At 42.9% G+C, this 144,179-nt stretch overlaps 3 protein-coding genes, 1 long non-coding RNA gene, 1 other non-coding gene and 1 pseudogene across 9 annotated transcripts; 3 read left to right on the top strand and 3 right to left on the bottom strand.

Annotated features, from left to right (window-relative positions):
• Nucleotides 1–3,695: 3,695 nt before the first annotated feature.
• On the bottom strand, nucleotides 3,696–18,798 carry MAGT1 (magnesium transporter 1). The gene is made up of 10 exons (XM_053373702.1): nucleotides 18,618–18,798; nucleotides 17,242–17,411; nucleotides 16,235–16,352; nucleotides 15,681–15,821; nucleotides 14,475–14,615; nucleotides 12,957–13,046; nucleotides 8,920–8,983; nucleotides 7,910–7,984; nucleotides 7,018–7,108; nucleotides 3,696–6,125 (listed from the first exon to the last, which is right to left on the bottom strand). The coding sequence occupies exons 1-10, from the start codon at nucleotides 18,699–18,701 to the stop codon at nucleotides 6,110–6,112; spliced, it is 990 nt and encodes a 329-aa protein (XP_053229677.1). The 5' UTR covers nucleotides 18,702–18,798; the 3' UTR covers nucleotides 3,696–6,109.
• A 17,699-nt stretch (nucleotides 18,799–36,497) lies between these two features.
• LOC128406299 (uncharacterized) lies at nucleotides 36,498–37,753 on the bottom strand. The gene is made up of 3 exons (XR_008328454.1): nucleotides 37,549–37,753; nucleotides 37,226–37,305; nucleotides 36,498–36,594 (listed from the first exon to the last, which is right to left on the bottom strand). It is a non-coding gene; the product is annotated as an uncharacterized LOC128406299 (long non-coding RNA).
• A 32,026-nt stretch (nucleotides 37,754–69,779) lies between these two features.
• LOC128406960 (uncharacterized protein K02A2.6-like) lies at nucleotides 69,780–73,810 on the top strand (annotated as a pseudogene).
• Nucleotides 73,811–82,462: 8,652 nt separating this feature from the next.
• On the bottom strand, nucleotides 82,463–82,587 carry TRNAL-CAA (transfer RNA leucine (anticodon CAA)). Its single transcript has 2 exons — nucleotides 82,550–82,587; nucleotides 82,463–82,508 (listed from the first exon to the last, which is right to left on the bottom strand). It is a non-coding gene; the product is annotated as a tRNA-Leu (tRNA).
• A 254-nt stretch (nucleotides 82,588–82,841) lies between these two features.
• Nucleotides 82,842–89,032, top strand: LOC128406581 (cytochrome c oxidase subunit 7B, mitochondrial). The gene is made up of 3 exons (XM_053374086.1): nucleotides 82,842–82,992; nucleotides 87,188–87,312; nucleotides 88,815–89,032. Exons 1-3 carry the CDS (start codon nucleotides 82,953–82,955, stop codon nucleotides 88,890–88,892), a joined length of 243 nt encoding a protein of 80 aa, XP_053230061.1. The 5' UTR covers nucleotides 82,842–82,952; the 3' UTR covers nucleotides 88,893–89,032.
• A 5,125-nt stretch (nucleotides 89,033–94,157) lies between these two features.
• Nucleotides 94,158–134,996, top strand: ATP7A (ATPase copper transporting alpha). Of its 5 annotated transcripts, none has more exons than XM_053373383.1 (24): nucleotides 94,158–94,339; nucleotides 104,895–104,980; nucleotides 107,606–107,746; nucleotides 109,635–110,124; nucleotides 112,181–112,918; nucleotides 113,772–113,996; nucleotides 115,308–115,471; nucleotides 116,460–116,621; nucleotides 118,840–118,916; nucleotides 119,592–119,817; nucleotides 121,560–121,793; nucleotides 122,205–122,296; nucleotides 122,627–122,754; nucleotides 122,914–123,068; nucleotides 123,803–123,937; nucleotides 126,616–126,810; nucleotides 126,983–127,165; nucleotides 128,394–128,607; nucleotides 129,628–129,774; nucleotides 131,242–131,384; nucleotides 131,853–132,056; nucleotides 132,148–132,265; nucleotides 133,363–133,465; nucleotides 134,426–134,996. In XM_053373383.1, the coding sequence occupies exons 2-24, from the start codon at nucleotides 104,936–104,938 to the stop codon at nucleotides 134,700–134,702; spliced, it is 4,596 nt and encodes a 1,531-aa protein (XP_053229358.1). In that variant the 5' UTR covers nucleotides 94,158–94,339; nucleotides 104,895–104,935; the 3' UTR covers nucleotides 134,703–134,996. The 5 variants fall into 5 exon arrangements, with proteins under 5 accessions (XP_053229358.1, XP_053229357.1, XP_053229360.1 ...); XM_053373382.1 differs by having other exon boundaries at nucleotides 94,158–94,441; XM_053373385.1 differs by lacking the exon at nucleotides 104,895–104,980.
• Nucleotides 134,997–144,179: the final 9,183 nt, after the last annotated feature.

The raw sequence follows: 144,179 nt of genomic DNA, 5'->3' as shown, positions 1-144,179 counted from the left end.
TGTATACACAAGTAGCCAACAGTTGCAGGGAGAAGGTGAGGCAGGCCAAAGCTCAGAACGAGCTCAGGCTTGCAAGAGAGGTTAATTTTATTTTTTTAAAAAAAGTTTCTTTGGCTATGTTCAAAGCAAGAGGAAGAACAACCAAGTAGTAGGTCCTCTCTGTGGAGAAGACAGATAAATGCTTTTGGGTGACAGAAAGAAGACAGAGCTGCTTAAGCCCTACTTTGCCTCTGCCTTCACCTAAAACACGGGTGTCAAACACAAGGCCCGCGGGCCGAATCCGGCCCGCCAGACCTCGTCATGTGGCCCGTGTAGCCACTGCCAGCCTTCACCTTTTATTCTCGCTTTTTTTTTTTGACACAAGAAAGCCGCCTCTTCAGCGCATGCGTGGCAGTCTACAAGCCAGAGAACGTCTGCCCTCTAGTGGCGCCGCCGTTCTACACAGGAAACCTCCACTTTACTGTAGGACCTACAGATACAACCGGCCCTTTGAGGGTGACCAAACTGCTGATGCGGCCCCCGATGAATTTGAGTTTGACACCCCTGACCTAAAAGGAAAACAGTGCCCAACCTGGTGATAACAGAATAAACAATGCAAGGAGGAGATCCAGCCCAAGATAGGAAAACTAGCTACCGTAGATTCCGGCGTATTAGGCGACAGGGCGTATTAGACGACCCCCCAAATTGGCAGCTGCAATTTGGGGGTTCGTCTTATAAGCCCTGTCTTTCTCCCAGTGCGGAGCCTGCAGCAGCAGCAGGTGGCGGGCTCCGCTCCATGCCGGGCAACTTTCTCCCAGCGCAGAGCCCTCTGCCCATACCCGGCGTATAAGACGACCCCTGACTTTTTAACCTTTTTTCCGGGGTTAAAAAGTAATCTTATAAAATCTATGGTATTTTAAATTATTGCAAATCTGCAGTGCCTAATGAGCTGCACCAAACGGTACTAAAGGAGATGGAAACCACAAGAGGGGACAAGAAGGCTCTTGTGCCCATGCCTTGCTTATGGGCTTCACTTTGTGGGCATCTAGTTGGTCACTATGAGAACAGAATGCTGGACTACATGGCCCATTGGGTCTGATGCAGCAGGCTCTTCTTATGTTTAATGTATTTTTAACCTTCTGTTGGAAGCCGCACAGAGTGGCTGGGAAAACCCAGCCAGATGGGTGGGGTAGAAATAATAAATTATTATTATTGTTGTTGTTGTTATTATTATTATTGGAAACCCTATGGTTTTTTAATGGTTGGAATGTATCCTACTGTACCACCTACCACTACCCACATGGGTCGCTATGAGGGAATGCAGCCCTCCGGCTGAATAAGGTACCCCAATGCTCTTAAGATATAGCAAGCAGCACTTGTAACAGCTCTAGTATTATCTGTCCTTGGAAGGGTGTTTGGTGAGCACACACACTGTTCTCCAGTGTCCTTGCAAGTACTAAATGTTCCAGGACATCATCAGGCACAGGTAAGCTTTTTCTTCATTGAAATATACCAGATGGATTATTTTCCCCGTATCTGATCTTTATACATCCTTGATAAGGAACTTTAAAGCAGTGTTAGGCTGACAATATCATTAATGGCTGGAAAGGCGTCATCGGTGTTGGGGCTCGTATTTGGTTCGCTATGCACAGGAGGGGTCTTTTGCTTATTACACGATCCCAGCAATGCACTTATTTGGGGCTCTGGACCACCTTTGGGGACCCTCTCCAACAGGAAGGTGCTACAGAAATATGCTGTTGAGTCTGGGGCTTTGCCTGAGCAACAAGGCTTTTCTGGCTCAGCTGAAGCTGTGTTGCATCCCTTGTCTCAGATGCACTTCAGACACCTGCTTAGCTCAACCTTGACATTTACAAAATATCATCGCTACAAACAATCCCTATGCTTTTTCCCAGGGCTGAGCTGTGGGAAGCTGTGAATCATGACTAAACAGCATGGTCAGAAAAACAAGATAGGCCAGAGCCCTGGAAGAACTTATTTGCTTGAGCAAAACACAACTGAGATGAAAAGTTCTCATATGGTCCTTCCAGCCCAGGACAAGCCAGTGGGTAGCATATATCCAGGTGGTCTTTCAGCAAAAACAGATGCCATCATCTGCAATAAAACTTTCCTCTCCTGTATCAGTCTCTACAGCCACGTCAGGTGCGATGACTCTCCAACTGCTTTAACTTTACACCCAAAGACGCACTCTTCCATTGTCTCTCAAGACCAGGGCTCGGCAAGGTTTACCTTGCCTGGGCCAGTTCACTCTAGCAGAGATCCGTCTGTGGGCCGGAGCATGAGCATGTGTGCCCGCAATTTTTGGCGTCTGCGCACGCGCAATTTCCGGCACTGCAAAAGCGAGTCCTTGCACTGTGCCGGTTTAGCGCAGCACATGGGGACTCGCCAAGCAGGCGGCTAGGGGGCTGGTTAAACGACCCCCGTGGGCTGCTTGTGGCCCATGGACCTTAGGTTGCAGACCCCTGCTCAACAGACAGATGCCAACAACATTCCCTGGGGAGGCCGTAGTGGTGTAGCTTTCCACATGGCCAGTGGTCAGAAGTTCCTAAGGCTAGATAGGTTGTCAACTTGTGTGTTCTAGATAGGATTCTCTGCAAGCCACATGGTTATGCAACAGATGAAGGTGTGTAGCATGAAGACGAAGCCCTGCAGGGACACCACATCTTCTGCAACTGTCAAAGGCAGAGAAGCGCTTTTGAGGTGGTTAGCACAGTGGTTCCCAAAGTGGGTTAGTAGGAACCCACTCCATCCCTTATACTGTTCAATGAAGGCTTTGGGTTTTGTTGTTGCTGGAAGTTAGCAGACAGGAATCCCAACAGTCAGGCGACAGCTGACTTCAGGGGCCTTGCTGCTACCAGGGCTTAGTGTTAGTGATCCCTCCACTCTCTGCTCAACTACTGTAGGAGAATACGAGGGAAAGCCTCTCAATCTATGGTCTATTAAATGCGGGGACTATGGCTGTTATGATGATGATGATGATGATGATGATACTGTGTATTATTATCCTCTGTATTATGTTTTTATTATTACACTGTGTAAAGTTTGTTCTTAATGTTGTACAATGCCCTGGGACCTTTCAATAAAGGGTAGCATATAGATCAAACAAACAAAAACTATAAATAGCGTATTTTTCACTCTATAAGACACTTTTCCCCTCTTAAAAAGGGGAAATGTGTGTTCGTCTTATGGAGAGAATGCAGGCTGCGCAGCTATCACTGAAGCCAGGAGAGAAGAGGGATTGGTGTGCACGGATTCCTCTTGCTCTCCTGGCTTCTGGTATAGCCACACAAAGACTCTTGAGCGCAGCTGGAGCACTCCTGCCTCTTTGCTCAAGAGGCTTTGCGTTGCTTTCTTGTTTCCCTCCTCTAAAAACTAGGTGCGTCTTGTGGTACAATGTGCAAGTGGGATGGTCACTCTGCAGACCTTTCCAGAATGAAGTCCTGGATGGTGTTACTAACAATGTTTTCACTGCTGCAGACATTGCTTGTCAGAGTCAAATGTGATAGAGCTAGATGATGGCCACTTATGATATAGATCATCTCAGTCAAATGCACCTAAAAATCTTTCTATCAAAATGCAGCCTTTTGAGCAAGTCTGATTTACGTCAAGTTGAGGCTTGCAGCGGGGGAAACATCACAGTGGACTGTAGTCCACAAATGATGATTTAGAGATGTGATAAAGTTCAGAAACACAACAGCAGGGGTAGGTAAAATATTTATTGAAAGTTGTTCAAAATCCATTGTAGTCCTTTCAATATCCATGCTACAACTGAATGCTGTGAGCTGTATAAAAATGCATTTTTAAAAATATTTATGGAGTCAATATCAAAAAATAGACTAATGGTGTTAAGGCACTTGAAATATAATTAAATATAGCAAATTTGCATAAGAGAAAACTACTTTGTTCAGTATAGTAGTAGTTACCTCTATTCAACTTTTAATGAGAAACATAATTTCCCTTACCTTCCCCATACCCACTCCCTTCGAGAAAAAGCACTATGTTTTTCTTGTTCTATGTCGTCAATCACACCCAATATTAGGCCTGCCTTGAAGGAGACAGTGTTATCAAGCCAAGAAGCAGAAGTTCCAAATTAATACAGTTCCTAGAATCCTTTTAAGATTCCTTCTAGATCCAGCTCCTAGTATCCTCATGGACTGCAGGATGAGAACCAAGCAGATAATTTTCACTGAACATGGAAGGAGCTGGGGAAAGCAGCAAAAGCAGAAGAAACAGAGGCTTTCTTATAAAGCTTACAATCACCAACTAAGATTCATTATACATATTGGGATCTTCCCTCTCTCACCCCACACCTTTCCACTGCATTCAGAGGTAAAGAAAAGCAGTGAAATATTATTACAAGGCAATGGCAAAAGCACTGACATGTTTGATGCTTTACCCTGCATTCTGCATGCAATATGTTCAGATTTAAGAGATGTTGCCCCAAACTGGCAATGGAAATCAACTCCTAGAGACAGGCTTCCATGTGAAAACTGCTCTGTGAGTCAAGTGTCAAATGCACTGAAGAGTTCTGTGCACGACAAACCACACACACACACAGGCAGCATCTAGAACAGTAGGCATGTCATTAATATACTGGAACAGGGCCTTATTTTCAGCCCATAGCAAGTTGGCAATATGAATAGCTTTAACAGTGCCATTCACTTGTTTGGGAGACTAACACAATAGCGAATTGGTACTATCAAGGCTGATCACACTGACTTTGTCTGGCTGGTGAATGTGTATACAGCAGGCTGTTCTGCACAGAGAATCAGATACGGGCTGTGCACCTTTTAACACAAATTGTTGAGGATGCTTCTTTATTGAACAAGAGTCTGCTGGGGCTACAAGCCCACATGACAGTTTCAACATCAGAAAACACTTTCTGGTAGTCATGAGCATTTGCACTGTGCATGGAGTAAGAGGACGATGCACTGTACTGAAGGAGTTCTAGTGTAGATTACAAAGTGAATGAATGCAACCGGGCCCCCCTCATAATTATGATAGCAGTATTACTGAAAGATACTCCCAGGGTTTGAGAGAGAGAGAAAGGCTTATGGAAGTCTCTTTCAAGTCATGTACTTTAAAAAAAAAAGGAGTCAACTTCTCTTGCCAGTTGGCTCTGCATTGGAACATGTTGCACAGAAACCGAGGTTAAAAATGTCATCATGGAATTGGAAGGGACCAGGACGATCATCTAGTCCAACCCCCTGCAATGCAGGAATCTTTTGCCCAACATAGAATCAGATCACCTGGAAGCTGAACATCTTACAAAGAGGGACCTACTGAATGCATCTGCAGTGAGTCCTTTGCAATAGGGGGAGAAAAATATGGGCAAAATGTAAAGTCCTTGTAGGTGCCAGAAATACAATGCAGTGTATATAACAGTTAAAGCCACAGCCCAAAGGGCTGCATAGAAAGCTGCACATGCACACTGTACTGTTTTGGGGCACCTCCCTTGTCAAAGCAGCCCTCCCTGTGCCCCCCCCCGCCCTGCTAAAAGCCACCCTGAAACGCAGGTGAACTATGAATAAGTCCAGTAGTTAATGAAGCTACAAGTGGTGGTAACTGTGATTATCAGGGTGTCTCTATGCATAACACAGAGGCACTAACATCTGCCTAAAAGAGGGTCTTTGGACTGTCGCCTGAGAATTAAAATGTAGTTTTCTTTTAAACTAATCAGAAACAAGGAACCCAGATGCAAAATTATACTAGACCTAAATTAAATGGCGAAAAGAGCATGTATCTTAATACAGTGGTACCTTGGGTTACATACACTTCAGGTTACAGACTCCGCTAACCCAGAAATAATACCTCGGGTTAAGAACTTTGCTTCAGGATGAGAACAGAAATCGTGCTCCAGCAGCAGGAGGCCCCATTAGCTAAAGTGGTGCTTCAGGTTAAGAACAGTTTCAGGTCAAGAATGGACCTCCGGAACGAATTAAGTACTTAACCCGAGGTACCACTGTACTCCCCATGACTTTTAGGGCAAATTGTCAAGGCACTTGACATCTTTGGTTTGGTGTGCAACAGTCTCATTCCTATTCATTTCAAATGGAGGTAGCATGGTCCACATATTTCACGCTTCAGGAAAACAGCAGAGATGCAACATTCTTTAGCTCATTAGGAAGCTGAGAGAGAGAGAGAGAGAGAGAGAGAGAGAGAGAGAGAACACACACTTTTCAGGTTACCAAATCAAAACAAGCAATTATAGCTCACAAATCCTAAAGACTCAAATTGAACACCCACTGATTTTAGAGAAATGTAAAATGTACTTGGCATCAGAATATGCTGCATTTAAATTTTAGTTAGCATCATTTGGGAAGTGTGACAGAAAACATGCCAACAGAACAGGAGCTGATGATTTCTTAGCTCAGGGTCCTCTTCCTCCAAGTCCCACTTAGACAATCTCTCTGCAGGCAGGAACCTGTGCATGCCATTTGTATACCGCATGTAGGCCTAGCATATTTTAGAGACTTGTCCAAATACTTCCCAAGTTACAAAGTATGTTTTTTCTTTAATCACAAAACAGAAAAGGTAGTCTTTTGTCTGGTTATAAAATAAAGATTCCCCCCTGTGGTTTTAACCCTGTGATGTACTGCATTGTGCATTCTGAATGGTCATGCTTGCGTCCCTTGATCTGGTTTATTTATCTTCTAACTTGCTTGTTTTAAAAAAATCAGTCTAATTCATATTCTTCATAAAACATCAATTTATTTATTTAAATGTATTTTTTTATTAAAGATTTCTTGATTTACTAAAGTATGTGCAATGTCTCTTTTTTCAAGTTACGTTTTCTACAGATCAGTTTCATTTGTTGAGACATTAGTGTTACTTCATAAAACATCATTAAGGAAAAAAGTGACACCATGTTCAGTGTTCTCTGTTTAAGTATTATTAATAGTTTGGAACTATCCAAACAAACAAACTATGCAATTTTTTTTCAGGGAAGCTCGATGTCAAAATACTATTAAAAAGCTATTTATTGGGATAAAGGGATTTTAAATAGTAAAAAATACATACCTGTATGGATAGCCATGGTACTTAGATCGAAATATTGACAGCAGCCAACTGAAGAACAAGACCACCAAACCGATGCCAGCCATACACATTACTGCAGGAAATAAATCACAAAATGAAGTCAGCTTGCCAAAACAGCATGAAAATAATCAATCATGAAACTGAAATTTAAAGAATGCTTAAAGGTAAAGGTACCCCTGACTGTTAGGGTCCAGTCGCGGACGACTCTGGGGTTGCACGCTCATCTCACTCTATAGGCCGAGGGAGACGGCATTTGTCCGAAGACAGCTTCCGGGTCATGTGACCAGCATGACTAAGCCACTTCTGGCGAACCAGAGCAGCTCACAGAAATGCCGTTTACCTTCCCACTGGAGCGGTACCTATTTCTCTACTTGCACTTTGACGTGCTTTCGAACTGCTAGGTGGGCAGGAGCTGCGACCAAACAACGGGAGCTCACCCCGTCACGGGGATTTGAACCGCCAACCTTCTGATCGGCAAGCCCTAGGCTCAATGGTTTAGACCACAGCGCCACCCACGCAGATTGTCTAACTGCAGTTCCAACTGAATTAATTTGTGAGAAAACTCTCAAATGGAGCAAAAGAGGCCATACAACTTAGAAAACCAGCAATAAGTAACAAACCTATTTTTACCGACAACACAACTGCCAGAGGAAAGTTTTCCCAAGTACCAAAATATTTTTTATGGACACACACACCCCTGCTTTTCCCATCCTGGCATTCCCTGTTTAAAAATGCAAGCACACTGCATTCCAGGCACAGGAAGGAAGGAAGGAAGGAAGGAAGGGAGAATGCTGTGGTGTCAGGATTGACCAGAAGATGGCGCTGCAACCCAACATTACCATCCCTGCCAGGTGAAGCGAAATCTGGTACTTACTTTTTCTCTTCATTACCTCCAGGTCAGAAGTTGCAGCTTCATGCAGGAGCACCATCCCAAGAGTAACACCAGCATCTGAGAAAGCTGTTTAAGGCTAAACCACTTCAACAGGCTGAACAAAAGTACGGCACATTCCTATCCAGTTTCTTAATGCTATGCATTTAGAAAAATCCTAACTTTTGCTGTAGTTGCAGAGTTTGCAAGACTGAGCCAAGTTTGAACTCAGCAACCTTGTCCTAGCATTCTGGGTTGAACTACAGAAAAAAGGAGGAAGGGTAAGAGTCATTATGTTTTAGGTCTCTGCGTTCTCAAAAACTTGCTAGATTCCCGCCCACCCCACCTGACTTGTTATCTTTTATGCACAATTGGAAGCAAGAGACAGTAGTGAGGGGAGCTGGAGGGGGAAATGGATGGGGCGGGCAGCATAAGTTACACAATGTTAACCAAATCAAATAATTCAAAGCAGTTTATAAAGACAAACTTATTGAGTCAAAAGCTTTCATGGATTACAACCCACTTCACAAGCAATGCCATTTTCAGTTTGTACTAACAGATACAAACTCAAGAAGCATAGAGAGGGAAATCACAGTCTGTGGCACTTTGAAGTTACAATTAAAAGCTTAAACTTATACAGATAACCCCAAGGACCGTTTATAACAAGAGGTAAAAGTACAAACATCCTAAGCATGTCTGTCTTTAAAAATAACAGCAATCCTACTGAGAGAGGAGCCACTGAAAATAATGGACACACATTTAGATCTACAGTATTCATTTCACTGAGTCTACTCTTAACATAGTTGGCTTCCACCTATATGAAAATCTAGCAGTTACAATGGTTTTCCATTCAGATAACCACACCTGACTGGCATCAGAATTCAGCAACTACTTGCTTGATCTGATCAATGATTTCTTTAGAAGGTTGCAAAGTCACCAATGCAAGCCCCAGGAAACTTTGGCTAGATCTGGTCAAAAGGTTTTCACGCTTAAGTATTTGTTGTTAAGAAGGATACTAAACAACAGAACAATGTGTGTTTCAGCAACAAATTGAGCTTGACTGCTCCCATGGATATAGCTCTGCAAGAAAAGGGTTAAAAAAATTATGCAGTTTTGATTATTTCATATTTGATTATAAGATTCCTGATCTAAATTTGCACATGCTCACACACAGATCTACATGGGGATGAAAAGCCAGGTTCACTCAGTCTCCAGACTTACTTAAAAGGGATTCTGCTGACTGCAAAACTGTTCCAATCAGTAGATATTCCTAGAGCATATTACTGTGGTACCTGCCTTCTCAGGTCAGCTAATGCTCCATGCGATGGTCCATCTCTTGCCAGGAACTACAACAATATTTCAGGATGTGTAACAGCGATTGCTTTCTACATTTAAAATGCTGGCTTTAACCTACAAAGGCAATAGCCCAGTCCTCCTAGACTAGAGACTGCATTGTTACTGTCACCTATAACAGTCTCAAAAAGCAAGGAAGAGCACTCTTTCAGCAATTCCATCTACCCAAGAGCCAAAGAGAGAGTCAGAGAGAAGCAATTGTACCTAATCTGACCAAGAGAGGAGCGAACTAGTGGTTCCCAATTACTTAAGTTCTATGGACCCCTTTTGTTTCAAAAGCCAAGCCATGGACCCCTACTTTTGAAAATTTTGCTCTCTCTATAGTACTTTTTGTTATGTGAATGGTGCCACAGACCCCCTGGGAACCAATGCTTACTGGAGCATCATGGTTGTTATAGCCTTTTTCCAAAGTGTTTGCACCTGCCTTGACCAGAAGTTGGAGCCATAACCCAAAATACCATACCTCCCAGCAAAAGGGAAATCTATCCAGTTGGTTTATGAAATGCATATATGCACTTTAAAGACGACAACTAACAAAACTGCATAAAAGATTTGCTTCCAGGAATGCAGTTTCACTTTCTCCCTAAGTATAAGATATGCAAAGGAGCAACAGGACCCAACTAAAAAGGTTACTGGTCTTTCTAACACACACTCCTTATCCTCCTTTAAGAAGTGTGCAACTTCCATTTAAGTGTATTCAGATGAATTTACTATAAGTGTTTGGCTTCTGAAGTTGTTTTTTAAAAAAATGTTTATTGTTTTTGCATAAATAAGAAATTAACTTAAAATAAAATTATACCTCTTCCCCCTACCATACAAAGTGCCCCAATGATACCCATTGAAAATGAGCATATGGGTCGATTGGTCCCTGTCTAATTATATTAAAATGCCTTTCCATGTGTTTTCAGAGGCCTATATCCATGTTCCTTTGTTGACCTAAGAAATAAGAATAAACCAAAGATTATAGAAGTTCCTTGGGCTTTTTCTCTAACCAGATGAAACGCCAGTGAGAAAACTGGAGGGTACTTGTTTGGCATACCACCACCTCCAAATCCAAAAATAAGATGCCAAAAACAGATTTTTTATGTCTGAATAAGCATTTTTACAAAACTGCCTAAATGGATTTTCCCTATAGGAACTACAATTCGCAATACATTTGATTTGTATCCACGCAGCTGGTCCAATCCCTGGATTACTAGTAATACCGTATGATCACATCTTGCACACAATTAACTAGCACAATTTCAACCTCTGCAGCTGAAAGCTGGCAAGTTGAAAGCCTGCAAATTAATTGCATGCAAGTTGGAGAGCTTAAAAGCTCCTTTTGTTCTGGGTTTTCCTGGCACACAAATAGCTTTTAAGCTATGCACCTTGCTTACCAAGCTCTGGGAGGCTCTCACAAGATCTTGTGGGAACTCAGATCTTGTGAAAGCCTCCCAGAAGCAACAAGAGAGCCTCCCAGAGCCCAGTATGCAAGTAGGAGAGCATAAAAGCTCTCTGCCTTCTTTGTGGGGGTAAGACCTGTTCAGTGCACCAGCTCTGGGAGCTAAAATTGCTCATGCAGGGGTGGTTCCAGGGGTGTTCGGATATATATGTTTTTGTTCTGTCCCCAGAACATAACAAGATGTGATCATACTTCATACTTGTCAGGGCCAGAGTCAGATGCAAGTCAGTACGAAAGACGCAAGGCTTCATTGTTAGTGAAGTTAGTAAAGAGTTAGTCAATTAAACTTTATACAACTCAGCAACATTTCCCAGCAGGTATCAGCACTATGGAGCAGTTGCCAGGACTGAAGATCCCTGCCTTGCGCCCTTTCTGAGGCTCCTCCTCTCCCAGATATTTCCCAAGCGTGCCTCTGGTCTCTATTCTGCCCTCCTCATTATTCTGCATATTCTTGGAGACCAAGAAGGAGGGGAGCTTGTCGCAGCAGGAGAGGGAGGGTCCCTGGATTCTTCAGCAGCCTCTTGACCCCCCTCCTCTGCTTCAGCCTCGGAGTCTGAACTGTTCCCTGTCACCAACACTTCCTACTCGCTAAACCCTGTTGCACCTTCAACATCCAGCCCTTCCTTCCAAGCCTCTCCCCCTGACCTCTTCTCAGCATCCCACCACCAATCCCCTGGCTCTGAGCCTTCCTGTCCTGGGGTTTCCATTGGGGGTTCCCCGGCTGGTGCCACCCACCACTCCCCTTCAGCCAGCCAGTCCATGATATCACCGTGCAGAGGTCACATGGTGTAACACCATCCAATATTACATACTGTCTCACCCCCTTGTGAAGTCAATTGAAATAATACTCTGTGTGGCAAACAAGGCTTTCATTGTATATATGTATAAATGTTAGAATCATGTTTTGCCAATTAAAAAAATTTCCAGTCTTCAATCATTCTTGGTATGAATCTAAATAAGTAGAGACGTGGTGGCAGATTAAAACTCGCAGCAACTTGCTAAACATCTGGGCCAGCACAAAAAGCAGGGGAGACAGAGGGCAATCCTGCTTCATGCAGGAGCTCTGATTGCAAGCCATGTGCCAAAATAACTACAGAACTCTCCTGATCAAGGTTTAAAGCAGACTTATAAAGAAGGTCCCCATGTTAAACCTTTGCAAGTTTTCAAACAGAAAACTCAATTCAATGTGCTTCTGCACTTTTACTAAACATGGGGTGGCACTGAACTCAGCCTTACTCATTGAAATTAATGGGCATAATTTAATCACGTTCCTTAATTTCAGTGGGTCAACTCTGAGCAAAACCAAGCTGAATACAAACAAATACAGGATACATAAATTTTGAATTGAACAGTATGTAGTGAAAGTAAATAGGAGGCAAAAACGGATATATTTTTAAAACTGAAAATGCGAGATTTAGAAGCATTACTGTGACCAACAGTTTGTGAGAATCCGAAAGCAATGAAGTGTTGCTTAAAATAACCACAATATTTTCACTGTTAGCACAGCCTAGAAACTCTCGGTTTCACATTTAAGAGGCCTACAGGTATGAAAGACAGAACCTTTAACAATAAATTGAAGGAAGGAATATGCCTAATCAGGGACCTCTTTAACAGGCAGAGTGTGGCAAAAAAAGATTCAGGAGAGAAATGTACACTAGCTACAATAATCTACACACTTCAGTAAAAAATGTATCACCTATTCTGAATACTCCTGTTCTGTATCTGTTACATATTCTGTACCTCCTGTTCTGAATACACCTATCCTGTATCAGTTACACTGACAACCCCTCTGCTTCTGGACTCAATTCAGAGCTGGCTGTGGCCTTTAGAACCCTAAATCGTTGGAGACTATGTTGTCTAAAGGACCACCTATACCTGTATGAGCCTGCCCAAGCAGGAGCCCTGCTCTCTGGTCCATCAAGCAAGAGCTATTAAATTGTGTGAGTGCAAGGAATAGTGCTTTCTCCCAGGGTGGGAATCTCTGGAACTCTTTGGAACCAGAGAGACACTCTGCTGGTCCTTAGAAAGCCTCTCGAGAAACATTAATTGAAGTCTGTGGTTGAGTTGTTTGACACTTTGACACATGAAAAAATACTTAGTAGCTGCTGCTTTTATGGGATGGGGGTTGTATTTTCATGTGTTTTAGATTTTTACAAATGAACTTGGAAGGGGAGCATATGCTGAAAGACATGTTAACATATTTAAAAAGTTATACTGGAGTTTTGATGTTTGTTTGTTTTTTAAATGATCACTTACCACTTGACCTGTATGGGGATTCTTATGAGCATATGGTGGCCCTCTGATGTGATTCCACATTTGCCCTGATGTCATTGCCAGAACGAAACACTGGAAACAACACATTGAGAAATCAGTAAACTTGTAAGCACCAAGAAAGACATCCCTGATTCAAACATTGCTCACCTTTTAAGTGACCTCAAACAATACTGATCATTAATTTGTTCCCACTATTTCCCCACAGCTTTAAATTTCAGATATATTCTGAGCCTGTGCCCTAGTTGAATCCTCAAAACGAGTTTATATTTCATTTATGCCCACATCATGATTGCATATTACACAATCATGTGACATAGCCAAGAGCATCCTGTCCACAAGTGGCTGCCAATACTGAACATGCCCCAAGCAAAGCAATTAAAACCCTTTTTTAATCCAACAGAAAACAGTAATTTCACAACTGCATCTTTCCTCAAATAAAAGAGCTCCCACTAAGGGAATGAAGCTATTTTATTTCCTTTAAAATGTAAACTCACAAAAATTTACAAACAAAGCAAACAAAAAACCTTTTGCCACAATCTTAGGGGTGGGAGTGGGGGAAGAATAGTATTCTCCTGATTTCCCTCTTAAAGGACAGAGAGGTTCAACCTCAGACAAGAAGATCTCACCTCATATACCTGCTCTATGAAGCTGCAGAAAGGTCCACAGCCATTATCACTCTGATATCAGAACTCTGATGCTGGAGAGAACAAGAACGGATTTTCTAGAAATGGCAGTGGATCTTCAGGATCCAAAGCCATCCTGTTTGCTAATACTCCCCTGGAATTGAGGAGATTTCACCCCTCCCATATCCAAGAATCTGTTGATTCTCCAGAGAGGAGGGGTGGTTTTCTGCTCTCTACTTATTTCGCTCCAGCCTCACATCAAAGAGAGAGAGAGAGACTGAGTGTTAGAGAGAGATCGTGTGTATAGACAAGGTTGCTGCTAAGAGCAGCTGCAGACACTCAGTGCAGTTCAGCATTTTTTGTTTAGACCTCATTTAGCTCTGTATATAGTTGTGTATTATAGTTGTAGATAGAATAAAGAAGATATTCTACAGAGCTGCTCTCCGAGTCGTTTATGCTATGCTATACTCTGCTGTGCGACGACTGTCTTCTTGTTGGAGTGAATCCGGTGCTCGCAACTCTAAGCTGTGAGTCCACAGCACTTTGACCTGTTCCTGTGCAGAAGGTGGTCTCTGGAAGTGCTACCCAGCTCGCCTAGCCCAGTCGGGGCTGAAGTGGATGAGTCCAGTTGGTGGCACTGGCTCAAGGGCGATGCTGACAGGAATGGGGGACAAGATACAGCAGCCCTTCCATCTGAATCAGTGGAAAAGAAACTGTTACTAAAAACCAGAATGACAATCTGTTTTTTAAACTGAAAAACAATGCAGCCAGATCACAGTAGATGCATGCAAAGAATAGGCCAAGTGATGAGGAAGGTTGGGAGAGGGATCCTGAGGAGAAAAGAGGAAACAAAGTGGTTACAACATAATTTGCTTACCAAAGCAGCAAAAGCCCAGCCTGTCTTGTTATACAGAAAATCCAGGTTGCTTCTTCTTAAGTACACAAGGCCACCGATAACAGCGAGGAGCAGCCCCAACATCAAGGGCCCAGCATAGTTTGGAGGCCTTATCACACGGATCTATGAAAGTCAAAAACAGTTTGCACATTAAAGTAAAATGGAAGAATTCTGTACAAAAATATATAGGCACCAATAATTCCTGAACAGTTTTACTACTAGAGGGGTAGGTAAGTTTTTGAGAATGCAGCAAAGCTACTTCAACTTCTAAAAAAAAATCTAAAGTGTTCCATACGGAAAATTGCTTTTGAGAAGTAACACTGAAGTATACAAATAATTTCAATATTTTAATTACATTACACTCTGTTGTTCTCATAAGCTACCTCAAAGTAGGTTACAATTAAACTATAGCCAGGAAGCACATTACAAAAACATCTGCTTTAAAAAGAAAATGTTTCATCTTGTGTCCAAAACCTCAGAAATAGCACAGAGTATACTAGACCACAATGAAGTTAGCATTTCAAACTGAGATGTACCACTGAGGTATTCCTGCTCCAAGTTGCAGTCAATCTTACCTTACAGGTAAATAGTGCAGATGCCCACAGATCTCTAATAAGAACCTTTAAACAATTTAAAGCTGCATTTATTACATGCGCACTTATGTGGAAACAATTCCCACCGAACACAGTGGCCTTACTCCCGGATAATATAGGATTAAGGATAGGATTAAGCTGCAAGAATAATACAAAAACCATAGCAAAGGGTTGTTGCTGGATTTTAGAATGCCCTGAAAATAATTTGAAAAGTGACATGAGAATATACCAGAAGTATTTTTAAAAAGACTAGCAGTTTTACCAGGATGCTCATGACAACTGGGAAACACAGGAAACAACAAAATTGCCTCTCCATAAAAATATCTAACAGTTCAACCCACCGACCCTTTCTTCATCCACCATTGAAAACATGATTTCATAGAGCACCAAAATAAGACTAAGTAAACTGTTCTGGTTTAAAAGAAATAATTGTATTGAGTGTATGCATATGGTGGAAAAGATGGACAAGTGCTCATGAACTTGTTCTCTTCGTGTGGCAGTCCTGCTATTTGAGGCAACAGAACAATAACATATTTCTTTATATTACAGTTAGAAGCAAACACTGCACAGAAGTTGAAGTCTGGCCTTTACTTACATTGACATCAGTTCTATCAGCAACCCAACGGGCTAGCTGTTCAGCAGCAAAACCTCGTACTTGCAGTTCGTATGTGTCACCTTTTTTCGGTTTCCCTTTTGCTGGGAAATTAATGAAGGTTGGAGCAGAGTTCATGTTGAGCTGTATTTTTTAAGAAACACAAAGAAATGTACTGTCACTCAAATTGTCTGTTGAGCTGCTACCTAAAATCCATGCTCTGAAATGGAGCTCAGATTCTGAAGTTATCCAGGCATAACTTGTGAACCAAGACACATAGGTCTATGTTGCAAACTCCACTGTCTCACATAAATACCAGTAGTTGTACTACAGGTTACCAGAAAAGCTTATTTCTTCCCTCCCACTCCACTTAGTTTGAAATGCTCCGAAGAAGCAAGTTATTACTTAATGTGCAATCCTAAATATTAGAGTAATATTAAGTATGTTTATGTTACTGATGCCCCAGAAAGTATAAACTGTTTTTAAAAACAAAACAGTAATGCACATCTTTTTCTTAATCCTACTCCACAAGTATAACTACGCAAGAAGCACATTACCATTTGAAATACATCAGAGCCTTCATCGAAATCAACCATGGCAAAAAAGATCCTGTTTGTGAATGCACTTGAGTACCGCCATGAGTTTGCCAGAATCTGATATTCTTCATCAGCTTGCCTACAAAAATGTAAGAAAGTGCTGTTCAAGCATCTAACCATGTCAAGATTTAAAAACATTTAGCCCATCAGAAGTTTCAAGAACGTAAGCCCACACTTTCACACTAGCTATAAGAAGAAACTTGAACAGCAGCAATGATCATGCAGCCACAAGTCACCACTACAAAAGAACAGCATCTGAACTGACAAGGATGCATATACTTCCTGGCGTTCCCACAAAGTTGCAATTTTGCTTTCTTTGGAGAAAGCCTTTTATATAGTAGGATTCAAAGACCCACATCCCTCAGTCTCAGCTAATGTAGTACCAATAAGCAATGTCTTTAGCTGGATCCCTCATGTCAATGAGCATTTCTTTGAGAATATTTTTATATTTTGAGAACAGATGGCACTCCAGGTGTGAGTAAGTAGAATTTAAATCTTTAATGCTAAATGCTAAACCAGTTACGGTTGGCACTTCAGATGTGCGCAGGTAGAATTTAAGTCTCTGATGCCAAATGCTAAGTCAATTAAAGATGATGGTCTGTGAATCAGGTGCTTGAATAAGGTTTAGCAAGCACAATACCTACATGAATTGTTTGAAGAGACATTCTTTCTGTCAAATTCTCTTCATAAGAAGCAGGTATAGTACTTTTAACTTAAAAAGCAACTCCCTGTGTATGACTTTATATCATTTCTAGAAGAATTATTTTCAAAATATCACAATGATTAATTGCTACTTCAACAATCTTTTGGTACACCTGATTTTTTGAATGCTAGCATGGTGCTTTTCCCTTGAGTACAACAGAATAAGTTTGAAGTAAAAAGGATAAAACAAAGGAGAAATACTGTGACACAAAAAAGCATACAAGGTTTTCTGTAATAATGAATTTTCAAGTAATTTAAATCCATACTTGCACACAACACATTGTCTGTGAGGCTGAAGCGCAGTGAACATAACAATCACAGAGTAGTTTCTTGGTGGTGCCTTTATAAGACGACGAAATTTATCACCGTTCAGTCGAATTACCGACCGTTTGCTAGCCCATTCCATCAGCTGGTTCACTTTTTCTGAAAGAACCATCTAAAATATAAAATTGGAAAGAAGAAAACAGTTTCTGTTAAACAAGTCTTCTACTAGGAGTCTAAGCTGCTACAGCTTAATCTGAACAACCATGCATGACATTTAAATAATAATAATGTATTAGCTGCATGATCCCAGAATCAGACCCAGCTCCTAAGATGTGTTGGGAGACCGAGAATGGAATACTTATGTCTTCTCTTTAGCCTTTCCAGTATGTTATCATTTCATCTCCTTCCCAGTACCATTTCTTTACAGCAACTAGCATTGATAAATCAAGGTGAATATTCACTTCCTCAGTGCTGCTTGCAACTTCGTGTCCTACAAATGTTGGCAGACTACAACTCCCATCAGCCTGTGGTCAGAGGCCACGGAAGATGTCCAGATTATATGGAGTGCACTAGGCTTGTTCACAGCATTCAGATAATGCAACCAGCAACAAGCCTTTGATTCCATGAACTTGGCCACACAACATACGGTCTGCATAGACATGCCAAGGCACCCTTAGATGCTGCCCCATTCTCAGTTCTCTCCCTCATCATCTGCCATTCACTGCCTGACTAAGAGTCATAACCGTCGGATCCTCCTCCTCAGCGCAGGCAGCGCCCGTCGTTTGCCCTACGTGACAGGAAAACGCGCCCTCTTCTAGGTATCTCTTGCTAAAATCTGGCGGCACTAATTCGCTTCCGCCTATAGCTGCAGCCTGGTCGTGCATAAATGAGGCGAAACGTATTCTATTGCAGTGTAACTGGCAGCAGCTGAAGGCGCAGCCAACAACTTTTTCATTCATTATAATCTTCATCATCGTCATCACTTGTTATGAATCCATCTTTCCACCAAGGAACTCTCTGCGGCGGCAACTTAACAGCAGCAGCCTGAGGGGGGCGAAGACTCCCACAGGACTGCAGTGGGAGAGACGAGAGGCGATTAAGCGATGCAAAGTGCTTGAGGCGCGGGGGGGCGGCGGCACTCTGCACATGCTCGGCAACCTTGTAGTCCGTCACACACACACACACACACACACACACACACACAGCTCTTCCTAGGATAACTGCGGGCCTAGCAAACAGTTGTTGGCGAGCCTCCGTAAGTTGGGCCCTGAGAGTAAGAAAGGTGGGCGGTTGGATGACCTCGGTGTGCCCCTCTCCTTCTCCTCCTCCCCGCCTGGATCGCGATCGCATCGGCCCTTCTCCAGCCAGCCCCACTCACCTCCTTCTTCTTCTGCCCTCCGACGCCGGAGCCGGCCAGCACGGCCAAGAAAGCCAGAGCCAGAACCCTCAGAAACGCCGCCATGACTGAACCGGCCTCCCTTCCTTCAGCGACAGGCAGAAAAGCCACTCACGGGCAGCCCGGCGCCCATAGGCCAGGCCGCGCGTCGGGCCAGTACTGGATTGGGTGAAAGAAACTTCCGCTGCCTAGCTATTGGTCCCCTGCCTTTCTTCCTCTTTCACTAAGTCTCCGCCCCTACCCGAACTTTTACTTTTTGGACTGGAAGTGGAGGAGAAAGGAGTTCAGGAGGGGAGGGGGGAGTAGGAAGGACGCGTCAGACTCCCGTTGACAAATGAGAATGGGGTAAGCTGTTGCGATATGATTGGCCGCCAGAGACCGGTTGGGCGGACTTCGTGCGGACTGACAGGCAGCCCGCATAGCCTGTCTCTGGGTTCTGCGCCAGACGGGAGGACTTTGCGCTTAGCAGCCCCCAAAGGGAGGGGTAATAGGGATGCGTCAATTTTAAAAGACTAGCTGCTTATTAATTATTTACTATTATTTATTTCATAAAATCTATGCACCCTTTTTTAAATTAAAAAACCCCGAAACTGGTTTACGAAAAATATAAAACAATAAAATTATCAAAAGGAATAATTAACAGCAATAATAGTGTAAGACTTTTAAAAAGTTAAAATAGCAATAGAGTAAAAGTAAAAGTAGGTTAAAACTTGCATTGACTACGTTAATGATCATTTTACCTATTTATGTAAAACATGTTTATACCACCATATTAAAAAAGGAATAAAATGCAATTTAATATTAAAATGCAATTTTCTAATAAACAATAAACTGGGTCTGGGTAAAAGGCGGATCTACATGGATCCTCATGGATCCTCCACTTTTTAAAAAATAACTCCAACAAATGCAGTGTCAAATCACACCTGGAAGGCACGCCTACAAACTGGACTATAAAAAACGTGGATCCAACACTTGGCCGCGCTGCAGCACCACAAAAACATGGATCCGAGGCACGGATCCTCATGAATTCATATTATTTTTATATTGAAACAAAATAAAAATACCATGATACTGTAGACCACATCTTAGTCTGTAGGCAGAACCAAAAAAATCACGCACCCACTGTTTTTGGTGCCGCAATGGCGCAAAAACATGGTTAAAAAACTAGGATCCATGGCTTCCTGGTCATACCATGGCCCAAAAACGTGGTTTTGAAGCATGGATCCTCAAGGATCCTCACTCTTTTCACATTGGGGCTCCCCAAACTCACCGTCAAATCACACATCATAGCCAGGGGCACAGCCTGCACCACAAAAATCATGAGTTGCACTACAAAAATCACAAAAATGCCCTTACCTGCACTGTTAATGTCACCACTGCAATATTATTATTAGAGCTGATAGGAGAATATATGACTATTGTATTTTTCGCTCTATAGGACACACTTTTTACCCTCCAAAAGTTAAGGGGAAATGTGTGTGCGTCGTATGGAGCGAATGCAGGCTCCTTGGCTTCAGCGATAGCAACACGAAGCCTCCGAAGTGCAGAGGGAGCGCTCCCTCCACACTCCAGAGGCTACGCGTTGCTTCTGCTGAAGCCTGGAGAGCGAGAGTGGTCGGTGGGCACCGACCCCTTTTGCTATCCAGGCTTCAGGGATAGCCGCCTGAAGCCTTTGGAGTGCAGCGCAAGTTCCCGCTGCGCTCCGAAGGCTTGCGGATAGCCGTCTGAAGCCTGGAGAACGAGAGGGGTCAGTGCACAGCGATCCCTCTTGCTCTCCAGGCTTGGCTTTGCTTCGCTGGAGAGGCGCTGCACAGTTTTTCCTCTCTGCGCAGCGCCCCTTCAGTGAAGTGGGAGGAGAAATGGAAGGGGCTCCGTTTCTCCTCCTGCTTCGATGAAGGGGCGCTGAGCGGAGAGGGGGAGAATCCCCCCCCTGTTCTCCCCCTCCTATGGTTTGGTGTGTCCTATGGTCCGGTGCGTCCTATAGAGCGAAAAATACGGTATATATTGTACCAAGATATGGTTCATCTTCAAGAACAGATCAAATACATGCCAAAGTATTAAAGAGGATAAAAAATATGAAACTGCTTTGTTGTTGTTGTTTAGTCGTTTAGTCGTGTCCGACTCTTCGTGACCCCATGGACCAGAGCACGCCAGGCCCTCCTGTCTTCCACTGCCTCCCGCAGTTTGGTCAAACTCATGCTGGTGGCTCCGAGAACACTGTCCAACCATCTCGTCCTCTGTCGTCCCCTTCTCCTTATGCCCTCAATCTTTCCCAACATCAGGATCTTTTTCAGGGAGTCTTCTCTTCTCATGAGGTGGCCAAAGTATTGGAGCCTCAGCTTCACAATCTGTCCTTCCAGTGAGCACTCAGGGCTAATTTCCTTAAGAATGGATGCGTTTGATCTTCTTGCAGTCCATGGGACTCTCAAGAGTCTCCTCCAGCACCATAATTCAAAAGCATCAATTCTTTGGCGATCAGCCTTCTTTATGGTCCAGCTCTCACTTCCATACATCACTACTGGGAAAACCATGGCTTTAACTATACGGACCTTTGTTGGTAAGGTGATGTCTCTGCTTTTTAAGATGCTGTCTAGGTTTGCCATCGCCTTTCTCCCAAGGAGCAGGCGTCTTTTAATTTCGTGACTGCTGTCACCATCTGCAGTGATCATGGAGCCCAAGAAAGTAAAATCTCTCACTGCCTCCATTTCTTCCCCTTCTATTTGCCAGGAGGTGATGGGCCCAGTGGCCATGATCTTCGTTTTTTTGTTGAGCTTCAGGCCATATTTTGCGCTTTCCTCTTTCACACTCATTAAAAGGTTCTTTAATTCCTCCTCACTTTCTGCCATCAAGGTTGTGTCATCTGCATATCTGAGGTTGTTGATATTTCTTTCGGCAATCTTAATTCCGGCTTGGGATTCATCCAGCCCAGCCTTTCGCATGATGAATTCTGCATATAAGTTAAATAAGCAGGGAGACAATATACAGCCTTGCCGTACTCCTTTCCCAATTTTGACCAATCAGTTGTTCCATATCCAGTTCTAACTGTAGCTTCTTGTCCCACATAGAGATTTCTCAGGAGACAGATGAGGTGATCAGGCACTCCCATTTCTTTAAGAACTTGCCATAGTTTGCTGTGGTCGACACAGTCAAAGGCTTTTGCATAGTCAATGAAGCAAAAGTAGATGCCTTTCTGGAACTCTCTAGCTTTCTCCATAATCCAGCGCATGTTTGCAATTTGGTCTCTGGTTCCTCTGCCTCTTCTAAATCCAGCTTGTACTTCTGGGAGTTCTTGGTCCATATACTGCTTGAGCCTTCCTTGTAGAATTTTAAGCATAACCTTGCTAGCGTGTGAAATGAGTGCAATTGTGCAGTAGTTGGAGCATTCTTTGGCACTGCCCTTCTTTGGGATTGGGATGTAGACTGATCTTCTCCAATCCTCTGGCCAATGCTGAGTTTTCCAAACTTGCTGGCATATTGAGTGTAGCACCTTAACAGCATCATCTTTTAAAATTTTAAGTAGTTCAGCTGGAATACCATCACTTCCACTAGCCTTGTTATTTGCAGTGCTTTCTAAGGCCCATTTGACTTCACTCTCCAGGATGTCTGGCTCAAGGTCAGGAACCACACTACCTGGGGTATACGAGACATCCATTTCTTTCTGGTATAGTTCCTCTGTGTATTCTTGCCACCTCTTCTTGATGTCTTCTGCTTCTGTTAGGTCCTTACCACTTTTGTCTTTTATTATGGTAATCTTTGTACGAAATGTCCCTTTCATATCTCCAATTTTCTTGAACAGATCTCTGGTTCTTCCCATTCTGTTGTTTTCCTCTATTTCTTTGCATTGCTCGTTTAAGAAGGCCTTCTTGTCTCTCCTTGCTATTTTTTGGAAATCTGCATTCAATTTCCTGTATCTTTCACTATCTCCCTCGCATTTTACAGGATTCTTGCCCACCGTAGTAGATATGATGGTCATCCGAACTGAATTCGCCCATTCCCGTCCATTTTAGTTCACTGATGCCCAGGATGTCAATATTTATTCTTGACATCTCATTTTTTACCACATCCAACTTACCAAGGTTCATGGTTCTTACATTCCAGCTTCCTATGCAATATTTTTCTTTACAGCATTGGACTTTCCTTTCGCTTCCAGGCATATCCGCAACTGAGCGTCCTTTCGGCTTTGGCCCAGCCGCTTCATCAGCTCTGAATCTACTTGTACTTGTCCTCCACTCTTCCTCAGTAGCATGTTGGACGCCTTCCGACCTGAGGGGCTCATCTTCCAGCGTCATAACTTTTATGTGCCTGTTGCCTTTGTCCATGGAGTTTTCTTGGCAGGGATACTGGAGTGGCTTGCCGGTTCCTGCTCCAGGTGGATCACGTTTGGTCAAAACTCTCCACTATGACCTGTCCATCTTGGGTGGCCCTGCACAGCATAGCTCATAGCTTCTCCGAGTTATTCCAGCCCCTTCACCACAGCAAGGCAGTGATCCATGAAGGGGAGTGACATGATAGCCATGTTTAAATATTTGAAGGGATGTCATGTTGAAGAGGGAGCAAGCTTGTTTTCTGCTGTTCTAGAGACTAGGATGCAGAATAATGGATTCAAACTATGGGAAAAGAGATTCCACCTGGGCGCGGTAATCCAGTCAGGGAAAAAGGAAGGCAGTCTATGTTTAGGGCACCGTTTCCAGCCCCTCCCCCTTTTCGGGGTGAGCATAGTGGATCCTAAAAAGGGCTGCTCAGTCATGGATACAGCTGCTGAGCTGCTCAATTGCCTCATTCCTTGAGTCAGAACGACTGACCGCCCATGTGTCGGTTCATGACTAGGGGCGTCACATTCCTGCCCTCATAGCCATTTAGTGATCGCCATGGGGGGAGCGTTTGGGGGGTTGTGTTGGGTTTTTGGAAGATGCCTGTGCGTGAATTTGTTTTATATGTGTAGATCAGTGCACGCTGACCAACGCACAGCCTTTGCAGAAGGGCTCTATTCTGATGGCATGAGTAGTCATGACGAACTGGTGGATCCTATCTGCTGCAGCCTTCATCCGCCTTCAGAGCCGTTGTAACACACTGCTTGTTATCACCCGCCTGTTCTGCCGTTGAGGACTTCTTGGATCATTCTTTGTCTAGCTCCTTCCCTGTTATGTACTAAGCTTGGATCCTAGAACAATAGGCAAGTAGGATCCTAGAATGCAAGAACTGATTGGCTTGCAGGAAAAGACCAATCAGGCTCCAGGAAGGAAGCAGAATCAGCCAGTCAGATGGGACTCATTGTGTAAATAATGTATATAAAAGCCTGAGGTTTGGGGGGAAATTCAGTCACTGTTTTACAAGCTGCAATAAAGAGCATGAAATCACTACAGGACTCTGAGCATATTTAATTTTCTTTGACCTTACCCCCTTGGGTGACCCTGCTGGGAGTACGAGATTCCCAACGGCTTCGCTCACAAGGGTCGTAGGAATGTGCAAGCCCACTCACCATGACAAGTGAGAGAACTGAGATAGATTGCACTGAGCCCTGGTCTCATTAGACAAAGCGTTCCACCAAAAAGGCTCTGGCTCTGGTCGAGGACAGCTGGATATGTTTTGGGCCAGGGACCACCAGTAGGTTGCTGTTAGATGAGCGTCACACTCATGGGGGGTGTATTGGAAGATAATTCCCACAGATAAGAAAGGTCACAGACTGTTTAGGGCTTTAAAGATTAGCACCAAAACATTGAACCTGATTCGATACTCCACCTGAAGCCAATCCAGCTGATGAACAACCAACTGAATGTGGGCTCTCCACAAAGTCCAAGTAAGAACTCATGCATCTGCATTTTAGACCATTTGGAGTTTCTGGAGCAGTCTCAAGGATAGCCCTGCATCTCTCTCTCTCTCTCTCTCTCTCTCTCTCTCTCTCTCACACACACACACACACACACACACACACATTTATACCCTGCACTCCCCGGCTCAGGTGTACAGCAAGTTAAAGTAGTCTGGTGTGCAGGTGAATGCTGCATTGATCACCATGGCTAGGTTGGAAAGGGACAGGTACGGTACGGATCGCCTAACCTGACATAGATTCAAAAATTCTAGTTTGGCTACATTTGTGACCAATGCCTCCATAGAGACAGAAGCATCCAGGATCACACCGGGACTCCTGATGGCAGCTACAGGTGACTATTGCGCCCCATGAAGAGCTGGGAGCTGGCAAACCAAACTGAAATTATTCTGGCCCAGCCATTGGACGCCCATCTTTAATGGATAGAGATTCAGCCGACTCCGTTTCCTCCATCCCAGCACAACCACCTAAAAATTGGCCAATATATCCAGGGTAGCATCTGGCCAGGGCCATGAAGCAGTAGATCCATGATGTTTGTGGTCAGATCTGTGGTTATGTACAAGATATTTGAATAAAGGGTGAATTTGGGGTTCCCCAATACAAAAAGTGTGATGATCCATGAGGATCCGTGCTTCAAAACCACGTTTTTGGGCCATGGAGTGGCCAGGAAGCCATGGATCCGTGATTTTTGTGGTGCAGGCTGTGCCCCTGGCCATGATGTGTGATTTGACGGTGAGTTTGGGCTGATCTAGTGCAAAAAGCGTGAGGATCCATGAGGATCTGTGCTTCAAAACCACGTTTTGGGTCCATGGTGTTGCCAGGAAGCCGTGGATCCGAGTTTTTTTGTTGTGCAGGCTGTGCCCCTGGACATGATGTGTGATTTGACAGTGACTTTGGGTTGGCCCGATGCAAAAAGCGTGAGGATCCATGACGATCCGTGCTTTAAAACCATGTTTTTGAGCTATGGAGTTGCCAGGAAGCTGTGGATCCTAGTTTTTTGTGGTGCAGGCTGTGCCCCTGGACATGATGTGTGATTTGACAGTGACTTTGGGTTGGCCCAATGCAAAAAGTGTAAGGATCCATGAGGATCCGTGCTTCAAAACCACGTTTTTGGGCCATGCCATTGCCAGGAAGTCGTGGATCTGTGATTTTTGTGGCGCAGGCTGTGCCACTGGACATGATGTATGATTTGACAGTGAGTTTAGGGTAGCTCAATGCAAAAAGCATGAGGATCCATGAGGATCCGTGCTTCAAAACCACATTTTTGGGCCACGGTATGACCAGGCAGGTGTGGATCCGAGTTTTTTGTGGTGTAGGCTGTGCCCCTGGCTATGATGTGTGATTTGACAGTGATTTAGGGGTGGCCCAATGCAAAACTTGTGAGGATCCATGAGGATCCGTGCTTCGAAACCACGTTTTTGGTCCACGGTTTCGCCAGGAAGCCGTGGATCCGTGATTTTTGTGTTGCATGCTGTGCCCATGGCCGTGATGTGTCATTTGACGGTGACTTTGGGCTGATCTAGTGCAAAAATCATGAGGATCCATGAGTATCCGTACTTCGAAACCACGTTTTTGGGCCACGGTATGGCCAGGAAGCTGTGGATCTGAGTTTTCTGTGGTGCAAGCTGTGCCCCTGGACATGACATGTGATTTGATGGTGAGTTTGGGCTGGCCCAGTATGAAAAGCATGAGGATCCATGAGGACCCGTGCTTCGAAACCACGTTTTTGGGCCACGGTATGGCCAGGAAGCCGTGGATCCGTGATTTTTGTGTTGCATGCTGTGCCCATGGCCATGATGTGTCATTTGACAGTGAGTTTGGGCTGATCTAGTGCAAAAATCATGAGGATCCGTGCTTCGAAACCACATTTTTGGGCCACGGTATGGCCAGGCAGGCGTGGATCTGAGTTTTTTTTTTTTGGTGTAGGCTGTGCCCCTGGCTATGATATGTGATTTGACAGCGATTTAGGGGTGGCCCAGTGCAAAAAGCATGAGGATCCATGAGGATCTGTGTTTTTTAACCATGTTTTCGCGCCCCTGCAGCCCCCCGAAACAGTGGATGCGTGATTTTTTTGATGCTGCCTACAGAGTAAGACATGGTCTACAGTATCATGGTGGTTTTATTTAATTTGAATGAAAAAATCATATGAATTCATGAGGATCCGTCTAGATCCGCCTTTTACCTTTTTCCCAATAAACTGAAAGCCAGGCAATCATAAAAGCCTCTAAATCTAGGGGACCTCGCCAGCCAGCCTTCTCCACAGCTCCACTCTCCAAAATTGCAAACCCAAGACTTCATGCGAGGGCAGGGCAACTTGGGCCCAGCAACTATGAGACTCAGGGCTAGCCAGTGGGGCCCAATTTGAAGCTCTGGGTCCCAACTTGGAATCTTAGAGATATAAATACAATCCATCTAGATTGCCCTGGTGCGGGGGGCCCCTTCGGAGTGGTCTGTGGGGCCCAATTTGGCCCAATTGCTCCAATTGCCTTAAGGCCAGCCCAGATGAGGCTGTGCAGGGGTTGGGCTGAAAAGCGCTGCCACTTCTGGGTTCCTGGTGTCACTATTCAAAGTACAGACTCAATGACTTGTTATGGAAATAAAAGGGGGGAAATAAAGGGGGGCACTTATTGGAAATCATTTTTATCACCTCTCAACACCTCTCCTCCCTCAAAACCCCAGCCTTTGCGCTGTTAATGGAGAAGGCTGGCAAATTGTATCCCTTCTGGTTTCTATTGGCAAAACTTGTTGCATTGTTGCAAGGAAGTGTCAGAATTGTATCCCTTTGTACTTGACCATGCTGGACTCCTAACCTTTGAAAATCACATAAAATCAATGCCATAACCAATTCTCCTATTTCAATGACATTTTGCTTCAAAAGGAAAGGCGGACTTGGACATCATCTTCCTCCATAATTCTCGAAGGGAGAGGTCACGTACTCAACTTGGATACCACCCTCCTCCATAATCCTTGGGAGCACCCCTCCCTTGAGGGGAACAATGAACATCTGTTGATGGGTTTCCTGAGGCCAGGTGTTCCCACAGCCCATCCTCAGAAAGGCCAGATAGTTTTATTGTTATTTAGGTGGCGGGAACTTAAGGTGTTAAGAACTGGATCTGAGAACCGAGGCAAGTTGATGAACTTGGGCAACCTCACGACTCCCCTCCCTCCTTGTGACATCATGTTGATGTATCAGCGATGTATGAATGATGGTTCTGGAAATGTATTCTGGGTAGGGAGGGAAGGTCTTCAAAGAGCTTGTAACCCATGTTCGGGGTTCTTACTCTGTGTGGAGACCTGTTGTGCAACAATAAAGATTGTGGTCTACTGACCGCTGTTTTGCTCCTGTATTTGGCTGGAACTTCCTTCTTCTGCTAACCGCCCTGATGAGTATCCTCGCACCCCAGAATTTTCCATCTCAGAATCCAGAGCCAGCAGGCCCAGAGTCAACAACCAGCTGCACAGCCTTCCCCAGCTCAAGGGTCAGGTCAGTAGTGGTACATACTGCACTTTAATCAGTGGGAGAGTGTGAGTGGGGGGCTGCATGGGGCAGATAGACCAGGCAAGTAAGCTCTCCCAAGTCCCTTCCATTCCTTCCCTCCTCCTTGGCTTGAACAGAGCAAGGCAAGCACATGTGACTGGCACTGGCCTTACCCCTCCCAGGCAGGGAAGTCTATCTTTCACACTTCACAGAGACCTGATGGTGCCTGCAGCATGCACTGCAGATTGCCCCCAGGCAGAGAGAGGTCTTGGGGATCAGGGAAGGCAGCAGTGGGAAGGGATCTGTGGAGGGATCCAGAACTACCTGTAGAAGGCAGGAGGCCAGGCTGCATGTTGGTAACTGGACCTCATACTGACTCTGACATTAATGGGAAGGGGGAGACCAGGGTCCAAGCTAACAATCTTTTGCAGCAAATGTAAGAACTGGAATCTGTGTTTACGCTGCATTTTTGGACCCGTGTGCTAGGTCATTTTCACAAGGTCAGCAAAGCCCTTCAGAAATCAGACCTGTTACTGAGTTCTTGTGCAAGTTTGTACAGTTCACTTCTGGATTTCTTAAGGAAAATTAGAGATGATTTTTATGAGCTTGAGAAACAAGCAAAAGCCACCTTGCCAAATGCCAACTACAAAACAAGGAGACAAAGAGTGAGGGAATGGCAAGGAAATGGCAGAAGAGCACCTGATGCCTTAGATGCACTTTCTTCAAGATACAGGTTTAGGAAAAAATCATTTATTCCTATATTAGATGCACTTGAAGCCAATTTAAAAAGAAGTACTGTGTACAGTGATGTTGCACAATTGTTTGCCATTCTTGCTGATTTGACAACATCTAAGCAAGAAATTCAGCAAGGTGTGGAACTGTTGATAGAAGATACCCAGAATATACTGGCCTGAAACCTATTGATGAACTTTTGCACTTTCACCTGTGAGACAAAGCCATAGGCCTACAGCAGAGCATTCTCTGTCTCATACAGACCTTTATCAAATTATATACAAGGACAAAATTTGTATGGCCTTTCCTAATGTGGAAGCAATTTTGCAGCTATTTCTTAGCCTTATGGTCACTAACTGCTCAGGAGAGAGGAGTTTTTCAAGACTCCAAAGAATTTAAAATGAATTAAGGACCACAATGTCTCAAGAGAGGTTGTCCGCACTGAGCATTCTGTACATTGAAAGTGACCAACTTAGACAAACAAATATTCACGAAGTTTTGGATGATTTTGCTATGAGGAAGTCTAGGGGGAAAACAGTTTAGCCTTACTGTATTGATGGTTGTAGTTTACTTCTTAATATGTATTTTAAAACTGACTTTTTAATGACAACATAAAGTAGATTCTAAAAGTGCCACAATGTCAGGTAATCATGGTCATATTATTTACACTTCCCAGGCAATATAATTTGTAAACTCAAGGTGTTTTTGTTTTTTTAAGAATAACATTACAACTTCATTTTCCTAAGAAATAATGCTTATTCCACAAAAGGTTTACAAAGTTCAGTAATTGCAAAAGTTTTTCAGTGTTAATTTTATGCATTTAAAAAAATCAACATGATATTTAACAATAACATCTTATGTCCTTTTGAGGAGAAATTGAGAATTGCAGAATTTTAAATGCCCATCATCATCCTTGGCTTCACTCAGTTTTGTTTATAACACTCTTCCATTTTCTTCTAGTCGTGAGGGTGGGGGATGGGGAGGGGCCTCACAAGTGGAGAAGCCTAGGGCCTCTCTTCATCTAAATCCGGCCCTGCTTATAGGTGTTTCTGCTGGACTCCCAACTCCCCTCCTTCTCCTTATCCCTAACTCTCAGGCCTGCTATCTGCGGTTGATAGGAGTTGGGATTTGGGAAACCAACTCTAGGTGCTGGAAATGCACCCAAGGAAGGGAGCACCCAAAGGTTCAGGTGTGAACCTTGCACAGAAGGGGTGTGTATTTTAGGGTTAAGTGAAAACTGAACTCCCAGAATACCTCATTCGATTTGTGAGTAGTGATATTCGGGGTAGGGGGCCATTTTCTTGAATATTTTGAGTGGTGGTGGCAACTCAGAAAATTTATCAGAAAACTCCCGGGGAAAGATTTTGGCTCACATAACAGCTAACATGGGATTTAGAAGGGTCAAATAACCAAGGAGCATATTTAAAAACTGGCTGGAAGGTTGGGGAGGGGAACGGGACACAAGGCTTAAGGATGTCTCCTCTCTCTTCCCCAGTGCTTTTTTCGGGGGGGGGATGCAGGGGTACACACATACCCCTAAACATTTGTGAATCTAAGTTTGGCCTCATTGAGGGGCAGTATTTCAATACAAGCAGGAACATTAGAGTACCCCTAAACATTTTTAAAAGAAAAAAGTACTGCTCTTCCCTAACTTTATTTTCAGCAGCATCTGGCAAAACACCCCCCCCCCCTGAGAAATAGGGGAGGCAGAATACCTTCCAGATTTTAAACTGAGCCAAAAGAGATAGCAATATTTTCTGACCTCTGAGGATCAAAGGAAGTCCTCTGAAGGAGATGGTTAATTGAACTGGTCTGATGGGAAAGGAAACATTTCACAGGATTCCACAGCAAATTGTGTGGTCGGAGCCTGGCCAAGGACTGGCCCAATGGCCTCTGGGCTCCAGGCCAGCTCTCTCTGCCAGGGTCACCTTCAAGCAGCTGCACAATCCCTGGCCCACCCATTCATTTCTTTCTCACAAAGAAATCAAGGCAGCAGGAACTAGGCTCCCCCATAGTCCTCCCCCTATCCAATCTTGCATCCCTCAGAGGCATGGAAGGAAATAAGGTAGGCTGCAACTGGGATTCAGTTTACGGCACCAACTTGGAACACACTTGTAGGGCTGGCTACCTGGTGACTCCTCATTTGCCATTGTGTATTATAAATTCCAGTAGTTGTAATGTTCTTTCCTTTTCATTTTAATGCGTGGGCTTCCTTGTATGATGGATGCACATTTTCTCTTCACCTACATTCACCACCTCCGTGCATCTTTAAAAAAAATTTTTTTTGTGCTCCGAGGGGGTCTTTTTTGGTGTTGTATTTTTCATTACATAGAAGCCCCATCTTTCCTCCAAGGAACTCAAGGTGGTACACATGGTGGTACTCACAATAACTCTGTGAGGTAAAAGAGGCCGAGAGCCGAAGACCTGGCCAAAAGTCATCCTGTGAACTTTATGGCCGAGTCGGGATTTGAACCCTGGACCCTTGGGTTCAGTGGACTCCTGTTGTGTTCTTAAACTCCCATCATTATCTCAGAACACGACCGCATTACTTTTATCCCTGTTACATGAATCCAAAAACACACACGTTAGGAAAAATTGCCAGTATCAAGGCAATTGCTCAGACCATTTTAAACAGTGATGGCTGCCCCCAAAAGTATCCTGGGTACCAGAGGCGCCAACTTGAATAAAATATTGGGGAGGGGGAGCAAGTAAGCCCCACCCCACATAATAAATCACATGACACCACACACACACTCACACACACCCCATTTGAATGGTGATGCCCATCAACTTTGAGGTGGTCCTGCTCTCTCAAATATTTTATTGGGGATGCTGAAGGTACCTAGGAGTGGCTCATATCCTGGGAACTGTAGTTTGTTAAGGGTCCTGAGAGTTGTTAGGAAACCCCTTATCCTCCTCACAGAGTAACTTTCTCTAGAACCAGTTATTTACCAATCCATTCCTCTTCCCACTTTCCAGGGAACTCTGGAAATTGTAACTCTGTGAAACGAATAGGCGTATCCTAATAATTCTCACATCAACCTTAATAAACTACAGTTTCAAGGATGTTTTGGGGCAGCCACAACTGTTTAAAATGGTATCCCAGAGTTTTAAATGTGTACTACAGAAATGGAAGTTAACTCAGACTTGATAAACTACAACACAAACTTGAGACCCTGAATTTTCACAAAATGTCATTGAAAAGGAAATATTGTCCGTCTTTTAACAAATTCTGAACTGAAATGAAATGTATAAGAATCTGAATAAAGTGATGTAAAAGCAAAATGGATAAAAGCATAAAAGAAGCTTGAAGTTCTAAATCTCCCTGGCAAAACGCAGAATTCTATCTTTAACAACAATAAAATTATCCTCTGATTGATTACCACAAATATAAAAATATTTACGGTTGCACATTTATTTTGCCCACCCAGGAAACAAAGGAGAGGCTACTTTCACAGGGCCGCATAGCACTCGCTGACCTCAATGCTGAAGCCAGAGGGGGCTTCCTATGGCCATTCCTCAAGGCCCAAATGAGGGGGGCGCGTGAGGCTGCTCACAGATTGGAATGATTAGAATGGAAATGAGGTGTGTGTGTGCATGTGTGCTTGTGATGATAAACTCCTTTGGTAAAGGAATCCCCCTGGTGCTCCAAAGGGACAATCTGCACCAAAAACATTAAACTTGTAACTAACAATATCTACCCCCCTTTTTAACAGAGGTTCATGCTTTAACACTCTGTATCTGAGTGGGCTTTTTGCACTGAGCTTTCCCCATCAATATCTGCTCTTTAAATCTGAATTAAAGCAAATGACAATTCGGGTTTTCTGTGGATTGACATGTGCTCAGATTGAAGTTTAAAGTGTAGGTTTTCACAGAGACAGCTCCAGACCAAAAATAAATAAATAAAAATGACATGCTAGAACATGCAGACCATGCCTGGAAAGATAGGAAGAAACGTAAGTGTGGGTAAGCCCTTACTCTCCTCCCTTTTCATTCCTCACTTAGAACTCATCCACATGTTGGCTTGTGCTATGCCTAGAAAGCACAGGTCCATATAGTTTCCTCCTTGTCCTGCTCCTTTTCCAAGGGAAAACTAATTTTTTAGTGATAGATTGGAAAAAATGGCAATCCAGGGAAAACCAGTGTTGCTGTTTTCCCCAATTGAGCACTAAAGAGTAGTTTTCCACAGGGAAAAGCAGCAGGACAAGAGCAAGTGTGGATAAGTCTCGTATACACTTATGGATGCTCAGTAAATTAAAATTTGACTGCAGAATAATAATGATAATGGATGATGATGATGATGATAATGTATACAGATAGTATTCTAAAAGATTAATCACATGTATCTGAAAGCTGCAGGAGGAACAATATCATGTACAAAATTGATAGCATAAGTAATAAAATCATACCATATTAATGCCAGGAATTCTTCCCAGTGGAGCAAGTTCCAGAAGGGACAACAGAACAGGTCCTTGGATCTTCCTGTGTGCCTGCCTGCCTTTCCCCCCACCCAGCCCTTCCTCTCTCACACCTCTCTCTCTCTCTCTCTCTCTCTCTCTCTCTCTCTCTCTCTCTCTCTCTTACAGGACACAGGCACATATTTTTGGCAACCTTGTCAAAATATAAACCATTTGAGTGCTTCCAAGTATTCTTGCTTAGCATCTCATGTTACCATACATAATTTCCTTGGCAGGGCTGTTGTACCTTCAGGGCCACGTAACAGGCCAGGCCTTCTCACCACTGCTCTCAAGAAAAACCCTTTACCTGCTATACTCCTGCCTGTTCTGCAGCTTTTCACGGCTGCATCTCCCCCCCCCCCCCGAGTCCAGAGAAGTATTGATGAGGAAGTCTGCACTTGCTGAATTTAAAAGGGCAGACTCTTCCCATCAAAGCTTCACAATGTGCTGTGCCACCTGCCCTCCTGACCGTTCTGCTTCCCCAACTCCTGTCCAGGTGTCATCACTGTGGAACAGTGTTCTGCTGCTCACATGGAGAGGAAAGACCAGGCTTCCTCAGCCTCGGCCCTCCAGATGTTTTGAGACTACAATTCCCATAATCCCTGACCACTAGTCCTGCTAGCTAGGGTTCAGGCAAAAACATCTGGAGGGCTGAGGTTGAGGAAGCCTGGGAAAGACAATCTCTTATTCAAGTAGGCACACATGATGATATGGATGCTCCAGGATTTCTTAAAAACAAAATATCAAAGCAGCAACTGGGGAGGCATCTTGAGTGGCCTTTTACTTGATCCAAATTGCCCTCAGAAGTTGCCAGCAGTGTCTCTTTCCTCCCCGCTCCCAGAAAGAAACCTCCAAACCACAGCACAGGGGTGCAAGTAAAGTGATGGAACAGAAATCACAAAGACAAATGTAAGCTTAGAACAAAATTGGTTTTTTATTTAAAATGGGAAAATCCACCAGATACTGTTGTACTCTTTTATTGTTGTTAGCGGCCCTGAGCCCGGCTTCAGGGTGGGATATAAATAAAATTTATTATTTTTATTATTATTATAACACCAGACAATGATCCCTCCTTTATCTCTGACCACACACATCAATCTGGTTTATGAAGAGGATTCATTCTGCGTAATTCAGTACTGGGAACGCATCCACAACTCCAGGCTGGACGTCCGCTGGATGGAAAAGAAGATAAGAAAAGTGAGTCTTCCTTACAACCAGGCCCAGACTTATCACCGGGCATTCTTGGACAGGTAATGCCCCCTCCCATGCCCTGGCAAAGCCCAGTGGGGCTGCTACCCACCCCCAACATCACAACCCCCATTGCCAGACCATTGGGGGTCACCGGCCTCCACCACCTGGATCCAGCATCCCCATGGCATCTGGGAACAGCTGTTCACTCTCCACCTTGCTTGGGGGCTTTGAGGCAGGGCTGGGATTTCAACCTGAGGCAGGTGTGTTACAGCAAAGAAGTGAGCCCTCCTCAGACCCCAGTTAGGCTGCCAAGGATGGCTTTGGGGTGGAGAGTGAGCCCTGTGGGTTTGTTCTGTGCTTGCAGAATGGAGTACTTGCCTTCGCAGATGTTTTGGAACAGTGCAGAGAACTGCTGGGGAAGAACGCTCTTTATGACCTCAGCCTGTAAAATCAAGAAAAGCCTGAATCAGGTCCTTTTTTTACCTCACTCCCTTGCCTCCTAGGACCTCTGTGGGCTCTGCTGCCTAGTAGGTGGAGGCCAAAGGGTAACACCAAAGAAGAGCACAAAATACCACCTGAATAATCCTGGACATACTGGGAGACCACATTATTTCTCTGTCTGACACCAAGCTTGGATATCACTTTCATTGAGAGTCTTTTGTAAGTGTTATGTACAGTGGTACCTCGGGTTAAGTACTTAATTTGTTCCGGAGGTCCGTTCTTAACCTGAAACTGTTCTTAACCTGAAGCACCACTATAGCTAATGGGGCCTCCTGTTGCCGCCGCGCCGCCGCAACACAATTTCTGTTTTCATCCTGAAGCAAAGTTCTTAACCTGAGGTACTATTTCTGGGTTAGCGGAGTCTGTAACCTGCAGTGTATGTAACCTGAAGCGTATGTAACCCGAGGTACCACTGTACTAAGCTTGGATCCTAGAACAATAGGCAAGTAGGATCCTAGAATGCAAGAACTGATTGGCTTGCAGGAAAAGACCAATCAGGCTCCAGGAGGGAAGCAGAATAAGCCAGTCAGATGGGACTCATTGTGTAAATAATGTATATAAAATCCTGAGGTTTGGGGCAGAAATCAATCACTGTTTTACAAGCTGCAATAAAGAGCATGAAATCACTGTAGGACTCTGAGTATATTTCAGTAAGCCACCTTGAGAAACCTCTCTGGGCCATAAAATAGAGTACTTACAGTCAGGTTAATGAATCTCAGTGCATGTTCCAGCAAAACGTGGGTGCTGCTGGTAGCCATATCCTTTTCTGCTGCATTCCCTAAAGTGAAATAATAAGCCAGTGCCTGTGGGAGGAAAAAGGACCTTAGTTTAGGGGCTGGTTTTGGCTAGAGAGGCAAGCTACCGCTTCCACCGAGAAGTCTCCCCCACTATCTGAGGGAGATTCTTTGCTCATTGTTCCAAACAGCAAAAAAGAACTACTTTCTCCCAAGTTACACAGCCCCAAATTTGCTTTGCCCCCCCCCCCAGCTGCTGCACCCAGGTGGAGACTGAAGAAAGGGCCTTGGCAAGGGTGGCCCCCTGTCTGAGTGGCCTGCCCTTCCCCAGCGTGTCAGGAGACACCCATGTTCTGGGTTTGTGATGCTGCCTGATCAAGCTTTTATGCCAGCAGGCTCTGCTGAAATGAAACAATACCCTCGTCCCACCAACACACTTACTTCCAAGAGGGTTCTTAGGCACTGAGCGGTTGGGTCCTCAGTCAGCAGGCGCCTCACAACTGCATGAAACAGCTGCTTGAGAGCCTGGTGGTGAAAACCATTTTCACAGAGGTGGATTCACAGATTCACAGGAGGAGATGATGTGGAAAGACATGGGGGGTGAGAATAGTTAACAGATTTTTAGCATTGGATAAGGGTGGTACTAAAGCAAACTGGCAGAATAGAGACAAATGCCAGCTTCAAATGAGACTAAGTTTTCGCTCACTGACAAAATGAGGCAAAATGCACTTTCTGATTGGAGATGATGTTTAAAAAATCCTTGTGTGTAATAGCTGGAAACCAGTGAAACCAAAAACATTTTTTGTGCAACTAAGCTTACTCTCTCACTAAAAAAAATAGTAAGAAATGAAAAGATGGTGCAAAACTTTCAGGAGATAAATTGAACCGGTAGAAGTCAAAACTCAAGAGTAACGATCAAAGCTACAAAGACTTTACCTCCTTGTCAGCATTATTCAGTCCATAAGTGTGAGCAATTGGAAAAAGCATCCCATGGATGATGGCCGATTTCTTACTTTGCATAAATGGAGGTTTCATGAAACTGTCATGATGAAGCAAGAAACAACATGATGAGTTTTCCAAAGACCTGTGGGTGGTTTCCAGGGATGTTGCAAGCCTTAATCCCCTCTCATGCCCTTCTTATATCTTTTTCTTCTGAAATGTTGCCCCCCTCCACCGCCACCCAGCAGAAGTCTGGGCTGTGTCTCAAACTAAGTCCAGGAGGGGTCAGCTGGCTTCCCCCAGGTCATTAGCACTGGAGGCAGAGGGAGCAGACACCAAGCCAGGTTCCAGAATCAGGACCATGCCTGACCCACAGACTGACCCCGTTGGATCAGGGCTCTTGAGACAGAGCCCCACAATTTGAGACCTCCATGACCCACTGAGTAAATAGCCCCCTCCATGCCAGACATCTCCCTATTGACCCATCAAGTTCCAGCTTCCTTCAAGGAAGGGATGAGATGGGGGGGGATACACCTAGCCCTGGAAGCATAAAAGTCAATCAATACTTCTTTCTTTTTCAAAAAAAGAAACTTCCATTGCCCTATACTGCCAACTGCTGGCTGCCCTTTCCTCAAGCATCTCTCTCTCCCCCCCCCCCCCCCGCTCACCACTTCTAACACCCAATTACCATGAATAGACACACACACACACAAATAGTGCCAACAACATACGTGAGGCAGACAATATCTTCCATTCCCCTCTTCAGTATTCTCACAGGATTTGGAAACTGGGTCCATCTCCCCATGATGTCCTGAGAAGAGTTCAAACAGCAGAAGAGCAAAGTCAGTTCCCCATGGAATTCAGGGGGGCTGCTCCAGCCCCAGACTCAGGGGTTGACTTCAATTGCAGTTGGAATGCCTGTCCCAAATGCCTGCACATTCTTCTTCTTTGCCAGACCCACAAACTTCCCTTGCCCAGAGTGTTTCCCAAACCACCACCCCCCACCCCTTCTGCCCACCTCCCCACTGGATTTTTCATCCTGAACTTCACTTACCAAAATGACCATGGACACAGCATCTTTATTATAATCCACTCTATCCTCACCCTCATTATAGGCTTGTTCACAGGTGAAGGCCACACAGAAGAGGAAAAGATCATCCCCAGAAAGACCCTGAATGTGGAGAAAGTCAGGCTTTCAATCAGGAAAGGACTTTCCTAGACTACAGAACTGTGAAAGCCATGGGGGCAAAATGGGGTGCTCCAGGGGACAAAAACCTAAAATGGACATTTTCCTGAGATTGGGGGGAGCAGAGGCAAGGGGCACAGGTCTTCACTCCTGCTCCCACAAATACTAACCTCTAGAATTGGGTCAGCTTGCTGCACCTGAATTCCTGCAATGGAAAGAGGAAGAAAGCTTCATCCATCTGTTTGCATTTCTCACATGGACAAGCATTGCAAGGGGTTGCACTAGATGACCCCTGGGATCCCTTCCAACTCTACAATACTATGAAAGTAGCATTGTCAAAGTGATTAATCAAAGTAAATAATACAACTCTTATCTCTCTCCCCCCATTTCACCCAGCCCCTAGTATATCAGGTCAATTAAAAAAAAATCATAGTTACCAGTCTCAATGCACTCATCCAAAGCTCGAGGAATTCTACACATAGTGAAACCAATATGAGCAAGCCAGGAGAAACTGAAGTGTGCTCTTTGGAAAGTAGACCTAAGACTACCCACATCAGTGATAGGACTAGGGGGTTGGACTGAAACTTCCAACCAATTTCACTATCTATGTGGGTGGACCTAGACAAATGTAGCCTATGAACGATCATAAGCCATCTGGAGCGGCAGTGGAATCAACATCATTGCCCCTTCCATATCAACAGTTTCTCCCTCAGTAAACTTTGGCATGCTTCCACTGTTGGTTCTCCAAAACAATTTGTACCCCCTCTTTTTGTTTAGACGCAGTGACCGGGCTGCTTTCCCTTTAATCACAGTGCCAAGGTCTCCAAATGCCTTATCAAAAACTGGAAAGAAGTGCGCAAAAGTTCAAGAAGCCTCTGCAGAAGGTATAAAGCTAGTATAAAACTTGTAAGCTGCACAGCACGGCCTGGCCTAGTGTAATCCATTTGGATCCTACATTGTTCCTCTTTTATGAAATGTACCATAATTGCTTGATAAAATGCACTTTTAGGTCTAACAAGTAGGTCCCAAATTAACAATCTTGGCAGCCCACTTAATAGGACAGCAAATATTTTTCCTCTTGAGTCTTCCTTCAAAAGTTTGAGGCACCTGTTGTTTTGACTGCCAACTTCCTTCGATATCTCTTCATTTCCATAACCCTGTTTCACTAATAGGCTAGTTGCTTCAATCGGCAACATTTCTAAAGGAGAGGGATACTCCCACGTGCCTGTTATATGCAGTAGAGCACGCAAACATCCCAAGTTTAGGGGAAGGAGTGTAATTCAGTAGTTCTGCTTTGCACGCAGAAAGTCCTGGGTTCAATCCTTGGCATCTCTATGTAGGGCTGAGAAAGAAAGAAAGAAAGAAAGAAAGAAAGAAAGAAAGGAAGGAAGGAAGAAGGAAGGAAGGAAGGAAGGGAAAGGAAAGGAAAGGAAAGGAAAAGAAAAGAAAAGAAAAGAAAAGAAAAGAAAAGAAAAGAAAAGAAAAGAAAAGAAAACACTGTCTGAGAATCCTGGAGAGCTACTGCCAGCCAGTGCAACTTCCTACTTTTATATTCCTGTTTCATCGTTTATCCGAAGAACAAGCAACCTTCTCCACAAGACATGCACATTCACACATTTTCATGATACATAGTATAGAAAGGTCTTTCTATGTATGAATACAAGTACATAATTCCTGAATATAAAAGGAGGGAAACATCCTACCTCTGCAACAATGTCATTGGAGCTGCATTTCTGCACAAAATTACCCTGTGCCTAGAAAAAAATCGGGGAGCCAGTGTAGTTCTGTATGGTTGCCCTCTGTGCACCCTTTCCTAACATGGCAACCCAACTGAAGTTTCAAAATTGTGCATGGCATGGAGAACATGGGTACAGAAAGGTTATTTCCCCCTCTGTCTTAGCAGTAAAACTCGTGGACAATGAATGAAGCAGAATGTTGGGAGATTCAGGACAAATAAAAGAAACTATGTCTTCACATGATATACGGAGCTCACGTCTAGAGGAGTCAGTGAGGGCCACCTTAGATGGGTTTGAAACAGGGTTGGACAAATTCCCAGAGGATACAGCTATCGGTGGCTACTAGCCATGATGGCTGTGCTCTACTTCCATGGTCAGAGGCAGTACTGCTTTTGAATACCAGTTGCTGGAAATAGCAGGAGGGGGAAGTAGCTGTGCTCAGGTCCTATTTGTGGGCTTCCCTTTGTGGGCATCTGGTTGGCCACTGTGAGAACAGGATGCTGAACTAGATGGACTACTGGCCTGATCCAAAAGCTTCTTTTTATGGACACAGTGGGGCCTCTTTCCAAGTTAACCTGCAGAGGGTTCTGCTAAAAGTGCTTGACTTGAGCCCCAGCCTGCCCACACCTGTTCATGGCTCGCCTCAGGGGCTGCCACCATCGACAAACATGCAGCAGGGGATAGCACAGAAGACCTCTGCTGTGCCTGTTGGGTTGGGTGGGTGCCCTAATTCACAGCTAACGCCTTCCAATATCCATGTATCTGTTAGGTTCCCAGCCAGGAAATCTCCATTAATTGTTCTGTCTACTAGGAGGGGATTTGATGTATTTACCTCTTTGCTTCCTCCCCTTATGGTCCACTTCCAAAGTGTCAAATGGCTATGCATAGGGCAGCATCTGCCAACTTTTTTGAGTCTGTGGACACATTCTGAATTTTGAAAAGGGCACCAATCACAAAATGGCTGCCAACAAGGGCGTGGCCTAACCGAAAATGTTTGCTGCCTCTAAATAAGCCAAAAACCTAAGATGCTTCCAATATTCAATTTTCTATTATTATTAATTTTGTTAACAAAACTGTTAAAAAAACCCTTATTTTTCAGACACCTGGTTGTAGTATTGTCCATTACTAGTCTGCTACTGTAGATTAGAGCTAGAAAATAAAAGATGACTGAATCCAGGAATAATGCACATGCTTATATATGTTAATGGCCACAAATAGGAAGACATGCACAACGCTGGCTGCCAAGTATTGCAACTACTGCTACTATCTTTATGGAATAGAAAGGAATAAAAATACAAGGAGAGCACATTTTTAAAACCCATGTTTGAGCAATAGTTGAACAATACAGACTCTCCTTCATTGGAGGATTTTAGGCAGAGGTTGGATGGCCATCCTGCATTGCAGAGGGTTGGACTAGATGACCCTAGGGATCCCTTCCAACTCTACAGAGAGAAAACCTTCAGAACTGGAATTGGACGGCGATTATTGTAAAGGAACTTCACACAAGATAGAACTACAATAAAGCTTTATTTGGAGTGAGGAATGTCAAACAAGAAGGTATTGGAAGCTGCAGAATTGCAAACAAAGCTCACATTTTGCCAGGCATCTGGAAAGGCCTGAAGTTGCTGATATGGCAGAGGAAACTGTAGAAAAGGGAGGGATGCCTTCTGGTTATTAGAGATGCACTCTGCTGAGTTTCAGAGACCCTTTCTTCTATCTAAGACAGGGGTCAGCAACCTTTTTCAGCTGTGGGCCGGTCCACCATCCCTCAGACCATGTGGTGGGTCGGACAATAATTTTTTTTGGGGGGGGGATGAACGAATTCCTATGCCCCACAAATAACCCAGCAATGCATTTTAAATAAAAGCACACATTCTACTCATGTAAAAACACCAGGCAGCCCCCACAAATAACCCAGAGATGCATTTAAAATAAAAGGACACCTTCTACGCATGTAAAAACATGCTGATTCCCGGACCGTCCACAGGCCAGATTTAGAAGGTGATTGGGCTGCATCCAGCCCCCAGGCCTTAGGTTGCCTACCCCTGAGCTAAGCACATGAGATCTGGACACCAGTAGATGCATATAAACATGTTTGCTCAGTGGCTGAGCCTCTGCTTCACATGCAGAAGGTAGAATCATAGAAATGTAGAGCTGGAAGAGACTACAAGGGCTATCTGGTTCAACCCCCTGCAATGCAGGAATCTTTCATCCCATGTGGGTCTTGAACCCGCAACCCTGAGATTGAAAGTTTCATGACCTACTGACTGAGCTATCTCCCCACAACTAACCCACCTCAACCCCCTTATTTTTTGTGTCCCCCACCCCCAAAGAGCAGTTCCACCAGCACCACTGCACCAATGGAGCACACAGCACACACACCCTCCTCAGTCCTCAGAAAACCCCTTAATCTCAATTTTACTTTATTCTGTGGTAGATTTACAAAAAGAAAAACACACACTTCAGAATTAATTAGAATTAATGATCAGCTTAATTCTGAAATGTCAGAGACCTTCAAGATTGAAAGGGGAACAAGGCAAGGGTGCCCACTCTCCCAGCTCCTGTTCATTTTAACTTTAGAAACACTTAATCAAGATATAAGACTAGATGAGAGCATAAAAGGAATTGCTCTGGGGTACATATCTTATAAACGTCATGCATTTGCAGATGACTTACTCCTGACACTGGAAGACCGAAAAGAGAGGGTTAAAAAACTTTTAGAATTAATGGTGAATTATTAGGAATCCATTAATTAAAGTCTGGAGGAAACATCATAGGCTTTTGGAACCTAAAATCCCTTGATGGGTGGCCCCATTTGAAATACTCTCAATTAAAAAGAAAAATATGGGCAAAATTAGAACCACATATAGACAGTTGATAGAAGAGGAGGGAGGACAGTTAAAACTTAAATCGTATGAAGAACTAAAAGTATATTGCACTAGCTGGCTCCAGTATTACCAACTGAATGATAAATTTGTTTGTGACAAGAAAATAGGTTTTTTGAAGGAAAAATAGACCGTATTTTTCACTCCATAAGACACACTTTTTTCTTCCTATAAAGTAAGGGGAAATGTCTGTGCGTCTTATGGAGCGAATGCGTGGTCCCTGGAGCCAAATTTGCCATTGGCAAAAAGCAGATCATGCTCTTTTTTTTGAAAGAGGGAAGTGGGTATTGATACAAAGCCTCTGATCGTTTGCTGATTAGGGAGAGAGATAAGGGAGCTAGAGAGAAAGGAGGCTGGGGGGGGGGAGGTAAAGACAGCAAACTTGCAAAGGTGGGGGGGGGCAGGAAGACTGAAGCAACAAGGAGAGAAATTAGAAGAAAAGGAGGAGCAAAAAGCTGCTCCAGCTAAGGAAAAGACACTAAGGCAAAGGAGAGGGAAGGGAATGTTGAAAGGAAACAGCTGATTAGTGGGATCGGGAGAGAGATAAGGGACGCTAGCGAGGTTGCCTAGGAGGGGGGAGGTAAAAGCCAGTGGATCCTCAGGATTTTTACATTGGGTCACCCCAAATTCACCATCAGATCACATGTCTGTGGCCGCAGCATGAATCACAAAAATCATACATCCACTGTTTCATTCAGAATTTTTTTTTCTTGTTTTCCTCCTCTAAAAACTAGGTGCGTCTTATGGTCAGGTGCATCTTATGGAGCGAAATCTATGGTAAATTCCAATTAGAAATTCTACAAAACCCAAAGATAAATCTCTCAAAAGCATATAACCTGCTTCTTGAGTGGGAATTAAAAGGTGAGCAAACCAAGGAATTCTTGATAAAATGGGGACAAGATCTGGGCTACGCAATTGGGTTTGAGAGATGGGAAAGGTTATGGAAATATGATATAAACTTTACTGTGTGCACTGCTATTAAAGAAAATATCATGAAGATGAATTATAGGTGGTATATGACCCCGGTCAAACTGGCTAAAATTTATAAACTACTCACAAATTTATGTTGGAGATGTAAAAAGACTGAAGGCTCACTATAAAAAAAAGCCGCCCAGAGTGGCTGGGGAAACTCAGCCAGATGGGCGGAGTAAAAATAAATTATTATTATTATTATTATTATTATTATTATTATTATTATTATATCATATTTGGTGGAATTGTGTAAAGATAAAGACCTTCTGGAATAATATTTATGAGGAATTGAAAAAAATCTTTAAAATAACCCTTCAAAAAAGACCTGAAGTGTTTCTTCTTGGTCTAGTTTCAGACGATATTCCCAAAGACAAGGTTAGAATATTTTTATACGCAACAACAGCTGCTAGAATACTGGTGGCCAAAAATTGGAAGAGTGAGGAGACTCCTTCAATGTCAGAGTGGCAAATTATATTTTGCAAATATATGGAATTAGCCAAGATGACAGTGACAATCATAATACAATCAAAACAAAAATTAAGAAAGGAATTGGAGTGTGTTGAAGAATATATCGTACAAAATTACAGTGGTACCTCTGGTTGCGAAAGTGATCCGTTCCTTAGCCCTGCTCACAACCTGAAGAGAATGCAACACGCGTCTGCACACGTGCGGGTCATGATTCGTCGCTTCTGCGCATGCACATGACGCCATTTTGCGCGTCTGCGCATTCGCGAGCAGTGAAACCTGAAAGTAACCCTTTCCAGTACTTCCAGGTCGCCATGGGACGCAACCTGAAAAGACGTAACCTGAAGCTAATGTAACAAGAGGTATGACTGTATTTCAATAGAAATGTTTGGAGAAGTACTGATTGAGTACATTAAGCTAAGAATTTAAAATAGAGGATTGAGTAATGTTATGAATATTTATGAACACAATGTTAGAGTTTTAAGGTAGCAAGAATGATATCATGCATGTGAATGAAGTTGTGTGTCAAGACCACATCCACCCCCTCGTTGGGAAATAACTCACACAAGGAGACAGATGTTAGGTTTATTTAGGTTTATTGGGCAAATTTTGGCCACAACTTTTTTGAATTACAGAATGTGAGCGGTATTGGCTTAGGCATCGATTGGACCTGACTATATCTGACTCCTGCCCATTGTGCAGGAAGTCCATTAAGGGTAAGCCACAGGTAGGGGGAGCCCTGTCAATGTGAACCAACTTGAGCTCCCCCTGGTGTTCCCGTCGGGGTCGTGTCAAGGCCCTAGCCCCCAGCCGGGCTTCGGACAAGATCAACACCTCCAGATTCCTTTAACAGAATACCCTTAAGCATGGAGGGGCAGGTGATGGCCACACCTCCCCTCCCCCACACAAGGTCAAACAATGCCTAACCGCAACCCTAACAAAGTTGTGGCGATCGTTATGAGGTAGGTGAAAACCAAGTGGCCAGTGCCAATTTGCCAAGTGGAAAAATTCCCACCAGGCCCCTCGGACAACCAAGGCGACCAACCGAGGTCCATAGTAAGGCCAGTGCCTAACCTGCAAATTGAGGAAGCGAGCCAAAGAGGAAGTCCTCTGGCTTGCTCCTCCATTTAAACTGTCCCGGCCACGCCCCCCAGCCAGCGGATTGGCTGGCCAGGCTCTGACGTGGCCAGGATCCCCCAGGCAACAGGAGACAAAGTCCCCTGCCCCCGGTGGGGAGTGGGTGGCCATGCAGTCCACCGCAACTCCTCCCTACTGGGAAGTGGAGCGGATGAAGTCACATGGGTATTTGGGTAAATGGTGAGTTGAGTATAGGGTTTAGAGTTAGATTTGGGGAATCTGTATATATACTATTATATATGTAATGTATAGTGTTGAAAATGTATGGCAACTAACATGTAAAATGAAATCAATAATAAAAAATAAATACAGGACTGAAAAGAAAGAAAGAAAGAAAGAAAGAAAGAAAGAAAGAAAGAAAGAAAAACACATACCCTCCAACCCCACTATGCGCATTTGCCCCCCCCCCCCAGGGTGGGAGCCTCAATAGCGCCCCTCTGGAGGCATCACCTAGGGCAAAATACCCAACACACACAAACATCCCTTTGCTGTGGTTCTGCTGGAGAGAGAAATAGGGCCATACCTGGATCAAATCAGAAGCCAGGTTGGCTTTTGTAATCCCAGGACTGTCCTTGGAAAATTGGGAAAACTGGGCCTGTGGGGGGCAGGGTGTGTGCTGCCAAATCTGTGCAGACAGTATCGAACAAGACGGATCAACAGTCTGGCTTAGCCTTACAGTGGTACCTTGGGATGCGAATGGGATCCGTTCCAGAGCCCCGTTTGCATCCTGAACAGAATGCAAGACGTGATGGCGCGTCTGTGCATGCGCAGGTCGAGTTTTGCCACTTTTGTGCATGCACATGATGTCATTTTGAGTGTGTGCGCATGCGGAGAAACCCAGAGGTAACATACTCCATTACTTCTGGGTTGCCGCGGAGCGCAACCCGAAAGCGCTCAACCTGAAGCACATTCAACCCGAGGTATGACTGTATATGTTATTATTATTCAAATATTATTCAAATACAAGCAAATATTTATATACTGCTGTTTCAAAGAAAAATATCAAAGCAGTTTTCAATAATACATAAAATTATAATAAGAACCATAAAAATAAAACCAGGCATCAATTAACTATTGTGGAAAGATGTGTTCTTAATTGCCTGCACAGACCTGGTGGAATAGAAAAGCTTTTAACAGGCATTTGAAGGTTATGTCAGCAGGTGCCTGCTGAAGGTCACTGACAAACCAAAGGAAATAAGGGAAGCCTTCATTAAGTACTTTACAGAAGATCTTTATAAAAAAGGAACTGAAAAGAAAACACTGATGGAAGAATATATAAAAAGTAGCAATCTCCCCAAAATAAAAGATGAAAAACAGATGACGACAACAACAACAACAACAACAACAACAACAACAACAACAACAACAACAACAACAACAACAACATATTTATACCCTGCCCATTTGGCTGGGCTTCCCCAGCCACTCTGGGCGGCTTCCAACAAAATATTAAAATACAGTAATGCATCAAACATTAAAAGGTTCCCTAAACAGGGCTGCCTTCAGATGTCTTCCAAAAGTCTGGTAGTTGTTTTTCTCTTTGAAATCTGGTGGGAGGGCGTTCAACAGGGTGGGTGCCACTACCGAGAAATCCCTCTGCCTGGTTCCCTGTAACTTGGCTTCTCGCAGTGAGGGAACCGCCAGAAGGCCCTTGGCGCTGGACCTCAGTGTCCGGGTAGAACAATGGGGGTGGAGACGCTCCTTCAGATATACTGGACCAAGGCCATTTAGGGTTTTAAAGGTCAACACCAACACTGGTGTTGTACTGGAAATGTACTGGGAGCCAATGTAAGTCTTTCAAGACCGGTGTTATGTGGTCTCAGCGGCCGCTCCCAGTCACCAGTCTAGCTGCCACATTCTGGATTAATTGTAGTTTCTGGGTCACCTTCAAAGGTAGCCCCACATAAAGCGCATTGCAGTAGGCCATGCGGGAGATAACAAGAACATGCACCACTCTGGCGAGGTAGTCCACGGACCGGTAGGGTCTCAGCCTGCGTACCAGATGGAGCTGGTAGACAGCTGCCCTGGACACAGAATTGACCTGTGCCTCCATGGACAGCTGTGAGTCCAAAATGACTCCCAGGCTGCACACCTTGTCCTTCAGGGGCACAGTTACCCCATTCAGGACCAGGAAGTCCTCCACACCTGCCCACCTCCTGTCCCCCCAAAACACTACTATGGCAGCAAGAATTCTAATAGCACAAAACTGGAAGACTGGAGAAATACCATCCAAGGAGCAATAGCAAGAAAAATGGATGAACTGTGCAGAAGTGGCAAAGTTAACGGACAAACTGTGTGAAAAGGACTATAGTGACTTTGGAAAAGAATGGGAACCCTTTACAACATACTTGCAGAAACAAAACAAAAAACCCATGGACTTGTAGGCAGGATTTAAATAAACATTTACAACTTTATTTACAGAGAACAAGAAATACTAGTGGTAACAGAACATTATATATAAACAGCAGAATATAACATTTGGTGTAACAAACCAGAAATGGAAGTTGGGGGAAGTCAACGGCGGGGGACGGGACACTTGAAAATGGATATTAAATGCTGATATTGAATAATTGTTATGAGAACAGAAAAGCAATAAAAAAAATAAAGAAGAAGAAGAAGGTGCCTGCTGAATCTCTGGCAATGGAGCAAATACCCCACCATCTGACTAAGGCTTGGTTTCTTGTTGTTGTCAAATGAACCTTGCCAACTTGCGGAATGACCAGGGACGTTCCTGCAGATGATCAAGGTGATATACCTGGGAACCCTGTATATTCACAGAATCATAGAATTGGAAGGGACCCCAAGGGGCATCTAGCCAACCCCCTGCAAATGCAGGAATCTCAGCTAAAGCATCCATGGCAGATGGCCATCCAAACTCTGCTTAACAGCCTCCAATGAAGGAGAGTCCACACACACTTGAGGGAGACCATTCCACTGTTGAACCACTCTTACTGTCAGAAAGTTCTTCCTGATATTTAGTCATAATCTCCTTTCTTATAACTTGAACCCATCAGTTCAAGTCCTACCCCCTCCCCCCGGCAGGAGAAAAGAAGCTTGCTCCATCTTCCACGTGACAGCCCTTGAGAATGCAATCCTATCTCATCTCAGTCTCCTCTTCTCCAGACTAAACAGCCTGTTCCTTCAATGGGTACATCATAAGACTTGGTTTCCAGGACATTTATCATGTTTGCATAAACACCCGTAGGCATGATTTACTATAATTATAACAATGGACTTGATTGCAATAGCTCAGTGCAATTGCAATTGCTAGGAGGTTCTATTGAGAGATATAGGATGCCAGCAATAAATGAGAGATTTATTTTTTAAATCCCTTTTTAAAAAACAATGTATATTATTATTATTATATTACTTAAGAACAAATGGGTAGGTCTTTCTCTCTCGCAACCTTACCTAGTTGCTAGGTAGGAGAATAATAGTCACAGTTATTGTGGTTATTATTACAATATATCTTCTGCCCTTAACCCAAAGTCCCAGGGTGTGGGTGTGGGTGAGAGAGAGAGAGTGTGTTACGCGGGTGGCGCTGTGGTGTAAACCACTGAGCCTCTTGGGCTTCCCTATCAGAAGGTGACAGGGCGAGCTCATGTTGCTCTATCCCAGTTCTTGCCAACCTAGCAGCTTGAAAGCATGCCAGCGCAAGTAGATAAATAGGTACTACTGTGGTGGGAAGGTAAATGGCATTTCAGTGTGCTTCGGTTTCCGTCACAGTGTTTCATTGTGCCAGAAGCAGTTTAGTAATGACCCAGAAAGCTGTCTGTGAACAAATGCCAGGTCCCTCGGCCTGAAATCGAGATGAGCACTGCAACCCCATAATCACCTTTGACTGGACTAAACCATCCAGGGGTCCTTTACCTTTTTACCTTACAATTAAAACAATGCATTAATACTAAAACACAGTATTAAATGCAGTTTAAAATAACATACGATTGCAGAAGTGAGGGGTGTAAACAAAATACACAAGTCCAGTGCTTTTTTCCTGGGGAACACAGGGGTACGCATACCCCTAAAAAAATGAGAGTACCTCTAAACATTTTTTGTAGAAAAAAAGAACTGGACACGTCAAATATGAAAAGGCCAGGGTAAATAGTTGCATCTTCAGCATCCTCCAGAGGCTATGCCATGGAGGAACTACCAGGTGGACTCTCTCTGCAGATCTTAACACCCACAGAGGTCTGCAGGAAAAGTGGGTCTTTTAGGTATTTGATATATCTGGTCTGCTGCTTATGACATCACTTAAGTTTTCTGCAGTCCAAACACACACACAAACGTCCTAAATCTGGGGGCTTTCAGATCTTACCTAAAAGGTGGTAATTTCACACGGTAAAGAAGGCAGCGGACTGAGAAGATGAGACCAACAGTGGGTCCAATGGTCAAGAAGCTGGTTTCTGCACAAGATATGGAGGGAAGTGAGAGGCAGAAGGGGCTTGCCAACCTGAGAAGGTAGCCCGTCTAGGAGAAGGAAAACTCTGATCCTAAATCTCCCCTGCCTTGTGGGACATCTTCGGGAGAAGTAAACCCTACACAAATCATTAGTGGCATCCCTAAGACAGTTGGGTGGCACCTTGTACACCTCTTTCTGGCAACTCCTGCAGCCAAGTTGGTGCCAAATGCATTGCTCCGCTTTCCTTTGGACCACATCATTGAGGCCAAGAAGGAGGTCTTGTTTTTCTGGGCAGCCTAGGACCTTGATACACACTGCCCAGGCTTGAGCCCCAGGGAAATCACTTTAGTGCTGTGCTGAAAATGCAGCAAAAACAATGAGGGAAGCATCAGTTTTGATTTATAAGCTCAGTCTGATTGGAGTAAGGTACAAGCACTATGGGTTGCCTTAATTGGTGGCCAGTGGTGTGTCTCACTGGTAACTGGTTAGTTACCACCTGCCTTAAATTTCACAAGATTATTGTGTCCTTCCACGAGAAAATGCACAGCACCATCCAATAGGACAGTTCATCCTCAAGCATCTTCCCTATAAAGGACAGTGTGAAACAGGGCTCTGTTCTTGCCCCAACTCTCTTTGGCACATTCTTCTCCATGTTGCTCTTATATGCCTTCAGCTCAACTGAAGAGGGTGTGAACATCCATTCAAGGAGCAACAAACTGGTACATCTCAGAGCCAAGATAAAAGTGTGGTGGATCCTTACCTGAGAGATGTTTGCAGATGGCACAGCACACTCCCAGGAAGCCCCCTTGCCCAGATTATCCGGAGCTTTGGGCTGGGCTGTCACCAATATGCTGATGACACTCAGCTCTATCTGCTGATGGATGGCCACACCGACTCGACCCTGGACACACTGACCAGATGCTTGGAAGCTGTGGCTGGATGGCTGCGTGGGAGCTGGTTGAAACTAAATCCTTTGAAGACAGAGGTCCTCTGGCTGGGTCGGGATGGCATGGGGATGAGGGACCAACTCCCTTCTCTTCCGGGGGCTCAATTAGTGCCAGCACCTTCTGTCAAGAGCTTGGGTGTAACCTTCGATGCCTCCCTTTCCATGGAGGCACAGGTTACAGCAACAGCTAAGGCAACACTTTTCCACCTTTGCCGCATCAAGCAGTTGGTCCCTTACCTTTCCCGCCCTGACCTGGCCACAGTGATCCATGTGACGGTCACCTCCAGGCTTGACTACTGTAATTTGCTCTACGCGGGGCTGCCCTTGAAACTGTCCCAGAAACTCCAGCGGGTGCAGAATGCTGCAGCGAGGCTCCTCACCCAGTACTTTACCAGTTGCACTGGCTCCCGCTGGAGTATCAGGTCAGGTTTAAGGTGCTGGTTTTGACCTTTAAAGCCCTTTGTGACTTAGGGCCCTCGTACTTACGGGACTGCCTCTCCTGGTATGCCCTGCAGAGGACCTTAAGGTCCATGAATTATCATAGTTTAGAGGTCCCGGGACCTAATGAAATTAGATTATCCTCCACCAGGGTCAGGGCCTTCTCAGTGATGGCTCCGACCTGGTGGAACGCTCTGTCCCATGAGACTAGGGCCGTGCAGGATTTAACTTCCTTCTGCAGGGCCTATAAGACAGAACTATTCCGCCTGGCTTTCAATTTGAACCTGCCCTGATCTTTTGTTCCCCTTCCTTCTCTCCCCCTCCCCTTTTTGTGAAGATTGCGCGTTCTGGGATCCCACAGCTGGTTCTCCCCTGGTCTACTTGCTGGCCCAAGTGAGACTAATTTAGCCAGCTAGCCCTGGTGATCATCTAATGTTTATTGGGTGGATTTTCCCCCTAAAGTGATTTTTGATTTTATTGTTATTTACGCTTTATACTGTATTTTATGCTCTTTTTTTGTAGCATCAATTAAGTGTTTTAAATTTGTTGTTAGCCAACCTGAGCTCGGTTTCCTGAACCGAGAAGGGTGGGGTATAAATAAAAAAATATTATTTATTTTTTTTTATTATAGAGGTCATCAGACATTTTGTGCCCCCATCCAAGCTTGTAGGGAGTTCAGCCTTACTTACACCTTGGTCTTAAGCATTGGTGGCCACCCACTTAAGGAGGTAGACAAATTTGTCTACCTGGGTCCCACCGTAATTAGCAGCCTCTCCATTGATGCTCAGCTAGACAAGTGTATTGGCAAGGCAGCTACAGCAAAGGCTCGTCTCTCCAAAAGGATGTGGGGAAATGTGATGCTAATGTCCAATACCAAGATGAAGGTCTACCAAGCTTGCATGTTGAGCATGCTGCTTTATGGAAGTGAGTTGTGGGCAACTTACCAGGAGCAAGGCCTCAATGCTTTCCATGTATGCTGTGTTACGAGGATTTGGGGCATCACATGGCAGGACAGAGTCTTAAACAAAGATGTTCCCTCCAAAGCCCACATTCCCAGCATGTTCACACTCCTGTCTCAGCAACATCTGTGCTGGCTTGGTCACATCCACTGAAATATACTCAGAATCCTGCAGTAATTTCATGCTCTTTATTGCAGCTTGTACAGCAGTGATTGAATTGCCCCCCCAAAAACCTCAGGCTTTCATATACATTATTTACACAATGAGTCCCGTCTGATTGGCTGATTCTGCTTCCCTCCTGGAGCCTGATTGGACTGCTGTTGAAGGCCAATCAGTTGTTGCATTCTACGATTCTACCAGCCTAATAGGCTGATTAACTTCCTCCTGGAGCCTGATTGGTCTTTTCCTGCAAGCCAATCAGTTGTTGCATTCTAGAATCCTACTTGCCTATTGTTTTAGGATTCAAGCTTAGTACATAACATCCACAGAATGGAGGATGGCAGGATCCCCAAGGGTGTTATCTATGAGGAACTGGCATCCAACACAGGCCAACTCTGTGTTACAAAGATGTCTACAATCATGACATGAAGGTTGGCAACATGTGTGGGAATCCTTTGCAGATGACCATAGTGTCTGGAGACAGACAGTCAAGTTGTGCATCCATAGCAGTGACTAGATGAGGAATGACCGCTGGGTGGCTCATAGAGAGATGAAGCACCATGGGGCACCTGCAGCAGCCTTCATCTTTCCCAGCTGCAACAAATCATGACTGTGCTGCTTCGGTATTTACTGCCACAGCAGCTACTGCAACTGTCCAACAGCTTAACCTCACTCCCAAAGGTGCACTCCTCCATTGTCTCCCGAGACAGACGGATGCCAACAAAAGAAGACGGAGAGATTAGCCACTAAGGTGGCAGTCATCTATACACTTAAATGGGAGCAACCTCCATTGAACTCAGTGGAATCTCTGAGTAACTTGTGCAGAGGTTAGCAAACTTTTTCAGCAGGGGGCCGGTCCACCATCCCTCAGACCATGTGGTGGGCCAGACTATATTTTGGGGTGGGGTGGGGGAATGAACGAATACCTATGCCCCACAAATAACCCAGAGATGCCTTTTAAATAAAAGCACACTTTCTACTCATGTGAAAACACACTGATTCCCGGACCGTCTGTGGGCCAGATTTAGAAGGCGATAGGTCCAGATCCGGCCCCTGGGCCTTCGTTTGCCTACCCATGTTGTATAGGGTTGTGCTGTTGATTTTAAATTTGCACAGGCTGCACTGTGCGGGCTCTGCTGCCCTCTGGTGGTAGTGACTGCAATATTGCCTTTGTTTAATGTCAGGGGGAAAACCAGCTCTTCCTTCACCTGCAAACTGCCCAGCAGACAGCAGCTTCTGGCATTCCCATTTTGTTTTGTATTTTGTGTAGAAAGCACTTGGGAGCAGAGTTTTACCATGTTCTGGAAACTGTAGAAGGGGAGGGCACTATTGTGCTTTGCTTGTGGGTTTCCCCTTGGGGTATCTGGTTGGCCACAGTGAAAAGAGGGTGTTGGCAGAAAGATATCTCTAGATTTGTCTGGCAGGGCAAGAAGCCCAGAATAAAATTCAAGATATTAACTGATGCAAAGGAAAGGGGTGGATTTGCCCTGCCAGACTTTAAACTTTACTATGAATCAGCAGCATTCTGCTGGTTGAAAAACTGGCTGCTTCTTGAGAACACAGACATTTTGGATTTAGAAGGTTTTAACAATGTCTTCGGGTGGCATGCATATTTGTGGTACGACAAGGTTAAAGCACATAAAGCATTTAAAAACCATATTGTCAGGAAAGCATTGTTCAATGTTTGGATAAGATATAAGGATTTATTGGAAAATAAAATCCCAAGGTGGCTGTCACCAATGGAAGCAAAAGCCCAGAAAAAGCTCAATATGGAGGCCAAATGTCCGAAATATTGCGAAATTTTGGAACAAGAGGGAGATGGACTAAAACTGCAGAGTTTTGAGAAACTAAAAAACAAAGTGCGAGATTGGCTTCATTATTATCAGATAATGGAGGCATATAATTTGGACAATAAAATTGGCTTCCAGGTGGAAAAATCAAAATTAGAAACAGAACGGTTAGAACCCAAAACTAAGATTTTGTCAAAGATGTATAACTTGCTGTTGAAATGGAACACACAAGATGAAATGGTGAAATCTGCTATGATTAAATGGGCACAAGATGTTGGACATAACATTATGTTTGCTGACTGGGAACAGTTGTGGACCACAGGTATGAAATTTACGGCATGTAATGCCTTAAGAGAGAATATCATGAAAATGATACACAGGTGGTACATGACCCCAGTCAAGCTTGCAAAAATATATCATTTGCCCGATAATAAATGTTGGAAATGTAAAGAAACTGAAGGTACATTCTTTCACCTTTGGTGGACGTGCCCAAGAATTAAGGCTTTCTGGGAAATGATCTATAATGAAATGAAAAAGATATTTAAATATACCTTCCTGAAGAAACCAGAGGCCTTCCTTCTGGGCATTGTCGGCCAATTGGTGCCAAAGAAGGACAGAATTTTTTTTATGTACGCTACAACAGCAGCAAGAATACTCATTGCAAAGTATTGGAAGACACAAGATCTACCCACTTTGGAAGAATGGCAGACGAAGGTGATCGACTATATGGGATAGGCAGAAATGACTGGCAGAATCCGAGACCAGGGAGAAGAGTCGGTGGAAGAAGATTGGAAGAAATTCAAAGACTGTCTACAGAAATATTGTAAAATTAATGAATGTTAGAATGATGTTGGATAGAAATTAAATGGTTTCCAGCTGTAATGCTTTAAGAGAATATGAAAAAAGGGTTATAAATAGGTAAAAACTTAATGGTAAGGATTTGCTGAACCAACAATTTGAAGTGGAATACAAAAAAGGGAGGTATGAGGAGGTCTGGGAAACAAGCTAAAGGAAAATAAGCAGTGGAAAATCTGTGTGTTTTTAACTATTTTTATTTTGTATTTTTGTTATTTTTTTATCATTATTGTAATATTTTTAAAAATCTTAATAAATATCTTATAAAAAAGAAAAGAAAAGAGGGTGTTGGGATATTAGTACTATCAGCATCCCCTCAGATGTATAAGTGTAAAGGATGAAGACTTGGTGGTCTGCCACAAAATAGCTTACGTGGAGCACTCTGAACACTTGCAAGCCGATGCAAGTATGCAACGTTATTCAGATGTAAGCCCCATTTAAACGAATTAGGGTTTGACTTCAACCCCAAAGGTGCACTCTTCTATTGTCCCCTGAGACAGACACATGCCAACCAACCATTACTCCTAGGTAGGGCCCATGAGGCAAGGTGAGGCGACTGCTTCAGGCAGCAGGATCCACAGGGGCAGTGGATTCTGATGTAGAGCTTTATTTTTCTCTTTGTTCCTGATATAGATCTTCATTCACCTCTTTTTCCAGGTCAGGGAAGGGGGGGTGCCACTTAGTGACTCTCCTAAAAAACCACAGAGCCTAGGACTTGCCGATCTGAAGGTTGGCGGTTCAAATCCCCATGACGGGGTGAGCTCCCGTTGCTCGGTCCCTGCTCCTGCCAACCTGGCAGTTCGAAAGAACGTCAAAGTGCAAGTAGATAAATAGGTACTGCTCCGGCGGGAAGGCAAACAGCATTTCCGTGCGCTGCTCTGGTTCACCAGAAGCAGTTCAGTCATGCTGGCCACATGACCCAGAAGCTGTACGCCGGCTCCCTCAGCCAATAAAGCAAGATGAGCGCCGCAACACCAGAGTCGGTCACGACTGGACCTAATGGTCAGGGGTCCCTTTACCTTTACCTTTAAGGTTCCAAAATGTTTTCAGCCAGCCCTGTTCCCAGGTAATGTGCACAGTGTTACAGCTCAATAAGATGCTTATTTGCTCATAAGCAAAACCAACTTGAATGCATTTTTGTCTTATTTAGAAAAAGTACGGAACCTTCGCCTTGTTGACCCTGCAGGCATCATTGTACTCCAATTCCCATTGGTCTCAATCAGCAAGGGTAATGGTTCAGGGTGGTGGGAGTTGGGAGACCAACGAAGGCTGGAGTGCCACAGATTTCCCACACCCAATTTATAAGAACATTTCTGGGCTGCTTTTAAGCGCACTTTATTCTAATGGTGCAAAACCAGGAAGGGAGCAGCTCCTTTACAAATAAAACTGATTCAAAAGGCTGTGGTGTCTTGTTAGAGGCAACTGGCAATACTTCTAAGGTCATAATAGATTTATTAGCCCCTTCATGCCCAGAACCCATTTGAAAAAAATTGCTACACCGACTTTCTACAAACTGGACAGGATGGGGACGACAATTACCATAAGCCATGAAGTTTCCACACCTCCCAAAGTGCATTCTGGGTAATAAACAGCATTTCAGGAAAAAACAAGAGTCGGGCACCACACGCCTACTTCCAAGCTTGCAAAACCAACCAACCCATTCCACAAGCCACAGATAAGCAGATGGGATTTGTGGCGATAAAGGAGTGGGAACTTTATCCACAGAAATCACATTTTGATACAATAAATGACAGTTCCTAGGGGCCGAGGTCCATTTGCCCCAGCCCAATGTCACCATCAGATCGAACATCATGGCCATGGGCACAGCCTGCACCAAAAAAATCTCGGATTCATGGCTTTCTGGCCATACCATGGCCCCAAAACATGGTTTCGAAGCACAGATCCTCATTGATCCTATGCTTTTTGAATTGGGCCACCCCAAAGTCACCATCAGATCGAACATCATAGCCAGGGGCACAGCCTGCACCACAAAAACCTCAGATCCACGGCTTCCTGGCCATACCATGACCCAAAAACGTGGTTTCAAAGCATGGATCTTCATGGATCCTCACGCTTTTTGCATTGGGCCACCCCAAACTCACCACTAAATCACACATCATAGCCAAGGGCACACGCTGCACCACGAGAAACTTGGATCCACGGCTTCCTGGCCATACCATGACCCAAAAACGTGGTTTCAAAGCATGGATCCTCATAGATCCTCACGCTTTTTGCATTGGGCCACCCCAAACTCACCACTAAATCACACATCATAGCCAGGGGCACAGCCTGCACCACAAAAAACTTGGATCCACACCTTGCTGCCATACCATAGCCCAAAAACATGGTTGCAAAGCACGGATCCTCGTGGAGCCTCATGCTTTTTGCATTGGGCCACTGCAAACTCACTGTCAAATCACACGTCATGTCCATGGGCACAGCCTGCACCTCAAAAATCATGAGTTGCACCATAAAAATCACAAATGTCACCATTGGAATGTTACTATTAGAGCCAAGAGGAGAATGTACAACTATATATCGTACCAAGATATGGTTTATCTTCAAGAAGGGATCAAAAACATGCCGAAGTATTAAAGAGGAGAAAAAATATGAAACTGCTTACATACTGTCAACTAATATCCAGATTCAACAAAGATTGTATGGCAAACAGTTAAATCAGTGAAAAGACAGAATTTGAGTCCAGCATGACAGAGGTCTACCTTTTGGGTACAAGTTATAAACTATTACTGAAATACGACACCGAGCCCCAACAAGCAAAACCTTGTATTAGAAAATGGATGCAAAAATTTTAAGAGCAGATTACAGTGAAATGATGAGAACAATTATGAATAAAGGAATAAAATTCACTGCTAGTTAAGCCCTAAAACAAAATTGGTACAAAAATGTTCTTTCGATGGTATATAACTTTGAAAGATTTACAGGATATGAATAACGAAATTAATGGAAATTGCTGGAAATATCATAGACCTCAAGGGACCTTCTTCCATTTATGGCGGACCTGTGAAAAGACCAAAAAGTTTTGGAGGAAATTTCATTTTGAAATGCAAAAAATGTAAAAAAAACACACCTAAATTTTCATTGGACCCCCAGCCTATGTTGTTGGGAATGACTCTTTCAGCTATTGTGAAATCGTCATTGGAACTATTTGTTATATGACCACAGCAGTCAGAGTGTGTTGGCTAACATATGGAAATCTGACATATGTCCTGAAATAGATGCATGGAAAGAGAAACTATCAGAATATGCAGTAATGGCAAAACTCGCCAATTTAGTAAATAATAGACTCATGGAGGAACATAAAAAAACTTGGAATCTTTATAATTTGTATACAACTTAACAGAACCGTAACAAAATGAACATCTGTATGGATTTGTATAGTAGACCTTAGGTTACAAAAATATTTCCTGTTTAAAAATAGAAGCCTTGTGTGTATATGATAAGGAAAGAAATATATAGTAGAAGAAATCTTGTCTGTTTGATCTAGAAATGAAATCATATTTTTAAATAATTTTTCCTTTAGATTTTTATAATCATATATGGTATTTCTCCAATAGCAAGCTACCTGGAATTGGAAATAATATTTAGTAGTAATATTTAGTAACTCTTGATAAATGTCAGCCTGCTGAGTTATTTTGTACCATTGTGATTCAATGCTACCATATTATACTTGTTACCATATTAAAGCTGCCAAAAAATCTATCGGCATGCCACCAGAACCAGGGAAGCCTCGCTGGTTGCAGCTCACACAGTTGAAGCGAAATAAAAGACAGAAGAGTAGATTGGGAAGAAAGTTCCCCAGACTGCAGGAAAAGATAACAGTAGCTCCAGCATCTGATTTAGTGCAGGCTGCTGAAGAGTTGGACTCCTTAAAAACAGATCACCGACTGGCTACGAGACACCTGGAAAGCACTCAACCTCAGATGACCTCCACTCCAAAAAGTGGGAAAGAGGATTTGACAGTGACCAATATTGATTCTTTTGATAGCAGCCCCATATTCTCAACACAAAGTGAGAAGTGTTTGGGCAAATCACTGATTTGTACATCAGTTCCCCCATGGCACAACTGTACCTTCCCCACACTCAGTCTGCAAACCATGGGACTTGTGGGTTCAGTTGCCAACATCTGTGTGTATGACTATGACATAAACACACTGAAAGGATCAAACTGGATAAATGACCACATAATAGATGCATTTCTTGCCTCCAGGATGATCATGGCCAAAGAGCTAGGTCACGATGGAACAATTTTCCCACTTAGTTGCCACTTCATGCAGATGTGACAAAGATTGCCACTGCAAGCCCTGAAGTACTGTTTGAGATTTGGAGTGCTAAAGAAAGATGTTTTGATTATTCCAGTAAATGACAGAGAAGTCCACTGGATACTGATAGTAATCATTTTTAAAAGGAAGACCATGCTCTACCTAGATTCCAAACATGGATTGAACCACTCTGTGATTGATGCAATAACATCCTTCTTACCATGTCTGTATGAGATGGATTCAAAATGTCCCTATAGTTTTGCAGACTGGTCATTTTTTGCAACATTTTTTTTTTTTTTAGATGAGAGGGCTCTTCTCCTTTTATTTATTTTTTTATAAGATATTTATTAAAGTTTTAAAGATTTATATAAAATAGAAAAAACAAAAGAACAAACAGAAACAACAAAAAGACATACAAAAGACATACAACAAGTATAATTTCAATCCCCTATATTCATAAAACTTACTTTCCCGACCTCCTCATACCTCCCCTTTCTGTATTCCAATCTCTAATTAGTTCAATTCAGCAAATCCTTCCCCTAATTTCTATATAATTTTTGACCTTTCTTTTCTTAATTACATAATCATTACAGCTAAAAACCCCTTAATTTCAAAATCAACATAGTTCTAACATTCAATAATTTTACAATGTTTCTTAAGATAGTCCTTAAATTTATTCCAATCTTCTTCCGCCGTCTCTTTTCCCTGGTCTCGGATTCTGCCGGTCATTTCTGCCAGTCCCATATAATCTATTACCTTCATCTGCCATTCTTCCACGGTGGGTAGATCTTCTGTCTTCCAATACTTTGCGATGAGTATTCTTGCTGCTGTTGTAGCATACATAAAAAATGTTCTGTCCTTCTTTGACACCAATTGGCCGACCATACCCAGGAGAAAGGCCTCTGGTTTCTTCAAAAAGGTATATTTAAATACCTTTTTCATTTCATTATAAATCACTTCCCAGAAAGCCTTAATCCTTGGGCATGTCCACCAAAGGTGAAAGAATGTACCTTCAGTGTCTTTACATTTCCAACACTTATTATCAGGCAAGTGGTAAATTTTTGCGAGCTTGACTGGGGTCATGTACCACCTATAAATCATTTTCATAATATTTTCTTTTAAGGCATTACATGCCGTAAATTTTATACCAGTGGTCCACAACCGTTCCCAGTCCTCAAACATAATGTTATGACCAATATCTTGTGCCCACTTGATCATAGCTGATTTAACTGTTGTATTCCATTCCTGTGTATTCCATTCCAACAGCAAGTTATACATTTTTGACAAGTTCTTAGTTTTGGATTCTAACAATTCTGTCTCCAATTTTGATTTTTCCACCTGGAAACCAATTTTCCTGTCTAACTTAAAAACCCCCATTATTTGATAATAATGAAGCCAGTCTCGCACTTTATCTTTCAATTTCTCATAACTCTGCAATTTCAGTATATCCCCTTCTTGTTCCAAAATTTCCCAATATTTCGGCCATTTAGACTCCATATTAAGTTTTTTCACAGCCTTTGCCTCCATTGGGGACACATTTTTTGCAACAATTGATATACCTAGGCAAGATAATTCCAGTGACTGCGATCCTTTCACATGTACCATTGCACATCTGATTGCTTCTGCTGCCCAATTACAGTTCACACAAAAGGATATGGCTGCCATTAGACCCTGGATTGCAAAAGAAATAATACAGTACAGTGGGAAAACCTATCTTGAAGGACAAGACAAATATTTTCAACTGGAAATTGATGCTGTTCCTCCCAAGAAGAGACAAATCTTGAAAGAGAGTCACATTACTGTGTCTAGATCATGCCCAGAGGGATGGAAGGATACACTAACCTATTGCTCAGATATTTTACTTTCCTTGTTTGAAGGCTGCTGGTCACTATGTTTTTTGAAGGAAGGGTGCAGGAGGCCCAGTGGCGACCTAACTATGGTGTACTGTGAAGGAAACTGCAAGGACTGGTACCACTACTTTCGCATAGGCATTGATTCAAAAGATCTTCCAGAGGTTTTCATGTGTCCATATTGTCAATCCACTGTGGCCAAACAGATTTTGAAACTGCGAACTGTCATATTCCACAGGTTGGTATAATACAGCAAAATCCAAACACATAGTTTTCATCATCACGGCAGGGATGGTCCTTTTCCATAGAATTCTTATTAATGGAGTTGGTTTGTATATCCTGCTTTTATCTACTTTAAGGAGTCTCAAAGCAGCTAAAAATCTCCTTTCCCTTCCACCCCCACAACAGACACCTTGTGAGGTAGGTGGGGCTGAGAGAGTTCAGAGAGAACTGTGACTGGCCCATGCTCACCCAGCAGCCTGCATGTGGAGGAGCAGGGATGCGAACCCAGCTGACTAGATTAGAGCCCACCACTCTTTTTTTTTAATGTATTTTTATCAAAGATTTTCTTGATTTACAAAAGTGTGTGCAATGTCTCTCTCGTATTTCCCCCCCCCCCCATGTAACATCTTTACAGATCAGTTTCATTTGTTGAGATATTAGGAAGAAAAGGGGGAAAGAGGTGTGGGGGGAGATGGGGGGGTTGGGTGATGATGTTTCCATTTTACTTAATATATGTCGGGTTTGGTGTCAGCGTTGCTTGTGCACGTTCTTTGTTGTTCACTTATGTTCCTTTGGTGGTGAGAGAGATTGGGGTTGGCCTAGGGTGTGGTTGTTCATTTGTGGTTGGCTGTGGTGGTGTTATGTACTGAGTTGAATAGGATCCAAACTGCAGCAGTCTGATTGGTCCTAGAACAATAGGATCCAAAATGCAGCAGTCTGATTGGTCCTAGAACAATAGGATTCAAAATGCAGCTGTCTGATTGGTCCTAGAACAATGCAGCAGTATGATTGGTTGGCAGGAGCCACCCAATCCAGCTCCAGATAGAAGTGAATCCACAACCTGATTGGCCTACAGGAGAATTCCGGAATTAGCCAATCACGTGCAGCCCATTGTGTAAATAATGTATATAAAGCAGATACTTTGAGGGGACTTTCATTCCCTCCTCACTACTGTGAGCTGAATAAAGAGCATGAAATCCACTCTTGACTCTGGGTATATTTCAGGTGGTCTTTGTTTTCATGTGTGAGTGGGGTGGGTGGGTGTTTTGGATCAGATTAGCCATATTGATTTGTATGTTGTTGGTGGATTTTTGTCTTGTTGGGCTGTGTATGTGATAAAGGGGAGCCATACCGGGATGAAGGCGTCTTCTTCTATTTGTCCCTGTGTAAGTTTCAGTTTATTGGTTAATTTTTCTAGTAAGGTTGTTTCCCATACTATTTGGTACCATTGATCCATGCTGACTCCTGACAGGTCTCTCCATTGCCTGGTTATGATGTTTCTGGCTGCTAAAAGTAGGTGGGTTATGAGTTAGAGTCCACCACTCTTAACTACTACACCACAGAAACGTATCTCTTAAAACTCTGGAGCAAGCTGTTCAGTTCAGCCTCATAGTGATACTGATTTGCAGAGGGAGGGTTGGTGATGAGGAAAATCTGTTCCCATTTGCCAACACAGAGACCATAGAACAGTTTCTTTTGGGGGCTGAACCTGCAGAGTGTTTCTGTCCAGAGTTTCTGTGGCAGAAATTGGCCAAGTGCCTTTATAAACATTCAGCTTCTCAAATCGAACCCCATCATGAAACTTTCAGGTGTAGCTGTTGGAGGTGGAGGGCAGAGAAGGTGCTAGTCCTTACCTCCCTCCTCCCAGCCCCATTAGCAGTTGCCCAATGGGCTGAATTTCAGGGCTTTTGTATGTAAAGGGCAAGCTTGTTCTTTACTTGTTTAGACTCTTTAAACTTGGGAACAGATATTTGGCTCCATGACCAAAATGACCAAAAGGGTCAGCTTCTAGAGGACTAGAAAGATGATGATTGTACTTCCCCTACCCTCAGTCCTAACTCCGTTGAGTATTTTTTGTTATGAAACTGAGTGTTTGGAGCTGATGCTGTAGCATTCTTGTCTGGGGGCTTGGTGGAAAAACAGAAAAGTGACCCTCACTTAACTCTCCAATGCCCTTCAACAAGAATGCTGTAGGAAATATTGCTAAGCCCAAAGGGAGGCAAGAATTTGCTTCAGCTCACCCTGTTAATGGAAGAGCAAAAGCTATGTGTGTGTCATTCTCAATCAGTCTACTTTCAGGACTGATTTTAGAACCCTCTTATATCAGGCCACATGGTCACTGGAGGTGGCCCCATCATGCAGACTTGACTATCAACACAGGGACCATCTTTTTTCTTTTATTCTGATACTGGGTTTTAAGTTACAGTTATATCTTTTAAAACAGCTGTCAGTATATCACACTGTATTCCACCTGCCTTCCAAAGGAACACGTGGCTCTCCCCATGTAGTGGGTTAGGTTGAGACTGCTGATCCAAAGTGATCAGTAATTTTTACGGTAATTACAATCCTGCTTTCCCTTGTACCAGCTTACCTTGACTTCAGTAAGGCCTTTGTAAAGGTCCCCCATGATATTATTGCAAAAAAGCTAGTAAAATGTGGGCTAGACAAAGTTACTGTGAGGTGGATTTGTAATTGGTTGACTGGCTGAACGCAATTGCTCAATAATGTCACTGTTATGTACTGAAGTTCTCACCCTGGGCCAGCAGGGGGATACTGTAGATAGTTATGCAAATGAAGGATCGAAAGTGACGTTCAGTGATTGGATAGTTTTAGAAAATGGCAACAGTTACATTGTTCTGGAGCTCTATATAAGCAGGCTGACTGAGCTCCTCAGTTCACTTCTGTTCCAGCTTACAAATAAAGAGCTGCTTTGGAAGAATTGCTGTGTCGTCTGATATGTTCGCCCACAACTTAACAGTCACTAAGAAAGCTCTATATATTGGAATGGTCTCTTTTATTGGAATACTTTCCCAAAGTTAATTCTAAAAGGGCGCATAAGACCAGTGGGCCAGAATTTTTGTCCCAATAATTCTTTTTCTTTTTCCTGTGGCCATCGCTAAATGTTCATGCAGTTAACTCCACAGTTTAATCTCTCATGGAGTAAAATGGTACTGTATTTCCTTTCGCTGGTTGCTCCTGAGGTCAGTATTATGGGAGAGGGATGAAAAGTTCTCTCTATCCACTTTATCTTCTTAATTTTTTAAAACTCTATCATTTCTGCTCCTCGCTTACTCACCTCTTATGTTGTTGTTGTTTAGTCGTTTAGTCGTGTCTGACTCTTCGTGACCCCATGGACCAGAGCACGCCAGGCACTCCTGTCTTCCACTGCCTCCCGCAGTTTGGTTAGACTCATATTTGTAGCTTCGAGAACACTCTTATAGACTGAACATTTCCAAACTCTTCTGCCTTTTCTCAAAGTAAAAGCACTGTTACTCCTTTATTCTTTGGTTGCCCAATTCTAAATGTAAGAGCAATCTGGTTGCCTGATCAGACTGGCAAGGAATGTGTCTGCCATCTCCATCACTATGTATCCCTCCCTATGCCATACACTCCATGGAAGAGAACGACCATCCCACACAGAGTGAGAACACCCTCTTCTGCACTTTTCCCAGCTATGCCAAAACTGTACGCGGTATTCCAAATGGGACCACACTATAGAACTGTACAGGGACATTACAATACTGACCATTTCATATTCAGTTCCTTTTTCAATAGTCTCCAGCATGGAATTTGGTTTGCCAACATAACCACTATACTGCTCAGTACTAATTCCAGATCATTTGGAACAAATGATTCAGCAGAGGAAACACAGCCCAGAATAACTAAGGAGATAGTACAAGAATACTTGGCTAGTTTAGATGTATTCAAGTCTCCAGGGCCAGATGAACTGCATCCAAGAGTATTAAAAGAACTGGCAGATGTGATATCAGAACCATTGGCAGTCATCTTTGAGAATTCCTGGAGAACAGGCGAAGTCCCAGCAGACTGGAGGAGGGCAAATGTTGTCCCTATTTTCAAAAAGGGGAAAAGAGAGGACCCAAATAATTACCGCCCAGTCAGTCTGACATCAATACCAGGGAAGATTCTGGAGCAGATCATTAAGCAAACAGTCTGTGAGCACCTAGAAAGGAATGCTGTGATCACCAATAGTCAGCATGGATTTCTGAAAAATAAGTCATGTCAGACTAACCTGATCTCGTTTTTTGACAGAATTACAACCCTGGTAGATGAAGGGAACGCAGTGGATGTAGCCTACCTTGATTTCAGCAAGGCATTTGACAAGGTGCCCCATGATATTCTTGTAAAGAAGCTGGTAAAATGCGGCCTTAACTATGCTACCACTCAGTGGATTTGTAACTGGCTGACTGACCGAACCTAAAGGGTGCTCATCAATGGTTCCTCTTCATCCTGGAGAAGAGTGACTAATTGGGTGCCACAGGGTTCTGTCTTGGGCCCGGTCTTATTCAACATCTTTATCAACGACTTGGATGATGGACTCAAGGGCATCCTGATCAAATTTGCAGATGACACCAAACTGGGAGGGGTGGCTAACACCCCAGAGGACAGGATCACACTTCAAAACGACCTTGACAGATTAAAGAACTGGGCCAAAACAAACAAGATGAATTTTAACAGGGAGAAATGTAAAGTATTGCACTTGGGCCAAAAAAATGAGAGGCACAAATACAAGATGGGTGACACCTGGCTTGAGAGCATATGCATGTGAAAAGGATCTAGGAGTCTTGGTTGACCACAAACTAGACATGAGCCAACAGTGTGACGCGGCAGCTAAAAAAGCCAATGCAATTCTGGGCTGCATTAATAGGAGTATAGCATCTAGATCAAGGGAAGTAATAGTGCCACTGTATTCTGCTCTGGTCAGACCTCACCTGGAGTACTGTGTCCAGTTCTGGGCACCACAGTTCAAGAAGGACACTGAGAAACTGGAACGTGTCCAGAGGAGGGCAACCAAAATGGTCAAAGGCCTGGAAACGATGCCTTATGAGGAACAGCTAAGGGAGCTGGGCATGTTTAGCCTGGAGAAGAGGAGGTTAAGGGGTGATATGATAGCCATGTTCAAATATATAAAAGGATGTCACATAGAGGAGGGAGAAAGGTTGTTTTCTGCTGCTCCAGAGAAGCGGACACGGAGCAATGGATCCAAACTACAAGAAAGAAGATTCCACCTAAACATTAGGAAGAACTTCCTGACAGTAAGAGCTGTTCGACAGTGGAATTTGCTGCCAAGGAGTGTGGTGGAGTCTCCTTCTTTGGAGGTCTTTAAGCAGAGGCTTGACAACCATATGTCAGGAGTGCTCTGTCAGGTGTTTCCTGCTTGGCAGGGGGTTGGACTCGATGGCCCTTGTGGTCTCTTCCAACTCTATGATTCTATGTTTCTAGGACAAAGCAGCACTCGCAGAGCTCAGGCAATGCTGGATTTCGGCATCAGTGTTGACCCTTGTGGAAAGATAACTGCCTAGGTAGGAGAAGTGATCGACATTTTCCAACGTTACACCATTGAGTTGGATTTGTGGCGCTGCAGAGGGGTTATTTTGTACTTGTCGGTGCAGCACTTTGGTTTTTTGGATGTTGAGCGACAGGCCAAGCTTTTCGTAAGCTTCTGTGAAGATATTTAGGATGGTTTGGAGGTCATCCTCTGAGCGTGCACACACTATGTTGTCATCAGCATACTGAAGCTCTATGACGGAAGTTACGGTAACCTTACTCTTTGCTTTCAGCCTGCTCAGATTGAAGAGCTTTCTTTCCATCTGTTTGATATATGATTTCTACCCCAGTGGGGAGTTTCCCTTCGACAAAGTGTAGGATCATGGCAATGAAAATAATGAATAGAGTTGGGGCAATAACACAACCCTGTTTAACACCTGATCCCACTGTGAATGGTTCAATTTGAGAGCCATTGTTATCTGCGATTGTCGCTGTCATGTTATCATGGAGAAGCCAAAAGATGTTTACAAATTCATCTGGGCAGCCAATTTTCAGAAGGACAGTCCACAGGGCATTACAATTTACAGTGTCGAAAGCCTTAGTCAGGTCAATAAACACCATATACAGGGGTGGGTTTTGCTCTCTGCATTTTTCCTGAAGTTGTCGAGTGGTGAAAATCAGGTCCACTGTCCCCCTAGAAGGCCAAAAACCATTTTGGGATTCAGGAAGGGTCACCTTGGATATTGTTAAGAGACAGTTTGCTAAGATCCTTACAAGAATTTTGCCAGCTGCATCTATTAGAGAGATGCCTCGATCGTTTCCGCAATCAGTTTCTCTCACCTTTTTTAGAGAGATTGATAATTTTGGCATCCCTGAAGTCTGCTGGGATCGCTTCTCTCCTCCAGATTTTTTCAATGAGCTGGTGAAGTTGTTGTGTAAGTTCAATTCCACCCACTTTGAAGATTTCAGCAGGTATCCCATCAGGTCCACTGGCTTTGTTGTTTTTCACTTGGTTAATAGCTGTACACAACTCTCCCAGATTTGGAGATACTGCAAGCTCATCTCTAACTTGCTGTTGCATAATTTGTGAGAGGACCTCAGCAGCTATGGGAGAGCAGCGGTTAAGGAGATGTTGGTAGTGTCCTTTCCAGAGCAGTTCAATAGCTTCTTTATCTTTTAGAAGTGTGGTGCCATCTGCTGAGCATAGGGGGAATATGCCATGATTTATTGGTCCATAGATGGTCTTTGTGGCTTTAAAGAAACTGTGCATCATGAGTGTCAGCTAAGTGCTGGATCTCTTGAGGCTTTTTTTTATCCACCAGGTGTTTTTTAGTTCTCTGGTTCTTCTTTGAACTTCAGCCTTAGCATTGGCATAGGTTTTTTTTTCTTAATGGCACAGTTTCTATCTCTTTGCCAGATCTGAAATGCCTTCATTTTCTTAACAAAAAATTTTTTTCCTTCCAGTAGCACCTTAAAGACCAACTAAGTTAGTTCTTGGTATGAGCTTTCGTGTGCATGCACACTTCTTCAGATACCTTCATTTTCTTGTCAATCATGTGTTCAATCTCACTGTCATTCTCATCAAACCAGTCCTGGTGTTTCTTGGTTTGGTATCCAATAGTTTGTTCATAGGCTGCAATAATGGATGTTTTTAGCTTGGCCCAGTGTTCCTCATTGTTATCAGGGAATTCTGAATGCAGATGGTCCTTAAGAGTCATTTGGAATCAATCCCGCTTAATGGGATCTTGAAGGGCTTGGGTGTTCATTTTGTGCCTTGGTTTCCTTCCTTGAAGCCTGCGTTGAGGTATAATCCTTGAGGCGTTCTCAAAGTAAAGGAAGGATTGAAGTCTGATTAATAAGAATACACACAGAGGCTTAAACCAGCAAGACTCTGGGAAGGGTGCATATAATCATCTGTCTCTCCACCCCCTGGCCCAGGTCGTTTTATTCACAAAAGAACTTTTTACAGAGCGTTCGTAAGAACCAATCAGATTTCTTCTGAGCATTTCGACAAACCCCACGTGGGGACAAAGTTAAACCACCAAAACTAATTAAGCACAAATATTTCTGGGGTAAACAAAACAGAACTACAAAGGAGTGCATTTGGCAACCCCTGAAGTCATAAACAAGCAATATACCATACATGGTAAGGAGCATAGCCAGGAAGGCAGCGATCATTATCACCTTCTGGTGAGATCTGTTTCCTGGCCCTAAGATTAACATCCTAAAATGTTATCTTATCAGGTGTAACTTATGAAAAGCTACATCAAAAGAAACTGCCCACTGTCTTTGATGACCCAGGATGCCTGCCTGCAGTACATGACTTGTCAAGCAAGAGAAATGGACAGTAGAGGGAAAATGGCATAAATGTAGAAGCTTATGGGATTTAATCAGAATTTTTTGTCAATATCTCAAACCCAGTTAACACAATGCATTCATTGTGGACACAATGGCTTGATCTATATTTTATAATTCCTTATTGTAATCCCATCTGAGCACTACATCCTTGATAGCCATCATGGAGCGTATTAGTCTGTGATCTGTCCAGTAGTCATCGGTGCTTGTCATAGCATATCATGTCAATCTTTAGCACAGACAGTAACATGATCTAATAGGTGCCAGTGGTTTGACTGAGGATGCCTCCATGAAGTTTTAAATTTATTTTTCTGTCAAAAGAGTGTGTTGGTAATAACAAGGTTGTGCGCTGCACATATCGTCAAAAGTAAGATTCTGTTCTGGTTGCTGTTGCCAACTCCTTCTTTCCCAATAGTCCCAGGCCACAAATCAAAATCTCGCCCAACTCTTGCAGTCACCCAGGAGGATAATTTTATCTTCCTTAGGCGTCTCTGATAGGATGGTATCCATCTGAGAGTAAAAATTTTCTTTAATGTCTTCATCGGCATCCAGTGTTGGTGCATAAGCGCTTATAATAGTAGCCTGTTGGTTTTTTGTGAGCTTTATTCAAAGGGTTGAGAGTCGCTCATTAATGCCAGTAGGGACTGCTGACAAGCGCTTCACAAGGTTGTTTTTGATAGTGAAGCCTACCCCATGTATTCATTGTTCTTGTTCAGATAGACCTTTCCAGAAGAATGCGTAGCCTCCTTTTTCTTCCTTCAGTTGTCCCTCGCCTGCTCTTTGAGAGTCTTGAAGCTCTGCAATATCGATGTTAAAGCATCACAGCTCTCTTGCAATGATGGCAGTTCTGAGTTTAGGACATTCGATGTCTGTGTTATCCGACAAAGTTCATATATTCCATGTTCCAAAGTTCAATTGTCTTTTACAACTACTGGGTGGTGACCCCACTGGGCGCGGTAATCCAGTCAGGGGAAAAGGGAGGCAGACTATGTTTAGGGCACCTTTTCTAGCCCCTCCCCCTTTTCAGGGTGAGCAGAGTGGATCCTAAAAAGAGCTGCTCAGTCATGGATACAGTTGCCAAGCTGCTCAACTGCCTCATTTCTTGAGTCAGAATGAATGAATCTGTATCCACCGCCCATGTACTGGTTCATGACTAGAGGCTTCCAGATTTCACGATCCTGCCCCCGATCGCCATGGCACTTTTGGGGTTTGGGTTGGGTTTTTGGAAGAAGCCTGTGCCACCAATTTCCGGATGGAAGAGAGGTGCTGGTGGCTTACTTTTCCCAGACCCTCTCCAAAGCAGAGAGGAACTATTTGCAAATAGACCAAGAGGGCCTGGCAGTCGTGAAGGGAGTAAAGAAATTTCACAATTTCTTGTATGGGCGCCCCCTTACTGTCATGACCGACCACAACCTGCTACTTGGCCTATTTGCCCCTGAGAAGCAGACCCCTCAAGTACTGTCACCCTGCATCCTCAGGTGGTCGATTTTCCTCACCAGCTACCAGTATACACTGGTCCACCAGCCCAGGAAGGCGATGGGCCACGCAGACGCTCTCAGCAGACTGCCACTACTTGAGACTGGCCCCGACCCAGCACCCGCACATGAGGTCATGAGCATGGAACAGCTTCCTGACTGCCCCATTCATGCGCCTGAAGTAGCATGCCACTCCATGAAGGACAGGATCATCTCCCGGGTCCTGGACTGGGTGTGCTGGGGATGGCCCAGTAGCAAACCTGGGCTGGAATTTGTGGGCTATACGACCCGCAAACATGAACTGTCAGCCCACAAGGGGAGCCTGTTATGGGGAGGAAGGGTGGTCATTCCCCAGCCTCTTCGCCAAATGGTCCTCATAGCCCTACACAAAATATACCCAGGGGTAGTGAGAATGAAGGCCCTTGCAAGGAGCTATGTGTGGTGGCCAGGAATCCATGGGGAGATAGAAGCCTGGGTTAAATACTGCCAGACTTGCCAGGAGTCCTGCCCAGATTCTCCAAGGGCCCCCGTCCAACCCTGGGAGTCTGCCCAAGTGCCATGGTCCCACCTGCATGTGGACATTCTTTGTCATGGTGGACTCATACTCCAAATGGCTGGAGGCCTCCCAGGTACTGTGCACTTCCATGGCTGCAGCCATCCAAGTACTACGTAGGCTGTTCGCAACCCATGGGCTCCCTGACACCCTTGTCTCAGACAACGGAATAGCATTCACATCAGAGGAGTTCCATACCTTTGCAACACAAAATGCCATCCATCACACATGATCAGTGCTGTTCCACCCCGCCACCAACGGCCAAGCAGAGCGTATGGTGCGGACCACCAAGGACGCTCTTCGCCGCATGATGCAAGGGGATTGGGATTACTGCCTCGCTTCATTTCTCCTAGCCCAGCATAGCACCCTGATGAACAACCAACTGAATGTGGGCTCTCCACAAAGTCCCAGTCAGAACTCATGCACCTGCATTTTAGACCATTTGGAGCAGTCTCAAGGGTAGCCCTGTGTTTCTTTCTTTCTCTCTCTCTCTCTCTCTCTCTATCTATCTATCTATCTATCTATCATCTATCTATCTATCATCTGTTTATCGCATTTATACCCTGCCTTCCCAGGTTCAGGTGTAGAGCAAGTTAAAGTAGTCTGGTCTGCAGGTGACTGCTGCATGGATCACCATGGCTAGGTTCGAAAGGGACAGGTATGGTACCAATCACCTAACCTGACATAGATTTAAAAATGCCAGTGTGTCACATTTGTGACCAGTGCCTCTATAAAGACAGAAGTGTTCAGGATCACACCGGGACTCCTGATGATGGGTACAGGTGACTATTGCGCCCCATCAAGAGCTGGGAGCTGGCAAACCGAACTGAAATCATTCCGGCCCAGCCATTGCACCCCCATCTTTAATGGATTGAGATTCAACTGAATCCATTTCCTCCATCCCAGCACACCCACCTAAATATTGGCCAATATATCCAGGGTAGCATCTGGCCAGGGCCATGAGTTTTTAGACCCATGATTTTTGTGGTCAGATCTGTGGTTATATACAAGATATTTGAATAAAGGGTGAATTTGGGGTTCCCCAATGCAAAAACACTGAGGATGCATGAGGATCTGTGCTTCAGAATTACGTTTTTGGCTCACAGTGTTGTCAGGAAGCCGTGGATCCGTGTTTTTTGTGGTGCAGGCTGTGCCCATGAACATGATGTGTGATTTGACAGTGAATTAGGTTGCCCCAATGTAAAAAGCGTGAGGATCCATGAGGATCCGTGCTCCGAAACCATGTTTTTGGGCCAATGTATGGATCCGTGTTTTTTGTGGTGCAGGCTGTGCCCCTGACTATGATATGTGATTTGACTGTGAGTTACGGTTGCCCCAATGCAAAAAGCGTGAGGATCCATGAGGATCCGTGCTTCAAAACCACGTTTTGGGGCCATGGTATGACCAGGAAGCTGTGGGTTCGAGTTTCTAGTGGTGCAGGCTGTGCCCCTGGCTATGATGTGTGATGTGACGGTGAGTTTGGGGTGGCCCAATGCAAAAACCCTGAGCATCCATGAGCACCTATGGTTCAGTACCAGGTTTTTGGGCCACGGTGTTGCCAGAAAACCATGGATCCATGATTTTTGTGGTGCATGCTATGCCCATGGACATGATGTTTGATCTGATGGTGACTTCAGGCTGATCTAGTGCGGAAACAGGTAAAAGGCTGATTTTAAACGAATCCTCATGAATTCATATGATACTGTAGACCATGCCTTAGTCTGTAGGCAGCATCAAAAAAATCATGCATCCACTGTTTCGTGGGGCCGCAATGGCGCAAAAACATGGTTAAAAAACACGGATCCTCATGGACCCTCATGATTTTTGCACTAGATCAGCCCGAAGTCACCATCAGATCAAACATCATGGCCATGGGCACAGCATGCACCACAAAAATCTAGGATCCACGGCTTCCTGGCCATATCATGGCCCAAGAACGTGATTCTGAAGCACGGATCCTCATGGATCCTCACACTTTTTGCATTGGGCTACCCCTAACTCACTGTCAAATCGCACATCATGTCCAGGGACACAACCTGCACCACAAAAAACTCGGATCCACGGCTTCCTGGAAACTCCATGGCCCAAAACCGTGGTTTTTGTCTCTACTTTCCAGGGACAGTCCTGGATTTACAGAAGCCATTCTGGTTTCTGATTTGATCCTATAAAGTCCCACTTTTCCTCAGGACGCCCCTATTTCCATCGGAGAAATGTTGGAGGGTGTGGTATGTTGTCCCTGAGAGAAACATTGTGAGGGCATGGAGTTGTGCGATCCTGGAGCCAAGAAGATCAAGTAACTATGCAACCTGTAGAAGGCAGCCCTGTATAGGGAAGTATGTAATGTTTTCTTATGTTTTTATTTTTGTTGGAAGCCGTCCAGAGTGGCTCCGGCAGCCTTAGTCAGATGGGTGAGTTATAAATAAAATAATAATTATTATCATTATCTTATTATATCATTAATATTATAATATCAAATATTATTATTGTTATAAGAACTTTAAGGTTGTACATATATAAAATAAATGTTCACAAATATACCAAGCGCACGCGCACACACACACACACACACACACACAAACACAAACCAAATGTCTGAGGCGCACAGAAAAAGTCCTGAAACCATTTTGTCCCTCCCAAATTTACCTGTTCCAAATAGCACATTGAAATGATGGTTAATGATAAAGGCTTGATGTTGTTGGAGTTTGCTATGGCCAATGCTAGCTTGGAAGATTTGATTTCTACCCTTACAGAATTTAGGCTTGCATGTGGAAACTTACAAAGCCAAAAGGGATATATTCTCTGGTAATTCTGATCTAGAATCTGGTGAGGATTCTAGAGTTGCTTCTGTAGTGCTGGGGATGCGGAATCTGTGGCCCTCTGGATCTGGATCTTGTTCTACTCCCAATTCATCATGCTTCATGGAAAGCGATTCACAAATGAAATGAAATAATAGCACCCACCCCTGACCATTGGCTCTGCTGGCTGGGGCTGACGGGGGTTTATAGTCTTAACATCTGGATGCTGCAGATACCCTGTCTGTGCTGGGTGATCTGTATCTCTCCAGATATTACTGCACCAAAACCCCCAGCAGCTCCTTTTGGATTTACTTGCTTGGTTGCTTTAAGAGAATTGTATTTTGTAAGTTGATTTTGAGTGATCGATTCAATATCTGTGTAAAGAAGGTTTCTATGGCTGACGTGCCCTTTAAATGGACTTAGTTAGCTTTCAGTTGATCTCTTCTAGTGCTTTGCAATGGCCGAGGAGTTGAGCACCGCAGCCGGCAAGCAAGCCAAGAGACTGAAGAGCAGCTGCAGCAACATAGAGGAGGCAGCAGAAGAAGTTGGAAAGCAGGAGGGAAACGGGCATGAAATGAAACGGTTCAAGACCAGTGGGGAGGAGGTGGAGGATGGGATGAAGAGGTTCCCCAAAAGGAATGTTGTGCTGCTGATGGCATATTCAGGGAAAGGCTATCATGGGCTGCACATAATAGGCAGAATATATGGGCAACAGCAGGAAAGGAGGCAGGAAAAGCCTCTGGCCTCATCCTGGCTCCCAGGGACACACCCCACATCATCTGCACTAAAGATCACTTGGGGATGTGATCTTGGGGGGATGGAAGTAACCAAAGAAATGAATAGCAGAAGGCAAGGTACTTACTCTGAGGTTGGGGTATTTCCGGGCAACGGCCAGCAGCAAGGAAATGCTGCTGGCCTCTAGTTCTTGAGCCTCCCCATTTTCCTCCAGGGCGTATCCTCGGAACTCCTGCAGGAGGAAAGAGCGTCTCAGAGTCAGGGGCCAGTCTGGGCCAAAGCGGCCCCCACTGTCCCCACCACAGAGTCCCTGGCACTTCTGGACCATGAGGGTTTGCCAGCTTTGGTCTTGGACCAAATTGGGGGCCAAACAGGCTCTGTGCCCCAGAAATAGGGCAGTCCACTGAGTAAGGGACGGGGGGGAACAACCCTAAAACCACCCCTGATGCCATCGGGACACTTACACTGAGAAGGTGGAGGAGGGTGCCAGGGTTGGGGGCTTCCATAAGGAGACTGCCCAGCAGAAGCCGGAAGTGCCTCTTCAGTTCCTGCGGGAAAAGAAAGAAGAGAGTTTGAATGCTGGGTTGGATTCTGCAAGTGTGTGACGAAGAAGAAGAAAGAGCTGTGAAGGGAAGTCAAAACCATGGGGTCACATAGAGTCGGACACAACTAAACAACTAAACAACAACAGAAAAAGCACACAGGCACTGCAGCTGCTGACCAGCCGTGGCCTCTGTTCTACGAGTAGGAATTCCCACTGAGAAAAGGGGAAAGTCAGAATCAGCCATGAAAACCATTCTTGGTCCATTGAAACTAGTCTTTTAAGTTTCAGTCTAGGCTCTTGCACTACCAACCCAGCTGTATGCTTGTGAAACATGGATCACTTATAAACGCCATCTCCAACTCCTTGAAAGATTCCATCAACGGTATCTCCGGAAAATGTGACACACCACTTGGGAAGGCAGGCGAACTAATACCAGTGTCCTGGAAGAAGCAAAGATCACCAGTGTTGAAGCAATGACTCTTCAACACCAACTTTGTTGGACTGGTCATGTCCAATGGCTGGAAAACACTGGCCTGCAAGCGCTCCAATAGGAGAACAGCCTTTACCAAAGGTGTCATGGGCTTTGAAGACACTTGAACTCAGGATGCAAGGGAGAAACGAGCTAAGAGGAAGGCACGCTTGGCAAACCCTCACTGTGATCAACTCCCGCCCAGAAAACTATGTCCCCACTGTGGAAGGATGTGTGGATCCAGAATTGGCCTCCGCAACCACTTATGGACTCACGGTTAAAACTCACTGTTCATGGAAGTCAATCTTACTCGGCTACGAGTGATAAGAAGAAGAAGAAGAAGAAGAAGAGGAGGAGGAGGAGGAGGAGGAGGAGGAGGGGGAGGAGGAGGAAGATATTTGGTCATAGCACTCACCTACTCTTGCAGCGGGAAAATGTTCAAATATTCATATAAAAGCAATTCAACATCGGATTGACGCAGTTCCAATGCTGTTCTGCTCAGAAGGAAGATGGCTACCAGAGAAGGCACTTGGGACATGGCTAGGGGCAGCCATCATCCCTGAAGCATGAGACCACGTACACAACAACCCTTCTGCCTGGGTGATAATCACTGCCCTCCTGGTCTCTGAGTGCCAGACATGAAGCCATCTCAAGGACAAGAGTGGATCCAACCTACATGGATTGGGGACTTGGCCAAGACAACTTGGCTGGGAAACAGACTCAACCCCCCCCCCCCAGAAATGAAGAGAAAGTGATGCTACTTACAGCCTGCCCATGTTGTCCATGAAAGATCCCACCCTCCTATCTAAAGTAACTATCTGAAATGCCCACCCAAGTCTAAATCTGACCCCAACCCCAACCCCCGCCCTAACCCTACACTTAACCCTAACTACTCCTCTATGTAAAAAATAAAAATATACAAAATATATACAGACTATGCACAGATGTGCACAAAAAACAAAAATATTAAAACAAAATAAATAAAAGCGTTAAAAGAATAAAATAAAATAAAAATAAATCAAATAAAAGTAATAAATGAAATCACAATCAAAATAAGAAAATGAAAAAAGAACAATTCACTAATGCTCCGCCTACTCTCCACCAACCGCTGCCGCCGCCACCGCCACCGCCTCCTCTCTCCTCTCTCCTCTGACCTCTCCTCACTAACCCACAATGGCCACCTGCAACTCAGTGGCTTTTAAAGGAGAAGCAAGAGATGTCACAAAGGAGGGCGGGTCCTTGTTGTGGGATGTGAAACACAAGAGCAGTCAAGTACAACATTCCGAGAGTGAACATGTTTACACATGGGGAGGGAGGAATGTTTGTCCAGCCAGCAGGTAAACTTCCCGTTTCCTTCTGGGCTGGGACAGACTTCCTCTGCATGTGACTAGAGGTGGTTGTGGTCTCACCTGTGCAGGTAATGACAAAAGCACAGGGCAGGGCAGCGTATTTCTCTCTTTCACTACATGCATCGAAGAAGAAGAAGAAGAAGAGTTTGGATTTGATATCCCGCCTTTCACTCCCTTTAAGGAGTCTCAAAGCGGCTAACATTCTCCTTTCCCTTCCTCCCCCACAACAAACACTCTGTGAGGTGAGTGGGGCTGAGAGACTTCAAAGAAGTGTGACTGGCCCAAGGTCACCCAGCAGCTGCATGTGGAGGAGCGGAGACGCGAACCCGGTTCCCCAGATTACCAGACTACCGCTCTTAACCACTACACCACACAGAAGCAACATCTGCTTAACCAAAGATGCCCTCTTGGCTCCAGCCAAGAGAGGACAAAGGGACTGTCTTCTTATGGAATAGTTTCCAAGTGTATGTTACTTTTCTAAGCTAAGTCTACCTTCTGGGATCTGATTGTGAACAGAATGATATGTGAGTAAACCTTTTAATACTTTTATAGAAGACTGTGTTGTGTCTTATCTTTTATGAGGGAATAAGGGGAAAATACCAGAACAGTTATTATAGAGGTTTTAGTGAGCCTGAGCAAATGCATCCGCAGCAAGTTTAAAAGGGGGAATGTTACTCTGCTAAAAATGTAAACTTGTTAATACAAGTTGGAAAGGGTATTATCAGACAATATATCCTCTCCTGCATCCCTGAACATTCCCACACTTGTCACCGTGGCAACCCCCCCCCCCGGACCTGGCCTCACCTGGCCCTTCCTGAGTGGTGATACTCCTCTGTCAGAACTCGGAGGCACCTGCTGTTCCACCTGCAGCTGGGCTGCATCTTCATTTCACATTCTTCTTCCTGCAGCCCCATTCCCAAAGGGAGACCAGCCTCACATCCTTCCAAGCAGGCTAGGCATCTCCATAGCACAGGATTGGACCATCTGCTTGGCTGTCCTGGGCAGCATCTCGGGGGGGGGGCTGGGAATGTCCCCCCCTCCGAAACCCTGGAGAGCTGCTGCCAGTCAGTGCAGGCTAGTTGAAGAAAGATATTGAGCAGCTGGAAAGTGAGCAGAGGAGGGTGACCAGGATGATGATGGGTCTGGAAACCAAGCCTTATGAGGAACGGTTGAGGCAGTTAGAAACCAAGGCTTGTAGATATGGAAGATAACATCAAACAGAACTGTGTGTGTAAAAAAAAAAGGAAAAAGGGAGGGGAACTCTATTTTGCAAAAGATTTACGATGGAGACTTAGAGCTGTCTCTTCCCCATCCTTTATTATTTATGGAGTGAATATTGCAGTTGTATAAGGGATTATTTTTTTTGACTGGAATGTAATTGAAATTTGTAAGATTTTGGAATGCAGAAATAAAATAATCAACCATCTATTCTAGCACACGGGAGGCCACCTAAATTATATAATTTTGTATTTGAACAATAAGTGTTAGTAAATGTATTATAGTTTGGTATCGTTATAATGAGGCTATTATTGGATTGAAATTGAAAATTAATAAAAAAATATTATTGAATATGCTAGTCCCTTTTATTGCTTTGCCAGTGCTTGCCATTTGCTAATCGGCATGCAAATCATATCCAATTGCTAATCATTCAATCCGTCATATTTTACTGGATTTTGTGTGAATTACCATATATTCAATTTTCTATTTCCCCTTTTCTGCATACATTCTGTATTGTTTGTAATTCCATTTCATCTCATCTCGATTTATCATTTCTATTAAGCTTTGTATTAAGCCCAGAAATTTGTTTCTCTGCAACCCCACCCATTTTGGAGGCTGAAGGGGGGAGGGGCATCAAATTCCCCACAGATTGATGGGAGGGGGGGAACGCTGTGGATTTGTGCTTTTTATCAGATATGCAGAATGCTCTAATCCCAAACTCTCTAGCCCAGACATCCCCAAACTCGACTCTCCAGCTGTTTTGGGACTACAATTCCCATCATCCCTGACCACTGGTCCTGTTAGCTAGGGATGATGGGGGTTGTAGTCCCAAAACAGCTGGCGGGCCAAGTTTGGGGATGCCTGCTCTAGCCCTACAACTGGCTCTGCCAAGATAAATCCATTTGTTTCTAAGGTGCTTGGTGGCTCTCTTTTTCTACATTTGCTGCGGGGGGCTTAATAATATCACTACCTTTCTGCACTTATGTGAATTAAGCAGGGGCATGGATTTGCAAGCATTTGTAACTTCTGCCACATAATTTTCAGGTGGAACTCAAATTGGGAGAGAAAAGGGTAAATGCAGCCTGCTCTTTCTATGTGGGTGGCACATTTTGTGGTGCATGCAAGTTTAATGGTGGGCCATAACATTAAAGGCAGATGCATGGGGGACCTGTCTGGCCTAAGTGGGGAAAGGAACCATCAAATTTGCTCAGCAGTGAAACTGACCTCATAAAACCTCTCTGGCATGAGAGCACATGAATTCCGGAGCCATGGATATACAGTGGTGCCTCGCAAGACGAAAAGAATCCGTTCTGCAAGTCTCTTCGTCTAGCAGTTTTTTCATCTTGCGAAGCAAGCCATTGACGGATTAGCGGATTAGCGCTATTAGCGGCTTTTAGCGGCGTATCGGCTTAGCGGATAAGCAGATAAGCGGCTTAGCGGCTTAGAAAAGGGGGGGGAGGGGAAAAAACCCGCAGGAACTCGCAAGACATTTTCGTCTTGCGAAGCAAGCCCATAGGAGATTCGTTTTGCGAAGCACCTCCAAAACGGAAAACTCTTTCGTCTAGCGAGTTTTCCGTCTTGCGAGGCATTCATCCTGCGGGGCACCACTGAACACATAAAGATTCTGTTTTTAAACAGGAAATATTTTTTGTAACCTAAGGTCTATTATACAAATCCATACAGATGTTCATTTTGTTACTGTTCTGTTAAGTTGTATACAAATTATAAAGATTCCAAGTTTTTTTATGTTCTGCCATTAGTCTATCATTTACTAAATTCGCGAGTTTTGCCATTACTTCATCTTCTGATAGTTTCTCTTTCCATGCATCTATTTCAGGACATATGTCAGATTTCCATATGTTAGCCAACACACTCTGACTGCTATGGTCATATAACAAATAGTTCCACTGACAATTTCACAATACAGTAGCTGAAGGAGTCATTCCCAATGGCATAGTTTTGGGATCCAATGCAAATTTTGCTTTTTTTTACATTTTTTCATTTCGAAATGAACTTTCCTCCAAAACTTTTTGGTCTTTTCACAGATCCACCATAAATGGAAGAAGGTTCCTTGCGGTCTATGACATTTCCAGCAATGTCCATTCATTTCATTATTCATCTTCTGTATATCTTTCAAAGTTATATAGCATTGAAAGAACATTTTTGTACAGTCATACCTCATGTTACGGCCGCTTCAGGTTACGTATTTTGGGGTTGTGGACTGCAGGAAACCTGGAAATACCGGAACTGGTTACTTCCGGGTTTCACCGCTTGCGCATGCACAAAAGCACTAAATTGCGCCAACGCCTGTGCAGACGCGCCGCTTCAGGATGCGAACGCTCTGGGTTGCAGACATGCCTCCATCACGGGTTATGTCTGCAACCCAAGGTTCCACTGTACCAATTTTGTTTTAGGGCTTAACTTGCAGTGAATTTTATTCCTTTATTCATAATTGTTCTCATTGTTCCACTGTAAACTGCTCTTAAAAATTTTGCATCCATTTTGTCATATAAGGTTTTGCTTGTTCAGGCTTGGTGTCATATTTGAGTAATAGTTTATAAATTTTACCCAAAATGTAGACCTCTGTTATGATGGACTCAAATTCTGGCTTTTCACTGATTTAACAGTTTGCCATACAGTCTTTCTTGAATCTGGATATTAGTTGACAGTATGTAAGCAGTTTCATATTTTTTCTCCTCTTTAACACTTCAGCATGTATTTGATCTGTTCTTGAAGATGAACCATATCTTGGTACAATATATAGTTGTACATTCTCCTATCGGCTCTAATAATAATGTTCCAGTGGTAACATTAACAGTGCTGCTAAGGGCATTTTTGTGATTTTTTTAGTGCAACTCATGATTTTTGTGGTGCAGGCTGTGCCCCTGGCTATGATGTGTGAATTGATGGTGAGTTTGGGGTAGCTCAATGCATAAAGCGTGAGGATCCATGAGGATCCGTGCTTCGAAATCACGTATTTGGGCCATAAAGTTCCCAGGAAGCCGTGGATACATGATTTTTGTGGTGCAGGCTGTGCCCCTGGCTATGATTTGTGATTTGATGGTGAGTTTGGGTGGCCCAATGCAAAAAGAGTGAGGATACATGAGGTTCCTGCTTCAGAACCATGTTTTTCGGCCACGGTAATTTCAGGAAGCCGTGGATACATGATTTTTGTGTTGCAGACTGTGCCCATGGGCATGATATGTGATTTGATGGTGAATTTGGGGTGGCCCAATGCAAAAAGCGTGAGGATCCATGAGGATCCGTGCTTCAGAACCACATTTTTGGGCCATGGAGTTGCTAGGAAGCCGTGGATACATGATTTTTGTGGTGCAGGCTGTGCCCCTGGCTATAATGTGTGTTTTGACAGTGAGTTTGGGGTGGTGCAATGCAAAAAGTCTGAGGATCCATGAGGATCCGTGCTTCGAAACCACATTTTTGGGCCATGGAGTTGCCAGGAAGCCGTGAATATGTGATTTTTGTGGTGCAGGCTATGCCCATGGCCATGATTTGACGGTGAGTTTGGGTTGGCCCAATGCAAAAAGCATGAGGATCCATGCTTCAAAACCACGTTTTTGGGCCACGGTGTTGCCAGGAAGCCGTGGATCCATGATTTTTGTTGTGCAGGCTGTGCCCATGGCCATGATATTTGATCTGATAGTGACTTTGGGCTGATCTCGTGCAAAAATCATGAGGATCCATGAGGATCCGTTTTTTAACCATGTTTTTGCGCCATTGCGGTACCACGAAACAGTGGATGTGTGTTTTTTGGTTCTGCCTAGAGACATGTGGTGTAGAGTATCATGGTGTTTTTATTTTGATTCAATATAAAAATAATATGAATTCATGAGGATCCATGTTTTTGTGGTGCTGCAGCTCGGCTAAGTGTTGGATCCACGTTTTTTATAGTCCAGTCTGTAGGCGGGCTTTCCAGATGTGATTTGAAACTGGATTTGTTGGAGTTATTTTTAAAAAAGTGGAAGATCCATGAGGATCCGTGTAGATCCGACTTTAACCCAGATTCATCTAGTGTAAAAATCATGAGGATCCGTGTTTTTTAACCATGTTTTTGCGCCATTGCGGCCCCACGAAACAGTGGATGCATGATTTTTTTGATGCTGCCTACAGACTAAGACATGGTCTACAGTATCAATGTGGTTTTATTTAATTTGAATGAAAAAATCATATGAACTCATGAGGATTCGTTTAAAATCATCTGGATTCGCCTTTTACCCAGTCCCGCTTATGAGCTGCTACGCCCTGCTCTTGTGAGTCGCTCGCTGCCCCTTGCAGGAGGCAGCGGAAGCAGTAATACGGCTGGTTATACGGTTTTTCCCAAATGGGGAAGTTTGCCAGATAACATTTTATGAAACGGTTATCATAATGTGGACTTCGAACCCTGTTTGTCCCCCTTGCCCGTTTGACTTCCCTAAATCACTTTTCGAGTTTCCTTCTTGGCGATGATGACGATAACACTCGCAATGTTTTAAAGAGCGAGCGAGAGCGCAGTACTGTTCCCTCGTTGCCATTTAATTATTGATTTATAATCATTCTATTTTTGCCGCAAATGGTCCCAGTGCAAAGGAATTACGCGTGAATGGCAATAGCCGCCACCCATCCACGCATCAGTTTGTGTACAGGTTTTGTGCTACTATTGTTTTACATTGTCTGTCATGTCAGTATTTCATGGAAGACCCGAACGAACAAATATTTAAAAGAAAAAAGAAAAGCAGCAGCCGCCACTGAACCGTCAGGGAGACCTGGAGGGTAACCGCTTTCCTGGAGCAAGAACTAAGGAAAGCGGCGGCGAAGCAACAACTCCTCCAGCCCGCTGTCCTTTGTGCAATGGATTTTCTTTTTTATTAAAAATGAAACAAGATGCAACGGAATAAAAAAAGAAAAAAAGGATGTGTCAGAAGTGGGATTCGAACCCACGCCTCTATACAGAGACCAGAACACCCAGCCCCGCTCGCGGGAAGGCAACTCTATGCGTCCGCCTTGAGTCTGGCGCCTTAGACCACTCGGCCATCCTGACACTGCGGAGAAGAGGCACGCAAAGGGACTCTCAACCTCGCCGAGGCAATAGGTCTCGGCTTCCCTCGCTCCAGATCCTTTCCTGAATCCACAGACCCCGAAACCCCGAGACCGGCCAGAGGCAGGCCAGCCACAAGCTACTCTTTCCCACCCACCACTCCCAAAAGAACTGGGGGTGCCGGGCTGGGTCCCTCGGCAATTATTCCAGCCATACTATATTTCCCAGCATGCTCTTCTCGGAAGGCGGGGGGGCACATGCGCAGGTCACATCTTGCACGGCGACGGCCATTGTGCTCTTCACCTGTGCTTGCCAAGGACGCCGGGAGAGGAACTCTGAGGGGCTGAGTCCGATCCTGAGGCAGAGACATGTTTTTTCCTTTGGCAAGGGGAGCTCTGCGCTTCGCGGGTGAGTGTGCAGGGGAAGGTCGGCCCTCCGTTCTCCGCGCGGTTTTGGGTGGCGGCGGACAGAGGCAACCCTCCTCCGACTTCTCCATACTGGCCGGGGTCTCCCTTGCTAGGGCCGTGCTCGGCGCCGGGGTCTCGCGTTTAGGGCCCTCCTGCCTCGCCATCTGCTGTGATCTGTGCAGCCTGTCTGTGTGGACGGATCACACTTGACAGCGCCAGTTGCTGAGCTGCGAGGGTCCTGCGGGAGGTGGCACCCAGGACTACCTGTATAGGCTGAAGCTCCAAACAGCTATGTTGGTGGAGGTGTGGGGGTTTTTTTTGGGGGGGGGTGCTGCTAAAGGGAGACGGTAGTGCAGCGGGGAGCCTTTTTGTTGGGGTGGGGCAGAACCTCAGTTAGTTAAATGGCCATCCCGAGCATCGCACGTGGCGAATGAGATCCAGCTTTGCCGGCTCCCTCTTCTAGAGATGGATGTAAAAGGAGGGCGAGACGCAGACACTGCAGCAGTTTTAATAGAGACGGCGCTTTGCATTGCCAGCTGTAAAGGAGATGATGTATTCTCGTTTTTCCATTGATCCAGGGGGAAATGGCTTTCTCCGCAACTAGCCCAGGATTGTGTTCATTGACTGGCAGTAGCTCTCCAGGGATTCAAGGCAGAGGTCTTTTTCATCCTTACTTGCAGGCACTTGGGATTCCAGCTGTCCTCCTTTATTATTCCAAAAGAAGGGTGGTTTAAAACACACAAAAGTACAGTACATAACACTTTCTAAGCACTGTATTCATTTTAAAAGATTAGATGGCTCCTACATCAAGATAATAACCTAATAGTACAAGGTGACTGGGAAAAGAAGAGGAGAGCAAGCGCTGAATTGGCTGCTTATTCACTGGCAAATTGATGGGGTTGCAATTGTCTGTGCCATGGTGCATTTTCTGCGAGTCCCAGGTTACCTGGTTGGGGGCAGAGGCCATAGCGCATTTGCCTTTGTTTATGCAGTCCTAGGACAACCAGCAATTAGAGCTTAATAAATAATAATCTTTCAATTTCATTCTTGTATGGAGAAAGCACAGTAATCAGTGTGAGGATGCCCCATTGAAAATAAAGATTGTAACTTGATAGGATTGGGCTGTTGAGTACATTTGTCTTTCTCTTGGAATTTTAGAGAATGACACATTCAAAGTAGAACTTCATACCCATGCAAACTTTTGAAAGTGATATTTGTTTCAAATGTTGGAGACCTTTGTTGGCTTCCTGTGAAAACATTTTGTATTTGGCAAATTCATCCAGCTACCCTAAACTACTTTAGTAAGTATGTAGGAATTCTGAATAGTGATGTCAGAACAGTAAAATAAATAGAGATTTCATTCTGGTTCCCCCCCCAAATGTTTACTTAATTTTCACAAAATTATAAACAAACAAACCAACCAACCAACCAAACAAACATAAATCATAACCTTATTAAAGTTATACTTATTAACATTGTTAAGCGACTTCCTCGCTTCCCCTTGGTTGGATTAAAATGTATATCTTTTTAATGGTTTTCCAAATCAGAGTTCTTATAAACTTAACTTAGTCGTTTAACTTCCTTATATCTTTTCAATTTGAAATTAAACATATTAATTCAACACTTAACTTATATAAAATCCTAAGCCAATCTAATACCTGCAAGCTGTTTCAAATTAATTTAACTTAACATATTTAACTAATCATTAAATTTAGTCCATTCTTCCTGATACTCCTCCTCCTTCTGGTCGCGGACTCTTCTGGTTAGGTCGGCTAGCTCCAAAAAATCCATCATCTTCATCTGCCATTCTTCCACAGTTGGTAATTCTTGCGTTTTCCACTTTTTAGCTAGTAAAATTGGAGCAGCAGTTGTGGCATACAAAAATAATTTAACATCTTTCTTGGGCAATTCCCGACCAATTATTCCAAGAAGAAAGGCTTCTGGTTTCTTTATAAATGTATATTTCAACATTTCTTTCTTTAATTAATTAATTAATTTTTATTCATTTTAAAACATATTATCATGCATACCACAAAATTTCACATTTTATACAATCTTTTTGGACTTCCATCAACACCTCTGATGATCCCCCATTTTTATCATTTCTTCTGCATTTCTTAATTTCATATTGCCTTTAATTATCTTAACTAATGTCTCCCTTTTTATCCAATTATGCATTAATTCAAATTATTCACCTCACAAAACTTCTTGCAAACCCACAAATGTAATCTGGTCGTCACAATTACTTTTCAAATAGTCCATAAATTTACACCAATCTTCTGTGAATCTTTGGTCCTGCCGTTTCGAATTCTTCCTGTTAGCTTGTCTAATTCTGCATAGTCCATCAATTTCATCCTCCAATCTTCTTTCGTGGGTAATTCTTCTTGCTTCTATTTTTGTGCCAATAATATTCTTGCTGCCATCATTGCATATAAAAACAGCTTACAGTCCTTTCTGTTTATATCATCTCCTACAATGCCCAGTAAAAATGCTTCTGGTTTCTTAATAAATGTATATTTCAACATTTTTTGAAATGTATATTTCAACATTTTCATCTCATTATATATCATTTCCCAGAAGTTTTTCACTTTTTACATTCCCACCACATATGATAAAATGTTCCTTCTTTTTCTTTACATTTCCAACATTTGTTGCTTACCTTATACATTTTAGCCAATTTAACAGGTGTAATATACCATCTATACATCATTTTCATCATTTTCTTTTAAAGCATTGCATGCAGTAAATTTTAAGCCTTCTTTCCATAATTTCCCCCAATCGTTCAGCTGTATACTATACCCAATATCTTTAGCCCAATGAATCATAACCGATTTTACCTCCTCATCCTTCAAATGCCATTCAAGCAGCAATTAATACATTTTAGACAAAATTTTATATTTATTGCTTAATATCTCAACTTCAAACTTTGATTTATTTTCATCAAACCCTTTTTCTTTAAAGTCCTGTTTAAACATTTCATTAACCTGACGAAAGTGTAGCCAATTATTTACATATTTAACTTCCTCATATGGTTTCATCTTCCATTTACTTCCTTCTTTTTGTATTAATCTCCCGCAAGTTATCCCATTTCCACACATATTGATCTTTTGCACACTCATTGCTTCTAATGGGGATAACCAATGCGGTGTTTTTCGTTCTAATATATTTTTATATCTATCTCATATTTCTATTAGAGATCTTCAAAATATGTGGTTTCCAAATCCTTTATGGATTTTTGCTTTATTATGCCATAAATATACGTGCCAACCAAATCTACATTTTTTCCAATTCATTATAAATGTTTTCCCAGAAGTCTTTTACCTTGGGGCAGGTCCACCACATGTGATAAAAAGTTCCTTTTTCTTTACATTCCAACAGTTATGATAAATCTTAGCTGGTTTAAAAGGGGTCAAATACCATCTATACATCATTTTCATTATATTTTCCTTTAACACAGTACATGCGGTGAACTTAACCCCTTTCTTTCACAGTCTTTCCCAATCGTCAAGCATTATGTTATGTCCTAGATCTCTTGCCCAATCTATCATCGCAGATTTAACTTGTTCATCTTTTGTATGCCACTCCAGCAATAACTTATACATTTTAGACAAATTTTTACCTTTAGTATCCAACAGCTCCGTCTCCAACTTAGATTTTTCAGAAGATTTCATTCAGAGCTTTTCAGATTTTTCAGAGATTTCATTCTAAATTCTAATAGCAGGTGTAAATCCAGTGTGTATTCCCCTAAGTGGGGAGCATTAAAAATACAAAAAAAAAACCTGAGTCAAGTGTTACCGCAACAAATCCAATGGGAATGAGAGGCTGTGAGTTCTGAAATGTGGGTTCACTGATGTCTTTCAATAGCTTGGCTATAGAAGAGGCTCTCTTTTTCTGCCGAGAGAGGGACAGAGATAATAAAGTGCAAAGTGTGTGGGTATGGAAATGCATCGGATGGTGGACTTAGTTTCCCATTGATCACAAAGTGGAGTGTGTCTGAACGAGTGGATCCCATTGCAAACAAGTCATGCAACTTCACAATTTGCCAAGTTGTTTTTGTTGCAGCCATATATATGCATTGTAATATTCAAATGGTTTGAAAGTACCTGTGGTGGAGATTGTAGTTCTTTCCTATTTAATGCACAAGTCATCACATAGTAAAAGAGGTTCTTAACTAAAAGTTTCATCTTGTGTTTTAGCTCGTGGCGTGCAGCGTACTGCGGCAAGACAAGTTCACCACAAACATGGGCCTGATTTTCATGACAAATATGGCAACTTGATTTTACTTGGTGGGGCTCTGTTTTGTGTCTCCATTTGGAGCTATGTAAGTATTTCAGCTTTGCATTTAGCTCTGTCAATTGGAAGTAACAATTCCTTCTGGAAAAGCCATAGGTCAGGCTATATATGGATGAAAATTAATTTTACAAAAAAATAACAAATGAAAGCATCATCACAGCTCTTTAAGAAATCCCGAGAAATTGTGTAAAATATTTTCCTATTCTGCCATTAAAAAGAAAATACAGTGGTACCTTGGATTACACACGCTTCAGGTTACAGACTCCGCTAACCCAGAAATAGTACCTCGGATTAAGAACTTGGCTTCAGGATGAGAACAGAAATCGTGCTCTGGCTGCGCAGCGGCAGTGGGAGGCCCCATTAGCTAAAGTGGTGCTTCAGGTTAAGAACAGTTTCAGGTTAAGAATGGACCTCCGGAACGAATTAAGTACTTAACCCGAGGTACCACTGTATGGTTACTCTCATTGCTTAGCATCCCGAGGTTGATGTACTGCAGTGGTGGTATGACACTTAAAAGATTTTGCAGGACAGACTTGCCTTTAAAGTGCAACATTAAAAAATATGTTGCACTAAGGGGTTTTTTAATTAAAATTTATAAGCCACTTTTCTGCCAAAGGAGGGCCCTCAGAGCAGCATAATAGTTAAAAGTTCAGGACACAGATTCTGTAAGATGAATAATTTCAGCAGCATAAGAACAGAATCGACAATCAACTTTTTGGCCTCATCAAAACCAGATGAAATGAGGGAAAACATCTAAGCAACATTTTAAAAATCATATCTAGGTTAGCCTTCACCATTCAGAGGCAGGCTAATGAGGAAGAGGGCAGCTTAGTCTTCAGTAGAAGCTCCACAGTCTGGATGCTGCAACTAAGAAGACTTAAGAAGACATGTGTGCCAAATAGATTATAAAGTCTTAGATTGGGAGCTAGATTTAATTAATATATGGTGGTTTAGGTTATTCAGAACTAGGACATCAGTGGAATGAAGAAATAGTAAGCTGCCAGACCTTGAGTTCTGCCTTGACATATTGAAGTTTGGTCTGTAGAAACTGATGTATAACTGGTCCTTAATTTACACAAAACAATTTTACAGTTAAGCTTCATGCCTTCTGTTTGTGCAGCTGGTTGAGTGGTGTTGAGGGCTACACCAAAGTACAGGAAGCTTCAGAGAGACATTTCTCGCTCTCTAAAGAAAACACCTGTCACTGCTTAACAATATATAACACTACATTGCTATGTACCATATGTATAGAATACCCTTTTTAAAAATTACATTGGATAAATCCAGATCAGAACGCTTCAAGAGAACTTAAGGGGCCATTGGTTATTTTTTCGTTGTTTCACTGATGGTACGTGCGCATTGTCTCATTACGAAGAGAAAAAATATAATGGGTGTTGCTGAGAAAGGTACATTCAGCTGGTTTGCCTTTGAGGATCTGGCTTAAAACTTCTAAGAGAAAGTTGCAGTTGCAGCTGTTGGAAAGTAAGATTTCACTGTGCTTGACTGTTGATTCTTTACTGTTACTTGCAGGTTGTAACACAAACAGGGATAGAATGGAATTTGTCTCCTGTTGGTCGAATTACCCCAAAAGAATGGAGAGAGGAGTAGAGATGCTGGGTTAAATCCTCTGCTGAAAAGTTGGGAGCAGCCATGGGTTCGCTGGAGCTTTTATTGGAATATCCTAATACTTTGCCTGTAGAGGACACAATTATCTGTGATTTAATAAATGCATTTAAACATTAAAATTATTGGCTTTGTTCCATTAATTTTGTCCCTTATAGCTAGGTAGAAAAGAGTACTTTGGTAGTTGTTGTTTAGTCGTTTAGTCGTGTCCGACTCTTTGTGACCCCATGGACCAGAGCACACCAGGCACTTCTGTCTTCAACTTTGGTAGTACAGATTACTAAACTGAATTGTCAAAATGTATTGTGACAGTAGAGTATTGTGCTTATGAAACTAAAAAAGAGCCAGCCCCAAAACAATTGGAGGCAGAATGTGACATAAATGTTTGACATTATGTTCTTCATGGATTAGAATAACTTCACTAACTCTTCCGTCAGTATCTGGACACAATAAAATACACATGAACATGCACACAACATGCATAGAGTTACAATTGGTAAATGATATTAACATATTGCTTTATAAATAGGATTAAAATTTTATTTAATTTCTAAACTTTGAGAACAACATGTACAGTGACCACACTTAAAGTGTTTAAGGTAACTGAGATGTCATATGCAAAATATACACATGAACTAATTATCTGCCAAATTACAAATTATGTTAAATGTTGCAAGGTGGGCTCTGTGGCACTCTGGTAAGTATTTTATATTATGTCATTGTTTGTGTACCATCTGTTTTATACTGTAGGTCAGGGGTGTCAAACTCAAATTCATCGGGGGGCCGCATCAGCAGTTTGGTCACCCTCAAAGGGCCGGTTGTTCAGGCAGCTGTTGGATCTGTCACATCACAGGATGGCATGCGCTCAATATAAAAACAAGTGGAGGTTTCCTGAATGCATGTAAAGTGGAGGTTTCCTGTGTAGAACGGATGGCGCCGCTAGAGGGCAGACGTTCTCTGGCTTGTAGGCTGCCGCGCATGCCCTGAAGAGGCGGCTTTCTTGTGTCAAAAAAAAAAAGCGGCTACACGGGCCACATGGCGAGGTCTGGCGGGCCGGATTCGGCCCGCGGGCCTTGTGTTTGACACCCGTGCTGTAGGTGAAATAGTTTAATTCAAAGGACTAGAATTATCTGTGTTTTGGTAACAGACTGAGCTGCAAACAATGAATGTCTGCTGATATTTGTTTAGTCGTTTAGTCGTGTCCGACTCTTTGTGACCCCATGGACTAGAGCATGCCAGGCACAGTCTTCCACTGCTTCCCGCAGTTTGGTCAGACTCATGTTTGTAGCTTCAAGAACACTGCCCAACCATCTCGTCCTCTGTCGTCCCCTTCTCCTTGTGCCCTCAATCTTTCCCAAAATCAGGGTCTTTTCCAGGGAGTCTTCTCTTCTCATGAGGTGGCCAAAGTATTGGAGCCTCAGCTTCACGATCTGTCCTTCCAGTGCGCACTCGGCTAATTTCCTTAAGAATGGATGCGTTTGATCTTCTTGCAGTCCATGGGACTCTCAAGAGTCTCCTCCAGCACCATAATTCAAAAGCATCAATTCTTCGGCGATCAGCCTTCTTTATGGTCCAGCTCTCACTTCCATACATCACTACTGGGAAAACCATGGCTTTAACTAATACGGACCTTTGTTGGCATCAAGGTTTCTGCCATCAAGGTTGTGTCATCTGCATATCTGAGGTTGTTGATATTTCTTCCGGCAATCTTAATAATAATAATAATAATAATAATAATAATAATAGCTTTATTGTCATTACCCCCTCTCGGGGACAACGAAATTAATTCCGGCTTGGGATTCATCCAGCCCAGCCTTTCGTATGATGAATTCTGCATATAAGTTAAATAAGCAGGGAGACAATATACAGCCTTGCCGTACTCCTTTCCCAATTTTGAACCAGTCAGTTGTTCCATATCCAATTCTAACTGTAGCTTCTTGTCCCACATAGAGATTTCTCAGGAGACAGATGAGGTGATCAGGCACTCCCATTTCTTTAAGAACTTGCCATAGTTTGCTGTGGTCGACACAGTCAAAGGCTTTTGCATAGTCAGTGAAGCAGAAGTAGATGTTTTTCTGGAACTCTCCAGCTTTTTCCATAATCCAGCGCATGCTTGCAATTTGGTCTCTGGTTCCTCTGCCCCTTCGAAATCCAGGTTGCACTTCTGGGAGTTCTCTGTCCACATACTGCTTAAGCCTGCCTTGTAGAATTTTAAGCATAACCTTGCTAGCGTGTGAAATGAGTGCAATTGTGCGGAAGTTGGAGCATTCTTTGGCAGTGTCCTTCTTTGGGATTGGGATGTAGACTGATCTCCAATCCTCTGGCCACTGCTGAGTTTTCCAAATTTGCTGGCATATTGAGTGTAACACCTTAACAGCATCATCGTTTAACATTTTAAATAGTTCAGCTGGAATATCATCACTTCCACTGGCCTTGTTATTAGCAGTGCTTTCTAAGGCCCATTTGACTTCACTCTCCAGGATGCCTGGCTCAAGGTCAGCAACCACACTACCTGGGGTGTACGAGACATCCATATCTTTCTGGTATAATTCCTCTGTGTATTCTTGCCACCTCTTCTTGATGTCTTCTGCTTCTGTTAGGTCCTTTCCACTCTTGTCTTTTATTATGGTAATCTTTGTATGAAATGTTCCTTCATATCTCCAATTTTCTTGAACAGATCTCTGGTTTTTCCCTTTCTATTGTTTTCCTCTATTTCTTTGCATTGCTCGTTTAGGAAGGCCTTCTTGTCTCTCCTTGCTATTTTCTGGAAATCTGCATTCAATTTCCTGTATCTTTCACTATCTCCCTCGCATTTTGCTTGCCTTTTCTCCCCTGCTATTTGTAATGCCTCATTGGACAGCCACTTTGCTTTCTTGCATTTCCTTTTCATTGGGATGGTTTTAGTTGCTGCCTCCTGTATAATGTTACGAGCCTCCATCCATAGTTCTTCAGGCACTCTGTCCACCAAATCTAAATCCTTAAACCTCTTCCTCATTTCCACTGTGTATTCATAAGGGATTTGACTTAGATTGTATCTTACCGGCCCAGTGGTTTTTCCTACTTTCTTCAGTTTAAGCTTGAATTTTGCTATAAGAAGCTGATGATCTGAGCCACAGTCAGCTCCAGGTCTTGTTTTTGCTGACTGTATAGAGCTTCTCCATCTTTGGCTGCAGAGAATATAATCAATCTGATTTCGATGCTGCCCATCTGGTGATGTCCATGTGTAGAGTCATCCCTTGTGTTGTTGGAAAAGCGTGTTTGCGATGACCAGCTTGTTCTCTCTGCTGATATTGTCAGCTCTCAATCTGGACTCAAGAACCACCTGTTTTGGGAAGCCCTTGTATAAATCCAGAGAGAATTGATCAGCCTATAAACTGTTATGACGTACAGTTTCTCTTTTAATATAGAAACTGTCCATATGATTGGTTGTTCTTTAGATGTTTGGGGTAATTTTTAGAATGATGTAACAATGAATTTCTGTCCGTAGGCTTAGTATACCCTGTTACACAAAGACATCCAAGAATGGAATTTTCTTTAGATACATATGATATTCAAACTTGACATTATCGTTAATTGAGTTAATCCAACAAAAAAACAAAGACACCTTGGAAAACATCTCCCATAATATCTGAAATACTTCTTAAAGGGGTTATGGTAGAATTTATGGTATTCTTAAGCTCAGTCATATGTAAACAGGCAGTGATGGAAGCTACTGGGTTGCCCATAGCAACCCCCTTTACCTGGAAAAAAGTATTAATTTTTTTCTGGAATAATGTCTAATTTTAAAAATAGGTTTGTATTCTGATGGATTGGGAAATTAAAACTAAATGTTGGAATGGCTGCCTCATGGTATAGATGTATAATTGACATCTAGTGTAGTTAAATATGTGATTGTCAGTCTTTCAGCCTTTTATTGATTGAATAAGGTATGCAATTTATAGTGTAGCAAACCAACTTTTCATGTTAACACTGTGAGAAACAAGAAAATTGACTAAACTTTAGAAACTGCCAGACTCCTGCAAGAAACCGGTAGACAGTTATATCTCTGCAACTCAAGAGAATAGCATCTTTCCCCTCATCAGCTGGGTCTTAAAATTTTAGTTTCATCTACAGAAAAGGGGATAACACAACACTGGAACATGCTCCATAAGGCCACTGCCATAAGCACAAGGATGCTTTCTTTTTTTGCTTAAAGGGACATTTCTAAAGTGCAATTTGCAACAGTTATAGCCACATCCTAAAACAAGTTAAAGCAGTTCTAAGAGGATTAGATACTAGCTTTATTGAAGTGCACTCAAGTTTGTATTAAATCATTGCATAACAAAGGGCTGTTCTTGTTACTTGCAATGCCACCCAAACCATAAGAACAAGCTCCCTCGTGCCTGGGCCCAGGGCAAAGCGTCAGTTCCTCAGACAGGCTTTTAAGCATCTGTCCAAAGGCACCCTGCTGGATCAGGCCAATAGCTCATCTAATCTAGTAATCTACCTGTGGGAGGTCAGAACACAAGGGCAACACTCCAGGAACCAGAATTCAGAAGCGTTACTGCCTTTGATATTAGTGGACAAAGAATACATCCCTCATGGCCGGTAGCTATCTATGGCCTTATTTTCCCATCAACTTTTCTAATCCTCTTTCAAAGCTATTCCAAGTTGGTGGCCTTCGCTGTCTCCTGTGGGGGTGAGTTCCACAGTTTAACTGCGCTACATGAAGAGGTACTTCCTTTCATTCCGTCCTGGATTTTCCATCATTCAGCTCTATTGGATTCCTATCATTTATTATTTATATTCATTATTATGAGAGAAGGGGGAAAACTTTTCTGCATCAATTTTCCTTTTCTCTAAACTGAGCCCTCCCCCCTGCAAAGCTGCCTCTGCACACTTCCAGCCTTCCATTTAGACCAGCAGTGAGAAACGAAGGTTGGAGTACAGTGTGGTTGGACTAGAGCTCCCACTGCCCTTCAGCTATTCGCCCTTGCTGGCTGGGGCTGATGGGAGTTGGAGTCCAGCAGCGGGTTCCTTTAACCGGCTCTAAGTCTATACCTACAGCTCTGCCTTAGAGGTTATTGAGGCGGGGCATCATGTGGCCTAGCGTCATCTTCCTTGTCACATGATCATCCGTTCTCTTCCACGTGATTCCTTTTGCTTTACAGGCGGGGCGGAAGGAGGGAAACGACGAGAGCGATGACAGCGCAAAGTGTGTAGCAACCGTCGTTGGGAGGGGCGGGGCCAAGCCTCAAGGGGGCGGGGGGAACTTAGGGAAACAGGAGGGGAAAGACTCCGCCGCGCTGTTTGCGGTCGGCCGGCGCCTCTTGAGGGGCAGAAATCTGGCCAGGTAAAGAGCCTGTCCAGGCGGAGAGGAGCGCCCTCCTGCCACGTGAGAGGCCGGCAGACGGAAGAAAGAACGAACGAGACACCCCTCACTGGCGCCTGAGGTAAATCGCTCCTCAGTCTACCTAGCAGGGTTGTTGTGAGGACAAAACGAGGAAGGGGGAAGAGCGATGTGGACCCCTTCGAGCTCCTCGGAGGTGGAAAAGGTGGGCTGCGAATGAATAAATATTATAAGTATAATAGATGAAACGCATCCACCCCCCTTCCCTCCAGCTTCCTTATTCTCTTGAGCGGAGAATGCTGGGTGTGTAACCGCAATCGACCCCTCCGTGGAAGGACTAGCGTGCTGGAGTCGGAGGGCGGCATGGGGAAGCACTCTGCACAGGCTCAAGAGCTCTTTTGATCGGCTTCGCTTCCCTCTCCGTCATCTTCCCACAGCCCCTGTTGTGGAGTGTAGCTTTCTGGATTGAAAGCCTCTTGGGGCAGGGATCTCTTCCTTTGTTTAAAGAATAAACAATCTTTTTAAAATTTCCTGTTAAGCAAACTTAATTAATGCACCATCCACTCACTTAGACATTTTTATTTATTTATTCTTAAAGGGAGAGCAAGCGAGAGCCAGAATATGTCCCTCAAGAGGCATCTTTTAGTTCATTAATTAATGCTGATGTACCTGCTGAGTGTGTCTGTCTTTAAAGTCAACCTTCCTGAAAAGCATTTGCTTCTGCTTGTGGATGCGAGGCCCGCTCCAGATATGCCCCATCTGTGGAGGTTCCATTCTGTCGGGTATCTTGTGCCTGGGTTTTAGAGATGTCTGCCCACCTTGGCCAGAGGATGGGGCCAGATGCTCTCCCCTGATTTGGTGTGTTTGGAAATACATGTTTGTGATGTGCAAAAGTTTTTGCTTTTGTTTTAGTCCCTTGTTAGCATTGAGGTGGTTTACCAAGGAGAGCTAGCATATAGAACACAGGGTAAAAGCCCCTTGATCAGTGGGATGCTGATGCTGCTTCGTGTAATGAACAGGTCAAGTTTACTCCCTCTGTTGAATCAGCCTTGTGAAATCTGTGATATTAGGGCTAGTTACTTGTCTTCTCAAGGTGTTTAGCTTGTTCCCAGAGGACAATTATGTGGGACATTGTGGACTTGGTGTTTCTTGTTTTGTGCAAAACAGTGTAAACTTTTGATGAACATCTGAGGGATAATGGTGCCAAAACTATGTAAACAGAGAAGATTGCATGGGATGGAGCATGGGCCAGGATCCCATGGACTACAACTAGTTCCACAAGCCCCAGGAGTTGGGGCAATTTTGGACTTATGTTTCTCAAATAGCAATCTCTCATTCCACATGACAAGCTGTTTTTGTAACTGAGAGGTGTTTCCAAGGCAGTTTGTGATAAGGAATAGGTGGCTAAGTCTGCTGATTTATGGGAGGATGGGGACAGAATATGATTGGAGTGGTCTGAAATTGTTCTTTGGTTCCTGTTTTCTGTGATAGAATTTTGTTTGCACATTAATTTAACTACTCTTTCAATCACTGCTTCCCACTAGGTTTTTCCCCCTTTCACATTTATTTTCCATCCTTTTCTCTTTTAAAACTATCATCCATTTTTGTGCAAATATAATTATAGTCCTTCAACTGTTTCTTCTTTCAACATAATATTGGATGTGATAAATGCATTAAGTATAATGCAGTAGGAAAATGCTGTCGTTAAACTGAACCTGTAAGTGTGTACTAATTAAGGTAGGAAATATATATGTATGTATGACAGGTGGTCAGAAAAAGTTCAGGAAGGCTGATTAAAGCTGTTTCAGTTTCTTCTTACTTTTTTGTTTAAAAGCTTTATGTAAACTCCCTTTCATGTAAGTGTCAAAGTAATGTACAACAATCAAATCAACCACTTTAAAATTTCATAAATATACAAACACTAAACATGGAATCACTAAATGATTCTTCTCTTTCTGACATATGTGTGAGTGGCTTTGAAGGGAGGAAAGCTGGTAGAGTAGATTCTTCCTTTCATATGTAATTGCATAATATTTTGATCAAATCCTACACAGTAAACAGGTCACTAGACCTTATTAAGGTAATTATAGGGACACTTTATTTTGCTACAGTTGCATTTAAAAAACAAGCTGAACTACTTTTGTTCTTTATAATGGTACAGTTTAGTATATGCATGTTCTGTTGGTTTAGAAATGGTGGTAATGAATCATTATTAATGAGATCCAGATCTTATTCTGATAATATCTTATACAAGTGGAGAACTGATCTTTCTACTTAAACTCATTCTTGTAATTTAGGGTGATGAGCCAAGGTATACTTTCTTTTAGAGTAAAATAGTATAAAATACTCACACAACTTTTTTTAAAAAATGGAAGTGATATCTGTAATAGACGACTCAAATGATGAATATAGTGGTTAGTGAAGTTAAGATTGGTGCCTTACATGAACGTGCAGTGATTTCAGTGAATTGTTTTTCCATGTAAAGTCCGTAACTGATTGAGCCATATAAGAACAAAAGAAGAGCCTGCTGGAACAGGGCAATGGTTCATCTGTTCCAACACACCTGTTCTCATAGTGGCCAAATAGATTCTTGTGAAAAACCTGCAAGCAGGACTGAGGCACAAGAGCCCTCTTTCTCTCCTGTGGTTTCCAGCAATTGCTATTAAAAAGCATTACCACCTCAGGCAGTGGAGGCAGAGCATAGCCATCATGGCTAGTAGTCATTGATAGCCTTATTCCTAATGAATTTTCCTCATCTTTTTTTAAAGCCATCCAAGTTGTTAGCCATAACTGCTTCCTATATACATCAGACATCCTCCTTCCCCTTTATGTATAATCGAAAGGGGCTTCCTGGCTGTCAGTAAAGTTGTATGTGATGCAACATTTTCCACTACTACTAAACCTTTCTGATTTTAGAAATAGTTTCATAACATTGATAATGTAATGAATGAATACAATAAATGTCAGATTGGACAACTGGAAGGGACACAATACTAGGTAGATCTAAAATAAAAATTATCCTATATATAAGTAGCTATCCCTAGAAAGCGCACAGTATATCTATGCACCCAGCTTTTCAGACATGCTAAAGTTAGATTGTTAACCACTTCTGGTGCCATCAGGGTGCCCTTGGGCTTGCTGATCGAGCTCCTGCCAACCTAGCAGTTTGAAATCATACCAGTGTGTGTAGTTAAATAGGTACTGCTGTGGTGGGAAGGTGCTCGTCATGGTGTTCTGTGTGCCAGAAGTGGGTTAGTCATGCTGGCCACATAACCCGGAAAGCTATCTGCGGACAAATGCCAGTTCCCTTGCTTGAAAGCAGAGGTGAGTGCCACACCCTATAGTCAAATTCAACTGGACTTAACCGTCCAGGGTCCTTTACCTTTACCTTTCCCCAAACAGTTCAGGTATCATCTCAGCTTAATAAGCCAAGATAAGCACCTCTAGGCTATTGATCCACCTGTCACTAGAGGCAGAAGTAATGTTTGTGTACAAGAGTGTCTTTATCAGTTTTGGCTGCTTCACCAGCTGCAACCCTATGTGTTCAGTGATAACCTTTCGTGTTATCTTTCAGCTGGTAACTTCCCATTTGGGCTACTCCAATGCATTATACATAGGGCTACTTTCAAAATGATTCAGAAACTTCAGTTACAGTATGCTGGTGCTTCACCATCTTCACTTGAGCACAGTCCAGCCCATTTCCAAGCCCAGTTGATGCAGAGGCTATGAATCAAGTGCCCCCACAAAGTGAAGTGTGGAAGGTGGCTACAGAAGAGAACATACTGTGACGCTCTTAACTGTGGAATGCCCTCCCCAGGGATGCTCACCTGGGACCTCCATGGTGTCATTTCAATGTTAGGTGGATACCTTCTTTAATTTCCTAGGCTTTTCATTTGTTTCATATGTTTTTACTCTTTTGCTTGCTTTTTTAAACACTTTTTTATTTTTATTGAACTTCAATGTGTCTCTTTTTTGTTGTGAGATGCTCTGAGAGCTTTAAATAATTATATCTTAGGCTAGTGTCCTTACTTTAGTCACTGAATGTAATATGGAGAAAGGTGCTATTAACGCCACTTGAAATCTGTGGACAGAGACACTTAAATACCATTAGGTGTTACAAACTATATAATAACCTCATCAATACATACTACTAAAAAAGCAGTAAAAAGTACAGGGATGCAGTAAAGCATTATGCAGAAAGACAGGATTTAGGGCAGGGGTAGGCAACCCTCCTGATATTGCATTACAACTTCCACCATCCCTGATCCTTGGCCCTGCTGATTAGGACTGAAGTTGGAGTCCAACTAACATCTGGAGGGCCACAGGTTCCCCACTCCTGGCTTCGGGCTTGATTTTGTGCGAATGAGCTAGTGTGAATGAACTTGTTTTTGTGAAGAGTACTAGAACATTGGACGCAGGTGGCGCTGTGGGTAAAACCTCAGTGCCTAGGACTTGCCGATCGTATGGTTGGCGGTTCAAATCCCCGCGGCGGGGTGAGCTCCCGTCGTTCGGTCCCAGCTCCTGCCCACCCAGCAGTTCGAAAGCACTCTTAAGTGCAAGTAGATAAATAGGTACCGCTTTATAGCGGGAAGGTAAACGGCGTTTCCGTGTGCTGCGCTGGTGCTGGCTCGCCAGCTGCAGCTTCGTCACGCTGGCCACGTGACCCAGGAGTGTCTTCGGACAGCGCCGGCTCACGGCCTCTAGAGCGAGATGAGCACGTAACCCTAGAGTCGGACACGACTGGCCTGTACGGGCAGGGGTACCTTTACCTTTACCTTACTAGAACATCAGCCTTCATCTTGGTTATTTACAGTGTTCGAAATTAGCCACTGACTATCAGCCACTCCTGCCAACCTAGCAGTTCGAAAGCACGTCAAAGTGCAAGTAGATATATAGGTACTGCTCTGGCGGGAAGGTAAACGGCGTTTCCGTGCGCTGCTCTGGTTCGCCAGAAGCGGCTTAGTCATGCTGGCCACATGACCCAGAAGCTGTATGCCGGCTCCCTCAGCCAATAAAGCGAGATGAGCGCCGCAACCCCAGAGTCGGCCACGACTGGACCTAATGGTCAGGGGTCCCTTTCCCTTTCCCAGCCACTTGAGACCATATGAAGATGCCTGGGTGCCAGGGTGGCGCCTGACGTCTCCACCACCTGGAGGTTCATGCCTGGGGATCTTTGGATCTTGATTGTTTTCACACACTAATACTACATCCAGTAGAATTCTGTCAGTTATATTTTATCTGCACAATCAGAATGGATTTCAGGAACCAAAATGCTTTTTCTCTGCAGCCTGAGCAGGTGTAGTGAACAATGTTAGAGTTACTGGTAATTGTTGTAGCTTGTCCTCACTTATTCTACCCCCACTGCCTTGCTCACAGTTGTAAAGAATGTTCTTATGTCTTATTAATGGTCTGTGTCACCATTAAGAAAAAGAGGTAGGAATAGGCCAATATATATGTTGGCTGTCTCTGGATAAAGCAACTTTTCTACTTTAAGTTTTCAAAGTTCTTAACCTAGCACAAGGTTGTCATCTGAACTAACCAGATGCTTAAGTGAGAATCAATTACAGTCAGTCCATCATTTGAAAAATGAAACTTTAGAGCTGTCTTGCCCAAAAATGGCAACTAAACATTCCATTTTTGTGACTGTAACGGGGTGGATCTACAAGAAGAAAGAAAATGCTATAAATAAATTAGAAATTAAATTGTTATAACAAAAGGGGAAAACACTGTGGAAAATCACAAAGAAATATTTTGTTTTGCTCTCCAGCACCATCTGGAGTTTTTTTGGACTAATGTAGCTGAGTCCCTGGGTTTAAGGAGCAATTAGGTGCCTAGCTTATATATCTGAGTTTCTAACACTGGTTATTTAATTATCCAATTTAATTATTAGCTAAACCTTTAGTTGACTGTTTGGTGAGAATAATGGAGTACATGCTATATTCTGGGGCTTTAAAAAAAATTCTGGCGTGTGACTAACAACAGAAGAAGACAATACTGTATGTGGCTTTTCCTTCCAACAATGGCTGGCAGGTGAGATTTATGAAGCTATAGGTGTGCCTTGCACTTCCTTCATATCACAAAAACACACCTATACTGATAAATTAGGTGAGTAATTAACTAAAATATATTTGATGTACCAGCTTGGCATACAAATCCCTTATTCATCATTAGTGAAGTGAACAAAGGCATCAGTTAAGCATAACAAGAAACATTTATATGTAGAAATATTTGGTTAGGTCCTTGAACTGATAGCAAACATTCCTATTGTTATTTTTAAAAAGGAAGGTCATATGTTATTGAATCATTTTTCCCTCAGAGGAAGGCAAAGGAGGAAAGACCCAGACCAGAGAGTTTATGTACTATTTGGAGACCACAAATGGCCAGAAATTATTAGTTTTATTGGCTTTTTTCTTATTTTAGAAGTATTTGTACTTTAAATAATACTTCAGTGCCTTGTAGAAAGGCAGCAAAGTATACTTGCAACTTATGTGCATTTAACTTGTGCACATTCAGCTTTATGTGCTTGGCAAAAAAAATTAAGAGGGAGAAAAGGGGGCAGACTCTGAGAAAAAAGACTTCGGCAATACCATATGCTACTGCACCCATTGTGTTTTGACAACACACGATTTTCGCTTTAGGTGCGGTCTTCAGAACATAACCCCTGTGCAAGTTGCGGGTTTGCAGAATAGAAGTATTGAAAATAATATGTAAGTTAATTGCTGTATTATAATGCCTAGTATTCAAATACTGTCTCCATCATGAATTTACTAAGTGTCCGGAGCAAGCCACTGTTGAGGTGTAGCTGCCTATCTACAGCAAGAGTGGCTACAGTTCCCATCATTATTTAGATTATGAATCAGTGCATATTTTTGAAACATGGAAATGTTATGCCCGTTGTGCATGTGGAATTAAAAAACAACTAATTCTTCAATTCATCTTGGTTTGTTCATGTGTGAAGTGGCCACCCAACATTGCACAAGTTGTGTGACCCACCAAGGTGAGAACACAGAGCAAGGCATGGAGTATAATCTGCTGGACCAGTGGTTTGCAACCAGTGGGCTGTGGCACCCTGGGGTGACTTGAGGAGCAATCAGGGAGCCCCTAGGGGTGGCCCGTCCTTTCATTAACTTGCAGCCCATAACTTCCTGCATTACCTCTCTCGTAATCTTCCTGCATCCCTTTCTCTCCCCCCCCATATTTATTTTCTTAAAATCTCCCCCCAAAACAAAAAGCTTTCACAGCTTCAGTAGATAAGTTCCTTAGGTTTACACAGAGGGCTTGAGAAATACAAGAAAATAGCAAAGTAGGTGTGCCTGGATTTGTGTGTGTCCTATAAGGAGAGATTTAAAAATAACCATATTATAGTGGTTTGTTTGATTCTTATGGGTTCTTTGTAGGTCTTGCAATAGAAGACCAGAGAATTGTATGTGTTTGTTAAAGACACACTACTAAGTTGCTTTTATTTGCCTTGTGCATTGGTGATGTCATCTAAGTGATTATGGTGACATCTTTACACATAACCAAGGTGTTCTTGTCTCCAGTTCCTTATTTTGGGAGAATATTTTAATCTCTTCTTAGCACTATATCCATGTACTGCCTTGGCTCTGCTCTCTGCTTCCTAATGTTAAAAAATGTAAAGCTCTCTATAGCTGGAGAGAACAAAGGGGCGTTGTCTACTGCTTTGTCATGAGAGTGTAGTGTGAAAGTTGGAGAGACTAGCCTCCCTCAATTCATCATTTCAGGCTCTTTGAATGAAAAAAAGCAGTTGATGAGCTATTCCATCTCTTTAGTTAAAATATAACACTAACTGAGAACTTTGGGGGGTCATAAGTTTTAAATTGTATTTGTCTTGCATGTGCTTTGTTTCCTATTTTTTGTATGCTTCTTTGTGAAGAATTTTTTTAAACAAGCAAGTTATACGTTTATTAAACTTAAAGTATCTCTGACAGGACTTGCTTACCGTAATTTCATGATGCACAAAAATGGAAATGTAAATTGTGTAGATAAAGGACAGGATGCAGAGAACTGTACAACTAACTTTTTGTGCCCATGAGGGCATTAGATTACCGTACCTTTTATTTCCAAAACAGCAGCCCCTTGTGCCATTTCACAGGACATACTTTGAAACTTAGTTGAGTTTTAAAAGTAAATTGGGCCTTCAGAAGTGTGCTAATGAAAGAGAACATAAAAATAAAAATCTTTGCTCATCTGCAATTGTATCATGGGTGTGAACCTATGGCAAGTTTTTGGACTTCCGCCAGTGTATGCCAAGCCAAGAATTTAAACTTTGGTTGGCTTATCTGAACTCAGTGGGTGTTAGTGCTTAGAACTGACTGGCAAGGAGGGAAGTTCAGAGTGCTAAGTTCAGGGAAGCTGAGCTGTAAGCAAATTAACATCCGCAATTGTGCATTCACAGGCAAGCTCTCTGCTTTTGTCCAGCAACACAGAGTTAACAGTGAAGCTTCAAGCTAAGCTTTCTGCAATTTTACACCATTTTTTTCTTTTTGAGCTAGTGTTGCGTTTGTGTTACATTTTGAGCTAGTGTTGGGAATGTGTTACATTCCCAAGTTTGTAGTTCTGTGCCTAGATTCAAGTCATATTTTAGCTAGTTATTCACTGAAAAAACAAGGTTTATATTCTTAACATTATGTAATACATTACTGCTCATTCCCGGACGCCTTCCCTATATAGAGAGGTTATATAAACAGGGTTGTGTTCTTGCCCCAACTCTTTTTGGCAAATACTTCTCCCTGGTAGTCTCCTATGCCTTTGGAGCAATGGGGGTCTGTTCAACCTGGCATGTCTCTGCGCCAAGACAAAAGTGTTGCGGGTCCTTATCCAAGAGATTTTGTTTTCAGATGACGCAGTTCCTGGAAACAGATGGTCAGGTTTTACATCTATAGCAGTGACCAGAGGAGGAATGGCCACTTGGAACAGAGAGCAGAAATGCCATGGTTCATCTGCAGCAGCACAACTGGACACCTTCATCTGCCTCAGCTGTAACAAAACATGTCACCCCTATATCAGTCTCTACAGCCACAGCAGGTGCTGTAACCTTCCAAAAGTTTGACTTCACCCCCAAAGGCGCACTCCTCCATGGTCTCCCGAGGCAGACGGATTTCAACTATTCTTAGGTCCTGTGAAGATCACATTGACTACTTAATCTTCATACCATTGTGGTTTAATATAGCATGGTATTATTAGTCAGGTTAAAATGTAGTTGTTCAGTGAACTAATATTTACAGAAAACATCTCAACCTGTGCAAATTACAGTTGTTACAGCAATCTTCTAAAAGAAGGTAAAGAGCATAATAGGGTAGGAAATGCATCTTAGCCAAATCCCCTTTTATCTATTATTTGAACTTAGTTACGTGAAAACCATCTTTTGTTAAAGTTGATTTGCACCTGCTACTTAACTGCCACCTAAACTTCTTGTTCTGTGTCTGTATTTGTAATAGGGTAATAATTTTTATTGAAATTGTTATGTGACAAACAGAGCTTTTATACCATAAGGTGTAAAATTAGCAGCAGGTGAATATGAAATTCTAAAACCCCTTGTTTTGTACATGTTTTGTGTTTAGGGTTTTTCAAGAGATTTGGGGAAGTAAAAAAGCTTCATTAACATGTAACCTTGAAATTTTGGATCCCCTCCAAACTGATGCCAAGTTTTGTGGTGCAAACCCTGTGTTTTGTGCTACCCCCAAACTGAATACAGTGGTACCTCAGGTTACATACGCTTCAGGTAATATCTGTTCTTATCCTGAAGCAAAGTTCTTAACCTGAAGCACTATTTCTGGGTTAGCGAAGTCTGTAACCTGAAGCGTATGTAACCTGAAGCGTATGTAACCCGAGGTATCACTGTACTCCAATTTAATAGCAAACTCTCTATTTTGATCTTATCAAGTGTTAATTTACAAATTGCCAAACATCTTGTGAACTCTTCAGGAATATTATGTAGAGGGTAGTTATATATGAGGGCTGTATGTCCATTTTTTATTCTGGAAATTTATACAATTTGAATTAATTGTTCATTCCTTATGCAGTATCCCAGTTTCTCCAAAGATGATGATATTGTCAGCATGAAAGGAAGGCTTTCATTACCTGTTTTCCTAATGACCTCATTCTATCTGTTTGGAATTTATGTAAACAAGGGCTTGGTCACATTTGAACTGCAGAGATAATTGTATTATTCCACATTTGTTGTTTGGGTCAGTCTTCCAGGGATTTGTGCACACAGATGATGGTACAATTGTAGGCCTGCCATCCTTTTTGCTGTTGGATATTTTTGGACCAAGTACAGGTTGCAGTGCTTATTGGTGACAGTACCATGTACTCTACTCCCCCCGGCCTTTATTTACCTTTGGATAAAATAGTCTGAATGAAATCACAGGTTGCTTGTCGCAGGAAGGTATATATTTAAAGCATCACATAATGGCCTGTGACGTAGTGGTGGTTTCCATTGTGGAAAATCTTGCCTATATGCACCTCACATTTTTATTAGGGTATTCTTTTAGTTTATGTGTTTATTTGGAAAAATTACTGAATGCAAGCAATGCTTTGTTTGATCATGCATCTTGATCAATGTACATGATATTTTAAGAAGTTCTGTCCCATCTCCATACCTCCAAAAAATTAACTGCAAGGATCTTATATTCTAGAACTTAACATTTGGAAGCCCACCCAACACCCATGTAGCTCCATGGACAGACAAGCAGGCAGAGGAAGGTGCTGGGGAAGCAACAAGGTGGGAGCCATAGACACACAGAGTAGCAGCCTCCAATGGCTCACTGCATGCAGCAAATGGGAACTCAGTATACATCTGGGAAGGGGTCCCACTTCCAGTTGCATGACTGGCAAAAAGATAACAATTTCTGGACAAAAGCAGTGGAGCTCGTGGGAGAAATCCGCAATGCAAACTCTGTGGAACAGCTCCCTATATCATGGGTAGGCAGACTAAGGCCCGGGGGCCGGGTCTGGCCCAATCACCTTCTAAATTCGGCGTGCGGACGGTCTGGGAATCAGCGTGTTTCACCTGAGTAGAATGTGTCCTTTTATTTAAAATGCAACTCTGGGTTATTTGTGGGGCCTGCCTGGTGTTTTTACATGAGTAGAATGTGTGCTTTTATTTAAAATGCATCTCTGGGTTATTTGTGGGGCATAGGAATTCTTTCATTCCCCCCCCCAAAAAAAAATAGTCTGGCCCCCCACAAGATCAGAGGGACAGTGAACTGGCCCCCTGCTGAAAACATTTGCTGATCATAGATGCCAGGTGTACAGAGGCTGCAGATGGAATCCCACCTGAGTAAAATGTGTTTTGCATAAAGTTCAAATTCAGGGTATAACCCCTCACTACGTAAGGTGAAGTGGGGGGATCCTCACTCCAAATATGGCTCAATCAATCAGGAGGAGTGCTGCATGAACCAATAGCCTGGCATCTGCATGGACCAACCAGACCTTCTGGTCAGTTTTTGAAATGCACCAAGTGCATTTTGCACCTTACTATCAGCCACTTGAGACCATATGAAGATGCCAGGGTGGCGCCTGACATCTCCACCACCTGGAGGTTCATGCCTGGGGATCTTTGGATCTTGATTGTTTTCACACACTAATACTACATCCAGTAGAGTTCTGTCAGTTATATTTTATCTGCACAATCAGAATGAATTTCAGGAACCAAAATGCTTTTTCTCTGCAGCCGGAGCCGGTGTAGTGAACAATGTTAGAATTAATTGTTGTAGCTTGTCTTCGCTTATCCCACCCCAGACGTATACTAATACACCTGTTAATCACAGTCAATCCATCATTTTTTAAAAATAAGACTTTAGAGCCGTCTTACTCCCAAATGGCAACTAGACATTTCATTTTGGTGACTGCAACCTTGGTCTAAGGAGCCATTTGGTGCCTAACATATATTTGAGTTTCTAACACTGCTTCTGGCCCAGCCTTTGTATACCCCTAAATATTTTGTGAATCTAAGTTTGGCCTCATTATCAGCCTTTGTGACCAATCCGTGTGCACACCCTTTATTTTGCCTTCTACATCAGACTTGCTGGGTAGCATCATAAAGGATTTGACTGCCCCTCCCTACTTTACGTCTCCCTTTACGCCTTCCATCTACCCTGTCCCAGTGTGTCATACACCCTGATAACAGCAGATTGGGTGAAGTCAAAGCCATTATTGAACCTGCCCAAGATGGAGTAAACCCCAAAAAAGTGTGCATTAGGTTGTCAGTGTATCACCCCAGCAGGGCTCCTGAGCCTCAGGTTGGAGTGCCTGGCTTAGAAAAATACAGCAGTGGATTCCCCCCCCCCCACTGTGTGTCTGCCCTTGACAAAAAAAAAAAAAGGTGGACTGCTGTTCTTGTCCACAGCATAATGTTGTACAGGCACCTCCCCACTCACACGTGACCATGTATACACATGTTGCTGGTCAGTGCTTTCCCCCCAAAAAAATGTTTAGGGGTACTCTCATTTTCTTACTCATGTTGAAATACTGCCCCTCAATTAGGCCAAACTTAGATTCACAAAATGTTTATGGGTATGCATAACCCTGTGTCTCCCCCAGCACTGGTGCCGGTATATAATTAGATAGAATCCTACCAGGAAATGGCAGGAGATAGCTGGAGAGTCCTTGTGGTTTGGACATCCATGAGGATGTCTGTGAGGGTGGAGGAAGCCCTGAAGGGATCTAAGGTGTGATGGGGCTTTGTTTAGACTATGTTTACAGCTGGTGTGTGGGGTAGCGCAGGCTACAGCCACTTTCCTGCTCATCCTCCAGCCTCCAACTGGCCCCAGAGCTTAAACCCTAGATATTTTGGTCTTGGTTGGAGAAAGAGTGGGAGAGAAAGCTGGAGAGCAGGAAAAAGTTGGCATTAGAGGATGCTCCTCACATTACGTGATTTCACTTATATGTAGCGGGGCCTGGAACATAACCTCCACCTAAGTGGTGGGGGATACCTGCATAAAGCCATCAAGTTTGCTATGTAAAAAATAGGCTTTTCTCCAACACACTCTTCCTTTCCAAGGTGCCTTCATGGCATTTCATAACTGAAACCTTCCTGTGCTGCTTCTGTTATTTGGATGGGTAGAAATCCAGTATTTCAGATGGATATCCCCAATTAATGTGTACTGGATTCTGCAGTTAGGTCACAAGATAACACTTGATAATACTCTTTTTAAAATATAATGACAATTTTAGTGGATGCATGGAAGTACTTTGAGAATTTCTGTAGCCCTGTCTTTACAGGTGGCATATGGTCTTTGTTAAGTTTCATGTAAGATAAGTAGTCCAGGGGGCCGGAAATTAACATAGGCCATTTTTTGCCTGAGTACAAATACCACATCTGTTTTTCTTCCTTTACATCTTTCAGGAATGTGAAGCAGTAAATAGAATGGATCCAGTATCAGGTGCCAGATCAATTGATGTTTGTGTGGAGGGAATGACATGCAATTCTTGTGTACAGACTATCGAGCAGCATATTGGAAAACTAAATGGGGTTCACCATATTAAAGTAAGTATTTTTTTTCACATTGTTACCTGATCAAAGGGTATATGAGGTGTGGTAGGCCTTGTTCAGCTAAGCAGTTCACAGGATATAATTCATCTAAAGTTTTTTTGAAGAGCACCATCTGGGTTCTTGCTAAGAGATCAAGTTGAGCACTAAGGGATTAAGTTGTGCACTTTGGAAATACTATTCTTAATGATGGGGGAAATAGTATATGTTTACTGCTGTTTCGGAGAGCATGCATTTTGGTTATCTTACATATAATTGCAGGTAAATCAATCATTTCTACCTTAGGCAAACGCAGAGCAGAGAAGCTATGTTAGTTAAATAGATTACGTTTGTGTAATTAGATCATAAGAGTGGCTTCCTGGTTGTGTTTTGCCTAAGGAAAATAATAAAATTTGGAATTAATGTAATTGGCTTTTTAGTGGCATCAGTTTGCCCTTTGGAAAATTGAAATAGTCAGAAAAGAACTCAGCTTGTTGAAAGCAAATCCAATTTTGAGACAGTTGCCCTGTCTGATGTGAAAAGCTAGTGATGTCAGCAAGGTTGTGTATGAAGTACAAATTATTTTCTGCTGCTACTAATTGATCAGTTCCTTATTCTCTATCCCAGTTAGTGAATTCCTGACTTTTCTATCCCTATTGAAAAAGATCAGGATCAGTTTTAAAACAGTTTTAACAGCTACATTTCTCAAAATGAAATATATGCTCTCTTTTTCAAAGATCTCTTTGTCACTCACGTCATTTGGCTGTTTTTCCTGGAACAGGTTTTGATTAGCTGGTCAGGCACCAGAAGTTCAGTTCTATGGGGCTCGGAGAAGGAAGAGAAATTCAGAGTAAATGTTGTAGTTCTTGCTGAAACCATCACACTAATCAGTGAACTAGAACAAGGTGGGTGGGTGGGAACGGTAACTCTGAAGACAGATGGAGATGTTCAGAGTGACATGGGTCACTCCTCCAAGTATGAGCCACCCAGGATATGACTGGACTCCTGCTGGACGACAGTAGGGAGCATGAATCTGGACAAGTGGGAAGTCACTTGACGAACACATCAAGATATTAAAGGGTCTGGAAACTAAGCATTATGAGGAATGGTTGAGGGAACTAGGTTTGTTTAGCTTAGAAAAGAGGAGACTGAGAGAAGACATGGTAGCCATCTCCAGACTTCTCAATGGGTGTCACATGGAAGATGGAGCAAACTTGTATTCTCCTGCTCTGGAGGCTAGGACATGAACCAAGGGATTCAAGTTACAAGAAAGGATTTATAAGAGCTGTTTGACAGTGGAACATACTCCCTTGGGAGGTGGTGGACACTCTTTCCTTGGAGATTTTAAAGCTGAGGTTCAGCTATCTGTCAGTGATGATATTCTTGCATTGCAGGGGGTTGGACTACTAGGTGATTCTCAGGATCCCTTTGAACTCTACAGTTCAGTTATTCTAAGTCTATACCAGCTCTTTTCTTTCTCTCTTTAACCTTTTTAACCTGTAGAGTTTCATTTCAAGCCTGATCAGTGCAAGGGACAGTGCAACATGGGATTAGTATAACCTTCGCTGTATGTAGAGTGTTATGTATGCTTAGGGCACTTTGGAAAGTGCTGTGTGAGAAATTTATACTGTATTATGTGTGTGATACTCAGAAAGAATCTGGCCACTTTTATTGTGACTCATCTTGTAGCCAGTCATCTTGTCTTACAGATAAATCCAATTTAATTTGTGGTTTAATAGGTACAGTCTTACACTTCCTTCTCAGATGAGTGGAATCACGTGCAGGGTGTCACTATAATAGGACAAAGCTGCCTGATATGTTAATGCCACCTTGAGATTTTAATCTTTGTTTGGCAAAGTTGTCTAACATGTTTTTTCTTTTTTTCTTTTTCTGCTTTCCCTTCAAGGTTTCACTGGAAAATAAGAATGCAGCCATTATTTATAACCCCAAAAAGCAAACTCCAGAGTCACTACAAGAAGCTATAGATGATATGGGATTTGATACTACACTTACTAATGCAAACTCTAAACCTGTTTTAGCAGACACCATTTTTCTTACAATACCAGCTCAATCAGCATTAACATGTGAAGAAATCCGTACCAACCTCCTGCAAACCAAGGGCATCTTGGATGTGAAAAGCTCTTCTGACAGAAAGTCTGTAGTTGTAACATTTGTCTCCTCTATTATAAATGGCAAGCAGATCAACCAAATAGTGCCAGAATTCAGTTCAGAGAATGTAGTGCATGAAATAAATCCTGGAATGTCTGAAGATTCAAATTTATTCCAAACAAGCGATGTTGCATTAAGGATGAAAGTAGAGGGGATGACTTGCCATTCTTGCACTAGCACTATTGAAGGAAAGATTGGCAAACTGCAAGGTGTCACACGAATTAAAGGTAATTAAAACGGATTAGAGTTTGGTTTTTCCTGGCCTTATATGTTGCTTGATCATTTCCCATGAGTTTTCCAGTATTGCAACCCTTTATTTGGTACAGTGCTACCCCGCAAGACGAATGCCTTGCTAAATGAAAAACGTGCAAGACGAAAGGGTTTTCTGATTTTTTAGCCGCTTCGCAAGACAAATTTTCTTATGGGCCTTTCTCGCAAAACGAATTTTTTTTTTTTAGTTTTTCCCCACAGGCTCCCTCTAAACTTCAGCGGAGCGGGGCGGGCTGGGAGGGAATCCCTTGGACCCCCGCCGGACTTCCCGCAGCTCTTTTGAAGTCCGGCGAGGGTCCAAGGGATTCCCTCACCGCCGCCCGCCTTTAGAAGCGCTCGGGGAAAGCAGCGCGCTTCGCTGCTTTCCCCAGAGTGCTTTTAAACGCGGGCGGCGGTGCGGGAATCCCTTGGACCCCCGCCGGACTTCCCGCAGCTCTTTTGAAGTCCGGTGGGGGGAGAAGGGCTTTTCTTCCCACCGCCAGCCTTCAGAACAGCCTTCTGAAGGCTGGCGGTGGGAAGAAAAGCCGTTCTCCCCCCGCCTGCCTACAGAAGAGGTTTGAGGAAAGAGGCAAAGGAGCGCTGCCCCTTCACCTCTGTCCCCGGAGCTTGCCGTTCTCCCCGGACCTGGTCTGAAGGCGGTCTCCATAGGAACGCATTAATTGATTTTCAATGCATTCCTATGGGAAACCGTGCTTCGCAAGACAAAAAACTCGCAAAAAGAAAAAACTCACGGAACGAATTAATTTCGTCTTGCGGGGCACCACTGTATACCCAACTAGGTAGCTGAGTGGACTCTTTCTTTTACCCTATTCTGTGTAGAGTTTGCAGCCAAATCACAAATGCATGCTTTGCTGGACAAGCACAGGCTAGTACACAGAGAGTTCGTAGAGAGGACCCTTTATGTGTCCACTTCCCCTGCCTCCTCTGGGCAGGTATTCTGTAACAAAGGAGATATTCCTTTATACTTTATTCTGCCTCTGAGGAGACTCTTTCCACCATGCTTCCAAACTGATCAGACATGTGTCTGGGGGCTTACAGACACACACTACCTATTTTGAAGCCAGCTTTATTTTGTACCCAGGAAGTTTTCTTTTTGTATTAAGATTTTTACTAAAGTTTTTTATAATGCAATAAAATATAGAAAACTATATAAATGTAAATTTAAAAAGAGACAAAAACAGCTGCAAAAGAAATAGGGAAAAAAGAAAAACAAAGAAGCAGAAAGAATGAGGGAAAGAGAAGGGAAGGAAAAGGAAAGGAAATTTTAAAAATGAGAGAAAGAGAAAAGAAGCAATAAAGAGAGATAAAAAGTTCTCTGATTTTCCATCTGCCAGTTTCATTTCAAAAAGTTATTTAATACGTTCATGGGAATATCCATCTTCTCCACTTTCTGTTAATATTTCTCTTAAGTCCAACTCTCTCAAAATAATTCATTTCCTTTTCCCTTGAAAAGTCCAAGAAGGGTTCCTAATTTTTTTTAATTAGTAATAAATTTCAGCTGTGCTTCTTCTTTAAAGTCTTTCCACTGTGACCACATGTTAAAATAATATTCCATAATTCTTTTCTTGTTACATATCTTTTAATTCCCTCCCAGTTCTGTATATTCAATTTCCATTTTCTGTTGTGGTGCTATTGTGTGCTGTAGAATGAGTGGTGTTAATAGCAAAAGAAGACAAAGCTATATTAGTAGACAGAGGCTCATTTGAGGGTGGCAGAACTCCTTCCCCAATTGCATGACACAGTTTATCACATTCCCATAGGGACAGTGCTCCTCTCCCTTTGAAAGCTAAACCCCACCATTGCAGGCATGTGACCCGTCTGTGTTGCACACTGTGTTATGCACTGGTATATCTGTGATTTTGCAGCCTTTCCCCACCTGGCTTGCCAGTGGCAGCAGACCTTTCAGAGGTGGGCAAGAGGTTGGATTAGCCTGCTAACATGGAGGGGGAAACCAGAATTTTAGGTGAAACACCATTAGGGAAACATACTAACAATTCACAATTTATCTTCTAGTCTCCCTGGACAATCAGGAAGCTGTGGTGGTTTATCAGCCTCATCTCATCACATCGGAGGAAATAAAAAACCAAATAGAAGCTGCCGGTTTCATGGCATCGATAAAGAAGCAGCCTAAGCCCCTCAAACTTGGTGCTATTGATGTAGAGCGGCTGAAGAACACACAAACCAAATACTCAGAAAAAGCTCCGCAAGAATTTCCAGAGTACACACAATGTTTGAAGACCATAACATTCCGAGTTGATGGCATGCACTGCAATTCATGTGTCTTCAATATTCAAAGCAGCATATCAGCACTCCCTGCAGTAACTAGTATAGTGGTTTCTTTAGAGGAAAAATCTGCCATTGTAAAGTACAATCCCAGCCTAATCAGCATAAGTGCACTGAGAAGAGCCATAGAAGCAGTATCCCCAGAGACTTTTAAGGTCAGCCTTTTTGACGGACATGAAAATGCTGCACTTCTGAACACACCTAAATCTCCACTGAAATCTCCAAGAGCTGTCAACAGCATCATGCACCATCCCTTGACATGCACTACCGTGATAAATATAGAAGGAATGACCTGCAATTCTTGTGTACAGTCAATTGAGAGAGTAATTTCCCAGAAGCCAGGCGTGAAGGCAATACATGTGTCTCTTCTGAACCATAATGGGACTATAGAATATGACCCCATGCAGACCTCTCCAGATGACTTAAGGAATGGCATTGAGGATATGGGTTTTGATGCATCCTTAACAGGTGATAGCTCTTTAAATTATGCTTATAGAGCAAATCCAACTGCTATTTTGAAAGGTAGCTTTCTCTGGAGGGGGTTGTGCAAATCCATATGGTAATTATAATCTCTTAATACTGATTCTGAAATGGCCTAACCAGGAGTCACTCACCCTAGTTTTTTGGGGGTGGGGACACAGGAAAGGAAATATTGGGTGTCATTAAAGGCAGCTGATTTGGAGATGGGCAGGTCTGCCCCATTGTGTGCATTCCAACAATATGTTGTTCTGCATAGCCCCACTGAAATTAATAGGTCTATGAGATTGCACATGGTATGGTGTATCTGATTGAATGTTGCTGATGTCTTCAAAGATCTGGGAAGATGCCCCTCCTTCAGCTCTACATGCTTGCTTTCTACATGTATGCTCTACAAGCATGTGCTTTAAACAATTGGTTCATGTTCTTATTATCTTAGAATATTTGTAGTGTTTCAACATAAAGGCTAGCAGCCACTCACAACACTACAGATACTCTGAGATAATAAGCAGGAACACAAAACAATTGTTTGAAGCACATGTTTCTAGAGCATACATATAGAAAGCAAGCATGCCCCCTAAAGAGAAGAGATGCCTTATGGCTTCTGTTTAACTGGAAAAGATATCCTAAGGGTAATTTTCCAGTTAGGAAGCATGGGATTTGCTATTTTCTCTGCTTCTCAAATTCAAAGGTATCTTCTGGGCTCAGCTAGAAATAAGGTAGACTGAGAGAGCTGGTATTTTTAGCTCCTTCAGATGTGAAATGAATGCATCCAGTGTCCTTGGGACTAACATAGTTGCAACAGTTGTTCAAACACATTAAAATTATTCTTTTCTGTTCCCAGGTCCCACAAGTACAGAACCTTTGGTGCTAATAACTCAGCCCTCACAAGAAAGGCTGGCAGAATCTCAGGATAATAAACACTTCAAAATGGAAGCTCACTCCAACCTCTCCCCCGTCCACAATAAGCAGGATGCAAGTGTGCCTTCCAAGTGCTACATTCAAGTCACTGGCATGACATGTGCTTCCTGTGTGGCAAACATTGAAAGGAATCTGAAGAGAGAAGATGGTGAGATATACATTAGTAAAATGGATTTAAGTTCCCTGACACCATTTTAGTGATGTTTAACCTGACCTTTTAAAGCTCAGGTGACGCAAATATGTAGGCCCTTCAGGGATTCTGATTATACAGTTTAAATTCTAAGGCTTGCATCTTTAGCAGGGATGAAGAAATGGAGTGATATGTTGTGGAAGTGAATGCCATCCTTTGGCAGGAGAAGAGCTAGTAGCATTTGCCATTCATTACCATAAGACGTAACAATCTTCCAGTCTTCTCTGTGTCTTTTGTGGCAGAAAATAGAAGGTGGAATCCATAATGTTTCACTGCCAGCTATCAGTTTTTGTTCCCTCTCTAAACTCTCAAAGGCTAGTGGCCAAGAAATAGGATAGTGTATTTTAGTGGCTGCCTTTCAAAAAAGATCTGAAAGAGGATCCAACGGCACTGCTGTCGCAGCAGCACAATGATTGTGTATCTTTCCCCTTCATTGCAGGGGTTTATTATTATTATATATTCAATTTATATGCCACTCTTTATCTGAAGATCCTTTGGCGGTGTACAACATTAAAAACATAATTTACAGAGCATAATAATAAAAAACAGTAAAACAATCACAGAAAGAATCTTAATAACAGTTCCCCCTCCCCCACTTTTAAAAGGTCGTAGATTGTTTAATGGCCAAAGAAGAATGTTTTCGCCTGGTGCCTAAAGACATGTCATACATTAGAAATTGGGAAGAGGATATGGACTGGCAGGGTGCTAAGGTGGTTGTTTGAGGACACTGTGGTTCCCACAGGTGCTGCATTGAGAACTTCCACACTAAACAATATTGTATACTTTCTTTGTAATGGGCGCAAAAACCATATTCACCTTTTTTTCTAACTTTAATCTACATTGAATATACGAAGTGAAGTGGAATGTGGAGAAGTAGTTATTTATCCATTCTAGCATTTATAGCTTGTCTACCTGTTCAAAAAATCAAGGTGGCTATCAAAGCCTTTACCTTGACTCAAATTAGAGCCAGACCACATTCTGTGAATAAGTTGGCTCCTTTAGCTGTTGCATGTAATGCCTATTATGTTCCAGTATTGCTGTTATGGCCTAATCTGTATAGAGGTATATGGCACAACTCAGCCTTCCCTAATGGGTACTCCTCAGATGTTTTGAATTACAGCTCCCATGAATCCCCAGTCATCAATGGAGTGGTGGTCCATAACATCTGAAGACTACCTGATTGCAGAAGGCTGAGCAAGATCATCCCACTGTATATTGCACTCCTAATTTCTTTATGTAATGTTCCTTTGTGTGGCCTTGTGTCTCTAGGAATACACTCTGTTCTTGTTGCTCTAATGGCTGGGAAGGCAGAAGTGAGGTATAATCCTTCCATCATCCAGCCATCAGCTGTAGCGGAATTGATTAGGGACCTGGGCTTTGGAGCTACAGTTCTGGAGAACTATGATGAAGGAGATGGCATCCTGGAACTTGTTGTAAGCAAATAATTTAATAATCAATGTCACTTAACACTCAGCCGTTTTACCTAGTGAGCTTTTATTTATTTTATTTATTTTATTTATTTGCCTAGTGGCAAGCTCCAGCAATTAGCTGCAGACACCTGGTGTTTGTATGGAACAACTTTTGTCAGGACTGTAGCAGGGGTGGAGTGAAGCTAATTCTTAAAATTTAAACTTAGCCTCCATGCCAGCTTGTGTTAGGGCAACAAACATTTAGTCAAGTTTTTAGGCACAAGTCCATCCTTTAAAGCTCTGTGACAGAGTGTTGTTGTTGTTGGCACTTTCTCCATTAAAAGCCCTCTCCAGACTGCAGAATTGGAGCAAAAGGCAACCCACAGAAAACCCAAGTTGCCATTTGTTCCAAGTCAGTGCTAAGGAGCGGGTTTTCCTAGGGAAAGTAGTGAGGGGGCGGGAATGGTCTTGGACATGAAGCTTTAAAGTGCAGATATGTGCCTTGAAAACATGGGGGGAGAGGTAAGTGTGAATGAGCCCTCTGTCTTGGCAGCTCAAGTTTTTATTTTATTTTGGTGTGTCTGATTCATAATACAATTGAGCAACAGTACTCTCTGCTGGCCAGCTAGGTTTACGTTTATACTTTATTTATTTATTTATTTATTTATTTCACAACATTTATACACCGCTTGACTGTAAAAACCCTTGAAGTGGTTTATAAAAGATAAAAAGTAAAATAAAAAAATATTTACAACTTTAAGGTTCATCTGTTTATAAAAAAGTATTCTGCCTTCCTTCTGAAATACTTGGTGTACTATGCAAATTAAAATAACACTGTGAAACAGTTGTGCTACAGAATCAATAAAATAAAGTTAGTGCAATTTTAGGTCATTGACTGGGAACAGTGCCATCTTCCAATTGGAATTACTTATCAACTTAATTATTTATGATGCATGCAAAATTATCTCTGAAGAGAGAATATTCTGCAAACAATAAACTTTTGTTTTAACAGGTGAGGGGAATGACATGTGCCTCATGTGTTCATAAAATAGAATCCACACTTATGAAAACAAAAGGGATTCTGTACAGCTCTGTAGCACTTGCAACAAATAAAGCACATATTAAGTATGATCCTGAGATAGTTGGCCCAAGAGATATTATACGGATTATAGAGGTAAGTAGTCTTGTGAATGTAGCAATTTGCTGGTTCATTTTTTCACATATAAATACCACCGTGTTAGTGGAACATATTTTGCAGCTGAAGATTGTTGAGCCCATTGTGGATAGTAAAGATACCAGTAATAATAATAATAATAATAATAATAATAATAATAATAATAATAATTAATTTATTATTTATTATTTATACCCCGCCCATCTGGCTGAGTTTCCCCAGCCACCCTGGGCACCTTCCAATCAAATGTTAAAAACAGTACAGCATTAAATATTAAAAACTTCCCTGAACAGGGCTGCCTTCAGATGTCTTTTAAAGATAGGATAGCTGTTTATTTCCTTCACATCTGAAGGGAGGGTGCTGCACAGGGTGGGCGCCACTACCAAGAAGTCCCTCTGTCTGGTTCCCTGTAACCTCGCAATGAGGGAACCGCCAGAAGGCCCTCGGCGCTGGATCTCAGTGTCTGGGCTGAACGATGGGGGTAGAGAGGCTCCTTCTGGTATACAGGACCAAGGCCGTTTAGGGCTTTAAAGGTCAGCACCAACACTTTGAATTGTGCTCGGAAATGTACTGGGAGCCAGTGCAGATCTCTCAGGACCAGTGTTATGTGGTCCCGGCGGCCAGTCCCAGTCACTAGTCTAGCTGCTGCATTCTGGATTAATTGCAGTTTCCGGGTCACCTTCAAAGGTAGCCCCACATAGAGCACATTGCAATAGTCCAAGTGGGAGATAACTAGAGCATGCACCACTCTGGCGAGACAGTCTGCGGGCAGGTAGAGTCTTAGCCTGCGTACCAGGTGGAGCTGGTAGACAGCCGTCCTGGACACAGAATTAACCTGCGCCTCCATGGACAGCTGTGAGTCCAAAATGACTCCCAGGCTGCGCACCTGGTCTTTCAGGGGCACAGTTACCCCATTCAGGACCAGGGAATCCCCCACACCTGCCCGCCCCCTGTCCCCCCAAAACAGTATAAAGACAATTGTAATCTTGGAGACTTTGTCTCTGTCCCTGTCTCGCTCCCCCAACTCTTACCTTTTTCAGTTGCCTGCCTTTCTTCATGCTTCCATCTTTATTTCCTCATGTTTGTCTGCTTAGATCATGGGCAGGGAACATTTTTGGTTCCACAGGCCACATTCTTATCGAGATTTGCCACATGGGCCAATCTGACAGTTGGGGGCCTCATCTTCTGGTCAATCACAGGATGTCATATAATGACACCCTGTGATTGACTGTTGGGTTGTCTTGCTCACCTGTGAGCATCCCTTGCAGGGTTCTGGAGCACCAGCAGCTGCTCAAGGACACACAAGAGAGAAGCCTGCATTTTAAAATATTCCCCCTCTTGCTGCTGCTGTGTGAAGCCAGAGAAGAAGATAACTTTAAAATGCAGGCTTCTTTCCATTCCTTCCCACACAGGGGGCAGTGGGAGAGGTGAATGGGAGTGAGAGAAAATTACCTCAGCCAGTTTGTGAGCCTCCCCACTGGTCTCCAATCCTGATGTTGCAAGTTGAAAGGAAAAACATGGGAGGATTTGCAAACCACCCCGACTGGCTACTTTTCTCCTATGGTGTCAGAGGTAGAAATTAGCTGTGCAGGGAAGCTTAGAGAAGCAGTTTCCAGTGACTGGAACTACTACTCCCTCCTTCAGCTGATGGGCCATTGGGAGCATGCCTCACTCAAGCAAAGGAACATGTGAGAGCCCACTTTAAGATCCTGATGGTTTCTTTGAAGCTCTGCCCTTACCTGCCTCACAACTGATGTCATATTTGATGTCTGGTATAGGGGAGGTGAGTATGGCCTCTCCAAACAGGTTTGCAGGCCAAAGGGAGATGACTGGCAGGCCAAGTTTAGCCGACAGACCAGAGGATCCCCATCTCTGATTTAGATTGGCCAAAACCGTCCTGTAGGTAGGTGTACATTGTTTTATGTTGCATATTGTACAGCACCATGTTTTTAAGGTGTTTATTATTAGCAATATATGCACAGGTGATATGCAGATATCCAGACAACTGCATGGTATCCTCAAGAAGCATGGTGTGTTTGAGTCATATGTTTGCATCATTTACTGAAATACAGTTAAAACTCCTCTAACATTTTGAAACAGCTTTGTGGGAGGGATCTGCTTTCTTGCACTCTGAATGTGTTTTTCCCTAGCTTTCGAAACTGTCTGCAACATTTGTACACTACAACAAATCTCCCCCCCCCTTTTTTTTTTTTTTTAGAATTTAGGATTTAATGCTGTGCTGGTGAAGAAGGATAGATCTGCTAGTCACTTAGATCACAAACAGGAGATAAGGCAGTGAGTATTCTTTTATTCGTGCTCCAATCCCATTCAAGATGTTGATTCCTTCTTTGAGAATCCAAAATGCAGTTCTGTTTTAAGCGGGGGTGGGGAACCTTTTTCTTTCGAAGAGCTCTATTTCCTCGGAAGCATTTCAATGGGCTGCATGTTCCTATCAGTCCATGATTCATGAATATTCTCTTTCATTCACTCTGGCTGTGTACACACTGTACCTTTAAAGCACATTTCCCCCCTCAATGAATTCAGGGCCCTGTATTTAGGTTAAAGGAATTGTAATTCTGTGAGGATTAAACTACAACACCCAAAATTCTTTGAATGGTGGAAATATACTTCCCATGTTCTTTAAAGTCAATAGTGTACACACAGTCTAATTGCAATTTGCATTGAGCAAAGAGATTTCCTTTGGTTCTTCTTTTCCCAGTGGACTGGCAGCATGGGGATCTGGATCAGGATCCTGGGCTAGAGTTCTTTAAACCATAGCCTTCTGCTGCACCTGCAACTTACATTGATGGGCTGGGGGACACCTTCCATTAAAGTGAATCATTCACCCTACTAAATGCTTCCTGTCATGCTCAAGGTGCTAGATGCATGAATTTTTCTCCATAGTCAAACACTTTCCTTTCAATGTTGTTATGATTTCTTCACTATTATCTTGTTCTCTTATTTATTAAGATGGAAACGATCCTTCCTTGTAAGCCTAATTTTCTGCATTCCTGTAATGGGACTGATGATTTACATGATGGTTATAGACAGCCAGATGTCATCCATGCACAAGGTTGCAAACATGACCAAAGAAGAAATGGAAGCATATCATTCATCAATGTTCTTAGAGCGCCAGATCCTTCCTGGCTTGTCTGTTATGAATTTGCTCTCCTTTCTGTTGTGTGTCCCTGTGCAGGCAAGTAGAAATAAATCAAATGCTAGTGTAATAGTATTTAAATTTCATGCCAAGATTCCTTTGAATGAACCATATGGAATAAAGCAGGTGGACAAACTTGCTGCCAACCCTTGGCCTAATTTCTTGAGTGTGCTTGGAGGTGGGGAATGGCACAGAGATAAGGGAAGAAAAGGAGATGCCCTGCCCATTTTAGATCCAGCCCCCAGTGTATTATCCCTTGGGGAATGCTGTTCCCACAAAATGCAGTGATGGCCACTGAGCTGCTGTATTTTTCACTCTATAAGATGCACCTGACCATAAAGGTAAAGGTACCCCTGCCCGTACGGGCCAGTCTTGCCAGACTCTAGGGTTGTGCGCTCATCTCACTCTATAGGCCGGGAGCCAGCGCTGTCCACAGACACTTCCGGGTCACGTGGCCAGCGTGACAAGCTGCATCTGGCGAGCCAGCGCAGCACACGGAATGCCGTTTACCTTTCCGCTGGTAAGCGGTCCCTATTTATCTACTTGCACCCAAGGGTCCTTTCGAACTTCTAGGTTGGCAGGCGCTGGGACCGAATGACGGGAGCGCACCCCGCTGCGGGGATTTGAACCGCCGACCATGCGATCGGCAAGTCCTAGGCGCTGAGGTTTTACCCACAGCGCCACCCGCGTCCCTGACCATAAGACTCCCCTAGTTTTTAGAGGAGGAAAACAAGAAAAAAAATATTCTGAATCAAATGTTTTACTAAACTATTTAATAAACTTAGGGGTGATGGGAGTTGTAGTTCAACAACATCTGGGGACCCACAGGTTGACAAAGGCTGAATTATGGTATGTGAGGTGGGGCTTACCTGGCCTCTCTCTCCCCCCCCCCCCATATTTTATTTAAGTTGGAAGAGGGAGGGAAGAAAGGAAGGAAAAGAGAGGGAGAGCTTCACATTTGTGCGTACCTGTGGTGGGCAGCTGCCTTGCCTCGCCTCCGAGGTGACGCCGGAACCGGAGCAAAAAAAGGAGGAGGAGACGCTGGGACAGGAGCCGTGTAAGCGGCTCTCCCATCAGCTGGGAGGAGGGGCGGAAGGGGCTGCCGTCTGTCCCTCCTCCTGCCTTGCTTTTCCTCCTTTTTAGGAGGAAAAAAGTGTGTCTTATGGAGTGAAAAATACGGTAGGTGCTTTTAGAAGAGGGTTAGAGAAATTCATGGGTGAGAGGGCTATTGATGGTTACTAACCAGAAAGGCTTTGCTCTTCCTTCCACATTTGGAGGCAGCAGTGCTTCTGGACACCAGTTGCTGGAAGCCACATGAGGGAAGAGGGCCCTTTTTCTCAGGTTCTGCTTGCTGATTTCCCTCAAGCATCTGGTTGGTCACTTTGAGAATAGGATGATGGACTAGATAGACCATTGGCCTGACCCAGCAGGTTCTTCTTGTGTTCTTATTAGCTGAAAGCACATTAGGCCCTGTAGTCTAAGTTACCTTTACTGTACTGCCACCCCTCTAGACAAAAATCTGAAATATTAATGCTTGTTCCTTTTAAGTTTTGTTATAATGGAACAAAATGCAATAATTTGGCTCCACACTTCAACAATGCCTCTCTATTAAAGCTGAGCTTCCATCAGATTTTTCTAGGCAGTCTGCTGCCTGTTTGCTTAGCCACCCTACCAGGGAGAATTATCTGAACCCAGGAGGAGAATGACAGTTCACAGATCTCCAGTCCTTATATAGTGTGTTTATGTGCAAAATGTAATTGTGGATTTTGCTGTGCTTGCAGTTATTTGGTGGCTGGTATTTCTACATCCAAGCTTACAAAGCACTGAAGCATAAGACTGCCAATATGGATGTGCTGATCGTTTTGGCAACCACCATTGCATTTGCCTACTCCTTTGTTATTCTTTTGGTTGCAATGGTTGAGAGGGCAAAAGTCAACCCTGTGACTTTCTTTGACACACCACCCATGCTCTTTGTATTCATTGCATTGGGGCGATGGCTGGAGCATGTGGCCAAGGTAAATATAAAAATATAAATGCTCATATATTTAGGGGGGCATTTATTAAAGCACTCGCAGATTTGGCACTGCTAGTTTTGTAAGATTATCCTAAAAGTTTAGTGCTCAGTTATTTGTCAGTTACATGATGCCTGTTGGAATCCAAGAGAGAGTACAGGTATGTCATTCTGTATGTGGCAGAATTGTGTTAAATATACATTCACTGTTTTCAAGACAAATACTTCGGAATGCATGCTTCCCCCCCACTTAAGTCCATCTTCATCCCAAGGAGATTAACAGAAGACTATTTTACTTACTTAGAACTTATTTATTTGCTAGAAGCATGGCTTGTGCTGCATATGACTTTGTTGCTTGCAATAATCTTTTAGGTGGTACTTTGAATTTAACATATGTGGCTCTATGCTTTTATAGGGTAAAACATCGGAAGCCCTTGCAAAACTGATTTCACTACAAGCAACTGAAGCAACTATTGTTACTTTAGGCCCAGACAACATCCTCTTGAGGTATTGTGCTTTACTGTAGTTTTTTAATAATTTTTTTTGAAAGGCAACCTGAATACATTTCAGTATGTTGTGCTCATTGATTTCCCCCCCTGTGCTCTTTATTTTTGTATGGCCCCATCAATATATATGGCATTTTGTAGAGAAATAGAAGCAGAAGATATTCCTTCACCCTAAATAACTTGCAGTCTAAATTGCTGGTATCTGGAGGAGAGAAAGATGTGGCAAGACTTATGGTCAAACCATGAATATGCACAGATTCAGCTGCACATGCTAAGGCTTTATTTCAGTTGTGGATAAATAAGGACTAAGGAATTTTGTGTGTCCTCTTAGTGAAGAGCAAGTTGATGTTGAGCTGGTTCAGCGGGGTGACATTGTCAAAGTGATTCCAGGAGGCAAGTTTCCAGTGGACGGCCGTGTTATTGAGGGACATTCTATGGTGGACGAATCACTCATCACAGGCAAGCTGTGTTATATTTATTTCAACAGGTGCTTGAAACTAACTAATGGTGTGGGTAGGAAGGAAAAGAGACAAAATGAAAATTAAGACTAGGGGATAAGAGGGGGAAATGCAAAGAATTGTGTCACTTAATGTTATGCTGGCAAATCAATTTATGCAGGTGAAGCTATGCCTGTGACTAAAAAACCCGGCAGTACAGTCATTGCAGGCTCTATTAACCAGAATGGATCATTGCTGATCTCTGCAACCCACGTTGGATGTGACACTACTCTCTCCCAGATCGTCAAACTTGTGGAAGAAGCACAGACATCCAAGGTACTTTCAATAAGCAATAGTAGGAAGGAAGTTAAGTTTTTTAGCCTGTTTTTTTCGGCTATGATTCAGTACAACAAATTTATGAATCAAATTTGACATCATTACATGCTTACTTAGTGTACCAAATTGGTCTTCAGCAGAGAGGCAACTTAAAATTCCCATCCTTATAGGTCTCATGTTCTCTGATCACGGCAGTTGGTAAGCAGACTGTAAAGCAAATCATTTTGTGTAATTTGGAAGCTATTCAAGCAAAGCATTGCAAAAAAGATGTATTGTTAGGATTGCAGAAAAAGACACAAGTGCAAAGGTGCCAGTGATGGGAGACTGCCTGTTATTCAGAGTGAATTTGCTACTTAGGCAAATGTGTAGACCAGGGACTGCAACCAACACACACAATTAAAAACTGGCAGTGCAGTGAACTACCCCTTTTTGAGGGATTCAGGTCAAAGTTGTTGAGCTTTTTTTAAGGGAAGGAAGCCCCGGTTTTTTTGCGGGGGGGGGGGGGAGATAACTAATGAAACAGTCAGCCTCGCAGCAAAAGCTCCTTCTTCTGTTCTAGCAATCTAGAGGGCAGGGCTGGATGGAAGAGCCAGCAATCGACTGCGATCTACCAAAACCTCCTGGGGATCAACCAGTAGATCAACCTGTTGGACATCCCTGGTGTAGACAATCTCTGAGACAACCTCAGAGAAGATGGCTAGAATTTATTTTCTTTTTCTCTCCCTGTGCTTTAGGCTCCAATTCAGCAGTTTGCAGACAAACTTAGTGGCTACTTCGTTCCATTTATTGTTGGTGTTTCTGTGCTTACACTTTTTGCCTGGATAGTGATCGGATTTGTTGATTTCGAAATTGTGGAAACCTATTTTCTTGTAAGTCTGGTATTCTTTTTTGGGAAGATTTGTTTCACTTCCAGGTTTCAACCCTTTAATGCTGTTGACACTCCCTACATTGTCTTTGGAAGTAATGCAGGGCTGGAGAATCTTATTGGCTCAGCAGACTAGATCCTTATAAAGATCTGCCTTGCCGGGCCATCCACCTGTCAGTCAGGAGATGTCACAAATGATGCCAGGGGATTCAGTACTTTGAAGCCAGGATACCAAAGCCCAGCCAAATTGAGCATGTTGGGTGAGGTAGAAAGAGTTTCTTGTAGGGAGCTCTCGTGCACCTGAATCAAGCTGGATTGATCTCCCTTCATGTTGGTCAGTGGAGAGAGAAGTCACTCCTGCTTATCACTGAAGGGCCTCAAAGAGGAGTCCTGGGAAGGAGGAACACTTCTCTCTCCCAGTGCTGCTTTTGGAAGCATGTCCAGCGAAAACAAGCAGCCCCCTTTCCCTTCAAGCATGGAAGTAGGGTGGGAACATTTGCGGTTATTCTTGATGTGCTTAGCAATTGACCAGTCTGTTTACATGCAGTTTTTAATGAGGGCATGATTGGGAATTACTAGCCTTAAAAAGGGTAATGGATTTAATTACATGATTTATATGAGCACCGAGGGGCAAATGTAGGTTTGCAGAGGCAATTATAACTTTTTAGAATTTTAAACCTTGAAATTTTATTTAATTGTACTTATAATCTACCTCTTCCCAAGCACTCCTCGTGGGTCAATACATAATTTCAACAAATGCTTCTTGTGTAGCTTTTGGAAGTACGCCCAGATTCATGCTTAGTTAAGTGTCAAGTGAAACACAGAAGCAAATTCCCAAGTTGAGGTCTAGCCACCGAGAGTGCCCAGCCTTGAAACCTGGAAATACAGGTGAAACTTGAAAAATTAGAATATCATGGAAAAGTTCATTTATTTCAGTAATTCAACTTAAAAGGTGAAACTAATATATAAGAGAGACTCATGACATGCAAAATGAGATATGTCAAGCCTTTATTTGTTATAATTGTGATGGTTATGGCGTACATCTGATGAAAACCCCAAATTAACAATCTCAGAAAATTAGAATATTGTGAAAAGGTTCAGTAGCTATTCAATCCATAACACCTGCAATGGGTTCCTGAGACTTTAAATGGTCTCTCAGTCTGGTTCAGTAGGAAGCACAATCATGGGGGAGGCTGCTGACCTGACAGTTGTGCAGAAAGCCATCATTGAGACCCTCCAATTGGAAGGAAAGCCTCAAAAGGTAATTGCAGAAGAAGTTGGATGTTCCCAAAGTCTCGAAGCTGTCTCAAAGCACATTAATTGAAAGTTATACGGAAGGGGAAAGTGTGGAAGAAAAAGATGCACAAGCAGCAGGGATGACCTCAGCCTGGAGAGGATTGTCAGGAAAAGACCATTCAAACGTGTTGGGGACTTTCACAAGGAGTGGGCTGAGGCTGGAGTTAGTTCATCAAGAGCCACCACACACAGATGGATCCTGGAGATGGGCTTCAAGTGTTGTATTCCTCTTGTCAAGCCGCTCCTGAACAAGAAACGTCAAAAGCGTCTTACCTGGGCTAAAGAAAAAAAGAACTGGTCTGTTGCTCAGTGGTCCCAAGTCCTCTTTTATGATGAGAGCAACTTTTGCATCTCATTTGGAAATCAAGGACCCAGAGTCTGGTGTAGGAATGGGGAGGCACACAATGCCAGATGCTTGAAGTCCAGTGTGAGTTTCCACAGTCTGTGTTGATTTGGGGAACCATGTCATCAGCTGGTGTTGGTCCACTGTGCTTCATTAAGTCCAGGGTCAACGCAGCAGTCTACCAGGAGATTTTGGAGCACTTCATGCTTCCTTCCACAGACTTTATGGGGATCCTGACTTTATTTTCCAGCAGGACTTGGCACCTGCCCACACTGCCAAAAGTACCAAAACCTGATTCAATGCCCATGGGATTACTGTGCTTGATTGGCCAGCAAACTTGCCTGACCTGACCCCATAGAGAATCTATGGGACATTGCCAAGAGAAAGATGAGAGACATGAGACCGAGCAGTGCAGAAGAGCTGAAGGCTGCTATTGAAGCATCCTGGTCTTCCATAACACCTCAGCAGTGCCACAGACTGAGAGCATCCATACCACGCTGCACTGAGGCAGTAATTGTTGTAAAAGGGGCCCAAACCAAGTACTGAGTACATATGCGTGCTTCTACTTCTCAGAGGTCCAATATTGCTCTATTTGCAATCCTTGTTTTGCTAATTTCATTTAATATTCTAATTTTCTGAAATTGTTAATTTGGGGATTTTATCAGCTGTATGCCATAATCATCACAATTATAACAAATAAAGGCTTGGCATATCTTGCTTTACGTGTCATGAGTCTATCTCATATATTAGTTTCACCTTTTAAGTTGAATTACTGAAATAAATGAACTTTTCCACAATATTCTAATTTTTCAAGTTTCACCTGTAAATTGATTTAGGTTGGCCTTGAAGTGGAGGTGGTCCCATAGATATGTGGGGCCCAGGCTACACAGAATTTTGTAGGTCAGCACCACACTTCGAATTAAGCCCTAAATAAATTTGTGAGCCAGTTAGTGAGTGGTCAAAGTTGCCTTAGAATAAGCTGTATTTTTCTTGTGAGCAACCCTTGCTCATACCTAAGCAACTAATTGTTTGTTTGTCAATAGGGGTACAATAAGAGCATTTCCAAAGACGAAGTGATAATCCGCTTTGCTTTCCAAGCCTCCATTACAGTGCTTTGTATTGCTTGCCCTTGTTCTTTGGGACTAGCAACCCCAACAGCTGTGATGGTGGGTACTGGTGTAGGAGCACAAAATGGCATCTTGATCAAAGGTGGAGAACCTCTAGAGATGGCTCACAAGGTAAGAAATCAGACTTTCCTTTACAGTTTGGCCACAAACTGTCATGTTTCTAAAAAGGATCTGGTTAACTTCATCTTTCCCCAAACAAAGCTTGTATGACTTTAGTCTGCAAAAAAAAGGGTGGGGGACAGAAAGCACTTGGCTTCTAATGTGGTTTGCGTTCTTTTTACAGGTTAAGGTTGTGGTATTTGATAAGACAGGGACCATCACCCATGGAACTCCAGTGGTGATGCAGGTGAAGATCCTAGTGGAGAGTAACCGGATGCCACGCAATAAGATTTTGGCACTAGTGGGAACCGCTGAGAGCAACAGTGAGCACCCCCTGGGAGCAGCTATTACCAAATACTGCAAACAGGTAGAGGAGCTAATACAGAGATTTCTTGATTCACCCTCTTAACTATCTGCCAAGCACCAACTTAATTGTGGGGGACATACAGCCATGTCTGAACTTTCCTGCCATGCAGTGAAATAACCGCATTTGCTACATATTCACATCTTATCTGGAAATGCTGTGACATGGTAAGGCTGTCTTTGTCATCAGATTTCTCTCTGGAGTGAGAGTTCATGAGTACAGGATTTTGAACTCATAGCATGCTCTGAGGTAAAGGAACAGCGGCAATATTCTGACCAGCAGAGGGATGTGCGCCTACAGTCTCTCTCAGCATGTCATACTGGGATGGGGCCACCCAGGTTCAAATATCCACTAACACATGAAGCTCACTTGGTTACCTTGAGCCAATTGCTCTGTTTTGGTTTAATCTGCCTCATAGGATGGTTATCAGGATGTCATCAAATGGGGAGGGTTGGGGTGGAGAGAGAATCGTGCATGCCACCCTGAGCTGCTTGGAACAAGGGTGGGATGACAATGTAAGCCATTGGGCACCACAATGATATTTACTACAGTATATTTTAGTAACTGGTTCATTTTACTTAGTGAATTATATTTAAATAGTTATAATTAATACAGCTCTGTGTACACAATTCTGAATTGTCTAGAAATCTATGGGGTTGTATATAACGTAAGTTCTGCTCAGAGAAGACCCACTGAAATTAATAAACCTCACTTGGCTTTCTGAAAAGCCTCATTATTTACAGGTCTTACAAATATGTGATTATTTCTTAGCACCTCTTTAGTCTTAAGCTCCTTTGTACTTTTGTTCCCTCACCCTACTATGTATTATTTATTTCTAAAAATACTGATATACCACTGCATCATAAAGATATATCACAGCAGTTTACAACAATTTAAAAACAAAACAAACAAAACAAAAAAGTTTAAAACTAGTTAAAAGAAAAAAGAAATTAAATACAAGTATCAATAGGTCATTATGGGGGGGTATACTCCTTATTGCCTTCATAGGCCTGGTGTAACAGAAAAGTTTTCACACATTTAAAAGTTGGCACAGATGGCACCTGCTGAATCCCTAGTGGCAGGGTGTTCCACAGGACTGAGCCAAGGCCTCTGAAGGCTCAGTTTCTCACATTACAATCTTGGATGTGTATATGCTTTTGCAGAATGACTTTTAAAGTCTAGTATGCATTTACCAAATCCCAAGCACTATCTGGTTATATATTCTCTTTAGGAATTGGACACAGACACCCTTGGAACTTGTACTGATTTTCAAGTAGTCCCTGGCTGTGGCATTAGCTGTAAAGTCACCAATATTGAAGCCCTGCTGTGCAGCAGGAGTGAGACCATGGAAGAGAACAATGTCAGGAATTCAGCCCTTGTGAAAATGGATGAGAAGATTGAGGAAATTATGCATCCTGCCTTGATTATTGATGAGCAGTTGCCAAGTAAGTTGAGATGAATCTGTCAAATGTGCTTCATGTAAGCAGAAGCCTTGTTTTGGCATCTGTTGCTAGAGGTGCATCAGCCTTTCTCTTTCACTGAGGGTGGGATCTGAGGTCTCCTTTGCTTTTAAAAGAGTAAAATACCAGCCCAATAGTTTTAAATTGTGCCTTGTAAAAGCTCTGACGGGAACTGGGGGCAATTTCCTCTTGATCTTCTTTATTCTGATCCATTTCCAATGTAACTGTGGTTTAGTGTCACAAGAATGAGATGAAGTAAGCCTTGAGTGCATACACTACCTCTTTCCCTCCTTTAAGCACAACTGAAAGTGCCAGCTTTTGGTTTCCTATAAACTGGTTTCTTGAGTTCAGCTGTATTGGGAAACTGCCTTTTATTTGGCATCAAAAGTGAAAGCTTGCAGTTGTCTATCTTTGCATGAGGAAGAGAGTAAAATGGGGTGTATGCTAGCCCAAAACTCAGTGGAGCTGTAGTTTAGTATATTTTCCTACCTGGAGCAGCATCTCTCACTCTCTTTTAGTTTTCTTTAGTCAACTATTTCCCTTATTTTATCAATTTAAAGTATTGCAAGGCATTCCAAGTGGGAGAAACATGTGTTGCAGTTCTCACTGGACTGAATCATCTCTTACTGGAGATCAGGATGGATGTCTATCTGAATCTTTCTCCCTCCCCACTCCCAAATAAGCTTTTGTCAGGATTAAAACTAGACTCGAATACATTGGGAGTGCCTTCAAACATGCAATTTCCCCTACCTTCAGCTTGAAGTAATACAGTCCCAACTAAAGTTGTACCGTGTGACGATGCTGCTCAGGTAGCTCAGCTGTAAGCACACTGTTGCACAAGTGCATAATCTGGATAATTCTGACCACACACCTGTGGTCCCTAGTGAATAAATGTTCGTGAATAGCCATGACTAAATGCTCCTGCAAACTTAGCATGCATCAGCAGTAGTGTGTAATTAACAGGTCACCTGTTTCTCAGAAACTGCAGTAATATTTTCCTTTCAGCTACTTGGGGTTCCCACAAGTATTCTGTTCTAATTGGAAACCGGGAGTGGATGTCTAGAAATGGTCTGCTTGTCAGAAATGAAGTTGATAATGCCATGATTGAGCACGAACGTCGAGGTCACACTGCTGTTCTTGTGGCTGTGGATGGTAAGCTTGATAATGAGGATTAGGATTGGATTTTATGTGTGATACATTGAAAAGGCAGGGAAGAATGCAGCTGAGGAGTAAGCAGTGACTGAAAAAGTTGTACTTCAAGCAATAAGGAGCAAAATATTTTCAAGACAGATAAAAGATTGCTCTAAGAGAGAATTAGACAAATTTGTGGAGGAGACAGGTATCAAAAGGCTACTAACCATGAGAGCAGAATATGATAACAGGATGCTGCACTAGATGTGCCATTGGTCTGATCCTGCAGGTTCTTCTCATGTTCTTACAGTATGCTATATTTTTCTATATAAAATATTCCAGTTCTCAAAATGAATTGTTTCATAATATTAATAGATAATCCAATGTGTGGCTACAAATCCTGTCAAACTGGCAGGTCTAACATTGTTCTTAACTTCTTTTTCCCTGTTGACTATTCCTATAATAAATATATACACAAAGCAGTACAGTAATCCTATCCAGTGTCATTTTCTTTTAAACATTAAGCAATGTAAATAAGTATTTTCAATTGACTTGTGTCTTAAAACACACACAGGTCCCAGTATGTAAACACTTGTTATACAAGTCTTCAGGTATCTACACATGAAGGATTTGTAACCTAACATTACCAAGTGAATGTCTTGAATCAGATATCCGAACAACAGTCAGAGAGACAGATATACGGAGAGACAAATTTACAGATACACAATTGCATTCACCGAAAAATCCCCATTCCCTTCCTCCCTTGTCAACTCTTTGTGCCACAAAACTGTGTTTGGCTTGTGTTTCGTTGCTCTCTTGTTGAATAAATACAGGTATGTAGTTTAATTGTAACAGTGTTTGTGATTTTATTCATTATAGTAATGTTGTTAATGGTTTTACAGGGTTTTATTTAAACAATTTGGGGGCATGTTGTGGTTTTCTCCCTAGGAAGGCATGGAGCTTGCTATGTGAGCACCCGCCTTACAAACCGTTTCACAGGAACAGATCATGTTTGCAAAGCAGGACCTGTGTGTATTTACAATTACTTCCGTTAAAATGCTTTCCTAGTAAAGCTGCCAGTAAATGCATTTGCATATAACATTTAAGCGACATTTAATATGCATTATTGATTCCCACAGAACCTCGATTCAGATAGGTTTGGCTATTAGAAATATTATTTGAGATCTAGAGAGAGAGAGAGAAAGGGAAGGAGGGCATGTAATGTGGCATACTTTTAAAGTTTTGTGTTCTACATGTAAGACAAGCTAAATGCCAATAGTTCTAGGGCTTTGGGAAACTTTCTGGAAGCTTTCTGCCCAGGAAACCAGTATCACAGCCTTGGAAAGTGAGAAGAACAGTCCATCTTTAAATTTGTGCAATGCCCCATGGGTGGAAGGAGAAAGGGGGTGAAGGAAAGAGGAAAAATAGTCTTTCTGTGCTCTTCAGAAAACAAAGAGGATTAATGGAAACATATTCATGTCTGTCTAGGAGAACTCTGTGGCTTGGTAGCTATTGCTGATACTGTGAAACCTGAAGCAGAGCTGGCAGTCCGTACTTTGAAGGCTATGGGCTTAGAAGTTGTTCTGATGACTGGTGATAACAGCAAAACAGCCAGGTCTATTGCCTCTCAGGTAAGCTGCTCCATATGTTGGCTTGCCTTGCTTCAGGCAATTTTCCTAATGCCTACAAGGTCCAAAGGTTCCCCCCTTCAATTTTTACAAATGCAGTAGGTTACTTATTTAGTCATCGGAGCATCAGTTAAATCAGTGCTACTCAAAGTGGTGTTCCACAGGCAGGTTCTGAGAGCCACCCTGGTGACTCCACCTCAGCTCAGGTTGGGTGGGATGCTTCAGGGACCAGATATGCTACTGGTCCCTGGAACATTTGGAGGCAGGGATTGCTGGTCTACAGCATCAGATCGCTTGAGATGTACTGAGTTAATAATGCTTTGATATTTCTAAGCAATGCCACTCGTTGGGGGAATGCTTTTCGAAGATGAGAATCTCGTAGTTCCACAGAACTCATTATTCTTAACAGCTGTATTTTTGTGTGTCTGAGGAAGCTTCTGGTGTGATTTTGGACTTCCTTTTCTTTTTCAGGTTGGCATCACTAAAGTGTTTGCTGAAGTCCTTCCTTCCCACAAGGTTGCCAAAGTAAAGCAACTGCAGGATGAAGGGAAACGGGTAGCAATGGTGGGGGATGGGATCAATGATTCCCCTGCTCTTGCCATGGCTAATGTTGGAATTGCCATTGGCACAGGCACAGATGTGGCCATTGAGGCAGCAGATGTGGTTTTGATTAGGGTAAGTGATTGGATAGAGTGAAGACCCTTAATTCAATGTAAAACAAATTATGCCACCAATGTAACTCGTCTTGTTAATTCTTACTTGGCAGAATGATTTGCTGGATGTGGTGGCAAGCATAGATTTATCACGGAAGACTGTTAAAAGGATACGAATCAACTTTGTCTTCGCTCTCATTTACAATCTTGTCGGAGTTCCTGTAGCTGCTGGTATGTGATGATTCTGGACTTTGACAATATGTATAATATTGCATTTTTTCTTCTTCCATGGAACATTAATTGCAAGTATATATCAATAAACAATTCCTTATGTGGGAGAAATTTGTGTGTGAGAAAAAGAAGAAAGCTCTGTAGTTGATATAAATATGTTGCACAGAAAGAAGAATGTTAAGGGTTGCAACTGATACCCAAACTCATTTTTAAATGTTCGTGCAAATTATAGTGGGTAGAAAAAAGGGAAGCTTTTCCAGTTTTTATTTATTTATTTATTTATTCATACATACATACATACCCTACCTATCTGACTGGGTTTCCCCCTGCTACTCTGAGCAGCTTCCAACAGAATATTAAAAAATACTGACATTTCAGACTTTAAAAACTTATTGATACAGGGCTGCCTTCAGATGTCTATTGAAAGTTGTATAGTTGTTTATTTCCTTGACAACTGATGGGGGGAGTGTTCCACAGGGAAGGCGCCATTACTGAGAAGGCCGTCTGCCTGGTTCCCTGTAGCTTCACATCTCACAATGAGGAACTGCCAGAAGGCCCTCAGAACTGGACCTCAGTGTCTGGGCTGAACAAACTGGATTAGATTTACTTACTTACTTACTTGTTTGCTTGCTTAATTTTTGGCATTTGCATGCTGCCCCATAACCCAAAGTTATTTGAGTGAGCTGAACTTCAGAAGAGGGCCTTAAGCAATGGGTAGGCAGGTACACATGAGAAAAAACCTGGTTCCAACACATTTATGAGTTTAAAGGTTAAAACCAATTAAAAAGTGATGGGAAAAGTAAAAGGACCATAAATGGTCAAGCTGGCCTTGCTTTGGACCAGCTGCAGTTTCCAGGCTGTTCTAATTCCAGCTGTTTGATTAAACATGCAGTGTTACAAAACTCTACAATTGACACTCTAGCTAGGTCCTCTGCAAGTCCATAAATCCTAAACTTGGGTTTTGCCTTCAGCTCTGCTTTGCCCCCTACATAAACACTAATTTAACATGCTTTGATTTTTTTAAATGCATTTCAGAATCATGTTTGTGACTTTGTTCTTTAACATCCCCTAGAGTTATTTCCAATTTCTCTCCCCAGGTGTCTTCCTTCCAGTTGGTTTGGTTCTGCAGCCTTGGATGGGCTCTGCAGCAATGGCTGCCTCTTCTGTTTCTGTTGTGTTGTCTTCTCTGCTGCTAAAATTGTAAGTACAGTATCCTCAAGCTTCTCATTCTTACTTTCATGACTTGCTTGTGAAATCCATGGTTGTATTTTGAGAAAAATAATTTGCTCTTCCAAAGAGGTTAACCAGCAAGCTGGGCTCTGTCCTGCCTTTTGAAAATTCAGGTAGGACTTACCTGTGCCTGCAGTTTTCCAGAAGAATCCCCTGCCCCATAACTACTGTTCAGTTCAGTGAGCTTTCAATAATGTATTTTTAATGCATTGATTGTCTCATTCAGCCTCATCACAACTCTATATAGAGCATGCCAATTTTTGCATTTATTGCAGATTGAGCTCGTTAGCCTAATTACTGATTTGATCCTTGGTTAAATTGGGGATCAAATTGAAGTTTATGCAGACTAACAAATACTGTTAGTTGCTGAACTACCATGGTTTTCACATTCCCACTTGGTCCTCCTCAGCCCTGCGGCAGCATTTTAAGAGAAGGAGACTTTATATCCACACTACCATCCCAGTTAGGAATTCCTCCCTTTGCACAAAGACATTGCAGGCAACATAGAGAACTGTCGGGCTCCTCAGCCTGGTCTGTTCTGGTTATGGATGATATTGTAGCTGGGCACCTCTGGAGCCAGTCACGGGAGGATACTGGCACAGTTTGATTTGATTATTGATTATTTAATTTCTGTACCTCTTAATATATTTTTTTAAATCTCTTTAAGAGGGGTACAAAAAAGACAACTTAAAACAAAATATTACAGAAACACACAGTTACATATAAAAATGTTACATTAATACAAAGTTACGAATATATAAACATCAGTATCAATTCATCTTCCTTCTGACACACCCTCCCTCTCAGCCTCTAGGTTATCATCTAGAGTCAGGACTACAAGCTTTAATAATTATTAACTGAATGATTAAATTGCAACCCTGTTTCAAACTAATGCATACATGATTTTTGTGCATTTTCCCTTCCCTTTAGCTATAAGAAACCTACCTGTGAGAAATATGAACGGCGTACCCATGGCCAGGTGAGGCAGAAGAGCCCTTCCGAAATCAGTGTCCACATTGGAATTGATGAAACTGGACCAAGATCCCCAAAGCTGAACCTCATGGACCGAATTGTCACTTACAGCCGAGCTTCCTTAAACTCCCTCTTCTCTGACAAGCGGTCCCTTAGCAGCATAGTCCTCAGTGAGCCAGACAAGCACTCCCTTCTAGTTGTAGATTCACGTGAGGAAGATGACACAACTCTCTGAAAGTCTTCTTTTTGCTGAGAAGTGGACTTGGTCTCTCTTCATGCACTGATCTATTCTGGAGGTTGACCAGCTGCACTGTGTTTCCGATCGTTTTGAATTGGATTTCAATTGCTCAGTTGACCAGAGCAATTATATCCCCACCCCCCAAAAAAATCACTTCCAACTCAAGAGGCTGGCAGTTTCTGCAGTGCTTTGCCAGTATTATCCAAAACCAACACTCACAAGCCACAGTATGCACTGGAAGCCAGTGCAGAGCAAGACACTGCTCAGCTGCTGGGATCATGAAAGGGCAGTCACCAGCACATGGTTTCTAGGCCATGTCTTTGCATGCAATGCGACATTATTTTATAGAGTGTGAACAAGTAAGGATAGAAACCATGATTTCTTTTTTCCTTTCCTTTTTTTTAAAACATAGATGTGCCTTATTTTGTAATGGTTGTCTTCATAATTTCTTCCTAATTTGCTATGTGTAAAATGGCATTTTTCAGAAAACATTGCAACACAGGTTTTCCCATTATTTGAAAAAAAAGGAAACAATTCCCGTTATTTGTTTCTCCTCCCCATCCCAGCTGCAGAGCTATAGACAATTCAGTGCACTCACCCGAGGCTACTGGTGAGAACGGTGCTTTCAAGTGTATAGAGGAGCTCCACTCTTGCCACAGCCACTGCCACACAAAGAATCAAGGAGTCAGGGCCATGCCTTGTGATGTTTTTCATTACTCAAAGGTCTATGTCTTTGTAACTTCATAAAGATGGAGTGGCTCAGTCGGCAGAGCATGATACTCTTAATCTCAGGGTCGTGGGTTTTGAGCCCCATGTTGGGCAAAAATATTCCTGCATTGCAGCAGGTTGGACTAGATGTCCTTCACGGTTCCTTCCAGTTCTATGATTCTGTGATCTGAGATGTATGCTGGTGAGTTTGAGATGTTTGAAACTGCAGAGTTTAAAAACATGTGTTTTCCTTCACCGCTTTCAGGGAGCTCCCATTCTTGCATTTCGAGTTTGAGGTTTTTTTGTTTAGTTTTTTTTTTAAAGGCTCCTGAGCATTCTTTATTTATTTATTTCTGAGCAGATCACAAAATTTCGTCTTGGAACTTTTAATTTCTTTTTGCTCAACTAAAAATTGTCATAGTTGTCGCAATGCTACCGCTACAGTTACAACTATGCTGGCTTGGGTCTGTCGGGAGTTTTGCAGTTCAGAACATCTTGAGGGCATAAGGGTTGGGAAGACAGTGCTAAGCCAAAGTGCGGGTTCTGCATTGATGGGAAGCTATTGTTTCGTCTCCCTGCATCACAGAGTTTAAAATACATTTGTTATATTATTTAACTTTTAAAGAGATTTGCGCTAGGTTTGCCCACGTTTCTCACCATGTTTACAGTTCAGCAGGTCTTAGATTATAATCCTTTGGAGTGAATATCGCCATGTTGATGTTTGAACAATGGTTGAAGACATACATTGTAGAGTCCTTTAACCTGATAATAGAGGCATTTTTATAGTGTTTAAAGTAGCAAGAGAGAGGACCACGGTTCAGAAATCACCAGGGCTCTTGTTCCTGACCTGCAGGGGCATTAATGCATCAGTTTTAGTCATCATTAATCCCATTCCTAAAGCCATACTTAGGGGGGAAATGAAGCCAAACTGCAGCTGTTTCACTCCCACCCCAGGTCATGATGGGACAATAAGAGTGCAGAAAGTATATCAGTGAAAGTCCACTGCTAGGGAGTAAGTAATCATCTGACTCAGAATCCTGACCCTCTCTGGCACATACCCTGTGCAGGTCTGCCCCACATTCAGGAATCATGCTGGCCCGCACCAGCCCTTCTCCTTGGCAGTTATGTGGCCACTCACCCCCTGCAGCCTCAGTTTGACTCAAGAGACTGGGTTTAACAGAAAAGGGAGTGGGGCTGGCTTCACAGGAAAAGCAAGGGCCAAGGGCCCCTTCCTGTCAATTTGCCCCCTTTCCCCTGGCATGTTAGATGCCAGTGTTGGGTCCTGTGCCAGCCATCAAACACCACTGGCAAGAGTGGTGAAAAAATATGTGTATTTGAAACTAAGTAAATTGTGTGCTTTAAAAATCTTTAAACTAGAAATGTTTGTAAGACTGCAGCTTAACTGACCATAGAACACCATATTGACTGCCCAATAGTGGCTGGAAAGCTCAATGAAATATTTTCACAATCATGTTGAGTTTCAAAATAGTAATAATTATGGAAAGATACTGAGGGGCGAGGGTCTACAGAAAATAGTTTTTGCTGTTTGATCTGTGTGAAACAGAAATCTTGGAAATAAATTTATTTTTCTGCATCTCACAGTTCTGCCCTTGAAGTTATATTCTCCCCTCCCTTGTAATTTACACAAAGCATGCTTGAAATATTAGTTGGAAAGAGCAGTCAATTTCTTTCTGATGGAATCAGCCTATTAAAGCAGAGCTGGTGATGGCTTCACTGTGAGAAACAGATATTTTAAAATTTTAATGGCATGCCAGTCTGGGAGCCTTTACTTGCCTGAATAAATATCCACTTTACTTGCTCTGCAGTTTCATTGCCCGTTAAGCCTGCAGTGAAGAGCCATTAACTTCCTGTCCTGCCACCTCAAGAAAATCTGACCCATATGATACCTCAGTTTAGTTCCTGTTTGTTGCCTGATAAATGGTATTATTCTAGAACAGGCATAGGCAAACTCAGCCCTCCAGATGTTTTGGGACTACAACTCTCATCATCACTGACCACTGGTCCTGTTAGCTAGGGAGGATGGGAATTGTAGTCCCAAAACTTCTGGAGGGCCGAGTTTGCCTATGCCTGGGCTAGAAGTATTAGTTTTCTTCCTTTGGAGCAACGGTTATATGTCAAGGCTTGTATTGAAAGGGTTGATATCTAAGTTGAATTATAGCTAGGGAGAAACCAGAGAATTGGTGTGGAGGACCACACAGTCGGGTCTGTATCAGTTGACGGTGGATGTTTTTGTTTTTTGAGGCTGAACAAATCTGCACTTTCCCCTTTCGAAAAATATTTGTGACGTGTTTTGATGAAACATTTACAGGATTTCAGCTGTCACATCACTTTGATCATTCACAAGATAAGTTGTGGGAGTAGGTGCTATCTTTTGGCAGGAGATGAGCTACTAGCATTTGCCATTCATGATCATGTCATAACAATCTTCCAGTCTTCTTTGTGTCTCTTGTGGCAGAAAATAGAAGGTAGAATCCATAATGTTTCACTGCCAGCTGTTAGATTTGGTTTCCTCTCTGTCCTCTTAAGGGCTACTGGCCAAGAAATAGGATAGTGTATTTTAGTGGCTTCCTTACAGAAAAGATCTGAAAGAGGATGTGTTTTATCTTCTTTCTTCTCTATCTTTATTTTTCATCTTTGGTTTCCTCTGCTCTGGGACATTATTGGGGTCCAAGGATTACATACACACGAAGGTAGTGGATAATTGGTGGAAGGACCCTGACCGAGAGGCATGGAAAGGAAGACTCTCTCAGGGTTAGAGACTGGGAGAAGAAAGGAAAGCTCCCAGGTGGGAGCTGGGAGAGTTCACTACATCCTGTTTGAGACCAAAGTTATAAGCTTCCTGTGACAGAGGACTCTGCTTTTCTCTTTCTCTCTCTTTTTTAAAGTTTCTTTTATCTAGTTGTATTATGAAAAAGCTTTAATAAAATCTAATTTTTTAAAAAATGAAAGAGGATCCAAAGGCACTGTTTCCTCAGCAGCAGAGTTAGTTTGTAGCTTTTATCTACATTGTAGGGGGTCCCTTGGGGTCACTTCCAACCCTACAATTCTATGATTCTGTGGTGGTTTGAAATGTACTGCTATCACATACTTGATGCAGAAGCCCACCCAGTGTGTCTTCCCTTTCTATGTGTGATTTGCTAAACTTTTTTGGAATGTTCATCTTGACGCTTTGTGAATAATAGCTTATACTTGGCTTTAATTCAAAGAACCAAAATTGCTTTACTGTCTTGACTGTACAGTGTTCCGATAAAATGTCTTCTTCTTTCTTCTTTGGCAATCGCTCATAGCCGAGTAAGATTGTCTTCCATGAACACGGTTTTAGCAGTGAGTCTGTAAGTGACTGTGGAGGCCAATTCTGGATTCACACGTCCTTCCATAGTGGGGACAGAGGTTTCCAAACGGGAGTTGATCACGGTGAGGGTTTGCCAAGCGTGCCTTCCTCCTAGCACGTTTCTCCCTTTCATCCTGAGTTCAAGCGTCTTCAAAGTCCATGAAACCTTTGGTAAAGGCTATTCTCCAAAAGGAGCACTCGCAGGCCAGTGTTTCCAAATTGTCGGTCTTTATATCACATTTTTAAAGATTTGCCTTGAGAGAGTCTTTAAACCTCTTTTGTTGACCACCGGCATTATGCTTTCTATTTTTAAGTTTGGAATAGAGTAATTGCTTTGGAAGACAATAATGAGCTATCTGTAAAACATGACCAGTTCGACAAAGTTGATGTTGAAGAATCGTTGCTTCGACACTGGTGGTCTTTGCTTCTTCCAGTGCACTGGCATTAGTTCGCCAGTATTCCCAAGTGATGTGTAAAACTTTTCAGAGACACCGTTGATGGAATCTTTCGTGGAGTTGGGGATGGCGTTTATAAGTGGGATCTCTTCTCTCTCCCAGATTTTTTCGATGAGCTTGTGAAGTTGTTGTGTAAGTTCAATTCCGCCCACTTTGAAGACTTTGGCAGGTATCCCATCAGGTCTGCTGTTTTTGTTGTTTTTCATTTGGTTAATAACTGTACACAACTTTCCCAGATTTGGAGATACTGTAATCTGGTCTCCGATTTGTTTTTGCAGAATTTGTGAGAAGACCTCAGCAGCTATGGCGGAGTTGTGGTTAAGGAGATGCTGGTATTGTTCTTTCCAGCACAGTGGAATAGCTTCTTTATCTTTTAGAAGTGTAGTACCATCTGTTGAGTGTAGGGGGCATATGTCATGATTTATTGGCCCATAGATGGTGTTTGTGGTTTTAAAGAAACTGTGCATCATGAGTGTCAGCTAAGTGCTGGATCTCTTGAGCTTTTTTTATCCACCAGGTGTTATTTAGTTTTCTGGTTCCTCTGTGAACCTCAGCCTTAGCGTTGGCATAGGTTTTTTTCTTAGTGGCGCAGTTTCTATCTCTTTGCCAGATCTGAAAGTCCTCCCTTTTCTTGTCAATAATGCGTTCAATCTCACTGCCATCTCATCAAACTAGTCCTGAAGTTTCTTGGTTTGGTATCCAATAGTTTGTTCACAGGCTGCAATAATGGATGTTTTTAGCTTGGTCCAGTGTTCCTCATCGTTATCAGGGAACTCTGAAAAAAGATGGTCCTTAAAAGTCATTTGGAAGCAATCCCACTTAATAGGATCTTGAAGAGCTTCAGTGTTCACTTTGCACTTTTGTTTCCTTGAATGAATGAATAGACTTTATTTGCTTTTCCTTCCTTGAAGCCTGCATTGAGGTATCTTGATAGCCGTTGTGGAGCGTATTAATTGGTGATCTGTCCAGCAGTTGTCGGAACTTGTCATAGCTCTGGTAAGGAGCACATCACAGTGATCTTCAGCTTGGACACTTACATAGTCTAAGACAGTGATGGCAAACCTTTTAGAGACCGAGTGCCCAAACTGCAACCCTAAACCCACTTATTTATCGCAAAGTGCCAACACGGCAATTTAACCTGTATATCTCATTTTTTCTGTGTGTTTCATGTTTCTTCTTTATGACTGCTGTTGTAATAAATAATCCTTCATGAAAGTTATTGCATTACATTCTTCATTAAATTTTCTTTCCATTGATATATAATTTTATGGTATAACAGTGCTATTTTTCTTTAAAAATGTTTAGGGGTACTCTCATATTGACTCAAGAAAATCACCACAGGGGGCGGGGATAAATACAGTTCAAACTGGGGGGAAAATACAGTGGTACCTCAGTTTTTGAACAGCCTAGTTCTTGAACTACTTGGAACCTGAGGAGTTCAAACCCGGAAATGAGTAATATCAAGGTTGTGTACTGCACATATCGTCAAAAGTAAGATTCCGTTCTGGTTGCTGTTGCCAACTCCTCCTTTTCCAATAGTCCCAGGCCACAGATCGAAATCTTGCCCAACTCTTGCATTAAAATCACCCAGGAGGACTTAGGTGTCTCTGATAGGATGGTATCCAGCTGAGAGCAAATGTTTTTCTTTAATGTCTTCATTGGCATCCAGTGTTGGTGCATAAGCACTTAGAATAGTAGCCTGTTGGTTTTTGGTGAGCTTTATTCAAATGGTTGACAGTCGCTCATTAATGCCGGTAGGGACTTCTGACAAGAGCTTCACAAGATCATTTTTGATAGCGAAGCCTACCCCATTTTTCGATGTTTTGATAGACCTTTCCAGAAGAATGTGTAGCCTCCTTTTTCTTCCTTCAGTTGTCCCTCGCCTGCTCTTCGAGAGTCTTGAGGCACTTCAATATCAATGTTAAAACGTTGCAGCTCTCTTGCAATGATGGCAGTTCTGCATTCAGGATGCTCATTTTCTGTGTTATCCCACAAAGTCCATATATTCCATCTTCCAAAGTTCAATTGTCTTTTATGACCTCTGGGTGGTGACTCCACTGGGTGTGGTAACCCAGTCAAGAAAAATGGGGGGGGGGGGCAGACTATGTTTAGGGCACCTTTTCTAGCCCCTCCCCCTTTTCAGGGTGAGCAGAGTGTATGCTAAAAAGGGCTGCTCAGTCATGGGTATAGCTATCAAGCTGCTCACCTCATTCCTTGAGTCAGAACAACTGAATCTGTATTCACCGCCCATGTGCCGGTTTATGATTTCATGGTCCTGCCCACATTACCATTGCCAATCACCATGGGACTTTGGGGGGTTTGGGATGGGTTTTTGAAAGATGCCTGTGTGTGAATTTGTTTTATGTGTGTAGATCAGTGTGTGCTGACCATGACACAGTCTTTGCAGTAAGGCTCTATTCCGATGGCATGAGTATCACGACAACTGGTAGATTCCTATCTGCTGCAGCCTTCATCCGCCTTCACAGCTGTTGTAACATGCCACTTGTTATCTTCTGCCTGTTCTGCCGTTGCGCACTTCTTGGATCCTTATTTGCCTAGCTCCTCCCCTTTGACCTTACTGCCTTGTGTGGACCTGCTGGGAGCCCAAGGCTTCCAACAGCTTCTCTCACAAGGGTCATAGGAACGTGAAAGCCCACTCACCACGACAAGGTGATGATCTAGCAAGTGAGTCCGATAAAATGTACTCTGCCTGTAAATATGGTTTGTTTCCTGTCTTGAGCACATTTCATTTATTTACAGTTTTATGTTAACTCATGTGTGTTAAAATATCAAAAAAGCTATTTTAAAAAAGCTGCAGAAAAAGCTATGCATTTACATTTTATTTGATTTATTTATTGCTCTTCTCCACTGTTAGGCAAGATGTTCTGCTGTCTGCTTCATTTAAATTACTAGCCAAAAAGTAAATCCAGACATAAATGCAAGTCAGGGCTTCCCTTTCCTCTAGATCACATTTGGCTGGCTGGCAAACTGAATGCTGATTTAATCATCTGTCTTGTCCTCCCCTCCCTGTTTTGCCAAGTAGGATGTCTACCTTGTTAGTTTTTTAAAGCGCTACATGTACATTTATTCAGTTAAATGTACACCCATCTCTTTTTAGGTGTGTCTGTTAAAAGCAATTACGTTTTCTTTAAAAATGAAAAACTGCTTTCAGATAAGAGTTGGGTTGGTGATGTCACTGGTTTATATCCATCTGCTGCAAATGCGCAGTATTGATGGGCTCTCCAACCTTTTCAGACCTAGGACCTACTTCTAACCCGAACATTCATTTGGGGACCCATTTCTTAATCTTTTGCCATATTTTTCATGGTGGCAGTGCCCCTGTTGCAACCCATATTGGATTGGGCCACCACCCACTAGCAGGTCCCAACCTACCAGTTGAAGGCCAGTGGACTAGGAGGTAAGATAATCTAAACAAAATGCAGTGAGTGCAGTTCCATTGGTGGTTCAATGCTCACATGATGTGTGTATGTGTACTCCTGCAACTGGGAAGATGGTTGAAGCTTACATAGCATTTTCCCATTGCTTTTTTAAAAATAAAATATGTAGGTATTTTAGTACAAAGGTGACTCACTGGTGGCTTACACAGGTCCAGGATTTCTGAAAACTTGACTGAAGGTTGCTTTACAAGTTACATGACAGCTCACTTGTTTGTTGCAACCGCTGGTCCCAACTTCTCAGTAAGCAAATCTAACATGCTTAGTGTGCACACACCCATTATTATTTTTGGGGTGCCTTCCAAATGTTTTGGGTGAGCCCAGATTTGTAGGTCACCTGTGACAATAAGAATGGCCTTTCCCACTCTCCTGTAAAGCTGTCCTGCATTTTTAAGGAAACAAGAAATGTTTTCATCTCCTTGGGACTCTGATTATGGGTTCTACAAAGTACCATTGTGAGTACACATTAGGTTGCATTTAATTTTCAGCTGAAAAAATCGTAAGTTCTTGCCATGACTATATGTAATGTCTTGATTTTCAGGATACGCTCTGTAAAACAAAACCAAAAAACCAACAACTTTGTGCAATATTTGCTTTTAATGCATAATATTTTACATTTGGCGGGTATGCCACAGTTATAATCTTGTCAAGAATGTGCCTTCAGCTCTATAAATGTTATATCACAACATTACAAGACTGGTTGTTTGTGGATTTTTATTTGAAGGGCCCCATTTTGGTTTCATTCAATCTGTTTCTGTTCAGAAATCTCTCACCTAGCTAAGCACCATTCAAAATTACATTCTTTAATTAGCGCCACACCACCACCACAGTGCACAATGCAACACTCCTGTGAACTTTTGGATTCTTTCCCATTGCAATATATTTAGAAAGAAAAGGAAGGGGAGCAAGGAAAAAAGGAAGAGGTTCTACCTTCTGGATGAAAAGCAAACCCCAAAGCACCACGTCACTTAACTAGTATCTGTATAAATGGGTGCCAGATGGATTCATGCTAGGGTTAGCTTTCCTATATTCTTCCTGTACTGTCGGAGACAATGTGCCTCTGCATATCCATTGCTGAGAATCACAAGTGGGGAGAGGGCTCTTGTGCTCAGGTTCCACTTGTAGTTTTCATAGAGGCATCTGCTTGGGTACTGTGAGAACAGCAAGCTGGACTAGATGGGCGTTTGGCCTTATTCAGCAAGGTTTTTTAGGTACTTAAGAAATTTGTTCTATCAAAAAAAATCTGCTTCCAAACTGCAGCGCAACCCAGTTTATAAAGCTGGCAATCCAAGGCAGACTTTCTGTAGATAGCAGATTGTTTTGCCCAGTACCTGTACTTTCTTTGCTAGAAAAAGAGCTGCTGGTACTCACTATGAAGTTGTTGCAGTAAGTGCCACACTTTTTAACAAGAACAAAAGAGGTGCTGGTACTGCGTACCTGTGAATACCCCTAGAAAAGAGAACCACTGCCTCGAACCATATAGCTATATAATTTTAAGAGCTGC

This window comes from Podarcis raffonei, chromosome Z (assembly GCF_027172205.1).
Source record: "Podarcis raffonei isolate rPodRaf1 chromosome Z, rPodRaf1.pri, whole genome shotgun sequence".
Classification (NCBI taxonomy): domain Eukaryota; kingdom Metazoa; phylum Chordata; class Lepidosauria; order Squamata; family Lacertidae; genus Podarcis; species Podarcis raffonei.
This window is presented reverse-complemented; position numbering and strand designations above follow the sequence as displayed.

Coding starts and splice junctions, on each gene's coding strand:
- MAGT1 (XM_053373702.1), bottom strand. CDS start 18,701: ATGGCGGCGTTTCTGAGGGTTCTGGCTCTGGCTTTCTTGGCCGTGCTG. Junction 17,412..18,617: donor GAGGGCAGAAGAAGAAGGAG/GTGAGTGGGGCT, acceptor TTTATATTTTAG/ATGGTTCTTTCAGAAAAAGT. Junction 16,353..17,241: donor AGACAATGTGTTGTGTGCAA/GTATGGATTTAA, acceptor ACATTTTTGTAG/GCAAGCTGATGAAGAATATC.
- LOC128406581 (XM_053374086.1), top strand. CDS start 82,953: ATGTTTTTTCCTTTGGCAAGGGGAGCTCTGCGCTTCGCGG. Junction 82,993..87,187: donor GGGAGCTCTGCGCTTCGCGG/GTGAGTGTGCAG, acceptor CTTGTGTTTTAG/CTCGTGGCGTGCAGCGTACT. Junction 87,313..88,814: donor GTGTCTCCATTTGGAGCTAT/GTAAGTATTTCA, acceptor TGTTACTTGCAG/GTTGTAACACAAACAGGGAT.
- ATP7A (XM_053373383.1), top strand. CDS start 104,936: ATGGACAGACAAGCAGGCAGAGGAAGGTGCTGGGGAAGCAACAAG. Junction 119,818..121,559: donor TGTTGTGTGTCCCTGTGCAG/GCAAGTAGAAAT, acceptor CTGTGCTTGCAG/TTATTTGGTGGCTGGTATTT. Junction 123,938..126,615: donor TTGTGGAAACCTATTTTCTT/GTAAGTCTGGTA, acceptor GTTTGTCAATAG/GGGTACAATAAGAGCATTTC.